The 144,179-nt window shown below is 38.8% G+C and overlaps 2 protein-coding genes and 1 long non-coding RNA gene across 7 annotated transcripts; 1 reads left to right on the plus strand and 2 right to left on the minus strand.

Moving 5' to 3' along the window:
* Positions 1-23,204: 23,204 nt before the first annotated feature.
* LOC128115679 (zinc finger protein 501-like) lies at positions 23,205-41,532 on the minus strand. Its single transcript, XM_052746654.1, has 4 exons — positions 41,405-41,532; positions 34,278-34,398; positions 29,432-29,555; positions 23,205-28,482 (listed from the first exon to the last, which is right to left on the minus strand). The coding sequence occupies exons 2-4, from the start codon at positions 34,305-34,307 to the stop codon at positions 27,311-27,313; spliced, it is 1,326 nt and encodes a 441-aa protein (XP_052602614.1). The 5' UTR covers positions 34,308-34,398; positions 41,405-41,532; the 3' UTR covers positions 23,205-27,310.
* A 113-nt stretch (positions 41,533-41,645) lies between these two features.
* Positions 41,646-60,217, plus strand: LOC128115681 (uncharacterized). The gene is made up of 2 exons (XR_008220271.1): positions 41,646-41,941; positions 56,011-60,217. It is a non-coding gene; the product is annotated as an uncharacterized LOC128115681 (long non-coding RNA).
* A 5,364-nt stretch (positions 60,218-65,581) lies between these two features.
* LOC128115677 (protection of telomeres protein 1-like) lies at positions 65,582-114,008 on the minus strand. Of its 5 annotated transcripts, none has more exons than XM_052746649.1 (17): positions 113,895-113,999; positions 112,903-113,088; positions 103,845-103,892; positions 100,596-100,710; positions 95,070-95,200; positions 91,222-91,512; positions 87,858-88,013; positions 84,524-84,693; positions 79,291-79,379; positions 78,017-78,079; positions 76,978-77,134; positions 74,515-74,720; positions 73,776-73,911; positions 71,453-71,541; positions 69,732-69,823; positions 68,036-68,141; positions 65,582-66,722 (listed from the first exon to the last, which is right to left on the minus strand). In XM_052746649.1, exons 2-17 carry the CDS (start codon positions 112,912-112,914, stop codon positions 66,610-66,612), a joined length of 1,974 nt encoding a protein of 657 aa, XP_052602609.1. In that variant the 5' UTR covers positions 112,915-113,088; positions 113,895-113,999; the 3' UTR covers positions 65,582-66,609. The 5 variants fall into 5 exon arrangements, 4 of the variants coding, with proteins under 4 accessions (XP_052602609.1, XP_052602610.1, XP_052602611.1 ...); XM_052746650.1 differs by having other exon boundaries at positions 112,903-113,085; positions 113,895-113,993; XM_052746651.1 differs by lacking the exons at positions 112,903-113,088; positions 113,895-113,999 and adding an exon at positions 110,190-110,241.
* Positions 114,009-144,179: the final 30,171 nt, after the last annotated feature.

Raw genomic sequence — 144,179 nt, forward strand, 5'->3', positions numbered from 1 at the left:
CAGAAGGGGACTCAGTCATATTGCCTTTCTAGGTAGTGCCTGATCTGGGTATGGCCAAGTCCCAAAGCCTGAAACAAGCTTTCCTTAAAAATCATCCAGTATATCAGAGCTAGGAGTGGCTAGTGATGATCCAATACATTTGCCTACTTTTTGTTACTTCTTTGGGGTTGTAGAAGGTAAGTATGAAATATTTTGAATATTTTTGTTAGATTTTTGATAGAGGTCATCATTATTTAGCTCCAGTTGCCAGGGAATTTACTGAACTGACCTGGCTGACCTCAGACACACATAGTTCTGCTGACATTTGCTTCCTGAGTGCTGGGAGTAATGGCATGTTCCAACTTGCCCAACTGGATATTATTTTATGCATGGAAGTATGAATTTTCTTTTCAAACAAAAATAACAAAAAAAAATAACTCTAAGACCTGGAAATGCCAAGTATTTATTTGTAACTATAGACATTTCCTGAAGTTGATTGTAGATGCTCTTTGATGCACCCATCTTTGGGTTCTCACAGGCCTCAGCATTGCATTGTCTTCCATTTGGTAGCTTAATCATTCACTCTTTTTTGAGAGTCCATGTTAGGGCTCCTTGGGACTGACCTGTTTAGTAAACTGGCTGACTGGGGCAAACACCAGCTCAAGGTGTCTCAGTTGGTAAGAAGCAGATCTGTTCTGTCCCAGCAGTTTTTTTGGGGGTAAAGGGGTTAAAGTAGGATTTCATGTATCTTAGGCTGGCCTGGAATGTTCTATACAGATGAGGAACACATTCACTTGTTTATCCTCCTTCCTCCATTTCCCAAGTGCTTTAATAACAGGTATATGACACTTTATGTGGTACTGGGAATTGAACAGAGCCTCTTACATCCTAGGTGAACACCTTGTCAACTTAGTCACATCTCCAACCTGACCACTGTTAAGTGGTGGGGTTCCTTTCCCTAATGAAAATGCCCCTGTTAATGGGTGGGATGCCTTGCTGGGCAGAGCATGTATTTCTTATATTCTCACCCATGTCATTGCATGCCTCATCTTCCATATTCAGTGCTCAAATTCAGGACGAGCTTCCCAAAGAGTGGATGAGATGCTGTTGAGGCCCCAGCCAGCTGTTAGGTGTACAGGTGTGCATCCATTAAGCATAGGGGCATCTACCTGGGCACCAGCCTGGATCAGGAACTGCACTTTACAGTGCTCCTGGGTTTCCATGGCCAGGTGTGGTGCAGTTTTTCCAGTGGTGGCCCACTGAACAATAATAGGAATGTCAGCTATGAGGTTCAAGAGGCAATATACTGAGCCTGAGCTCTGGAGATATAGCTCCAACACATTTGACACTGTCAGGGGACCTGTGGCTAGACCAGAAGGAGTCAGGTGGTGGACATGGTAGAATCCTGGTTTCATTCTGAAACAGCAATTCTGTGAGTGGTTGGTTCTTATGCAATGACATGACCTGAAGACATTACAGGCCTTGGGATTAGGATAGGAACAGTTTTGTTTTGTCATCTACTGATCTTTTTTTTCAAGGATTACATGACCCTACAGCCTCAAGGGACTTTCTTTGGCCAGCCAGCCCCCTAATAATGAAACATAAACTTATTGTTAATTTTGAAAGCATGGCCTTCTCTTTTCCCACTAGGTCTTATAACTTAAATTAACCAGATTTTCTACTTTTTAATCTACTTTTCCCCACATGGTTCTTGGCTTCTCTTCCATTCTGTATGTCTGGGTCCTTCTTTGTCTAGCTGGCATCTCCTATGTGTCTAGATTTTTAACTCCAAGTTCCTCTCTTGCCCTGGAAGTAATGCCTGTTCTCTCCTGCCTCATATTGGTCCATTCAGCCCTTTACTAAACCCAGCTGAAGGCACCTAAGGCAAATATACATCTTTACAGTGTGCAAAAAAACGTTATCCCAAAACAGCCAACACAATCTTTCTTATCTCAACACTACTAAAAGGAAAGGAACTTAAAGTTTCCACTTTTCCAGTCATGTTATTGAAACTCATGTTTCAGTGCTGAGGCTGTTGAGTGACAGCCAAGAACACACACACTCTTCCAATACACATACTCACTTTTGCCAAACCAAAACTGTACCTGTTTCCAAGCCCAAGCTAGACCTCTAAGATAAGCTGCCTGGGGATCTTCATGGTCCCAGTCTCTACCCAAGGTTACCTGCTTTCTATGTGCCCCATGTCTCTTGTTTTACTTTTGTTATCTCACATTTGGTCTGGAATGCCCTTCTTTTCTCTAATCCTGCTTGTAATAAAGATTTAGGTTCCAACTTCATCCTTTATCTGTTCCTAGTCTGTTAAAAAGTTTATGACTCTGAGGCCTTCTCTGACCACCCTAGGGAAAAATCATCCCCAACCTGCCACATCCCAGTCCCCCTCCCTCTGCTATTCTGTCACAGTAATTACTTCCTTTAAACACACATACAATTCACTTTTTATATTTATTATCTTTCTCACTCTTCCTTGGTTTTCTTCATAATTGTAAACTCCACTCCTAGGATAATGTGTGGCACGTATTCATTTAATTGCTACTGAATATAATATCTTTCGGGCAAGATATATATTTCTGCATATCAGATTTCAGACACTGAGTAAATTCTGAAACTAATCATTTACTCAGTGATTTAATAAGGATGCATTTAGTACTCATGTGTTTAAACTAGAGAAATAACAATGAACAGGATAGGACACTTTCTTCCCTGGGACTTGGGTCCCAGTCTTTGCCCCTCAGACCCTGGAGCTACACATACTTTCCAGTTCTTAACTGGGAGATCTTTTTGGTGAGATGGCTCTATGCATGGCAATGGCTACTCCTCCAGCAGGCAACATGCACAAGGCAGTTTCTGGCAATGGGCTACATGCAAGGCTATGTAACAATGTTGATCTTGTAGTATTCTGCTGGTCCCCTTCAACACCAAGGCACAAACTATATCCAGCTGATCCAGATGAAAGCCAGATGGAGTGCTGTCTGTAGGCACAGTGGATCACAGAGCCACTGCAGCAGGATCCTACCTCTGAGAACATGTTTGCAGTGGCAGATACAATCATAACCATCTTTAATTCTGAGCAGCTTCTCTGAAAGTAGCTTTGAAGGCCATAGCTAGATCTTCTGGGAAATTACTCACAAGTCTCTCCCCATATTCTTAGGTCCCAAATTGTGGAATCAGGGAGAGGGAAATAGAGCTATGCTCTTAGTACTAGTCTGGAGAGATCTGTGTCATCCTCAAGGGTTGATCTGCAGGGGTTGGTTTAGGAGAGTAAAGAGAGAAGACTGGGTAATCCCCCTGATTATTCCCTCTTTTAAGGCTAAAATAACCATGTCATTTCTTGTAGTAAGACTTCTCTGCCTGTTCCACAAAGACATTAAACCCCCTGAAGCTGGTTTGGGTCTTCCATACAATTTTTTTCCTCATACTGTATAAGTACATGCTGGGGATTTCTTGAGCACAATCTGTGGTCACCTAGTGGACAGAGGCAGCATCTTACCCACTAATCTTTGTATCACAGCTGCTGGTTCTCTGGCCAATGCCTTTATATGGACTCTGATTTGGCTATTGTCTATGGCAGTCCAATCACAAACAGGTATCTTGACTTAGCCTTCTCTCTTTACTCACTTGGCAAAGGTAGTTATAAATTTACACTACTTTCCATGGCAAGAAGCAAAGGAAGAGAATAGCACCACTGGTGACTCATGAATTACTGCAAGGTGTACCAGCCTTGAGCAGGAAAAGACTAGCATCAGGGCCCAGGCAAGAGAGGGTATGCTGGAGTCTTGGGTTAGGACGAATGCATCAACCTCTGCATACCTACCCTACAAAAAAGGATACAGCAATATTATTTGATTTGGGGTCATAGCTGCTGCAGTCAAAAGAGAAACCCACCATGATGCTAAACTTTCATTTCCCCAAAGAGCAGCATGCTACAGCTTTTTTGGAAAGATTGACCCCTGGATAGCTCACTCCAGTTTCTTTACTCAAACAATTAAAAGGTTAATTGGGCTTGGCAAAGGTTCCTAATAAAAATCATCTTGCGCTTGCTGTCCATGAGAGGTGACAACCGACACAAATCTCAGTCCTTTTTGAGTATTGTAAGTCATAATCAACACTAAAAACTCCAGGTCTTCCAGGAATGGATCTTCCAGGATCAAGGTAGGTGTAGTTGTAAGCTCTCATATAGCACCAAGTAAAGACTCTCCAGAGAAACAAGGTTTAAGTAGTTTCAAAACCATTTTTCAGCCTCTACTGATTAACCTAAACATAGCAAAGGCTTTGCTGAAATGTGTTGCTTGAGTTTTCCTGCCTGGCCCACAGTCAGGACAAATCTCTCTCACCTGCCAGTCCCACAGCCTCTCAGACCCGACCAAGTAAACACAGAGACTTATATTGGTTACAAACTGTATGGCCGTGTCAGGCTTCTTGCTAACTGTTCTTACAGCTTAAATTAATCCATTTCTATTAATCTATACCTTGCCACATGGCTCGAGGCTTACTGGCATCTTCACATGCTGTTTCTCATCATGGTGGCTGGCAGTGTCTCTCTCACTCAGCCTTCCACTTCCCAGCTTTATTCTCCTCCTTGTCCCGCCTACACTTCCTGCCTAGCCAATGGCCAATCAGTGTTTTATTTATTGACTAATCAGCAACACATTTGCCATACAGAACATCCCACAGCACTTCCCCCATTTTTTTTTCAAAAAGGAAGGTTTTAACCTTAACAAAGTAAAATTACATATAATTTGGGAATTTGGGCGTAGCTTCTCTTACTACTTCCTGCTGGAGGGGGGCGCTGTATCTTATGGGGACACAAAGAAAATTTTAGGATTATGGAATAGTCCATGAGGCTGTATTGTCTGAGCCAGTTGCCTTGAAACCATTCTGGATGTTGGATCATCTGGGCCATGGTGTCATCGGAGACCTATCAGGGGGTCTTGGCTGGTCAAACGTGATGTATCTTAATCTGGAACAAATCCATAGCCTCTGGATTTCTGTGGGAACAAAACAGAGTCTCCTTTCCAAAGCAACATATCCTTAAATCCAAATTCTGAAGTCAAGATATCTTTAAAATATGCATATTGGTTTAACTCAGTTTCCTTTACAATCAAATATCTCTCTGCAATTAAGAATCCCAAAGACAACACAATCCAGATTCTCTGTGTAATATTCATCTTTACATGGCTTATTTTCTATATTAATTTTACTGTCTCTTTAAAGACTTTATTTTTTAAAACTATGTATTTGTTTCTATAACTGTATATATCACTTTTTTTGTCTCTTTCAAGCCTACATATCTTTTACACACATTGTAAACTATTACATCTGAATCTGTCTTATTGTGAATCTATTGCTTTAAACTGCAGCAGCTGTGGCTGCTGGCTCTGCCCACCTCAGCTTCCCAACATGGTGTTTTCCACCAGCTCTGGGAGCTATCGTGGGTCTCTATGCTTTTATCCAAGCAGCGTATAGCCCAGAAACCTCTTTTTTGTTTTGTTCCTGCAAAGGCTAAATCCACCATGCAGCTTAATGTGCCACTTGCAGAGGACTCATTCCCGCCATACTGCAGGTCGAGCGCATGCTAGGAACCCACCAGTAGCTCAAACCGGCAGCTGCCGCTCATTTGAGAGAGACAAATAGGAACTGTTTTTAGCTCCGTTTTAGAAGATTTTTTTCAGGTTTTAGGTGGAAACTCTTGCCACCACGTTGGATGCCATTTGTTGCTTGAGTTTTCCTGCCTGGCCCACAGTCAGGACAAATCTCTCTCACCTGCCAGTCCCACAGCCTCTCAGACCCGACCAAGTAAACACAGAGACTTATATTGGTTACAAACTGTATGGCCGTGTCAGGCTTCTTGTTAACTGTTCTTACAGCTTAAATTAATCCATTTCTATTAATCTATACCTTGCCACATGGCTCGTGGCTTACTGGCATCTTCACATGCTGTTTCTCATCATGGTGGCTGGCAGTGTCTCTCTCACTCAGCCTTCCACTTCCCAGCTTTATTCTCCTCCTTGTCCCGCCTACACTTCCTGCCTAGCCAATGGCCAATCAGTGTTTTATTTATTGACTAATCAGCAACACATTTGCCATACAGAACATCCCACAGCAGAAATGTTGCTCCCAGAGCCAGACACAAAGACTTCACTACACATTTCACTACACAGTAAGAAGGAGTTTGGACCAGAAAATGAGGGGTTGAGACAGGAAGCCAGGATTCTGAATGTGGGAGTTCCAAGTTCCCATTGGTGGCACCGTGAAATGTTTTGGCTTGGTAGTCATTGGATACAGTGCTGACAGGAAAAGGGTCTTCCTGTCTAGCTTGCCCACACTCTGCTTGCTTCTGTCCCTAGGACCTTGCTAGGCAACTGCAGTTCAAATCCAAACTGAAATTTGCTGGAGAAATGCAGAGGTGGTTTCCAGTGCTGAGCTACCTGCTTCTCCACAACACAGAGGACAGGAGGAGTTAGTTTGTGGGATCCTACCGGGAATTGTCACATATTCCAAGGGAGGAGTGGTACTTTGAATGTACTTGGCCCTTATAATCTCAAAGAAGTGTCATTATTAGGAGGTGTGTCTTTGTTCAATAGGTACTGCCTTGTTAGAGGAAGTGTGTCACTGTGGGGACAGGTTTTGAGGTCTCCTATGCTCACGGTACTGCCCACTGTCTCAGTCAACTTCCTGTTGCCTGCAAGATGTAGGAGTCTCAGCTATTACTCCAGCACCAAGTTTTCCTGCATGCCACCAGACTCCCTGTCACAATGGTAATGGACTGAACTTCTGAAACTCTAGCAAGCCAACTCAAATATTTTATAAGAGTTTCCATGGTCATGGTGTCTCTTCACATTAATAAAAATCCCAAGACAAAAGTTTGTACTAAGGACCAGGGTATTGTTGTGATAGGGCTATCCATGTGTTTGTATGGAGGAATTTGGGCCTTGGTACTTTAGGTGCGGAAAGCAGTGGGATGCTTTAAGCACTGTTTAATGGGCCATACAAGTAGGAGCACAGAAGACAGTAGTGCTAAGGGTTATTTGAACTGGGGGCGGGGGGCAGGCTCACCCAACAGGTTTCAGGGGAGAAGAATTTTATTATGAGATTATGAGGACCAATTACATTCAAATTACCACATCCCACTCCCTGGCCCCAATAAGCTTGTGAAAATATAATGCAAACTGTGATCTATCCAATTTTAAAAGTTCCCATAGTCTATTATAGGGGAAGGAAAGAGGAAATGACGAGATAAAATAGGACCATGAGGATTATTTGGGAACTCAGGATGTATAAGGTTTTGGGGAGGGTGACAATAGACATCACTTCACTTTTCTTAGCAGAGGAGAAAGGAAATTGGGGCAGGCAAGTGCTATCCTATTTGCTGGGTCAAGACTGTTCAGTATAGTGACTTTTCTGTTACAACCAATTACAAACAGGCACTCTAAACATACCCTTAACCCAAGTTTCTTGTGCTTAAATGTCAACCTGTAACCTGGAGTTTTCACATTCCTTGAGATAGCATGTTCTGAAGTAAGGCACTGAGATGTCAAATATTGAGCAAACAAGGACACTTCCCTTCCTCAACAGGGAAAAACAAAAATTGAATTGATTGGGAAATTTCTCTTCCCAGGGGTGGATCATTAGTAGATTTTCAATATTCTGGCTGGAGATCAAGGTGCCTGCATAAGGGCCCTGCTAGTTCTGCCCACTCACAAAACAGAAGTGATGCTTGATCTTTTGAATTGAGCCTGTCTACATGTTAAATGTATCCTGTGAGTTATTTGGAATTTGGAGAAGGGCACTGGATCTTCCAGGGCAGGTTCATTGAGGGTCTATCTACTGGTGTGATGGTGGTGATAGTGGGTGCCCAACTGCTTGTAGCTCCTGGGGAGGCTCAAATTGAGGATCCTGTCTCAGCCAAGCCTGCTTATTCATGCATCACCATCCACACAAATATATGAGAGCTTAGAGCTGCTGAGGTCTCAGCACCTTCATTGGGCAATTGATAGTTGGGGACAGGTCATCCACTTAGAGTCACTCCCACTAGGACAAGGACTCAGTGAGAGAGGAGGAGGCATAGGTGGAGCCCGACAGTCCTCCTTCTGCATCTTCCTTATCCTCAGGTGCCTTGAAGGTCCACCAAGGATGGATCCAGGGCTATGGGTGTCACTGTGCAAGGACCCTGAGCCTGTCACCCATGTAAGCAAAGGCAAAGATATCAGTGACCTGTGCTGGAGTCACACTGGCTGTTTTTAGCCTTTGGTCCTTTCCACACCTCTGAAATGCATGTGGCCCAGCCTATGGCATGGTGCAGAGGAGGCACCAACTCTGAGATGTGCTGTACGCCTTTTGGGTTTGTGAATCCACCTAGCAGAACAGGTATTTCACTTTGAGCAGTTTTATTACCTGGCTGTGTAGATGAATAGGCAGACAAGAATTGAGAAAGGTCCACTGCAGCCAGTGCTTTGGGCAGCTAAATTGTCCTTAGTCTAGTCTTCCATCTCCCCTCACCCACAGGCCTGAGAAGTAGCAGCCTGTCATTGGCCCTGCCCACAGACCTTCCCCTCGCTAGCACTTCCACTTCCACTTAGAGGTCCATCCTTTTGGAATCACCCTGACTACTGCTGGAGAAGCTTGGGAGTTTGGATCCCAGTCTTAACTCACAATTGCTTTGATTGTTTCACTCATTCATCCATTCACTCACTCTTCCCCTTTCTTTTTATTTATTAGTTCCATGAATTCCTTCATTTATTGTTCTGTATATTTATTTATATATTCATTCAATTTGTTTAAAAGTTTTCTACACTGCTTGCTTCAATGGAAGATATATTAAAATTGGAATGATACAGAGAAGAGTAATGTGGATCCTCCTCCCCCGCACAGTTTTCTGCACAGCTGCCATAATATTGTAGGCTATTGTGAAAATTTTGTACAGAGTGCTGTCAGGTATCTTCAAAGGAATGCCTTGTTTCTGAGACTTGGCCCTGTCTCTAGAGAAGAGGTGGAGTGCAAATAGGAGGTGGTGACTTGGGGGTCAGGTGCACTATGTGTAGAGGCTGGAGGAGGCTCGATGGCAACAGGCTAGGCCTATTCCTGCCAACCCTGCATCTGAACTCCTTACATATTCCACAGCTCAATGATAGACAGTTGTATGATTTCCTAGGATGCCTGTGGGCCACAACAGGTACGAGAAGCAAGCTGGTTAGTAAATGTTTACTTCAGAACAGGAGTCTTTCTCAGGCATCATTCACATGCCACCTGCCCAACTTGCCTGGGCAAGCCCTCCTCCTTCCTCCTTTGAGTTTTCAACCCAGACCGGGCCAGTTGTAATCCTCTAGATCCTGCCTAATGTCTTAGACTCTTGGTACCAGAATGTTCTCCCAAAGGCCTGGTTCTAATTGCTTCTACTGCTGATTTCTGCCTGTAGTATGCCCATGGCAGAGGTCCTAGAGCCACCCATGGCTCTAACAAATCTTTTAGGGGAAGGGGTCGAACCTCCCCACCTCACCCTATGCCTATGTCAAGTACACTGTAATAACAAGAACCCATGCCAGCCTTTCTTGTCTACAGAAATGCCAATACCCTTGGTCTGACATCTCCTGGTTTGTTTATTTGGCATTTGTCTTTTTCTTTGAGACAAGGCCTCACTTTGTAGCTCTGCTCTACTAAAATTCCCTGAGTAAAGCAGGGTGACTTCAAACTACTAGATAATAGGTTAAGAGAAATATACCATGCCAGTCCTGATGTAACTTTTAAGGGAAATAGTGAAAGCAATTATAACATAAGCATTGACCATTTTCATTTAACCACCATTTGATTGCATAATACATATGTGTGTGTGTGTGTGTGTGTGTGTGTGTGTGTGTATATGTATATGTATATATATATATATATATATATATATATATATATATATATATATATATATATATATATATATATATCTGTGTGTTCTTCCCTAAGGTCTGATAAATGATCAGATTCTGACAAGGGCAGTATTTAAAGAGAGTCTATCCTCTTTAAATGCAATCTTTTTGTAAAGTATAAATTCACTGTTTTACAGATTTCCAAGCTTCTAGTTAGAAATTAATAATTAGTAGACATCAGCTTGACATGTAGAATTATGTCTATCTATGTCTGGGACCTTCTCTCTTCTCAATTATGTGGAGATCTGTGTTGGACTTCAATATAGATATGCATCATGCTAAACCCCTATTATTCATCTGTAGAGGACAGCAGTAGGCAAGGCATGAGGCTCCAGGATCTCCAGAAAATTACCATTATGTCATATCTGGAATGTTAGGTATGTACTCTCTAAGACCCATTATAGCTAAAAGTGATAATGGTCCTATTTATACTAACAATTAATTAAAAAATGTATTAATATTCCTGAAATTCCTTACTATTCATAGGATAGTCATTATGGACCACCATTAAATACTCGATTTGAGATTTTTAATTATAAATATAATTATAAATAAATATAAATATACATACCTAAATTCCCAATTATTATGCTATGTTTAGTTACATTAACTTTAATTTTTCACTATAAAGAATAATGCTTCTTCTGCTCTCAAAAAGCATTTTGACATGAAGGAGACACAGGAACAGTATATGTTAAATTAAAGATCTAGAAACTAATCAGTGGTAAGGGCTTGGTGATCTTTTAACCTCAGGATGATGTTATGCTTGAGTTTTTCCAAATATTGAACCAAGTCTTATGTGGCACCTGCTTAAACACATCTGGTGAAGACAGCATCCTGGAGATCACCAGACAAATTAAGTATCTAAAGATATTTGACAACCCATCAAAACCAGATACCCCAAAAGAAAGAGTAATAAGATGCCTTGGGGAGACTTCAAGATTTTAAATCAAGCTAAGACTTTGGTGAAACAACAAGGATACATTAATGCCTACCCCCAAAATGATGTTGTTATTTTTACTGACTCTATTGCATGATAATTACCAGCCTGCTAGTGCAGAATCCCAATGCCTTTTGTCAGAGGCAATAAGAGACACACTGTAACAGGAGACAGAATGATGTTCTTTGATATGCTAAGGCACCTTTCCCTCTGGTAAACAATTGTCTTTGGGATGGAAGTTTTTTGTTTGTTTGTGTAAATGGTATTATACTTCCATTTCTGTAGGTTATAAAGATTTATGTGGAACAGGCCATATTACACCCATTTTGCAGAGTAAATGTTTGCCACTGAGCATTAGAATTAAGAGAGCTCTCCCTGAGAATTGTGAGATACATACATATATATATATAAAATCTTGTAACAGTTGCAGCCACAATGGCTTTTTTATTTCCTATCTCAGGAATAGTTACTGGAATACAGGGTGTCAAAAATGGCCTGTATGATTAGTACAGTTTCTAATATTACAGACTTATTCTACTTCCTATAATCTTTCTGCCTACACTTATGTGATGTTCCATGAACCACAGATGTAGTAGTAGCTGTGGTGTAGATGGATCCATTGGGGTTAGGCTCTCCTTGATAAGCTGATTTGTGAATGTGTTGAACTGTGGTTTTCAGTGATGGTCTGCATTTTCTGTAGAGAAAATTTTTTCAATGAGTGGTGATAGATACACTTATCTGAGGGTATCATTTTGCAGGTGGAACATTGATGTAAAATTCATGTGTTCAGGGTAATTGTGTGATGGATAATCCTGATGGTATATTTGATGGGACATAGAATTGCTGAGAAGAAACCCCACTCTGTGAGTATTTGAGGGTATTTTCACAGAGATTCAAATAATGTTTGAAGAGCCCTCCTGACAATGCAGATTATCATTCTGTGACTTGAAGTTCCAGAATGAGTGAAAAGAATATCGTCATTCATCTACATTGGTCTCAATTGTGGACAAAATGTGACCTGATGCCTTTCAGTTTTGTTACCTGGCATTCTCATCTATGATGAGATAGCTGCATACTCTCAACACTGAGCCCAAGTGAACACTTCTCTTTTATACTTAAAAATTAAAAAAAAATTTTTTTTAAATTCTCTCATACAGTACAACCTTGCTGGAGCTTCCCCTACCTCTACTCTTTACAGGTACCTAACCACCTCTCTTCTCCCCCAGATCTACTCCCCACCATGTCTCTCCCAGTAAAGAGTAAGCTTCCCTGGGACATCAACCAAATATGGCACAAAGTAAAATAAGGTCAGTCATAAACCCTCACATCAAGGCTGGGTAAGGCAACCCAGTAGGAGGAAAATGGTCCCCAAAGCAGGCAAGAGTTAGAACAAAAAGCTAAGAAACATAACCTATAAGCTGAAGCCCTAATGTAGACTCCTGCTGGCTCCATGATTGAGGATTCAGTCTCTGTGCACTTTTATAAGCCCTGTTTACTTGATTCTAAAGACAGTATTCTTTCAATATCCTTGACCCTTCTTGCTCTCACAATCCCTGCTTTCCCTCTTTCAAAGGGTTCATTGAGCTATATGGGGCAGGACCCAGTGGAGATCTCCAACCTGGGCTCTCACTCTCCCCGCTCTCTTTCTGCATAATGTTTGACTGTGGATCTCTGCTTCCCCTCCCATCAGCTTCGGGAGGCAGCCTCTCTGATGATGAATGGACTAGGCATTAGAAGATTTGGTTTGATGACATCTACTTTTTTAGTTCTTCATTTATTTTAGATATTAGCCCTCTGCCCAATGTGTAACCAGTGAAAATCTTTTCCCATTCTGTAGGCTGCCTCTTTCTCTGAATGACTGTGTCTACTACATTCCAGAAGTTTTTCAGTTTCATCAGGTCCTATTTGTACACTTTTGATTTTTTTGTCTGAACAGTGTTCTGTTCAGTAAGTTGTCTCCTCTGCTAACTCATTCAAACCTATTCCCCACTTGACTCCTGTCGGGTTCAGTGTATCTGGTTTTATGTTGAGGTTTTGATCCACTTGGACTTGAATTTTGTGCAAAATGATACATATGGATCCATTTGTATTCTTCTACATGCTGATACCCAGTTAGACTGGTAACATTTGTTGAAGATGCTTTCTTTTCTCCATTGTATATTTCTGGATCCTTTTTTAAAAATTGGGTGTCCATAGGTGTGTATATTTATGGTTGGGTCATCAATTCAATTCCACTGACCAACTTGTCTGTCTTTCTGCCAATACCATATAATTTTGATGACTATGGTTCTGAAGTACAGCTTGAAATCAGGGATGGTGATACCTCCAGAAGTTCTATTATTGTTCAGGGCTGATATAACTATCCTGGTTTTTTTTCATATTAAGTTGCATATTGTTCTTTCAAGGCCTGTAAAGAATTGTATTGGAATTTTGATGGAGATTGCTTTGAATCTGAGGATTCCTATTGGTAGGATGGCCATTTATAGTGTGTTAATCTTCTTGATCCAGGAGCATGGGAATTGTTTTCTTCTTGTGATATCCTCCTCAATTTTTTTCTTCAAATCTTTGGCAATTTGAAATATAAGTCTTTCAGTTGCTTGGTTAGTTACCCAAAGACATTTTATATCATTTGTCACTTTTGAAAATGGTCTTGTTTCCCTGATTTCTTTCTTCATCCATTTGTGGTTTGTATAAAAGGGGGCTTCTGATTTTTGTGTATGTGTATGTGTTAATCTTGTTTCCAGCCACTTGAAGGCGTATTTCTGCTGTAGGAGTTCTCTGGTAAAATGTTTGTGGTGACTTCTGTAAAATATCATATCATCTGAAAATACCTATACTTCATCTTCTCCTTTACCATTTGCATCCCCTTGATCTCCTGTAGTTCTCTTATTGCTCTAGCTAGAACATAAAGTACTCCATTGAATAGATATGGAGAGAGTGGACAGCCTTGTCTTGTTCCAAACACAACAACCACCCAGTGTTCTGGGGTTTCAATATTAGGTGTATTGTGTCTATACCAGTTGGGAATAAAGGAATTGCTAGAAGCTAACCTGAGGAGTTGGACAACAGAACATCTGAGGCCAGTGCCCTTAAGTAGGCTACATTGCAGATGAATTTCTTAATAGTCTTATTAAATAAGAAACACAGAGCCAAATACAGGGGTGATAACTGAAGAGATCAGAGTGATAGCTACCCACTAACCTTAGCTCACCATGTCGCTGTAGCTTCCCAAGCCAGTAAACCTGCTTCCTGTCTAAACTGTGCCTTTACTGACTTGCTATTCTGACTTCTCATTGGATCTTAACCCAGCCACCTCACTTCCTTGTCACTGCCTGTCTATACAGACCTCCAGGTCTCTATGGTTGGTACTGAGATTAAAGGTGTGTATCACGATGCTTGGCTGTGTCCTTGAACACACAGAGACTCTGCCTTCCATGTGATTGGATTAAGGGCATGTGCTACCACTGCTTGACATCTATTTATGGCTGTCTCTGACCTCTGATCTTCAGGCAAACTTTATTAACATACAAATAAAATATCACATTTCAGCACAAATGAAACATCATTACACTGCATTCCTTCCTCTTCTCAAACACCAGCCACAATCAGGTTTAAGATATATGCTTCTTGGTTCCTATAATCTCTCAATCAGGAGCTCAGAAGCACTAGACCAAGATTTGTCTGCAGGCTCTGAGCTTTTAAAACCATTTGCCACTGTGCCTTCTTTGGTCTTTTTAGTTGAAAGAATGTCACATAATCATACCTACCAGCAAAAGAAGCTAGGTAATTAAATGGTATTTTTTTAAGAAGAAAAAAATATGTGAGAATGGTAATTTGGATGTATCTAGGTATATCTAGACCACTTACTAAGCATGATAACCAGTCAAGAAAAGGCTGTGGGAGATATTTCCTTCTAGTATTTCCCCAAATTGTGAGTAAATATTTGTTTCTAGAGAGGACCTGGAAACTCTTGCTCCTTGTGGCAATAGTCTTCTGGATTATGTAGGTAAGTTTGTGTGTGTGTGTGTGTGTGTGTGTGTGTGTGTGTGTGTGTGTGTGTGTGTGTGTTTATGTATGTGAGACAAAGACAGAGACAAACAAACAGACATGTGGAAATTAACTGTTACCAGGTTATATGAAGATCAATATAAAAACATCACACATTCATATGGCACTTGGATCTGCAGGTGCATGCTTTTGTTCTGTATTTAAGAAGCCTAAACAGTAACAGTTCCCATGAAAATATTTGTTAAAATTGTATTTATCTCCTCCATTCTTCCCACAAATGTGTTAATGCCTAAGACTGCAATTAAGCACTGGTTTTTAACTTCAGTGACTGTAAGTTGGCAGTGAATAGACAACATTTATGCTTGTTTCTAGAATTCTGTCCTTTAAAATATCTCTTCAAAAATTTTTTTACAAAAATTTAAGACAATTCAGAATTTCCATAGCAATAATTATCACTACTTAAAATAGATTGCCAAGAAACATTTAATGTTCAAGTGTTCAATAAATATCTGATTATGCACTGCAGCTCCTGGGATACACCTTATCCTCTGTATAGAAATGAGAAGTAATACATACTGAATTAAGACTGAGTATCTACTGAAGAATGCTCTATAAATATGTACAGTTTATGAAAAGATTTCAGAAATCATATTGACTTTCTTTTCATTGTTGCAAATAAACTATTTATTTGTATCTTTAAAAAAACTATTGAAAGCCAATACTTAATGTACAGAAGATTTTTCAATTACTTACATAAGGAGAAACTAGATTAGAATATTTTTGCCCAAGATGGTAATTCATGTAAAAATGTTACAGATTGTACTGAATTTACCACTAGGTGTACCAGTGTAGACATAAACTATAAATTACTCAGCTGCGGCCGGGCGGTGGTGGCGCACGCCTTTAATCCCAGCACTCGGGAGGCAGAGCCAGGCGGATCTCTGTGAGTTCGAGGCCAGCCTGGGCTACCAAGTGAGTCCCAGGAAAGGTGCAAAGCTACACAGAGAAACCCTGTCTCGAAAAACCAAAAAAAAAAAAAAAAAAAAAAATTACTCAGCTGCAAAATTAGAGTCTTTGAGGTGATTTAATATTAAATAGACAGTGATTGGCCTAAAAAATAAACATCTAGTCCTCCTTGTCCAGTGGCATTTCAGTCTCATTTCAAATATTTGAAGTAATGCCTCAAGTGTATTGAAAGTATTGTTTTTGCTGTTAACTTATCTATTCTTTTTTTTTTTTTTTTTTTTTTTTTGGTTTTTCGAGACAGGGTTTCTCTGTGTAGCTTTGTGCCTTTCCTGGGACTCACTTGGTAGCCCAGGCTGGCCTCGAACTCACAGAGATCCGCCTGGCTCTGCCTCCCGAGTGCTGGGATTAAAGGCGTGCGCCACCACCGCCCGGCTAACTTATCTATTCTTAAAGCACTAGCTAGATACATTTGAATATACATCACATTTAGTAAGTATTATAGGGTATGATGGAAGTGAATCAAAGGAAAGCACATAAATCTATGATCCCGCAGTCTTAGTAGAACTAACCATACGCTCTCAACTGAAGCTGTAATTACTAATAGATTCATTTGGTGCTTAGATGAAAGACAAAACAGGAATATCTCACAATTTCATTAATCTTGTTCACACTAACATTCACAGTTGGTAAGAGAATTAGCAAGGTATCAACTGCACGAATTAGGATGTAAATATCTGATACTCAGGATATCTGATATGTGACTGCTGTGTAAGGTTCATTCCCCCCCAAAGGGGTCATGCCTCATAGTTTGAGAACCACTGAGATAATTCATATTTTCAAGATTTATTTTACTTGTATTTATATGTGTGTGTATATGTGTGTGTGTGTGTGGCTGTGCATGTGTGTGTTTCTCAAGATGTGTGTATATTTGTGCATGTTAAAACCAGTGCAGTCATCTCCACAGGACAGAGGCATTCAATCCTTGGCATTATAATTAGAGGTGGCTCTGTGCTGTCTGGCGTACATGGTGGAAACAATTCAAAAGTTCAGCTCCAAGAGAAGCATGCACACTGAAATGCTGAAATAGCTCTTAAGCTCCATATCTCTTTATTTAAATAAACACTGAAATTTCGACAAAATGGCTGCCTAAAGATGTTCACAGTGATAACACTGGCTGATAGCCCCAAGTGTAAGGGGTAAATCTCACAAGACTGCACCCCTAGGTGAGTAGATAATGAGCAAGTAAGGTCATCTGAAAAAAGGAGACTCAGTGTTCACTGGCGATGAAACCAATATTTATTGTCTAACATCTAGTGATCAGGTCTTAAAATACATATATAATATCAATATCATTAACTGGCACATGAAGTCCATGACATTCATTGAGAAAAATTATACTTTGATTCATGTCTTCTGAATGGCTTATTAAATATATAAGCTCTGATACAGATAATTTCTGTCTGGAAATCTGTTGTTTGCTGATGAAATCAAATTAGCATAAGATCCTTTTGTTGGATCTACATATCTAGAATTCTATAACATACAGAACACCTCAACATAGATGAGACACTGAGTGAAGGGCTGCAACTGAAGTCTGAGGAGGGCTAAGATATCTGTCAGTCACTATTATTTTTTTAACTTAATTTTTTAAAAATTGTTTTTTCATTATTAAATAATTTATGTTTTTGAAGTTTTAAAATTATTGTATAATTATATCATTTACTACTTCCCTTAATTCACTAGTATACACATTTTTGCTCTCTTTAATATTTATAGGCTGCAGACTCAGGAAGACAAACATGGTATGTACTCACTCATAAGTGGATACTAGATGTAAAGCAAAGGATAAACAGACTACAATCCACAGCTCCAGAGAAGTTAGCTAATAAGGAGGACCCTAAGATGGATGCATGGATTCCCCTGAGAAGGGGAAATAGATGAGATCTCCATGAGTAAACTGGGGGTGAAGGGGGGTAATAGGGGGTAGGGGATGGGGGATGAGAGCATGAGGAAATGGGATAGTGGAGCTGGAAAAGGGACAGAGTGGGAGAGCAATGAAAGAGATACCTTGATAGAGGGAGACATCATGGGGATAGGGAGCAATGGTGCTAGGGAAGTTCCCAGTAATCCACAAAGATAACCTCAGCTTATACTATTAACAGTAGTGGAGAGGGTGCCTGAACTGCCTTATGTCAGTAACCAGATTGGTGAATGCCCTGTCATCATAGAGCCTTCATCCAGTAACTGATGGAAGCAGATACAGAGAGCCACAGCCAAGCACCAGGCTGAGCTCTAGGAGTCCAGTTGAAGAGAGAGAAGAGGGATTCTATGACAAAGGGGCATAAAGATGTTGATGGGGAAACCTACAGAGACACCAAACCAAGCTAGTGGGAACTCATGAACTTTAGACCAACAGCTATGGATCCGCCATGGGACTGGACTAGGTAGGCCCTCTGCATAAGCAAGACAGTTGCATAGCTTGATCTGCTTAAGGGACCCCCTGGCAGTAGGATCAGGATCCGTTCCTGGTGCATGAGGTAGCTTTTTGGAGTCTAGAGCCTATGGTGGGACATCTTGCACAGGCTTGATGCAGGGGGAGGGGCTTAGACCTGCCTCAACTGAAAGTACCAGGCTCTACTGACTCCCCATGGGAGGCCTTACCTTCTTGGAAGAGGGAATGGAGGGTGGATTGGGGGAGGAAGGCTGAGAGGGGCGGGAGGAGGGGAGAGAGGAAGATCTGCAGTTGTTATGCAACATGAATAAAAATTTTCTTTAAAAAATGAATTCAGTCATGGGCATAGAATTGAAATGTCACCCAAGGTTCCATAGTGGAAAATACATCTTCATCCAGGCAGGGTTATCCAGTTCTCCAAATTTAACTTTCCAGAGGCAATAATTCTTACCCACTCAGAAATACTCATGCAGAACTCTGCTATGCAAAGACAACCCCCGAGATGTAGGTTGGCAGTCCTCAGTGTATGGACCACAGACTTCTGAGGTAAGGGCTCTTCATGACTCTTTTATGGAATCCACAAGGGTCAAATTTATTTTCATAGTAATACCAACACACCATTCACCTACTTCATATTTATTCTCTCTCAGACACACAGGAGAGTTTTTCAGAAGCCACATGCTATTTGACGGTATTATCAACCTGACAGCTAGTAGAATGCATGTTTGTATATATTTGAATTTTCTAGAACCTTCTAAGATAATCTTTGTGTCTTGGTAACTTTTAAAAGTACAAGAGCTTTTTGGTGGAATAATGTTTGAGATTTGTTGACAGAGACCTTCACACACACATACACATATGCACACACAAATTAGTATGCTATGCGTATATGTCACTTTTCTATATATGACAACATATCTTTGTAACTGCTTAATATCAGCACTCACAACACATTCTGAGTGTTTTTAAGCAACTGCATTTCATCTCTATTTAGAGTTGTTCCATATGTATTCAATCAGTACCTTTTGATAAAAGTAGGCTTTTTTTAAGTCTTTGCTGTCATTATTACTACTATCTGATAATGTATGTAGTTGGGAGAAGTTACTTTCTCTTATCTTTACCATCACAGTGCATGATCATTGAAGTCTGATAGTTCTAACCCCACAGCATTTCAAGTTCTTCTCTTGTTATGGTAAACTGAATGGTTTCCTGCTCTGGAAAAGTCTGCTCTGTCATCTTTTCTGGAAAGTTCCTGTTTGTGTACTTACTGTTTATCGTTGTTTGATTACTAGGTGATCTTTATATATTAATAAAATTGGCACATTTTTCTCTTAAAAATTTATAGGCTGTATTTCATTTTTTTTTAATCACAGGATACATGTATGTTCAAATATATTATGAAATATTGGCAACTATGTATATATAATGTTCCTTGTATGTATACTTTCAGGGCTTAATCCTTGGTATTAGATAACTAATTGGAATGGGAGGTTATTTATTTTTTATTACTAATTTTTATAATTTATTTTACATACCAACCAGTTTCCCCTACTTCCTCTTCTCCCATCCCCTCCCACCACCTCCTTTCTACCTCCCCATCCACTCCTCAGAAAGGGTAAGGCCTCCTATGGAAGTCAACAAAGCATGGCATATCAGGTTGAGGCAGGACCAAGCTCCACCCCCGCATCAAGGCTGAGTGAGGCATCCCACCATAGGGAGAGGCTCCAAAAAGCCAGCTCATGCACCATGGGCAGATCCTGGTCACACTAGGGGCCCTACAAACAGACCAAGTTATACAACATGCAGAGGGCCTAGGTCTGTCCCAAGCAGGATCCTTAGATGTCAGTCTAGTCTATGAGCTTCCACAAGTGCTGTCATGATCTTGAACCCCCTTCCTTATACAATCCTGTCTCCCTCTTTTCAACTGGACTCCAGAGCTCAGTCCAGTGCTTGGCTGAGGATCTCTGCATCTACTTCTGTCAGTTACTGGATGAAGATTCTATGATGACAATTAGGTAGTCACCAATCTGATTACAGGAGAAGGCCAGTTCATGCATCCTCTTCACTAATGCTAGAAGTCACAGGTGGGGTCTTCCTTGTGGATTTCTGGGAGGTTCCCTGGCACCAGGTTTCTCCCTAATCCTATAATGGCCCCCTCTATCAAGATCTCTTTCATTGTTACCCCTCTCCATCCCTCCCCCAATTTGACCATTCTATCTATGTTCTAATTTTGTACAGCCACTTTGGAAGTCAGCATTTCAGTTTCTCAGAAAATTGGGATTCAATCTACCTCAAGACCCAGCAATACCACTCTTGGGCATATACCCAAAGGATGCCCAATCATACCACAAGGACACTTGCTCAACTATATTCATAGCAGCATTATTCATAATAGCCAGAATTGGGAAACAAGCTAGATGCCCCTCAATCAAAGAATGGATACAATTTACCATACAGTGGTACATTTACACAATGGAGTATTATTCAGCTGTAAAAAAAAAAAAATGACATCATCAAATTTGTAGGCAAATGGATGGAACTGGAAAGAAATCATCCTGAGTGAGGTAACTCAGACCCAGAAAGACAAACACAATATGTTTTCATTCATAAGTAGATAGTAGATGTAAAGCAAAGGATAACCAGGCTATAATCCACAGCCCTAGAGAAACTAGATAACAAAGAGGACCCTAAGAGGGACACATAGATCACCCTGGGAAGGGGGAATAGATTACATCAATTGGGTAAACTGGTGGTGGTGGGGGTGAGGTTGTTTCTTAATTGTCTTTTTGGAAATGAAAAGTTTAGAACAAGAAACAGTTGTTTTTAGGGGGTTGAGGACTCCCTGTCTTTCCCAATCCACCTTGCCATGCTTATTGTGGTTTTCCTTGTTCACCCCATGATTAAGCAGCCATTTTAGTTAGACTTCATGGGTGTAGCCTACAAATTACAAAGAGATACACTATTACAGCATACTCCTTGGCTCTCACAATCTTTCTACACAATCTTCTGCAATGTTCCCTGAGCATCAGGTGTGGAAATTGTTTGGTAGATGTATCCATTTGACCTGGATTCCAAAATGCTATACTTTGATTGGTTTGGTATACTGGTCTCCATCTGTTGCAAAGTGAAGTTTCCTTGAGAAGAAGGAATATATTATTCTATGGGAATAGGAAACATTTTAGAGTATAGTTAGGGATTTTGCTACTTTAATAAATTGGAGAGTGTATGTACTTATCCAAGTATAAAGACTTCACAAATCCTGGTAGTTGGCTAGAAATTAATACTAGACATAGTGTTACTCATCTTTAGAGGATCTCAAATGCAATTACAGAGCTGTTAGTTACTGTTGTTAGTCATGCTTGTCACTACTGTACTCTTTGGGTATTGTGATATGCTGGTTGTTTTATGGTTCATAAGAATCATAGCTGGGGGTACTTTTGATTGCTTTCCTCCTTTGAACTTTGTATGTCATATCTGGAATAATGGAATCATATCTTTAGCGAGGAAACATTGAGGTCAGTTCAGGCTCAGAGACCTCAGGTCCCTTCACCTGAACTGCATGGTGTCTTTGGAATTAGGGTTTTGATTTCAACCATTAGAGGGAGGCAAGCATGGCAGTAGCAATAGTTTGTAATGTTTTGGGAGTCTCTTGGAAAGCCATGATCACAAACTCAAGGGCTTCTTATGGCTAATGTTGGGGTTTTTATTAGATGACCCTTAGCTCTTGGATCAAGCAACATCAGCACAGATTAGAATATGTTCTGTAAAGTATATATGTGGATTTATACTCAGAGTTACATATGTTATAATGTTTGGGGGAAGGGAAATATTTAATAGTGTTAATTGTTATGACTTACTTAGATATGATTAATCCTCCCTCCTTTGGTATTTATTTCCAACCCTTCTCTGTACACAGAGTCCCCTTAACACATTTCTCTGATCTTATCACTTATAGGCTGCTATTCCCTTGTCTATTGCTTCCTGACCCCTATACCATAAAACATCTTTTCACTTTTCTGGTTTTTGTAGTTACCCTATGATATGTGCTCATCTCTAAAGATTTAGAACTAGAAAAAGATGCAAGAGAACATTTTATCTCTGCCTTTCTAGGATGGGGTAATTGCATTCAACTACATTTAATACACTTCCATCCATTTACCTATAAAGTTGATTATTTCATTTTACTTACAACTGAAAAAATATTCCACAGTGATTTTTATCACATTTTGATTATCTATTCCTTAGTTAATTAGCATTTAGGGTTTTTCCCATTTCCAAGCTATTGAGAATAGAGCAACATGGCATGGAGAATCTGTGGAGTAGACAAAGGTGGTTCATATGGTACTCATTTTTACCTTTTTGATAGTTCTCTACACAGATTTACATAGTGGCTGCAATTGTCTAATGTAGTTTCACCTTTTACTAAATTGACAATTTACAATTGACAATTGTTGAACTCATTTTCTGGGCAGGTGAAGTTCTGCTCAGAATGTCTATTTTACACCTACATCTTAAAGGGTACTGCCAATGCTATCTTACATAAGTTTTAGTGTTTGCAGTTTCAAATTGAGTTCTTGTGTCCACCTGGATCTAATTTTTGTGATGGTTGATAAACAGAAGATTTCATTCTTCATGCAGATAGTTAGGTGTTCTAGTATCATTTGTAAACAATGTATTCTTTTCTTTAGATTTTTTTTGCCATCTTTGCCCAATATTAAATGGTTAAATTTATATATTCCTATGCTTGGTTCTTTGATTTTGTTCCCTTTTGTTCCTCTTCTGTTCCTAAATATAGTGTTAAATATATGTATATGTAACATCCCAAACTGATTCAAACATAAAGTAAAGTGAAAATGTGTACAAATATTCCCCTGTGTTTCCAATAGAGACACTAAAAATTACAAGTCCAGATGCAGGGCAGCCTGAATGAATTTACAGATACTTTATTCTCAACTTCATATGCAGACATACACATATTGGAAGTTACAAATAAAACAAAATTTAGAAAAGAATAAAAATGTCTTTTGTTTATAGAGTCTACCAAAGTTTACTATCAATAACTAAAGTAAAATTTGAATAAAATGGTTCTAAATAGGTTATATTAGATATCTTCCTAAATATCTCATATTTATTTTGCAAGAGTGTCCTTTAAATACATGAAGACAATATAAAGTTAAGGATTCATTTAGAATGGACAAATTAGTTTATTAGAAATATATTTCCTGAATGTTGGTTTTTAGTAATTAATCCATAGATGTGAGTATGCAACATGGAATAACTACAGAAACCAGTACTGTTAAAGATACCCTAGATGTGTGTTGGGGTGTGAATAATAGAACAAAGTAATATGAAGTGGGAAAAAGAATAACAGTGAGTGTACTCCAAGTAGTAAATAAAGTGATAGTTCAGTCAAGGAGGATGAATGAGGAATAAATTATAGTATCCAAAACTCATATTTTTAGTTACTTTGTTATATAATACTATAAAATTGCATACACACACAATTGATTGTATGTATGCATATAGATATGCATATAACCAAGTTACATCATTTGGACTGGCAATGCTTGTCATAAGAACCATAAACTAACAAATAACCTAATACTGGATATGGGAATACTCCTGTCAAAAGGCCAGTGTAGCCCAAGTGGCTCTGAACTCTGAAAAAAAATAGAATATAGATTTAGCTTAAATTGTCTCTTGTGGTTTGAAAGTGTGACCTTATTGTTGATATTTATGAGCTAGGACTCAGGATTCAGATCCTTTATGCAGGGTCAGATGTGAAAGCCTCTCTCCCTAATTCTTGCTACCATGCTTCCAGAAAATGTTGTGCTGCTGAAGGAAGGATGCTCTAAACAGTCACGCCCAGTTGCAATACCTATAAAAGAGGACAATTACCAGCATTTCAAGATATGTATATAGGACAACTGAGTGGCACTCATATATCAGAGGCAGCAAACAATTGTCCAGTTATACTTATGGTGCACCCAACAAGAAGGAAATCTTGCTTGGTACTGGAAATCTTAGCCAATTTCTCAGGGCTAGTGAAGTCATGGACCTTAAGGTAGAGTCTCCTACATCTACTTGTGTAGACAAGCATAATTCCTAACTGTATTCTATATCTGATTGTGATACACATGTAGAGGTGTAGGTATCATCCCTCAATGAAGAAGCCTCTCTTTACAGAAAAATGAGGCCATTACAGAAATCTTCAACTGACAGTGCAGATTTGAAGAGCATGTGGGAGGCTCAGTCCCCAAATACATAGCTACATCACAGCTCCTGCATGTATAGCTCAAGGAAGCTCACTGAAATGGTGGAGGAAGAGATAATATAACTGCTCAAAAATGAGGAAGTCTTCTGTGAAACAGTATGTTCTAGAAAATGATGCATAAACTAAAACGTTAATGTGAAAGTGGAAAAACTTCATGTGTTCCCATCAGCAAAACAAAGGACTACAGGTATCTACTGATTGCCAGAAGGAAACTAGCTGCTGCTGTAAGGCTAGTGATCAGCAGCTCAGAAACTGAAGAGGAGGCATTGAGTTGCGGACTGAAAAAACACTTGACATTTTATTTAAGGGAGCAAAACTTAATTCTCTGGGGCTGGTGAAGAAAGGAACACACAAACACACACTCACATACACACAGATACACACCTTCAACATGTCAGGGTCTCTCTTTTTTTCCCCCTTACCTCTTATCTGCTGTTTACATTCTATCTCTTTCCTGATGTCTTCCTTGTAAATATTCCCTGATTTCTTTCTTTTAATTATTCCTTGATGTCTTCCTTTTAACTCTTTCCTGATATCTTCCTTCATCCTGTCTTTATTTTTCCATTGCACCTTATTTACCCCAGCAAAAATTTTCAAGCAATATAAAAATTACAACGTGGTGAAATTCCATTTTTCAAGTAAATGATTACAATGAATACTAGTTAAAAACATCATGTTTTTAACAACACTTCCCTGACATGATTAAACATTTTACATATTACAGGTGAAAAACAAATTATTCCAAAGTCCCTAATACATTCATATCTAAGCAACTTGTTATAGATTTAAAAAGTATAAGCAAGCAAAGTACCTTTTTTAGCCAGTTTTTTTACTGACAGGCTGAATTTTGTGGTTACAAAGAAAGGATCAATCATTTTATTATTTATCTCAAAACATGTAGGGTAAAAGGGCCAAAGAAACCCACCCTGACCCTGAAATCTGAGCCAGTGAAAGAAACACTTTAGCCTGAAACCTGAACCAAAGAGGCACTGTTTGGCCCTGGAACCAGAGCCAGTGAGAGAAATATGCCCTGGCCCTGAAACTAGAGCCAAAAGGCTAGAAAGGGCTAGTGAAAGAAACACAGTTTGGCCCTGAAACCAGAGCCAAATCTTCCCCTGACCAACTGAACATGGAACCAACCAATCTCTGAGCAGAACATCTCCCTGGAAAAATCCCACCACTAAGAAGCCCTATATAAGTCCCTCTGCCTGTTCAGTTATCAACTGTCCTTCTCCACCCCAGCAGAAGCAGCCACTATTCCAGATTCCTCCTTCCCAAATAAGTCACTTTCTTGGGTGAACATCTTCTTTCACGGGCCAGGAGTAGAGTCTCTGCTGGAAAGCTCCCTTGGGAGCAGAGCAGAGCATAAGAATAAAGGGGTACCTCTGCTGGGAAGCTCCCTTAAGGGGGAGCAGAGCAGAAGTAACAACTTTTTGCTGGAGCCAGAGCATATTGCTACACTTCTGTAGGGCTTTCCCCTTTAGCAGAGTGAAGCAGAAGTAACATCTTGTGCTGGAGATGAAAAGAAACAGATACTTCTGCTGGGACACTCCCTTAGGGGAGCGGAGAAGAAATGGTTACCTCTGTTGGAAAGCTCCCTTAAGGGGGAGGGGGTGGGTGGGCTCTCAGAGAGGAGGACTGTCACATGCTGTGGTGAGACCATCCCTCACTGCATCCCAGCTTCAGTTATAGCCTGACTTCCTGACAAGTCTGGATACCTTTCTCCTCACAGCTGTAGGTATCCAGGATACCTCGCTTCACAGCTGTAGGTATAGTCTGAACTCTCAACAAGTCAGGATACCTTTCCCTCCAGAGCTGTAGGTATCCAGGATACCTCCATTCACAGCTTCAGGTATAGCCTGACTTCCCAACAAGTCAGGATACCTTTCCCTCACGGTCTGTAACACTTGCAGTGACCTTATAAAAATCTTAAAAGAATCACAAACCTAGACTTTTATATATGAAAAATAACCAGTCATCTCTATTTTTAATGTTCAGAGTGCATACCCACTCATCAGCTGATTATATTAAATCATGTCAAAAAGCTGAGGGCAAATTGGGTACAAAAAAATTAATCATTGCCTTTGATCACCAATCCATCTTTAGCAAGAAAGGCACATCAGCTAGTAAGAACTGTTCTTGTTTCTTGTGACCTTAATGTGTCCCTTGCCATACCACAGCAGTCTACAAGCATCTTGATTTTTCATTCTTATGCTATTTTTGAGGTTGAAAAAGCAAAATGCTTTATTGAAAATTTTCCTACATTGTCACATTTTCAGAATTCTTGCTCAGTATAAACTCTCAATGTTTTGTAAGGTTTGCACATTATTTAAAGGCTTGCACAAATTTCTCATGCTCTTAATGTTGACCATGTATGGTGGTGCAGTGATCCCTAAGGACAGAGCTTTTGATAAAGCATATGTTACATTATTGACTATGGAAACTTTTTTCTCCAGTATGACTTTTCTCAAGTATTCTTAAAAGAGAAAGATCAATACTTTGCCACATTTAGTACATTCAAAATTTTCTATCCTGTATGACTAGTGAAATGTTTTCTACAATTTGAGCTGCATGTAATGGATTTCTCACATTCACTACATTCGTAAGATTTCACTCTGGTGTACTCTGAGGCATGTGTAAAGGATTTATCACAATCATTGCATTTGTAAAGTTTCTCTCCTGAATGAATTCTTTGATGTACTCTAAGATGAGAGGCATGTGTAAAGGATTTCTCTCATTCACTACATTTATAATTTTCCTCATGTATGAATGTTCTGATGTTTCCGAAGACTTGAAACCTGTGTAAAGGATTTCTCACATTCACTACATTTGTAAGGTTTCTGTCCTGTATGAATTCTCTGATGTCGTCTAAGATGTGAATCCTGTGTGAAGGATTTCTCACATTCACTACATCTGAAAGGTTTCTCTCCTGTATGAATTCTTTGATGTTTTCTAAGACTTGAGATATATGCAAAGGATTTCTCACATTCACTACATTTGTAAGGTTTCTGACCTGTATGAATAATCTGATGTCTTCTAAGATGTGAAGCCTGTGTAAATGATTTCTTACATTCATTACATCTGTAAGGTTTCTCTCCTGTATGAATTTTCTGATGTTTTCTAAGACTTGAGATATATGCAAAGGATTTCTCACATTCACTACATTTGTAAGGTTTATCTTCTGTATGAATTCTCTGATGTTGTCTAAGTGTGGAGACATATGTAAAGGATTTCTCACAATCACTAGATTTGAAAGGTTTCTCTTCTGTATGAATTTTAGGATGTGTGCTAAGATGGTCTTTCTGGATGAAACATTTTTCACATTCACTATATTTGTAAGGTCCCTCTCCATTATGGGTTTTATACTGGTTTTTAACCTGATAAAAGAGATAAAAGCACATCCCACATTCTTTACTTTTGTAGGGTTTCTCTCCAGAATGAGTTCGCTGTTGTCTACTGAGACTCAAGTAGGCCGTCAAGCACTTTCCACATTTCCTACATTGGTGTATTTTCTCTACACTAGAGATCTGTTTCAGCATGAGTGTATGTTTGGGGTCAAATGACTTATCATAGTCTATATTTATGTGTAGTTCCTTTCCAGTGTGAATTCTTTGACTAATGATGGAACACAAATGTAACCATTTCCCACAGTCTTTATATTTGCAAGGGTCTTCTCCAGTGTTTCTACTTTTACGATTCTTTAGGTTTGTTGATTCAATAGAGGTATCCCCGTGGTTATCACATCCATACTTTTTGCAGTTCTCTGTAAGATCACTTGTGCTATAAGGTGAACAATGGGTGAATTTGTGGCCCAATATTCCAATATCACTATTTTCATAAGACTTCTCTTGGATATTCACAGGGTGATAGACAATGTGCTTTGATCCTTGATCCAAGACATTCATATATTTCCCACATATACGATATTTCTCTGGAAAATGAACACAAATAGGGCTTAAAGGGATAAATGCATGTTTACAGACTCAATAATTGATGTGTCCTTAAGTTCTGTAACATAAGTTAGGTAGCAATTCTTAGAAACAAAGCTCTCAGGAGAGGCAAGCATTTTGTGTGTCATTATTATGATATGTATACTCAAAAACAATCTAATCTCCATCAAAATCTGAGGACTGATAGTGGCCTTCTTGTTCTTATATAAACTGTAAACCCTTCAGAAACTAATACAAATAGATGATTGAGCAGTAATAAATTTTGAGAAAGGAGTTTTTGGAAGAATCATATGTAGAAGAGTTCTCTATTTTCTTACTGTTTATGTTTTAGAGAGGGTCACACTGTACAGACTGCACCAGCTTGGAACACACTGTATCCCAGGCTGGCAAGGAATACACCACATCCACTTATCTCAGTCTCACTAGTGCTAGAATTAAAATCATGCTGCTTTGTGCTGCCAAAACTAAACATAGAGACAGAAACTCTAAAATAAATAAATGAAATGAAAAAAAACCCAAAAATAACAAAAAAAACCAAAATGCACATTAGAACCATTTTCCCTATTTTAAAACCCTGTATTTTTTAAAATTCAGAAATAAGTGAAGTTTAATCCAATATTAATATCAATTCATTCCAATCACAAAGAATAATGTAATGCATTTCTTTGCTATGAATATTCAACTTTCTTTTAACTTTGAAGTTTTCATTAAATACCAGATAAGAAGGGCTGCATAGGTCACACAGTATATATAGTATTGGTGGCTCTTTCAGAGAACAAAGAATAGTGTAACAAAAAAATGAAAAAGTTATGTTTATTACCAGAAATTTCCCTATTTATGGTAGTCTCTAAATTGTTCAGAGTTTACAAAAATAAAAAGCAAGCAAATACCAAGGATAAGGCAGATATTCCTCATGAAGAGACTTCTTACCAACAAAAACTAGATTGCTGTAATTCTCCAACATCACATCAAAGTACAAGGCCTTTGAAGCAGACTCTAGACATTCCCATTCCTCCTGGGAAAAGTTCACAGCCACATCCCTGAATGTCAGAACCTGTAATGGAAAATTACTCATTTACCATGTGCTGCTGGAGAAAATGCTTTCTTAGGAAAAACAGATCTAAGAAATTAAAAAATGTTTGATGGCATAAATGATCCTTGCCCATCATTCCAAGACAAATGTTTTCTAGAGGTGGTGAAAATAATTGTTCAGCAGGTAAGAGTAATGGTTGCTCTTCTAGAGCACACTGATTCAGTCCCAGCACTAACAGGACATAATGTAACTGATTCTAATTACAGTGCCATGGGACCTGTGATTGTTTAAAACAAAATGGCCACCAAAGGGAATGGCATTATTAGGATGTGTGGCATTGATGAAGTAGGTCTGGCCTTGTAGAAGGAAGTGTGCCACTGTGGGTGTGGAGATTTCTTTTGTTCAAGCTATGCTCAGTATGGTAGACAGTACACTTTCTGTTGCCTGTAGGTCAAAGTATAGAACTATAGCTCCTTCTCTAAGACCATGCCTGCATGTATGCCACCATGTTTCCTGCCATGATGATAATGCACTAAAACACTTAAATTGTAAGGAAGCTTCAATTAAATGTTTTCCTTATAAAAGTTGCTGTGTTCCTGGTGTCTTCACAGCAATTGAACAGTAGCAGTTACCAGGAACTGTAGTCTTACTGTGATAGGCATGACCATGTTTCTGTATGGAGGAATTTGAACCATGCTACTTGGCATTAGGAAAGCAGTGGAATGCTTTAAGTGCTGCTTAATGGCCATACAAGTAGCAGCACGGAATACAGTGGTGCTGAGGGTGATTTGAAATGTGGGAGCCTGACTCAAGAGGATTCAGATGCAAAGAATTTTAGTATGTTGCCTAGCAATCAGTCCTGATATTTTGGTGAAGAATTAGATGCTTTTTGCTCTTATCCAGAAAGCTTGCCTATGGTTTAAGAGTTTTGGATTAATTGCATTGTCTAAGGAAATCGCAAAAAAAGCCTAGTATAGACTCTATTATGTGGTTACTAGTGTTAATCCAAAAGAAGATTTATACTGAAAAGATGCAAGCTGAGCAAGGATAAATCAAAATATATAATTTAAGGAGAAAAGGAGCACTAGGAAGTGGAATGGGGTGAAATCCAGGGTTCAGGGAGACACACAATGTAATGGAATAAAGGGCACGATGCTCTCAGGACAAGATCCCATTAAGCTGTTTCCAACTTGTGAAAAGGAATTAACAGTTTAGAGCCAGGTATGGTGGTGCAACCCATTTCCCAGTACTGTGAAGTCAGATGCAAGGGGATCTCTATGTTTGAGGACATCCTGGTCTATAGAACGAGTAACAGAATAGTCAAGCTTGGGTAGTAAAAGAAACAAAGTAAAACACAGAAAACAGGTGAAGATGTAATTGAACAAGGGCACCATATTCCAGTCCCAGCAAGCAACAGAACTTGGCAGCTTCTGTCACGTGGTTCTGGGTTGAGAGGCAAGAATAGAAGAAAGGGGTTATGAAATCTTCTTCCATGACTAAAGAAAGTGGCTGAGGCAAGGTGTGTAGCAGTGGTGTCCCTACATGGAGACTCAGGGAGGCCATTGTGTGAAGCTATGGAGGTGAAGCCTGAATTGCTTTGAGACCTCAAGAGTTTGGGGATGCCAGAACCATCAGATAGATACCTGTCAAAAAGAGGTGCTAACAGGGAATGGAACCAGCCCAAGAGAAGTAAGTTGCAGTAAACAAAGCTGAAAAGAACTGAGATCTGAAAAGCTTTGACATCAGATATGGGGATGCAGAGTTTGGAGTTTGTTTGGCTATTTTTCAGTTTTTCTTTGGTCCAGTTTTCCTCATTATGTTCTCTTCCCTATGTATTTGGATGTCAACGTATATCCTGCGCCATTATATGTTGGAAATATGTGATTGGCTTTTTGATTTGGAGTTTACAAGGGATTACAGTTAAGAGATTGCATGAATCTCAGAAGAGACTTTGAAATTTAGACTTTTAAATGAATTTGAAGCTGTTATAAACTATGGAAACTTTTGAAATAAGAATGGATGCATTTTGCATTATGGTATGACTACAAGCCCCAAAGTGGGGCCAGGGAGTGTAATATAGCTATTTGAAAGAAAATGGCCACTAAGGGAATGGCACTAATAGGAAGTGTGGCTTTGTTGCAGAATATGTGGCCCTTTAGGGGGAGATGTATAACTGTGGGTGTGGGCTTTGAGGTCTTTTATGCTCAAGCCACTCTCACAGTGACTCAGTTCCCTCTCTGTTTCCTGTGGGGAAAGATGTAGAATTCTCAGGTCCTACTCTAGCACCATGCCTGCCTATATGCTGCCATGTCTCTCACCATGATGATAATGGACTAAGCCTCTGAAACTGTAAGCTATCTTTAATTAAATGTCTTTCTTATTAAACTTCCTGTGGTAATGGTGTCTCTTCACAGCAACTGAATCCCTAAGTAAGATCCCTAATCCAAAGCTCTTCTGAACTCTACAGGCAGGAGGTACAGACAGCATTAATGCATACATTCAGTCAAATAGATAGATACATATGGATAAAACAAAAACGAAAGTTGATTATAAAAAGAAACATTCCAGAATACTCTTTATTGTATTTTCTATATCTATAAAAATGGCAAAATAGTTTTACCAACAATTATCTTTTAGGGAAAATAAGAAATACATTTGAGGACTAGATCCAAGGATTTTCCATTATCAACAGTATGTTGATACACCAAATACAGTGTCTCATCTCAGATGGACAAGTTATAAGGAGCAAACCAGTCTTCCAAATATAACAACTCTCATCCTTGCTCAAATATGGACCATGGATAAATCCTGTCGACAGCTGGGCATCACCTAACTCTATTCTAACATGCTTAGTTGGGATGCTGATGTGCTGGTTCAATGATGTACCCATTGTAAAATAAAGAGGTAGAATGTGGAAGGCACAACTTATTGATGCATTAGAAGTCAGATAGTTTCGGTATTTTAACTATAAGGAGCACAACAACACTTCTTAATCCAAAGTACTAGATAACCAATGCAATCAAATATTCTTTGAGACATTTTGAGAATTATGAGATAAATAGAAAAAAATCAACACTAGATAATGTTAGAATTATCTAAATTTCTCTAAAAATAAACATACTAGTACAGTTAAATAACAATCTCACAAAATTCATATGTGGTTTCATTATACAATATATATAAAAATGTATATAAACAGCCCATGTGACAATACATTGAGATGAAGTAAAAAGATGATCTGTGGTCACAACGAATGTATTAAGGTTTGTGAGAATAATACTCTTTATTGATTTTGAATATATTAATGCTCATGAGTTTTGCTTAATTGAAAATTTTAATCTTGTAATTTTACTCTATTCTTTTCTTCAGTATCTGAGCTCAATCATCTAAGAGAATTTTACCCTGAATAGACAAGTATCATTTATGATTCTTTTATTTTTTGGAAATTAGCAAACACAAGGTTGTCTACCAGTTCCTCCAAAAATCTTCAACATGAATGTAAACTTGGGGGCTGGTGAGATGGCTCTGTGGTAAAAGGCACATGTTTTTCTTGCAGAGAAACCCAGTTTGAGTCTCACTACACACATGCCAGGTGAGTAATGTTCCTGACTCTACTACTAAATGATTGATGACAAACTCAGAGCTTCATGGCTATTGTGCAGGCATATGACATACATATACCATGAAGATAGACATTTGTATATTTAAATAATGTGTATATATACATATATTATATATATATATATATTTAAAGACAGAAATGGAAATCTATCCATATCAACTTCTCTTCAAAATCTCTATCTATGCAATACAGTAGCTTCAGGGAAAGAAAAAACATAAGTTGGACGAACTACTTCAAAAAGTTGAGAAGAGAACAAAGTCATTAAGGAGAGAACTCATTTATACTTGAAAATTGATGGCTTATGCAGAGCAACAAGTAAATACTCTCTAGGGAATTCTTTCTGATATATTCTACATGATATAAGATAGAGGTCGGACAGACAGTGCTTTCACAATGGTATGCTCTTGGAAAAATAAATGAAATACAAAGAGAAAGTACTTTTTTGTCTATTGAGAACTTACCACTAAAAACTGGATTCAAAAGAAAGATATTAGTAGGAACTAAACTGAGACAAATAGATTTCAGGACTCAACACAAACAAAACAAAACAAGAAAAGAACAAAACCAAACAACAAAAAAAAAAACATAGGCACATTATCACTGCCTGATATCAAACACCCAAGAGAGAAACCAGTATACTGCAATCTGCATCTCCTCACAGATACATCAGTTTCATGACAAGAGCAAGGCACACACCCCTTCCATCATTTGAGCTCGCTATGGTGCTGAAAGAGTACTTAGGACTCAAGAGAGCAAGTTTCTTCTAATTCTGATTTTCCATATATGAATTAGTGATACCAGCAAAAAGTGACATGAATTTTCATAGACACTTCCAAAACCCTGATTCTCAAACTTGATCATCCCTGAAATGCAACCTATGTAGGATATGAGATCTTCTTATTTCAGTAAAAAAAAGTCCATCATTATATTTCTTGGATCATCATTCACAATGGAATCCTTTTCACAATTGCAAGTTTTACTACCATGAAAAATACATCTTGTTTATAAGGGAAGTAAAAGAAATAAATACTTTAGATGACATTACCCAAGGCAGAGAATTAAAAGCTCACATGCTTTCAATATAAAAGCAATTTTCAAAGTAATGCAGATAGGACACTGACCTGGGGTACATTCACTGGAGACACAGCCATTCTCTCTGATAATTCTTCTCTAAGTTTTTGTTGCAGGTACAAAGACCAGAATTCTTGTTGACATTTCACATCAAGGTATCAAAACACAAACCTAAAATTAATATGACTCTGTTATGGAAAATGCCAAACCACATAAAAAGTTCCAAACACCATACTGATATCAGAGGTCTTGTCCACGTTTCTCCAGAAAAAAAAATTAGCATGGATCTATTTAGTGTGTTGAGAGAAAATAACAGTCAAACATTTCATTTCACTGACAAACATTGGTCCCTCAAATTCATGGAGAAGGAAGTACATTTGAAGAATATTATGAAATAAAACATGTTATTCACTCAAGCAGTACTGCAGAACATAATTAGTAGCAAAGTATACATAAAAATTTCAGAGATAAATTATCCATAAGAACACAGGAAATAGGATATTTTACATGAAGAATCTAACACATCAAACTAAAAACCCACTATTTCCAACTTGAGGGAAGAAAAATACTGCCAGCAATTTAACAAACCAGAATATATTTAAAAATATATACATAAATCAAAGAAAAAATACACAAAGTAAATAGAGACAAATGAGGATGAAAATCTCAGTAGAAATGAAAATGTCATAACACACAGGTCAGCAAGATTTTGTGATAAACTCCTGAAGGATCTAGAAAGAAATGGCACACAGCTCAACAGAGTAAAGACTCCCATTGTCACACCTAGTTTTTGTCTTAGAGACAAAAAGCATCAGCAGGAACACAGTTAGAAGAGGAAAAGGCAAGTGCTCTCAGGTCTTATTTCATCCAGATCAATAGATGTGACCTAGAGAAATTTGAATAAGAAAAAAGAATATAAGGAGATACTGGTAGTACAGGAAAGCATCAAAGGCCTTTGTAATGATGATGTGATCACACAAATAACTTACAACAGTCATCCTGGGAAGCTCACCGAATTGACAGGTGCTTTAAGTATTATTGAAAACTACAAAACACACAAAATCACTACTTTTCCTATACACCTATAATGAGAATGTCAAAGACGAATTAGTGAAACCACTTTGCTTTAAAAAAAAATCTAGGAATAAGCTTAAATAATGAGGTAAATGACTTTTATGAGGAGTCATCTAAGGCACACAGGAAAATAATAAAATTGATAGTACAAAAGTTCAACACACTCTGACAGAAAATGAATTGGCTCATTTATGTTACTAGCAGCAGCTGACAGATTGATGCAATCCCCATTAGCTGACATTCTTCATAAAAGTAAACATGGAAAGAGAAAAACCATAAAAATCAAAATTAATCCTAAGAATAGGTACTCCTGGAGGTATCACAAGGCCTGACTTCAAATCATCATACAGAGCCCCAGAGATAGAGTATGGTCCTGTGAATGAAGAAAAAAATGTAAAAAGGTGTTGCACGAATCCTAAATGATCTTAATAAAAACCCGGAGTCAGATATCAGGCTGAAAGCTGAAAGATCAGAGAAGCAGAGCAAGCTACAGTCACCACCTCTTACCTCACCAACTCCTCAGCCTGAAAGAACCAAGTTCCTGTCTCCTCCCACCTTATATTCCTTTCTCTGTCCAACCATATCACTTCCTGTCTCAATCTTCCTAGTGCTGAGATTAAAGGTGTGTGATCCCAAGTCCTGGAATTAAAGGTGTGTGCCACCACTGCCTGGCTCTGTTTCTCTTTTGGACTGGATCAATCTAGTGTAGCCCAGTGTGGCCTTGAAATCACAGAAATCCAGATGGATCTCTGCCTCTGCCTCCTGAGTGCTAGGATTAAAGGCGTGTGCCACTACTGCCTGACTTCTATGTTTAATCTAGGGGCTGGCTCTGATCTTAAGGAAAATTTTATTTGAGAGTCCAAACAAAATATTACCACAGAAAAGAGAACAGAACATAGAACCCAGCAATGAAAAACACACTGAGATACCCAATTTAGGAAAATGGGTTAAATATGAACCCAGTAAAAGAGAGAGAGACCTTTGAACATTTTGTGCTAGGAAAAATAGTGGTCTCTATATAGATGAAAAACATGACTAAATGATTACTAGTTCAAACATAAGCAAATACTGTCTGTAAGAGATTCCAGGAGAACAGAAAATAAACAAGGCAGCTGACAAAGGGATTCCATGGTGTAAAAATCTGCAAAGGTCAGAGAAGTATACACAGAAGGTGTGGCAGCTAAAAAGTCAGATAAACATTTAGCAGGTTTTCTTCTCAGAAATCATCAGTATACAGATATAAAATGCTGATATAAACATATCAAAATGCTTAATATGAACATATGAAGTCCAATACATCCAGTATAAAAATGGCATAATCTAAAAATTACAGAGATTTCCTTAAACAAAAGCACAAAAACCAAAAGCATCTATCTATTTACCTACCTACCTATCTACATACACACACACACACACACACACACACACACACACACACATACATACACACATACACACAGCTATCAGATACACACACGTATATAAATATTTTAAGTTTTAAAAGAATCATTTTTATTTTTTGAATATGTATGTTTGGCCTGCATGTATGGATGTGACCACAGAAAACAGCAGGGCGAATCTGATACCCGAGACAGTTACATTTGTGAGCTGTAATGTGGGAGCTGAGAAGCAACTGTCTTCTGGAAGAGCAAGCAATGCTCCTTAAGGTTGGGGCTTTCTTACAACCACCTAAATCATATGTTTTAAAGTACTCATCATCCTTAGTCATGTAATTTGAAAGTTAAAATAAAAGCTTAGTCTTCTCAGTCTGGTCCGAATGGCTAAGATTAGGAAAAGATATGGTGGAGCTAGGCTTGAAGTCATTACCACACCTCCAGAGGCAGAAGGATATGAATATCATTGATTCTTTGCCAGGCTGGTCTATCTAGTCAGTTCCAGGCTGGCTAGAGGCCCTGTCTCAAAAATATGTTGTCCTTCAAATTTCCTGCTTCACTGAAAAGTCTGTCAGATATTCTGGGCCTGTAGGCTGAAGATGGATTCCCCACCATTGTAGAGGAACTTTGGGTGACTGTTCAGGAAGCCAAATGTCTGTTGTTAGATAATATTACATCCTTCTGTGCACACACAGGGTTACTGCTACATACAAGGGTAACAAAGTGACAATCATGAACTTAGTATTTAAATGAAGAGGAGTGAAAAAGACATTGAGTGAATGACTAATGAGAAAGAAAAAAAATTCTCCATGTTTTCTTATTTGGACACTTCCCAGTACCTGGCTGGAGTAAGGCTACCTCAGCCAGATTCTAGAGCAAGAACAAGGGAGGCATGTGGGCAACATGGGGAACCTTCTGCATAGCTGGATCTACATGGGCCTATGCACCCTCCCTGAGGCTGGAAACATCTCTTCTGTTTTATAGTGAAGAGGCCCAGGCCCAGAGAGGGCCAGGTGACAAGTCCAAGTCTCTCTTTTGCAGGAAGCTACTTCATTCCTGTTCTTTGTTCTTGAATTTCAATGTCTTTGGTTAGGATTGAGCCTCACAGTGGTTTTCATGTGGGTAAGTAGAGGATAGGGTGCAGACCTGTGGGATCAACAGGTCTAAGAGGAACACCAAGAAAGTATGATAGTAGGGCTGGGTAGAGGGCTGTGGTAGAGGGCTTCTCTAGCATGTGTGACTCATGGGTTCTATCTGTAGCAGGGCAAGAAGGAAAAAAAAAACCAAAGTACTAAGGAACCACTCTTTTTCAAATGAAGACATAATTTATGCATAACTTGTATGAAATATTTTGCTTTTGGATTTTAAAAGTATTATTTTGTTGCTTTTTCTTTTATTAAGACAGGGTTTCACTATAAAGCTTTAGCTGTCCAAGAACTCACTATATAGAACAGGATGGCTTTGAATTCAGAGATCCACCTGCCTCTGCTCCTCAAGTTCATGTGCCACCATGTCCAGCTAAGATTTCTAAAATTACTCTTAAATTATGTGTAATGTTTGTGGCAGTGTGTGAATATGAGTGCATCACCCTGTGGAGACATACTGTTTGTAATACAAGAAATAAAGCTTGCCTGAAGATCAGAGGAAAGTCAGGCAGTGATAGCACACACCTTAAATCCTAGCACTCAGGAGGCAGAGGCAGAGATCCATCTGGATTTCTGTGATTTCAAGGCCACACTGGGCTACACTAGATTGATCCAGTCCAAAAGAGAAACAGAGCCAGGCAGTGGTGGCACACACCTTTAATTCCAGGACTTGGGATCACACACCTTTAATCTCAGCACTAGGAAGGTTGAGACAGGAAGTGATATGGTTGGACAGAGAAAGGAATATAAGGTGGGAGGAGACAGGAACTTGGTTCTTTCAGGCTGAGGAGTTGGTGAGGTAAGAGGTGGTGACTGTAGCTTGCTCTGCTTCTCTGATCTTTCAGCTTTCAGCCTGATATGTGGCTCTGGGTTTTATTGACTATTTAAGAATCGTGCAACATAACCCAAAATGCCAGATGAGGGCACCAGATCCATGGCAGCTTGAGTTACAGGTAGTTCTGAATTGCTTCATGTAGATGCTGAGAACTGGACCTAGGTGTTCTGCAAGAGCAGTACTCTAGATCACTTAGACATCTCTCCAGGCCATGTATACAATTCTTAGGTGAGTAACCAGACAGATGTGTGAATGTGTGTAAAAACGCACATATATCTTCACAGAAAAAAAGATCTACTCCAATATTTGGGACCTGGGATGTGACTCAGTTGTTAGGGATTGATTGTGTAATTAACATGAAACTATGAGTGTGATTCAGAACATTTCATAGGCCACATATGGTAGTTCAAAACTGTAATCCTATCAATGGTGTATGAAGTGGAAGACCAGAAGTTCAAGGTCATTCTTGGCTACATAGTGAGTTTGAGGCCAGCTAGGATACATGAGAATTTGTCTCAAAGAAAGAAAAAAAATTAAGTGTCTTACAGGCACCATCACGGAACCCCTGGCTATCAACACCCTGAAAGGTAACCAGTACCAAAGGTTTCTGAAGATCAACCTTGGCTGAGGCATTTCCTGTTCCTTACAGCCTGATAAGGATTGCTGCTGGCTGCCTGTTTCACTGGTTGTCAGGCTTGTCTGCTCCCCTGCAATTGTGCAATGCGGGAGAGTACTACTACCTTTCTTTGGTCTTTAAGCATGATACCTGGTTCATCACCATCATGTCCCTCTTTACCTATTCCAAAACCTTGCTAGCCTCTGCATGTGCTTAGGGCTCAAGTGAATAGGGCCATGAGGGACTTTGGTGACATCAGACAGGATTTAATTAAGAGACCCAGAGGTGTCCCTTAGTATAGTGAGGGATAACAATATCAGAGTCTATAGTCTCCAAGTTTCATGCTACTGCTGGTAGGGGCTGAATGCCTAAGATGGGAGGTTGCAGGGGGCAGTGGGAATGGATTGAGGTAGACAGGATGACAGTCTCAAGAAACAATCCCCCAAGAAGTATCCTGGGGTTTGGAAATTATGCTATGTGAAGGCAAGGCTAGCCTTGACTTTCCTTGACCCTGCCTTCCTTCTTCTAGGAAAGCCAAACCTGATGAGGCAGAGACAATGGGAATTATCATGGCCTTCTTTTTTCTTTCTAGGCCTGGCTATGGGAAATGTATGGTTTTGTGACAATATGGGAACAGAAGAAATGCACTGCCTGCCTGCTCCCTGCTCATTTCTTTTTCTGCCCAGAACTAGCAGGGGTTCAGGTTTACTCTTCTAGCTGACTTCTGCATTCTTCTGGGTTTTGCTGTACTCCCACATCCAGGGTCCAGCAAGAAAGCCTCTATAGATGAATATGAGTTTGAGAAATCTGAATGGCAAGGGAGCACAATCTCTTATAGCTCTGACTGATCCCTGCTTAAGCCAAACAAAAGAGGCTCCTAGGCTGTGAGAGAGCTATGTGCCTATTCCAAAGATGGGATGGAGGTTTCAGGCCTGACAGCTGTATCACGTAATCTGATGATTTTCACTCTCCCTCTTTCTTCTACACCTGTTCTCCATGTCTCCATTCCTTGTCATTTACTGGCTTTTTTATACTGGCATATACCAGGTGCCTTCAAAGGCCCTCTGATTGAATAAATACTTTTTCCTCTCCACAGTTCTCTGTGTGTTCCTGTGGCCTAATCCTTTGGACAGGAAGGAAGGCTGGCACCCTAGTGTGGACCTGGGTAACGGGGAGTGAAGGGACACTAGCTCACTTGAGCATGTGGCTCTGGCAGCCTTGCCTAATTAGCACCAATTCCTTCTACCTTGCTTAAACCATTAGATTATATTCCCAAAGCTAGCCACCAAGATCTAATTTGTTATTTGGTCACTTCTTCCTCCTGGAGCTGACTACCAAGGTCCAGTCAAGAGCCCCCTTTGGTTTGTCTAATTAACATGCCTAATTAAAATACACCACCATATCCTAGCCCATTCTAATAAAGACCTCCCATTTTTTAATTCTTAAAACTACACCTGCAAGGATATCTAATTTTGTTTTTCTGCCTGAGTCTTGAAAGCAGCCATTTTAACTTTTCTTCCCTGTTTAATAAAAGATCTCTCTCTGTGAAAACAGGTGTTTGGGTGTGGTTTGTGCCTAATCAAGTGTACAGGAGGAAGCCTCCACTATGTGTAGGGGGGTCTCCTTCAGAAGAATGGAACATTTTGTCTTGAGAGGGGCTGAAGTACACTCTTATAGGGCCACAGAGAAGAGACAGGTTATAGTCAAGACATTTAGACTGTGGCCTAGGTCTAGATTTTTTTTTTTTAAAGACAAGATGTACCTGAAGATGACCTTGAACTGTTCCTCCTGCCTTCACCACTTAAGTGCTGGTACTGGAGGTATGTACCACCATGTCCTAGATACATAGATCGAATCCATGGCTCTGTGAATGCTAAGCAAGCACTCTGCTAACTGAGCTAGATCCCAGCCTGTCTTTCTTATTTCAAAGCACTGGAAAGGAAGGCAGCTTTGGGTCTTTTCTTTGTGTTCACTGTTACATTCCCCTCCCCCACTAACAATGTCCTCAGCCTCTAGAATGAACTCAGTCAAAATGTCCAGCACCAGCACTAGCTCCTGGCTGTACTCCCACATCCTTGGCCAGAAAAGGGCTGAGGCTGAGGTTCTCCCTTACCTTGGCACCAGACCCTGCCACGACAACGTAGGAAGAAATTGCAATAGCCCCATTGAGGCTCCTTCCTTTTCAGGCAGCCGGAGAAAACCTTCCAGCAACGTACAGGTTTCAGCTACTCCCCGCCCCCTCCACAACGTGCAACCCTGACGTTCAGAGGTCAAGGGGGCGGGCATCTGCAGTTGGACCGCTTGATGCCACTCCTTTAAAGCAAAGGAATCAGAGGGAGGGACCAGAGCTGTGACTCCCAGACTTAATGGAGATCCCTGTGCACGTGTTAGCGTCACCCCATTTACAGTCACCCCCCCCCCCCCGCCCCGGGCAGGTCAATGTGTGTGTGGGAGTCTATCCCGGACACCTCACTCTGTCCAGGTAAAGCCTTGTCGGCTTGCCCCTGGCCGCTCCCGGGGACTCCTTCCCAGGAGCCTCCCCATGATCCTCTCTGTTGTCCCAAAGGCTCCTGTCAGCCAGGCGCCCTGTGAGGTGATGTGCCCGGAAAGTCTTCTAGCTGCACCTGACTATGTGCAGCACAAGCACTCGGTAAGTCTCCCCGGGGCGACTAGATTAGCAGCGCCCAAGGCAAGCCTAACTTGCTCTGCCCAGGTGGCCACCGCCATTGGTTGGAGCCGCCTACACCGCACACAGCCTTGTTTGCCTTGCCCTTCTAGACGAAGCTGCTGGGTCTAATGCATCTGCTCACTGGAGGTCTGTTCCATGCATTATTCAGCATGGCTGGACAATGCTGACCGTGCCACCTGTCCTGGACATCTTTTCCCAAAGTTCTTGGTTTGGGGGGAGGGGTCCAATGATTAGCAGGGATGTTTGAACTCACTGAGTTCTCCTTCTGTAGATCATTCCTGTGCTGCTAGTGGAGGAGGAAGTGAAATGGGGAAGGGACAGGAACAGGAAGATTCATAGGTTCCTCCTCTCTCAAGAACTCAGATTGTTATGGAAGTTTCTGGTCCCCACAGCAGTGACTAGATGCTGGGTGGTGGGAAGGTGTATGGTGGCACTTGCTTCCCTTCTGTTTCCCTTCCCACCATGGTCTGCAGTGACTAGGCTGTCTAGACAGATTGAGCAAATTTTTTACTTGTGTTTAGAGCCTATGGGAGCCTTCACAGTTAACAGTCATGGTGGAGCTTTTACCTCTTTGGCTCTTTGTCCTGATTTAATTGCCCCCTGAGCACATCCTCACATGTGTCCTGGGGTTCTCTTGCCCTGCTAGGTGGCACTGCATGTTGTTCGAATCATAATAAAAAACCCTGAGCCAGATATTAGGGTGAAAGCTGAAAGATCAGAGAAGCAGAGCAAGCCACAGCCACCACCTCTTACCTCACCAACTCCTCAGCCTGAAAAGGCTTTCTAGCTGAACCGCCTCTAGCCGAAAGGGGTTCCTTAGCCAAAAAGGCTTTATTTCCTGTCTCCTCATGCCTTCTGTAACTTTCTCTGCTGAGCCATCACTTCCTGGGATTCAAGGCGTGTATGCTTCCCAGTACTGGGATTAAAGGTGTGTGTCACCATTGTCTGGCTCTGTTTTCTGTCCTAGACTGAGTCAATCTCATGTAATCCAGGGTAATTTTGAACTCACAGATCCAGACAGATCTCTACCTCCCAAGTGTCAGGATTAAAGGTGTGTACCACCACTGCCTGGCCTCTATGTTTAATCTAGTGGCTCGTTCTGTCCTCTGATCTTCAGGTCAATTTTGTTAGGATACACAATATATCATACAACTGCACAACTGTTTCATCCACTTATGTCCTTGGGGAGCAGCACAGAGACATGGCTACTATTTCTCTTAAAGTTTGTTCTTTGCCCAAATGATGAAGAAGGTCTAATTAACAAATTACCCATTTATATGTGTACAGTTGTTGTGTGCATTTCTTAATCTAGCTAACTATAATTCTGGATATTACAAGATATATTGGCAGGTGTTGAGGTTCTGAGCCACCTAGCTGAGCTCCAGTATACAGTTCAGAAAGTCCGACTTTCCATTGACTGAAGAACCATCCTTTGAATATTTCCCATTCTTGTTTTGCTTCCTCACTGTAGCTTCAAGATATTTTTTGAAATGGTATTTTTCATCTCTTGGGAGGTGAAAGCAGTTTTACCTGTGCCTGTGAATAAGGACTTAATTGAAACAGGTGATCTCTTGGATTTGAAAAAGGGCAGCCATTGTATGGTCCATGGTAATATGCGATCCTTTCATTCTTAGATGCCAGAGGAAGAGGTAGAGACCTTTTTCTGTAATGCAGAAATGGTTTAGCTTATGTTTCCTATCATCAGTACTTTCTGTTCAAAGAAGGAAATTTTCCATTGGGAGTTGGTCTCTAATACTTGAGATCTGAGTGTCCTGTGATATTTTTAAAGCTTTATAGAAGTGGGAGAATTGAAGTGTTCTGTGACTTTTAGTGAGATTGATTGAGAGGAATAATCCAGGAGTTGATCCCAAAGCTATGCCATAATTTTAAAAGGGACTATTTGGACAAATTGAATAATATGACTCTGTATATGGATTTCCAGGCCTTGGAAAAGATTCTTTATGTGAGCCTGAGAGACTTTCCTAAGTTGGAAGCAGTAAAGAAATGAAAATTGACATCATTCCCAACCCTCAGGATTGCAGACTGGCCCTACTGGACAGACATTGGCACAACCAAGGCTGACCTCATATATAACCATTTCTAATCCTGGCATAAATGTGTTGAGGGAGGATATCCTGGTGTGTGTCTTTTCCTCCATACCATTCTCAATTCATTACTGCTTTCAGCTAGTTAATTTTTCAAAACTGGTGTATATGGTAAGATTTTAGAATGATTACATGTGGAGATCAGAAGAGAATGTTGACAATTAGGTTGCTGAGATTGAAACCTTGATTGTTATACTTACTCAGCAAGAACTTTTACTGCATGATGAAACTAGGCCTGGGTGAGTTAAGAGGTTTTTGAGCTACAGGTGGTAAGTTGTGGAACTGGCTGGGCCCTTGGACAGACTTAGTGACATCTGCCTCAAAACTCATGTCTTTCTTTTTAGACACTGATGAAGATAAAGTGACAGCAGAGGAGCCCACTGTGGCTGCTCCTGATGAAACCCACTACACATTTGAAGGTGCTGAGGGTGCTTCTCACATGGAAAAAGTAGATTAGAGACCTCCATGCGGAGCCCATGCCTTTTGATGAGTTTCCCTGTGACTCCTCCAGCAGCCTTGACTGGCTTTAACTCACCTGTCTCTTTTCTTAAGTTCAGTGCCTTAAGGCGGGAAAATCCCCTCCCACACAATGGCAGAATTGGGTATTGTGTATTGTGGGGTTTTCATGTATTGTGGAATTTTTGTTGTTGTTGTTGTTGTTGTCCATTTTAATTTTATTTTATGTGTATTGGTGTGAGGATGTCGGATCACTGGAGTTATAGACAGTTGTTTTACAGACAGCTGCCATGTGGGTTCGGAGAATTAAACCCGGGTCCTCTGGAAGACCAGCCAGTGCTCTTAACAGTGGAGCCACATTTTCTGCACTTCTTTCTTTGTTTTGTTTTGTTTATTTTGTTCTGACTTTAAGTCTATGCAAAATAGAGAGGTTGCCATTTTGTGCAGTCCTGCTTTCTTTCTAAAGTAACACTCAGGATGCTGTGAACTTTTCCGAGGTTCTATTGGAAGGTGATGGGAAAGGCACTTGTCCACTGTTTTGAACTCAGAATACTGCCTTTTGAGTCCCCTTCAGCCAACCAAAATACTAGGGCCATGTCACAGCTGCAGTTTATTCTAATAAGAACAAATGGTTTCATTTCCATGTACCACAACTTGTAGTATCCTTTGTGGCACAGCACTGTTCACTATCCTTAGAGAAATAACATTAGAATTTGGAACTCTCTTCATGAGGCAAGGTAGTTTCTGGTAGTTTTGAGTAGTGAGTGTTAAAGGTAAAGCAAAGGACTGGTGCAGGCAAGCTAAGTCAAGATGTCAGAAAGGATGGGGGTTGGCTATATATCTAATTACCTCTGCAACCCAAACCAACAATTGTCACTTCCATGCAGTAGCTCAGAAGAACCAACTTTATGGGAACTCTTTTGGCAAACGGTTGCCTCCAGGGCTCCTAGGCTCTACTGTATTCTCTGATACTGGGAAAACACTTTGCTCTTGAGCCAGCATCTCTGAGAAACTACAGGAAACCAGAGTGATGAAAGCAGTGATTAGGGTTGCAGCTCTTCAGCCCCTCTGCCCTCCTGAGCAGACTATACCAGGGAAGTGCCCAGTGCCCTCCTTGTCCCCTCTGCTTCAGCCCATCAGTTTAGACAAAGAGCCACTATCTCCCTCTCTTAGGGGTCTTGAAATGCTGGACAGAACCTCCTGCCTACCCAGGGGCAGCCCTGCCTGTCCAGCCACATAGGTCACCTCTGTTCTCTCCAGTACAAGAGCAGGTTAAGCCACAGACCCAATTCCTTCCTGCTCTGGAAAGCCACAGTCCTGCATACTGACTGGGCAGTGCTCTTGAAGTTTCTCAAAGAGCATAGGCCCAAGGCTGCACCTTCATCCACACTGGATTCTCACATTGCCATGAAGGCAGGCAACTTGGTAGCCCCATCCTGCTTCACAAAACCCCAACTGATATCCATGCCTGAGCATAGATGGGGAGGGGAATGGAAAATGCATGCTCTTACAGCTCTTTCTGTAGCCAAGCTCCAGCAGCCAGGAAGGCCATGGAAGTGCCAAAAACTTCCCGTCTTGTTTCCATGGCCTCCTGACCCCCCACAATGGCTACTTTGCCACAGATCCCCTGTATGGCCTGAGCCTAGAAGCAGAACAGGCACAGTTCTTCTGGGGAACCCCAGAACTGAAGCTTCTCCTATGTTCTACCCTGCTTGGTCAAGCCATCAGCTCTTGGCATCCCAGACAGAGTCATGACCATTGTCACTCAGTGGATCTGAGGCTATGGTGATCTGGATGAGACTGGCTCCCAGACTCATAGATTTGAATGTTTGGCTACCAGGGAATGACACTATTAGGAGATGTGGCCTTGTTGGAATAGGTATGGGTTTGTTGGAAGAAGTGTGTCACTAGGAGTGGGCTTTGAGGTTTCTGGTCCTCAAGCCAGACCCAGTGTTACTCTGTCTTTCTGCTCCCTGCAGATTCAGATGTAGAACTCTTGGCTCCTTCTCCACCACCATGTCTGCATGTGTATCACCTTGCTTCCCACCATGATGATAATGGCCTAAACTTCTGAACCTGTAAGCCAGCCCCAATTCAATGCTTTGCTTTATTAGAGTTGCTGTGGTGATGGTGTCTCTTCAGCAATAGAAACCCTAACTAAGACAGGACAAAGCACTTGCCTATGGTTAGTTTTCCCATTTTCTAACAATGGTGTCTCCTTCCTTTTTTGGTTGGGTCAGTGATCATTCCACTAGTACTTGTGACCTGAACAGAAGGCTCTGTATGACCTGCTCTGTCTTTCCCTCAACCACTCACTTAACCTGCAGAATCCTGCTGCCTTGCTTGCTTTTCCTTCCCTGAATGCTCTGTCCCTTTCTTTGCTCAACCTATATCCTAATTTATATGACAAGCATCTGCAGCTTCTCTGGGCCACCCAAAGAATGATCCTCCTCCCGCTTCATTGTCCTCCCTTCTGCTATTGTTTCCCTTCCCAGCACTCATTGCAACTTACAGCCATGTTTATGATTTTAATAGCTATCTCACTTACAGGAATCACTTTCTTCTAGCTAAAAATTATCAGAAACTATGTTGGTTCATTTCTTCTTGTTTTTCCTCTAATTTTAGGACTATACTAGCCCCAGGCCTGGCCTCAGCAGTTGAGTACATCTTTTGAGGCCCAATTGTATCAGCTGTTACTCTAGTTTGCAGCCAGGAAGAGGTAGGGGCTCTGTCCAGTCTTCAGACAGTACACAGTGGTGGCTTCTTGGAGATTTTCAGGTCAGCAAAGGGCAAATCAGAAAAGGTGCTGAGAAACAGAATGGAGAGAAACTGAGGCAGTGTCATGAGATACTACAGCAGGAACCTAGAAATGCTGCTAGACAGCACTCTTCACACCGGAGCTGAAGACCAGCAAGGGACTCAGTCATATTAGCTTTCCAGGTAGTGCCTGATCTAGGTATAGACCATCCCCAAAGCTTGAGAGTCTCCTAAAAATCTTTCAACATACATGGGCTAGGAGTTTCTTAGAGGTGATCTGACCCACTTGCCTACTTTACTCTTTGTTACATCTTTGAGGGTGTAGAAGCTAAGTATGAGATGTTTTGCATGATTTTGTTTGTTTGGCTTTTGAGACAATGTCTCATTATGTAGCTCTTGTTGTCTGGGAATTCACTGAGTAGATCAGGCTGACCTCAGACTCAACATAGTTAGTTCTTCTGGCATTTGCTTCTTGAGTGCTGGTATTAGAAGCATGCGCCACTTTGCCCAACTAACTGCATTTTTTTTTTTTAATGTATGGAAAATGTGAGTTCGGCCTTTCAACAAAAACAAACAAACCTAATACCTGGAAATACCAGGTGTATATTTGTAGCTGCAGACATTTGGTGAAGTTGAGCGCAGACATGTGCTCAGGTGTGACTCTGGGTTCTCACAGGCCTCACCATTGACAGTCTTCCATCTAGTAGCTTCAGTGACTCAGAGCTGTTAGGAGTCCATGTTAGGGCTCCTTCAATCTGACCTGCTTAGTAAACTGGCTTACTGGGACAAATACCAGCTCAAGTTGTCTCAGTTGGTAAGAAGTAGTTCTGTCTGTTCTGTCCCAGCAGTTTTTTGGCGGAATAGAGAGGTTAAGAAGGATCTCATGTAGCTTAGGCTGGCCTGGAACATTCTGGACAAATGAGGAAGACATGCATATGTTTATCTTCCTGCCTCCATTTCCAAATGCTGGAATAACAGGTATATGCCACTTTAAGTAGTACTGGAAATTGAATTCAGAGCCTCTTACATCCTAGGCCATCACCCAGTCAACTGAGTCACATCTCCAATCTGACAACTGTTAAGTGGTGCGGGTCCTTTCCCCAATGTAAATGACCCTGTTGTGGGTGGGATGCCATGCTAGACAGAACCTATATCTCTAACATTCTTACCCAGGTCATAGGGTGCCTCATCTTCCATATTCAGCTGCAGAGACTCAGGACCAGCCTCCCAAAAAGTGGATGAGATGATGTTGAGGCCCAAGCCAGCTGACAGGTGCACAAGTGTGCTTCCATTCATCATGTGGACATCTACCTGTGCACCAGGCTGGATCAGGAACTGCACTATGCTGTGCTCCTGAGTTTCCACAGCCAAGTGTGGTGCAGTCTTTCCAGTTGTAGCCTACTGGACAGCAACAGAAATGTCAGGTATGAAGATCAAAAGGCAATATACTGAGCCTGTGCTCTGCATAGAAAGCTCCAACACATTTGACACTGTCAGGGGATCTGTGGCTAGACCAGAGGGAGTTAGATGGTGGACCAGTTGGCATCCTAGCTCCATTCTAAAGCAGCAATTCTACAATGTGACGACTTGAAAACAGGGCATGGCTGCATTAGGGTAGGGACTGTTGTTTGCCATCTACTGATCATTTTCTTCAAGGACCACACTACCCGACACCCTCAAGGGACCCCAGCCAACTCTAGTTGGACTTTCTCATTGAACTTTCTTCAGCCCACCAGCCCCCAAATAATGACACATAAACTCATTAATTCTGAAAGCGTGGCCTTGTCTTAGACTTGTCCCACTAGCTCTCATAACTTAAATTAACTAGTTTCTGTTAATCTACATTTTGACATTGTGTTATTTACCACTCCTCCATTCTGTATGTCCAAGTCCCTCTTTGCTAGCTGGTATCTCCTTCAAACCTAGATTCTAACCCTGAGTTCCCCTCTCCCCCGGAAGTCCCACCTATTCTCTCCTGCATAGCTATTGGCTATTCAGGTCTTTACTAAACTAATCAGAAGGAACCTTAGGCACAGACACTTCTTTACAATGTACAAAAATATTATCCCATAACAGCCAACTCAATCTCTCTAATTCCAAGACAACTTTCTAACACTACCCTCAGACCGGAGAGGAAAGGAACTTAAACTTTCCACTTTTCCAGTCATGTTGGAAACTTTCATGTTTCAGGGGTCAGGCTGCTGAATGACAACCAAACACTCACACTCTTCCAATACACATACTCACCCTTGCCAACCCTAAACTGTACCTACCTATAAACCCCAGCTAGGCTTCTTAGATGAGCTGCCTGGGGTTCATCATGGCCCCAGTCTGTACACAAGGGTCACCCCCCTCCTTATGCCCCATGCCTTTAGTTTTATTTTGTTATCTCCTATCTGGTCTGGAATCTCCTTCCTTTCTCTAACCCTGCTTGTAATAGAGATTTACATTCCAACTTCATCCTTTGTCTCTTTCAAGTCTCTGTTCAAAGGTTCCTGACTCTGAGGCCTTCCCTGAACACCCTAGGAAAGAATCATCCCCAACCTGCCACATCCCCATCCCCCTCCCTCAGCTGTTCTATCACAGCACTCTCTTCCTTTAATCACACATATGATTCACTTTGTATATTTATTATCTTTCTCACTCTTCCTTGGTTTTCCTCACAGATGTACACTCCACCATTAGGCTAATGCATGGCACACAGAAGGTGACTTCACAGAATTGTTACTAAATGTGATATCTTTAGGTCAAGATATAGATTTCTACACATCAGACTGAAGACACTGGGTAAATTCTGAAACAATCATTCACTCAGTCATTTAGTAAGGATGTATAGAGTGCTCATGCACTTAGAGTGGAGGAATAGCAATGTACAGGTTAAGACACTTCCTTTTGTGGGACTTGGGCTCTGTCTTTGCCCCTCAGACCCTGGAGCTATTCAAAACTTTCCAGTTTTTTTTTTTTTTTTTTTTTTTTGGTTTTTTGAGACAGGGTTTCTCTGTGTAGCTTTGGAGCCTGTCCTGGAACTCACTCTGTAGAACAGGCTAGCCTCAAATTTACAGCGATCCTCCTGCCTCTGCCTCCTCAGTTCTGTGCCATCACTGCCTGGCTTCTTTCTTTTTCTTTTACTGTATATATATAGTATACAGTGTTCTGTCTGCATGTATGCCTGTGGGCCAGAAGAGGGAGCCAAATCTCATTACAGATGGTTGTGAGCCACCATGTGGTTGCTGAGAATTGAACTCAGGACCTCTGGAAGAACAGTCAGTGCACTTAACCACGGAGCTATCATTCCAGCCCACTTTCCAGTTCTTAAGTGGGAGTTCTAGGTGGGGAGATGGCTCTGTCTGACACTGATACTCTTCCAGCAGGCATCATGCACAAGGTAGTTTCTGGAAATGGGCTGCATGAAAGCCTGTGTCACAATGTTGATCCTGTAGTATTCAGCTGCCCCACTTCAGCACCAAAGCCCAAACTACATCTGGCAGGTCCAGATGAATAGCCAAATGCAGCAATGTCTGTAGGCAAAGAGGGTCACAGAACCACTGCAGCAGGATTCTATGAGAGGTAGGGTGGCAGATACAACCATTGTTCACTCCCAGAAGCCTCTCTGAAAGTAGCTATGAAGGCCATAATTAAATCTTCTGTGAAATTACTCAAAAGCCTCTCCCCATATTCTTAGGTCCCCAATTCAGGAATCAAGGGGAAGGAAAGAGAGCTATGTTCTTAGTCTTTCATCCACTGGAGAGATCTGTGTTATCCTCCAGGGTTGATCTGCAGGGGTTGGGTTGGAGAGGAAAGACAGAGAGGAGACAGGGCAGTCACCCTGAATATGTCCTCCTTTAAGGCTGAATTAAGATGTTATCCCTTGTATTAAGATGTCCTTTCCTGTTCCACAAAGACATTAAATCCCCCTTCCATCCAATTCTTGTCATCAAACTGTATAATTAGGAGATTGTGATTTCTCCCAACACAGTCTGTGGTCATCTCGTGGGCAGAGGCTGCATCTTACTCATTCATCTTTTTATTGCAGCTTCTGGCTCTATGTCTGGCAGATGGCTTCCTATGGCCTCTCATTTGGCTGTTGTGGATGGCAGCCCCATCACAAACAGGTATCTAGATATAGCCTCCTCTTTCTACTTAACTTGGCAAGGGTGTTCTGAATGTAAAGGATTTCTAGGGGAAAAAAAAAAGAGAATAGCACCACTGGTGATTCATGAATTACTGCAAGGTATGGCATCCTTGAGGAGGAGGAGAAGGCTAGTATCAGGGCCAAGGCCAGAGAGGGTATGCTGGGAGTCACGGGGTTAGAATGAATGCATCAACCTGTGACTACCTACCCTACAAAATAGATACAGTAAGAAGGAGCTTGGGCCAAGAAACAAGGCATTGTCACAGGAAGCCAGGATTCTGGATATGGGAGCTCTGTGTACCTATGGCTGGCCCTATGAAAATTCTTGGCTGGGTGGTCACTGGGTACCATGCTGACAAAAAAATAGCCTCCTTATGCAGCTTGGTCCCAACCTACCCCCTTTCCAGGGCTTTACTAGGCAATATGCAGCTCAAATATAAACTGAAAACTGCTGGAGCAATGCAGATGGGTTTTCCAAAGCTCAGCTACCCACCTCCCCACAACAGGGAAGAAAGGAAGAACCAGTTTTGGAGATCCACCCAACAACAATGTATGTCACACATTCCAAGGAAAGGATGAGAGCAAGAAGACAGCATGGCATATTGAACTGCTGTCCTACCCGGGAACCAAGAGGGCTATTCCTCAACCTGCACAAGCCTCATGGGCCCTGGTCAGAAATGATTTGCTAGGTATAGCTCCAAGGGGGAGTTTTGTTCAGTGCAAAAATGTATTTGATGTGGTGGGGGATGACAAGATTTGTAACTTAAGAGCAACCAGGCTATTCTAATGAGAAATTCTAGGCTTGAGGTTTCCTCATATCAGGTGGTGAAAACAAAAGCCAGGGCTAAATGGACTAGACCTAGAGAGCTGCCTTGAACAACAAGGCTAAAAGGCCTGTCTGGGCTAGGGAGGGGCTGCTTAGTCAGGAAGGAGCCAGCATTTGTTGTAGACAGTGAGTTTCTACTGAAGGGAGGAACCACTTAGATATCCCATTGGCCATGGCCTGCTCTCTGGGTCATTGTCCTGCAGTCACCTCCCTCTCCCCCGAAGTCTTCCCATCTCCCACTTTTCCTACTTCTGCACTTCTCACAGTCCACCCAGCTCCAAAGGAGGAAAGAGCTCTTCTGGGCATTCCTGATGCTTCTCCACATAAACACAGCACCTGTCTCTAACCAGACCTGGTCAAGGCTGGAGCTCAGGTTAACAAAGGAGGGCAGTGTGCATGGAGCTACCAAAACTTTGAGATTTTAGGCTAAGGTTTTGTGATCAAGGCACAAAGTACAAAATGCTTGGTTTCTTGTCTCCCACTTATAGGATGGAGTCTCTTTGTCAGTCCCCACCCAAGACCAACTATTTCCAAAAAGCAGATTAAGGCAGTTACCCCCTGCATTCCAGCATCTCTCATCTGGTATTCCAATGCCTCTGTTCTGTCAATCATCTCCAGAGCCCAGTACTAGCCCTCTACTAGCATGTTCTACCTAAGGTCCAGTCTCTACTGGCTACTGAATTGTACACAATCAATTGCCTCTGAGTCTAGCTGCTTCTGACTCCCACTTGGCCTAGTGGAGGAAAGGGAAAATGAAGAGACAAGACAGGACCATGAGGATTATTTTGGGAACTGAGGATGTACAAGGTTTTCGGGAGGATGAAACAGACATCACTTCACTTTTCTTAGCAGAGGAGGAAGAAAACTGGGGCAGGCAAGTGCGTATACTGTTTGCTGGGTCAAGAGTGTTCAGTCTAGCCATCTTTATGTTGGAGCCAATTACAAACAGGCACTCTAGCTAACCCAAGCTTCCTGGGCTCAAATGGCAACCTGTAACCTGGGATTTTTTTTTTCCTTTGGGATAGTGAGTTCTGAAGTCAAGCACTGAGATCTCAAATATTGAGCAATCAGGGACACTCCCTAAGCAGGAAAAACTAAAACTGGATTGTTTGGGGGTATTTCTGTACCCTGGGTTGCTTCATTGGTAGATTTTCAAGATTCTCACTGGGGATCCAGGTGCCTGCATGAGGGCTGTGCTAGCTCTGCCCACTCACTAAAGAGAGGACCAGGATTCAAGTGAGAGAGGAAGAGGCATATGTAAGAGTCCGCCTGCCCCCCTTCTGCATCTTCCTCATCCTCAGGTTCCTTACAGGTCCACAAAGGATGGATCAAGGGCTGTGGTTGGTCATTATATGAGATACCTCAGCTTGGTTGGTGCCCTTGTAAGCACTTGCAAAGAGCTCAGTAATCCTATGCTGAAGTCACATTGGCTGTTGTCATCTTTTCTGGCCTTCCCATGCCTACAAAACGCATGTGGCCCACCCAGGAGCATAGCATAGAGCAGGCACCATCTCCGAGGTGTGTTATATGCCTTCCTGAGTTTCTGAATCCACAAGCAGAAAAGGTATCCCACTCTGAGCAGTTTTCTTACCTGGTTGTATAAATCCGGGGACAGACAAGATGCAAGACATATCCACTGCAGCAGTTGTTTGGATAGCTGAATTATCCTTAGTCCAGTCTTTCATCTCCTCCCACCCACAGGCATGAGAAGTGACAGCGTGCCATTGACCCTGCCCACAGACCTGCCCCCTTCCTGGCACTTTCACTTCCAGATAGAGGCCTGCCCCTTTGTAATCACCCTGACTACTGATGGAGAAACTTGGAAGTCTCTGGGTCCCAGTCTTAATTCATAGTTGCTTTGATTGTTTCACCCATTTACCCATTCATTCACTCTCCCCTTTTCTTTTTATTTTCTCAGTTCCATGCATTCCTTCATTCATTCTCTTCATTCTCTATTTTTTATTCATTTATTCATTCAGTTGTTTAAAAACCTTTTCTGCAGTGCTCACTTCAGCATCATATATATTGGAATGATACAGAGATTAGCATGACCCTGTGCAAGAAATTCACACACACACACACACACACACACACACACACACACACAGAGAGAGAGAGAGAGGGGGGGGGGAGTTTTCTATATAAGTTGCCATAGTAATGTAGGCTGCTGTGGAAATTTTCATCTAGATTGATTTTAGGTGTCTTCAAGTGAATGCCCGGTTTCTGAGACTTGTCCCTGTCTCTAGAAAAGAGGTACAGGGCAAGTGGGCAGTGGTAACAAGGAGTCAGGTGCACCATGGGTAGAGGCTGGAGGAGACTCAGAGGCAACAGGCCAGGCCCATTCCTGCCAGTCCTGCATCTGGACTTCTGACATCTTCCAGGGCTCAAGCCTACACTGTTATATGATTTCCTAGGATGTCTGTTGGCCATAACAGGTACCCTGGAGCACGCTGGATGGTAGATGTTACATCAGAACAGGGGTTTCATCATTCACATGCCTCCTGCCAAACCAGTCTGGGGCAAAGTCCTGCTACTTTATACTTTGTGGCCTCACCCCAGCCATGACCATTTGTAAGCCCCTAGATACTCATCTAGTGTCTTACTCTTTTGGTATTAGAATGTTCTTTGAAAGGTTTAGTTCAAGTTGCTTGTGCTGCTGTTTTGCACCTGTAGTCTGCCTCTGGGAGAGGTCATAGAGCCACCCAAGGCTCTAAAAATTTCAGAAACACAAGGGTCAAAACACCTCCACATCACCTCATGCCTACCAGAGGTACAGATGAAATAACCAGAGCCCATGACAACCTTCCATGTCTACAGAAATGCCTATATCCTTGTTCTGACATCTCTTGCTTTGTATATTTGGTTTTTACCTTTTGTTTTGAGACAAGGTCTCACATTGTAGCTCTGTTGTACCTGAACTCCATGAGCAAACAGGCTGGCCTCAGACTTCCACAGCTCTGCCTGTCTATGACTTCTGGATACTAGGCTTAAAAGAAATCTACCAGACATGGTCTGATGTCACTTTCAAAGGAAATATTGAAAGTAATTTTATCATAAGATCAGAGTTGACCTTTTTCATTTAATCACCTTTGTGTGTGTGATAAATGATCAGACTCTGGAAAGAGAAGTAGTTAAAGAGAGCCTTTCTATTCATGATCTTTTACACAGTATAAACATATCGTTTTATAGATTTCCAAGCCTCTAGTACATAATTAGTAGTGAATGAACATCAGCTTGATGTCTATAACTACATATGTCTATGTCTTGAAACTTCTCTGCTCTCAAATTTGTAGTAATATATGTTGGAATTCACCTCCTACTATTAATCTGTAGTGTACAGCCCAAGGCATGGCATGAGGCTCAAGGATCTCCAGAAAAATACCATTATATCATATCTAGAACTTGATTTTGTTGTACAATTCTTTATGTATGTCCTCTCTAGGACTCATTACAACTGAAAGTGATGATCACCGTACTTATACTAGCAATTGATTTTTAAAATATTAATATTCCTAAAGCCCTTACTATTCATCAAATACTTAATTCCAAAATTTTAATTTTAAAAACAGGTATGTTCACATACCTAAATTTCCAATTACTATGCTATATTTAGTTATGCTAATTTTAAAAGATAATGCTCCTGCTGATGCCAAAATGCATTTTGACCTAAAGGAGACACAGGATAAGTGTATGTTAAACTAAAGATCTAGAAACTAATTAGTGGTAAGGGCTTTATGTCTTTGTGTCTTTCCAGAATTTGTACCAAGTCACAGGTGTCATCCACTTCAATGCATCTGACCAGGACAGCATCCAGGAGACCACCAGACAAATGAAATGTATGAAGGGAGTTTACAAATCCATCAAGACCAGCACCCCATGAGAAAGAGTAAGAAGATGCCTTGGGGAGACCTCAAGATTTTAAATCAAGCCAAGACTTTGGTGAAACAACAAGGATACAATAATGCCTACCCACAAAAATGATGTTGTTATGTTTACTGACTCTATTATATGTTAATTCTCAGCCTGCCAAGGCATAATCCAAATGCCTTTTGTGAAAAGTGATAAAAGACACACCTGTTAACAGGACACAGAATGATGTTGCTTGCATGCTAAGGCAACTTTCCCTCTTGTAAACAACTATCTTTCGGATAGAACATTTTTGTTTGTTTTATTTTGTTTGTGAAAATCCTACTATATTCCCCTTTCTGTGGGTTATAAAGGTTCATGTGGGAGAAGCCATATTATACCCATTTTGCTTAGAAAATGTTAGCAATTGATCATTAGAATTAAGAGAACTTCCCTGAGAATTATGTTGATTTTTTTCAATCTATTGGATCCTGTAAAGGTTACAGCCAAAATGGCCTTTTTATTGCCTATCCCAGTAATAGTTATTGGAATACCATCTTTTTTTTTTTTTTTTTTTTTGAGACAGGGTTTCTCTGTGTAGCTTTGCGCCTTTCCTGGAACTTGCTTTGGACACCAGGCTGGCCTTGAACTCACAGAGATCCACCTGCCTCTACCTCCCGAGTGCTGGGATTAAAGGTGTGCACCACCACCGCCACTGGGCTTTGGAATGCCATCTTAAAGATAGCCTGTATGATAGTAAAACTACCAACACTACAGCCTTTTTCTAGCTCTTACAATTTTTCTGCCTACTCTTCTGAGATGTTCCCTGAGCCACAAATGTAGGAGCTGTGATGTAGATGTATCTATTGGGATGAGGCTCTCCATGATCTGATTTCCACATGTGTCCAGTTGTGGTTTTCAGTGATGGTCTCCTTTTTCTCTAAAGAGAATTTTTTTCAATGAGGGGTGATAGATACACTTATCTGAGGGTATCATTTTGCATTATGAAATTAATATATTTGGGGAAGCAGGTGGAACACTGATGTAAAAGTCCAGTGTTCAGGGTAACTGTGATGGATAATTCTCATGGTATACTTGATGGGACCTAGAATTGCTGAGAAGAAACCCCACTGTGTAGGTCTGTGAGGGTATTTTCACAGAGATTCAAATAATGTTTGAAGAGCCATCCTGATTGTGCAGATTATCATTCTTTGAGTTAGGGTTCCAGACTGAGTAAAAAGGAGGAAGTGAGAAGGACATCATCATTCACCTACTTTGTTACCAATTGCAGATAGAATGTGACCTGATGCCTCTCATTCTTGCTACCTGGCATTCCCAGCAATGCTGAGATAGCCATATACTCTCAATTGGGAGCTTAAATGAACCCTTCTTTTTTATTGAAAAAATTATACAATATATCCTTTTTTTTAAAAAAAAAAAGCAGTATTTATTTTCTCACACAATATGGCCTTATTGCAGCTTCCCCTCCCTCCACTATTTACTACCCACTTCCACTATTCACTCCACTTCCCTACCCACGCCCTCATCCAAATCCACTGTCTGTCATGTCTCCCCCAGAAAAGAGCAGGCATCCCAGGAACATCAACCAAACATGTCACAAGATAAATTCCAATGAGACATAACCCTCACATCAAGACTATAAGGCAACCCACTAGGAGGAAAGTGTTCCAAAAGAGTAGAAACGCCCCACTCCCACTGTCGTGCAGCTTCTACATACCAATAGCCAGTTACATTAGCAACATTTGTTGAAGATGCTTTCTTTTTTCCATTATGTATTTCTGGTTTCTTTATCAAAACACAGGTGTCAATAGGTGTGTGGATTTATGCCTGTGTCATCAATTCAATTCCATTGATCAACATGTCTATTTTTTTTGCCAATACCCTGTTTTGTTTTGTTCTTTACTATGGTTCTGTAGTACAGCTTGAAATCAGGGACAGTAATACCTCCAGAAATTCTTTAATTGTTCAGTATTGTGTTAACTATCATGGGTTTTTTGTTGTTGTTTTTTCCTTATGAAGTTGAATATTGTCCTTTAGGACTGTAAAGAATTATGAAGGAATTTTTATGGGGATTGCATTGAATCTGTGCATTGATTTTGGTATGATGGCCATTTTTACTTTGTTAATCCTACTGATCCATGAGCATTGGAGGTCTTTCCATCTTCTGATATCTTCTTCTTTGATATCTTTGAAGATATGTCATACAAGTCTTTCATTTGCCTGGTGAGAGTTACCCTAAGATATGTTATATAATTCATGGCTTTTGAAAATGGTCTTGTTTCCCTGATCTCTTTCTCAATTCATTTGACATTTGTATATAGGAGGGACACTGAATTTTTTTAAAGTTAATCTTGTATCTAGACACTTGAAGGTGTTTATCAGATGTAGGTGTTCGCAGGTAAAACATTTGTGACCACTTATGTATACGATCATACCATCTGAGATTATAATACTTTGACTTCTTCCTTTCCAATTTGTATCTACTTGATATCCTTCAGTTGTCTAATTGTTCTAGTACTATTGACCTAGTACTATATTGGATAGGTATGGAGAGAGTGGACAGACTTGTCTTGTTCCAAAAACAACAGTCACCCAGTGTTTAGTTCTTTCCCACTAGGGCTATGATGTTAAACTACATGGGAATAGAGGAATTGCTGGAAACTAACCTGAGCATTTGGACCACAGAACATCTAAAGCCAGTCTTCTTAGGTGGGCTTCATACTTCTTCTCCAGCACCAAGTCCAGTCAGGCTTAAGATAGATGCTTCTTGGTTTCTATAAACTCTCAGCAGCTCAGAAGCATTAGAACTTTCACAACAGTTAAGCACTATGGGTTCTTTTGTCTCATTGGTTGCAACAATGTCACATGACCATTCCTACCAGCAAAGGAAACTAGGAAATTGAGTTGTATTTTTTAAGAATGGTAATTGGGTTGTATCTAGGTGTATCAGTACTAAGCATGATAATAAGCCAAGAAAAGGCTGTGGGACACCTTTTCTAATAGTTCCCCAAATTGTGAGTAAATATTTCTTCCACAGAAGACCTGAAAACTGTTGCTCCTTATGGAACTGAAGCCTTCTGGATTATGTAGGGCAATGTGTATTTGTGTGTATATTTGTTGTATTATTTATGTGTGTGCATGTTTATGTATGTGAGACAAAGACAGAGACATGTAAATTAATGTTGCTAGATTATATAAGCATCAATATAAAAATATTACACATTCATACAGCAGTTGGATCTAAAGATATGCATCTTTGCTTTGTATTTAAGAAGGCTACATGGCAACAGTTCCCATTTTTGTGAGAGTATCTAGTACATCTTATTTTCTAAAATACCCAACCTATGTGGTGGTTAATAAACCCATTTGCCACTGTATGAACTAGGTTCTTGGAAAGAAATAATTTTACACTGGAAAATGCTAGCAAGCACTTCATCAGCCATAATGAAACACAGTGGAATTGTGCCTTAGCACCAAGCAAAGTGAGAGGTTAGAAGCATGCTCAACACCATGTCTGCTATCTGTTTCCCATGAACTCTCTTTAAAGTGCTTTCATTTTCTCTCCTCAGCTATTATAGTGCATGTTCATTAACTGCCAATTGTAGCTATCTCCCATTATAGTTTCTTTTACTTGATAATTTTCCTCTGCAAATATTCTTATAGATTAGTCCATATAGATCAAGCATCACCTAGAGAGAATGCTAGACAGCTTTCCTTTTGGAAATAAGCTCAGAAAAGTTATGATCTTAGTGCCTAGAGTATAAAAGTCCTCAACACAAATTACCAAATGGGAGTGTGGGGTATCAATGGGTAATAGTTGCATAAACAAGTAGTCTTGTGTGTCTAATCCCATTGTGCCTACAGGGTGATGGGAGGTAGAGATGGGAATCCCTAAACTCTGGGCCAGCTGGCAGAAGCAGCAAAGGAGACAATCTCAAGATTCATGGAGATGACTGACACATGAGATCATGGACTCCACATGCACACTGGATGATAAAAAGCCTACCATTTCTACAATGTGCAATATTTTGTTATCCTTTTGATTCGTTAAAATTACACTGCAGTTATTTGCAATAAAAAATCATCTCTATGTATGTTATGTGTGAAATTAGATTAATTCTTTGTGAATGGAAAAATGGCAAATTCTTTATGAGAAGTACAGGCAGTATACTAAAGATGTAAGCTATGTTACTGTATAACATGGACTGCATTCAAGACATCTTTGTTTTTTAAAGCTGCTACATCTCAGGACTATCAAAAATGAGCAGACTACATGTAAATGCATATTGAAGCATTATTTTCCTTAAAATCAAGAATGTAAAGGACTCAGAGAATATCAAAGAGCTTATTTCATGAGAAGAATTTGTAATTAAGGATCCAAAGGACTTATACTACTTTAGGAAGTACAGAGGTATGAAGCAATGCTACTCTCAGATACCAACAACTAACTAACCATTGCCACCAACACCTAGCTGACAATTAAGTGTCTTTTGGTATGTACTAACTATAATAATATAATTTAATTTAAAATGGCAAGATACACACTTACAAAATCATGAGTTGCCCTAAAACAGGTTCCTATGGTATGTAGAGCTTTGCCTATAATCTTTTATAGCCACATTTTACTACTGAAACAATAGTTCTATATTAGCACATTGTATGAGAAAACAATTATGAAAGAACTTGTATATATTCTATGTTGAAAACATAAAATGGTGACAAAGGTCTCGATAGCCTATAAAATTAGGATATAAATTTGTATGCTGTATGATTCAGTCAGTACAGCCAGGAATTCCTGATTGAAGATGTTTATTGAAATTGTATTTCCTCTATTTCATTCACAAATAAATGTGTTAATCCCTAAGACTGCAATTTAGCTGTTTTTCAGCTTCAACAAGAACTGTAAGTTGGCTGTAACCAGATAACATTAAGTTTGTTTCTAGAATTCTCCCCTTTGAAAAATCTCTACAAAATTGTTGTTATAATTGTCTAATATAATTCAGAATTCGCTTTACAGTAATTACCACTACTTAAAACACAGTGGCCAGAAATATTAGAAATTCAAGTCTTCAGTAAATATCTGATTATGCACTAGACCACTGTATATACACCCTATTCTCTATATAGAAATGAGAGGTACTACTAACTGTGTTAAGACTTGATATCGGGCTGGAGAGATGGCTCAGCGGTTAAGAGCATTAGCTGCTCTTCCAGAGTTCCTGAGTTCAATTCCCAGCATCCACACGGTGGCTCACAACCATCTGTAATGAGATCTGGCTCCCTCTTCTGGCCTGCAGACATACATGCAGACAGAACACTGTATACATAATAAATAAGTAAATCTTAAAAAAAAAGACTTGATATCTACTGAGGTATGCTCTATTGACACATAGTTTATGAAAGCATTTTAGCAATCATACTGATTTTATTTCAATTCTTGCAAATAAGATGTTTGTTTGTACCCTAACAAAACTATTTAAACCCAATACTTAATGTTCAGAAGTCTTTTTAATTGCATAAGGAGAAAACTAGATGATTTCTATTTCTTCAAGCAAATGAAATAATTAATATAAAGCAGCTTGACTGAACAGTTGCATTGCAGTTACTGCAAGCAATTCTTTATGGACCAAGAGAAAAGATTAGACTCCTCTCTGCAAAACTGAAATTAAAGAACTCACTATTTTTACATCATGTGCCCTATACTTTACTAAGATCTTACAGACCATTCTACTTACCACTCCTTAAGGATTGTGTCCTGACTTTGGGGATACCATGTGCCCTGTGCCTTGTGTAGTGCCCAGCATAAGACAAGCACTGAATAAATGGTGAATAAATTCTGGTTTGTCATCATTAGGCTGTATTTATTAAAACAATGGAATCTATCCCTTATCAGGATGAAACATACAAGAAGATTAGTTTCTCCTTCCAATGGATTTTGTTTTGTCTATTCATCCTAACTTTGCAAATGCCAGCAATGTACATGACAGTAAAGGTGAAGTCCAAATGATGAAGATTAAATTGCTTCAGTGGCCACTTGAAAACATACTATTAGTTCTAATGCTGCTGCCTTATCTGTTGGATTATTTTAAGCTCTGGGGAAGAAAGTCATAGGGCAGTTTTAATGTATCTATCTACATTATTGGGCATCCCTCATGGACTGTGCATAGTGGAAATAAAATTTGAAGTGTGTGTGTGGGAATAAAATATTAAAGGAAAGCTACACTAAGTCAGGGTTATATGGGAGACAGGAAGTCAGTTTAATTTTGGAGTGGAGCTCTGAAATTGGACAATGGATAATGAAAAACTATCTTTACATCTTGCACAATTTTGCCTAAGATTGGCAGTGAAGATGATAATCCATATAAAAATGTTACAGGTTATGCTGAATTGACAAGAGAAGAATATATATTCTTTTGTGTTTGAGTGAAATGTTCAATAGATGTCTGTTAGGTCCATTTGAGTCATAACCTTTGTTAGTTCCCTTGTTTCTATGTTAAGTTTCTATCTGGCAGACCTATCCAATGGTGAGAGGGGGGTGTTAAAAGTCTCCCACTATTAGTGTGTGGGGTTTAATGTGTGATTTAAGCTTTAGTAATGTTTCTTTTACAAATCTAAGTGCCCTTGTATTTGGGGCATAAATGTTCAGAATTGGGACTTCATCTTGATGAATTTTTCCTGTGATGAATATGAAATATCCTTCTCCATCACTTTTTATTAATTTTAGTTTGAAGTCTATTCTCTTAGATATTAGGATAGCTACACCAGCTTGTTTCTTAGGTCCATTTGATTGGAAAATATTTTCCCAACTCTTTAATCTGAGGTAATGTCTGTCTTTGAGGTTGAGTTGTGTTTCTTGTATGCAGCAGATGGATGAATCCTGTTTTCGTATCCACTTTGTTAGCCTGTATCTTTTTATAGGCAAATTGAATCCATTAATATTAAGAGATATTAATGACCTGTGATTGTTAATTCTTGTTATTTTTGATTTTGTTGTTGGTGGTGGTATTGTGTGTATGTTTCTCTTCTTTGTGATTTGCTGGTGTAAGGCTATCTATTGCCTGTGTTTTGGCAGTTGCAGCTAAATTCCTTGGGTTGGAATTTTCCTTCTAGTATTTTCTATAGGGCTGGACTTGTGGTACATGTTTAAATCTGGTTTTGTCATGGAATATCTTGTTTTCTCCATTTATGGTGATTGAAAGTTTTGCTGGGTATAGTAGTCTGGGCAGGCATCCATGGTCTCTTAGTATCTGCAGAATGTCTGTGCAGGACCTCTTGGCTTTCACAGTTTCCATTGAGAAGTCAGGTGTAATTCTGATAGGTCTGCCTTTTTATGTTACTTGACCTTTTTCCTTTGCTGCTCTTAATATTCTTTATCTGTATGTTTATTGTTTTGACTATTATGTGATGAGAGGGCATTTTTGTGGTCCAGTTTATTTGGTGTTCTATAAGCTTCTTGTATCTTCACATGCACGTCTTTCTTTAGGTGGGGAAAATTTTCTTCTACGGTTTTGTTGAATATATATATTCTGTGTCTTTGAGCTGGAATTCTTCTCTTTCTATCCCTATTATTCTTAGGTTTGGTCTTTTCATGGTGTCCCAGATTTCCTTGATGTTTTGTGTTAAAATAAAAAAATTGCTGGATTTAACATTTTCTTTGACCAATGAATCTATTTCCTGTATCGTATCCTCAAAGTCTGAGATTCTCTCTTCCATCTCTTGTACTCTGTTCGTTATGCATGCCTCTGTAGTTCCTGTTCATTCACTCAGATTTTCCTTTTCCTGAATTCTCTTAGTTTGTGTTTTATTGCCTCTGTTTCAATTTTCAAGTCTTAAACTGTTTCCTTCACCTCTTTGTTTTTCCTTGGGTTTCTTGGCTTTAAAGGATTTCTTGATTTCCTACACTTCTTTGTTTGTCTTTTCCTCCATTTCTTTAAGGGAATTTTTCATTTCCTCTTTTAGGGCCTCTATCATCTTCATAAAGTTGTTATTAAGGTCGTTTTCTTCTAGATCATCTGCTTTGGGATGTTCAGGTCTTGTTGTTGTAGCATAACTAGGTTCTGGTGGTATCATATTGTTGTTTATGTTGTTTAATGTGTTCTTACACTGCTGTCTACCCATTTCTTCCATTAGTTTGTACAGGTGGAGCTCTGGGTCACTCTTCTTACAATTGGTGCAGGTGGGGCCTGTGACTCATGTGGTTGCTCTTCTTCCCAGTTGGTGCAGGATCAGGGCCTTACCTCTCCCCAGTCAATCCAGGGGGTGCCTATGGCTTTGGTGGTCACTGGTGCTGCATGAGATAGGGCAGTAGAGGAGGCTGCTGCCTGGTCTCTGGGGCTGCCATGCTCTTTCCAATTGGTGCAGGGGAGGTATAGCTCAGGTGGTCACTGGTGCAGTAGGTGAAGGTTCGACAGGGGGTGGAGAAGGGGGCTGCTGCCTCATCTCTAGAGCTGCAATGGCTGTGGGGCGGGGAGGGGCATGGAATGTGCCTCTGGGGCCTAGGGGCTAGAGAACTGGGCTGTCCAGTCCAGAGATCAGGGCTTACCTACTCCCAATCAGTGCAGTCAGGTAGTCACAGGCGATGATTAGTGTGGCAGCAGGGGAGGATCTCCCTAAAAGTTTTGGATTAAGAGTTCATAGACTGATAGCATCAGTCTCTCACTATCTCAAATATATTGATAAATCAGTGATAGGCGAGAGTGGGAGCTGGGTGTAGAAACATACTAATACACCAAAGAAATGGAAATAAGGGTTAGTGAAAGCAACAGCAATGAGTCATCAGGTGACTTCTGTAATGCAGGAAAACACACTGGTTTCTTTCTCTATTTCTTATAGCTATTTAAAGTAGGGCTCACACCACCCTTATCTTAAGAGTCTTGGCTGGGGTAGCTACTAGTATAGATGGTATGTACTCAACACATGACTCCAGTTATTAAAGTCGGTTTTCCAACAGGATTCAGCTTTCTTACTAGATTATTTGGTTATTCTGAGGTTTAAATATGTGTGAAGATTTGAGCACAGCACCTGGTATGCAGACAGCTCCAAATATCTGGCTTACAAGCATTCTTGCAGAATTAGATTTCTGTTATTGTGATAAAACATTTATAAAAAGGGGCTCATGGTCTCAGAATTTCCAGTCCAGGGTCACTAGGCCTGTGTCTGCACTGAACATTTTGGTAACAAAAAGCAGAAAAGGCCTATTTACCTTATGTCAGGAGAAAAGCAGAGGGAGACAAGAGGCAGTCAGGCCCCCAAAACCCCTTTCCAGGGCATGCATGCCATCCACAAACTAACTTCCTTCCCTAGGTCCCATACTTTAATTTTTTCCACAACCCCATAACGATGCAATGGGCAGGTCACCACGCCTTCAATTCATGAGCACCTGGGGGGCATTCAAGATTCAAATTACAGTACCCACCTCATCATGCTATTTCCAAACATTTAAATTAATGAAACTGTAGTAATGTGTACATTTATTTATTTATTATTTATAAGCTGCACAGATTTGTTACTCCTCAGTCTTTAGCAAAAACACAAATGCATATATACACATACATATATGTTTGTGCAAAAGTGACTGACTACTCATTTTAAATTCAATAAACACCATTGAGTTAAAAAGCATACCATTCTATTGCAATGTAGGAACATTTTTATATAAGGCTATTGAAAGAGATAATACAGCTGAAGCAGAAAAATCTTAAACCTCATCACCTCATTAGCTGGTATGGGATGAAATAACTACTAATATTTACAGAGAGAAGTGGAAATCAAATACACCATCTGGTTCAAAGTGATAGACTCATCCTAAAATGGGCAACATAAGCACCAAATAAAACAATGCTGCCACTCCTACAATACTCTCTTTAGTACACTGTAGCTCACTCTGACAAACCTTTGTTCAAGTCAAACTCAGTTAAGCAGATAACCCATGTGTGAAGGTACAGGAAGACTTCCTTCCCCAGGACTGGCTAAGCAATTCTTCTGTACATAAAGTAAAATGGAACAGGATGAAAGACAAGTAGCCACACTGTTTTATCAACGAAAGCCAAAAGACTCAAGAACAGAATGTGTCCTTATCTACACCCACATTAACATCAACTGCTGCTGGTATAAAACTTAGGACAGGAAAAGAAAACTAGTTGGGGGATGTTGGGTGGAGAGCATAGAATCAAGTGTCTCATGGTGGAAAATGGACCTTCAGTGTCCAGTAACAACACAAGTCCCCTGAAGAACTGAAAGAAGAAATGAAGATTTGGTCCCTCCACACCAAGTGTGGCCTTATTTTGTAACTCTAGTAATCACCCTAGACATGGTAAGCAAAAAGGTATTTTAACATTCACAAGAAATGTCTTTCTGTACAAAAGAACTTAAACTATAGTGAAAATGGTAATTAATTTAACAACAGTAAAGTGAGTTCTGAGAATCACACAGTCATAACCTTTTCAAAGACTGTAAAATCCCCTACACACTGCACTGAACAGCAGCGCTAGATGATGTCTTCTGCAACCATGGTGTCAGATATCTGGTAACATATTTGCTGTTCCGTTCCTCTTGTGACACTGTAGGACTTGATGAGGCACTCCAGCCATGGGTATGCATCTACAGACCAAGAGGGCATCTCATTCAGCCATTAAACGATGTAATGCTGATTAATTAGATTTTTTCCCCAACCTCAGATGAAAGCGATTTAAAAGTTCACAAACACTTGCCAGCAGAGGCAGTCAACTGTCTCACCCCTCTTTTACTCCTCTTCTTGTACTGACTGCTTATGGGCCTCCCTTGACTTTTCCTTGATTGACTAGAAAGAGGTGGAATTTGAACTTAGAGCATTCATGTGACCTGCTAGGTTGGGAGCAGCTTTGGGCCTTGCCACCATGGCAGCAATGACGCCAACTCCAAGTCAGGTGGGGAGCAGGGCAGGCTCATTTCTAACATCAGCAGAAGGCTCTGGTACATCTGCCAGGCATCTGGTAGGGCACTCAAGCTCACCCAGGTAAAGGGAGAAGCTCTTGTGCATGGCTGATATAACTTACATCGTAATATAAATATACATACATACATATATGTATATTTGCCTGTATATGCCAAAAGTTACCACACCCAGAGACTTATTTCTGAAAATCTAAGCATGGTAAGTACAATAGCTAACACATATAAGAACTGAAAACAAATGTATCTGAATTAAACTTTGCTTCAAGTTAGAAAAATTTCCCATCTCTTGGAAACTGAGGTTAGAATGCAGAGACCAACTGTGGAGGAAGAAATTCTGATGAGGAACAACATCTAACAGTCACATCAGCAATGGAGAAGCAGAGGGGAGACTGGTCACTGAGAACAATTACTAGAAAATCAAACATCTTAACATAATTTAGGTCTGCAGGTTCCAATAGAAAAGAATGACTAGCCATAGAAGGACCTGGTGGCAACAGCTACAATGGGCACAGTTTCACCTGTGCATGAGCCAGCAGACAAGCTGGTATCTGTACAGAACCAACTAAAGTTCATAGACTTTGCAAAATAAAAACGAAGCTCATTAATACCACAGAGGAAACTCACTGAGTCAAACAAGAGAAATACAGTTATCTGAGGACAGGTGTGTTGTGAAAACTGCATCCATTTGTTATAACTGCAGCTTCAATGTCTCTATGCTATATGTGCAAACTCATGAGTCAACTATGCTGTGAGCAAAACTGCTATGCTCTAAGTGTATTTCAAAATATTTTAAAACTCCTGTATTTATATTTATTTTACTTCTGCTGCTATCCCATCAAGACATTGATAAAGTTATTGCTCACACTTAGTAATTCCCCTGGACCTACAGTTTGCCTCCTTCTACCCATAGTCTACAGATTAGATACACACTAGGTGCTTTTTCAAGAAAGCGAACAAAGCATCTTTGAAATGCTGCCTACCAATTTTTATTCCTGGAGGACAAATCACATTCATGATCTTTTCCAGATTCCTCTGAAGGTTGTTATCAGTGAGGACTTCTGATGCTGGGATCTGGAAAAATTTCTCCTAAAAATAATCATAAACAAAAGAAATATTCATTATCTGAAACGCTTTAATGCACAGAATTTCAGTAAGTAATTTGCTAAAATGATCTATATATACATCAGTCTATTAAGGTTGTGGAATTCATAAACTAGAATTGTCTAAGCTAAAACCCAATCCTCCACTTTAATTGTAAAACATCTTTGAGATGCACACAGACACACAGTAAGATCATGTAGCAAGGCTGATGACACTTTGTGTACCTAGAAAATTAAACCCAGTGTTGAGTATGAGAGGATGTAACATTAAGAAAAATTTATTTAATTTCTTCCCCTTCTACACTATGTTTTTAGAGAAGAGATTTTTCTTGCCTTGCTAAATGTTCTATTTTGAACACATACATGGCACCCAGCAGTTGCTTAGTAAATATTCATTAAGTAATTGATTGTATAAACTATGCAGCCTGGAGAAAAAAATCACAACCTCAACTTGGACAACTTGGATTGTTTTCAATTTCATGTTAAGTTAAAGAACCAAAGCAAACCAAAATATCAAAAAACAAAACAAAAACCAAACCAAACCAAAACAAAAAAAAAAAAAAAGAAAAACCTGCTTACCCTAACAAAATGTTAGTCGTCCTCTTAGCTTTTAGTATGCCATGCCTTGTAAGAGCCAGAGAACTGACTGTTTACTGGAGCTATGGGTCACTACGGAAAGCCTAACAATGTCATCTGAAGTTGTGGAGTTAGCATTAGCCTGACCTCAGGAGGAGAGCAATCAGCCACATGGGCAGTCAGTTATGACAACATACCTGATGAAGTCACATCAGGTTAGTGGCTCTCAACCTGTGGGTCATGACCCTTGGAGGTGTTGGTGAAATGACCCTTTCACAGGAGTCACATATCAGATATTTACATTACAATTCATAACAGTAGGAAAATTACAGTTATGAAGTAGCAACAAAATACTTTTATGATTGGAATCACCAAAAACCTCAGCATTAGGCAGTTTGAGAACCACTGGCCTAGGTCAAGCTTCCCTTGTTGCCAGAACTCCATGTATACTGTTACACACAGTGCAGGAAAATTAACAGTCTCAGCTTTACAGGGAGAGGGTGAACTTGGGAATATCAAAGCTACATCTACAAGTGTCAGAAATGACAGTGGTCTTTGGGACTCCTGCACATCTTATGCAGTAATACATATCTGTTTATCAAGTAACTTCATTCCCTTCTAGAACTATGGAGGCTTACAAAGCACAGTGAGGTGACACCAGTGTGGCTCTGTATCTGTTCTTCTGCCCAGCAGAGGAACTGCTGAATGAGGAGGAGACTGGCTACTCAGATTTTGATTCCTCAACTTCCTATTTTTAAAAATTTGATTTCTAATGGAAAATCCAAAGCTATAAACCACACAGTTTTAGATTTATGTGGCTGTATTTCTTTTATATATTTTAAGTTATTTTAAATCCTTTTAAAAACAAAATACAGAGAAACTGAGTTTTAGGGTTCAAAAGGTCTCAATTAGCTACACTGAAGTAAAACTAAGTAGCACGAATATTAAAAATTTGAAATATAAATTTTAGTTAAGTATTTTTAGCAGGTCTGTTACTTACAGAATCCTTGAGGTAAGCATCCAATACTCCTGTCCCGTCATCAAAAGTGAAAGTCATAACAAACACATACTGCAGAGGAACAATGCCTAGAACTAGTGAGAGAAAAGAACACATTATTCCACACTGCTAGACTTTCTATAAGGCTAACTCAGAAGTGCCTTATTCTAGTGTGCAGGTGCAGATAATGTTTAATCAGGGTATTGACACCAGAATGTTTTCTTCCTCAGGATTTTGTTAAACCTACGCAACAGAATCCCTTTGGAACATTAGGCAGGGGTAGTTTCATGATATATGGAATTGTATCCTAATACTCGGTAGAACCATAACAAGTGATTAATAAAATGCAACTCATTACATGTTAATTATATAAAAAATGAAATTAAAATCACAGAATGTTCTAGAAAGCAACACACAGTTCAATATTGTTAAAAGTTTATCCCCCTTTGCATTATGAGTAGAATATCCTTTATTATTAATTTTTTTTCATAGATGTCATCTGCTTGAAAGAACAAACATGCCAGTATCTGGGGTTCCATAAATGCTAGGATGAGGAAGCATGAATAAACTAGAGATACTAAACATGAGAATTTACAGTTAAGGCAAACATGCTTCATAGATGTATGGAATGTTCTATTACCTTCCATTCTCACAAACCATATTCTGGGAGCCAAGACAGAAGAAATAATTGGAACACAGACACAATTTTAGTATGTAATAGCAGTAAAACAGGAACCATGTTTCTGGCTTCAGAAGGGCTCAATAGTTACACTGAAGTAACCATAAGAAGGATGAAATTCAAATCATGGAGGTTCTAAAACAGCATTGCCCAGCTTGACAGGAAAAGCTCATGAGAAGTAACATGGGATCTCATTGGTCCAGAGTATGAGACAGTTGTACTACAAAACAAAAAATATCACAAGAAGTACAAATACACATTAAAAAAAGGAAATTGCAGTCTAGGGGAAAGAAGCTGGGTGTACAGTTTCACAAAGTAATTCTTACTATTTTGAGTTGCCCAAACTAAACTGACAGCTAGCTCTCAATGGCTATGAAGAGCAAACTCTGAGAAAATCATTGGCAAAATGGACCTTTATTGAGGAGACAAGGCAGTGAGGAGAACGGAAAAGCAACCAAGGAATGGAGACTGCCAGCTGGAAAATACAGATTCAACAGAGGCACAACAGACATGGTGACACCTACAGAGCATTGTCCTTACAGAAGAGGAAATGGACATACACATGTAATAAACTAGTAGACACAACATGATCCATGTTAGCAGGCAGACCTGACTTCACTATTAAGGACTTTCTAAAAGTTACACCTTACAATGTGCCCTGTTCCTGGAAGCCAAAAACTGGGTGATCAGTCATATGTTCAATAAACAGACTCCTACATGCTGATTAAAGACTCAAAGGAAGGTAACAGCCCTCTCAACACCTTGTCCAACACTAAGTATGAGTCAGAAAGATTTCCTCAGGATCTGTATTTGAGATTAATAATTAAACAAGTGGTCAAATATTCAAATATGGTTATGATTACAATGCTTATAAATGACTGCAAGTATTTTAAATATTTGTCCTTATTTTTTATTATAATTTTTGCAAATAGGTTACAGTAAAGGAAAGTTAAGCTAGTTTTACCATGAGTATTCACAAATATTGAAATATAAGTCAGTGAGATGACAGAATATTAAAATTTTAGGACACAAAAATCCAGCTCACCTTCTGCCACAGATGAAGGAATCCATACTCTTTTATTAGAAATGGTACTTAGGTTTTGTATGGGTTTCAAGTTTGAACACTGTTTACAACTGAAATGAGCAAGAAAAAAATGAGAAGTATTTAAATATTGTATCTTGTTTAAGTATGGACAGTTTTAGAAAGTCAGCTATTAAACAGAAGAGCACTTCACAGTCTATACTGTAATGTGCTTGTTTCAAAAGAGAATTATGATTAATTTACTACACAAAAGTAATAGAAGATACTATGTGTGTGGTGGCTTCAATGAGAATGGCCCTCAGAGGCTCATATATTGGAATGTTTGTTTCCCAGTTGGTGAAACTGTTTGGGAAGGATCATGAGGTGTGTCACTGGGGGTGGGCTCTGAGGTTTCAAAAGGTAACTTTTTCTGCCTCCTACTTGTGGATCAAGAGGTGAGCTCTCAAATACCTCTCCAGCACCATGTCTGGTTGTATTGTGCCATGCTCCCTGCCATGGACTAACACTCTGAAACTGAAAGCAAGCCCTGAATTAAATGCTCGCTTTCATAAGTTGCCTTGGTCACGGTGTCTCCTTTAAGTGACAGAACAGTGACTAAGACAATGGGCTTCAGAATAACTTGAAGCTGAGAACCAGGAACTGGACTTTAATTTGGCTGTTAATTTTCTTATCTGTTAAAACAAAAAGACACACGAGAGAAGTTGCATGAACTCGCTGAATATGGCTCTATGAGCAATACCTAATGGTCACAGTCTTACAAAAATATAGTAAGAAAATTTTTTTCTGAATGAACAGTGAAGACAAGTTAGATTTCAGGTAAATTACTGGTGAGCACATATTCAGGGGCACTGTGTATGATGCCTGCAAGTCAGTTACTGTCTGAAATATAAGAATACATGAAACAAGATAATGATTGAAACTGGATGTCCTTTAGTACAACTCGCCCAGCTATCAGTATATTTAAGTATGAGTAATTTAATTTTATTAGGCATGATGAAATGTGCATGAGATGTAGTAAGAAAATAGGCTTAGAAAATATATTTGAATAAAAATTAGAACTCAAGAGTACCTGTAATTTGTGAATTGGGAAACAGGGGTAACTGCTTTCAAGTTCACCAGTTAATCATCAAATATATAGATATTTCCTCACTAACAGTAATAATGAAAAAATAAAGTATGAAAATTATTTACTAATATTAGACAGTGATAGAGCAAGTTGGCACATAGTTTTTGGTCTCCTGACTTAGACTTAGATACTCTGTACTAGGAAGGTGAGAAGAAACGAAGACAGAAAAGAATGAGGGATGTTCATGTCAGAAGCAAAGCCTAGTCTATGGACTTACTCAAAGGAGAACAATAGAACATGATGGGTTTTATTTCAATTAAGTGGTATATAAAACTTGCAGGACATTTAAAGATATAAAGACACTGAGTACCTCAGAGGAATTAGCTACAAACATTCATTTTTACTTTAAGGCTTAAGTTTTTCACTCACTGTGTATGAAACAAAAACAAAAGCCATAATCATGTAGCTCTGAAAATGGCAGGCAATAATTTTTTAGTGAAAATCAAAATTTAGGTTCATTATAACAACAAAGAAATGCTATACACTTAGAAGGAAAGGGAGAAGGTAGAGAAATGGGGCAACAAGATCTATCTAGGCTGCAGTGCAAAGCTTCTTAAAGCAAAGTGTTTCCAGGGTGACTGTTTCATCAGAACTATAGGATGCTTTATTTTGCTCTCCTTCTAGGCCTGAGCCCGTAGACTGCATACTCTCTGACCATTTTCAGTGGCAGCAACTCTGCCAAATGTTGGATGTAGTTCTGGAACTCACTCAGTTTGCAACTCTGAAATGTCCCTTTAGCTAGCACCTAAATTCTGTGGAAGAAATGTTTAGTTTGTGACTAAGAAACAAAATGTTGTAAGCCTTATATGTCACATAGTGTGCTTAAATCTCTAGAAATGTACAAGAAAAAGTGAGTATGGACACTCTAGAATTTACAACAGGGTTGCATTAATACTTTCTGAATATAGCACTCAGCATACAGTTGCTTGCCCTGACAATCAGTCATCAATGGAGAGCTCTAGTTTGTTACTGTTCCCTCGCATGTTGAGTGTTTCACCACACACCACCAGACTAGAAAAGATAAAAACTCAAAATGCAAAGGACCTGTACCAATCTGTATCACTGTCACACAATCACTATAGCTTGGAGACTGTCTCTAAGTAGGAACTGGCACAATAGTATCAACTGAACATAGAGTAGCTGGAAGAGAAGCAATAGAGACAGAGTTGTAATTCCCAGATGCCTGAGATGAACACACACCCATAGTGACACATCTTTCCTCGTATGAGGAATGGTGCTGCAAGGTCTAGGAGCTCCAGGTCCTCAGGGCCAGACCTCACAGGGATGACACTGTGAAACACGCTTGACAGTTTAGAGATTTCACAGAGCCGACCTCCTGTTAAAACAATAAAGAAACTCTTCAATAGAACACAGAGAATCAGAGCAAGATGCAGGATGTAACATGTGTGACATAGCAAGTGTTACAAAGAAATGTACAGAAAAGAGTTACAAATTTAGAAGAAAATGTAAACTTTGTATGACAAAAAAATATGAACCATTACATAAGAATCAGATGGAAATAATTAGCACAATTGAAATCTCTTAAGAGTTGACAAATTATCAAGGCTTTTCAAGGTTCCTTTCCCTGACTTAGGTATCTATGGTTGAAAGATTTTCATCCCAGTATTATGACCCAACAGTGACACCCAGAGGCCAACACAGCTTCACATAAGCAATTGGCCAATTTATTCGATCTACTCTGAGCTGATGAGATTAGACAGGAATCCAACGTTGTAGGTAAATTCGAGTTTAATGCATAATATGAAAGTGAAATTCAGGTAGATGTGTGTGCTCATGTATATTTGAATCCGATATATTGTTTTGAGAAATTTAAGTTAACAGTACTTTTACTTGATAGGTACTAGGTGCCATAAGATATAGTTGACAGTAATAGGGGGAAAATGTATAAAAGAATAGTTGAAAAACTCAAGTGTCTTACCTTCTATCAAAATTAGACATTCATTTGAGAGAGGGAGAATGCCATCATTTTTCACAAAATGGACAGCGACCTGCCGTCCTCCTTGACCTTCAGTGGTCCAGACTTCTGAGTCATACAACGATGTACCTTGCAGCTTACTCTCCGGGGCTTTAGTTGCAGCATCTTGCAAAATTTTATCCACATTTTCCTCATATGGAACTTCTTGCCTAAATGATTGATGACAAATTATCAGCAAACAATCTAGGTATATTCTTAAAAGTTTCAAAGCTATTTTAGGTGCTGAAGAGATGACTCAGAAGTTAAGAACACTTGCTACTCCTGCAAAGAACCAAAGTTCCTTTCCTAGCACCCACATGGTGCCTTGCAAACATTTGTAACTCCAGTTCTGAACTTTGTGGGCAATAGATAAACATATGGTGCATATGCACGCATGAATGCACCCATATGCGTGCAGGCAAAACACTCACACAAAATAAAATAATCTAAAACAAACTTTAAATACTATTTTATATGGAGATTAAAGCAGCTACACTTGCTTAAATTAAGGATTTAAGATTTAATTAATTTCAGATTTAACAAATTTCTCTCAATAGGTGTTTAATATTATATGAGGTTGACCTCAGTCTGTGGGGAAGGCTTTGCCCTGGAGGAGATGGGAATGGGGGGGGGGGGGGCATTGGGGGGAAGGTGAGGGGGACGGGAGGGGGGAGAACAAGGGAATCCGTGACTGATATGTAGAACTGAATTGTATTGCAAAATAAATTAAAATAAATTTAAAAAAAAAAAAATATTATATGAGTAGGTAAATCCATACCATAATCACAGAGAGATTGTATCTGTGTGGGTACACGCATGCCATGGTACATGTGCAGAGGTCAGAGGATAATCTCCTACCATGTTGGTCACAGGGACTTCCCACAGATTATTATCAGGCTTGGCAGCAGGCATCTTCACCTGCTAACCCATTTCTTTGGTATATACCCAGTGCACAGCACAAGGTGACTTAGTTATTCCCAGTCCCAATCTGTTGTCCTGTACAAGTAGCCATGTCTACACCCAGTTAATGTCATTGTCACAGGGCACCTACTTTAAAACATTACTAGCTTCATTTGTCTTTAATAATTAGTAATTCATACTAGTCTCATAAAGTACCACCTAGTAAAAATGGCATGGATTGGAATTAAAAGGCCGAAGTACTTATCCTGATTCTCTCACCAGTTGGGCATGTATCTTTCTAAGATGCTTTGTCTAGAAGGACATCATAGCATAACTTTATTCTTGAAAAGCTGTATAACATTATGGTGTTAAATGAAATAAAATCTACTAATGTTTCACAAATTCCCTAAAATCTTCATATATAGTTTAATCACAACTGCTAGTTTATGATCACATTGGTAAAAAACAGATTCCTCAATTTTTTGTTAAGTAGATTTAATGATTGACTTTCTTCTCAAATACTATAGTCTCAACTTTTGTAAGACAAAAAAAGTATGTACACTATTCTAGAGAGATATTAACAAATAATATGCAAAAACAAATATGTGTACATCTCCACATACATTTACATATAACATGGCAACAGAGTGAAAGCTTGATGCATAGTGTGGTAGTCTGAAAGAAAATGGCCCCCAAAGGGAATGGCACTACTAGGAGGTGTGGCGTTATTGGAGGAAGTGTCACAGTTCAAAGTGCCGGCTTTGAAGTCTCTTTTGCTCAAGCTTTCTTCAGTGTGACTTTCAGTTGACTTCCTGCTGCCTACAAAATGTAGCACTTTCAGCTCCAGCACTTCTGCCTGCATGTCACCATGCTCCCTGTCATAATGATAATGAACTGAAAATCTGAAATTGTTAAGTGAGCCACCCCAATTCAGTGTTTTCCTTACAAAAGTTGCTCTGTTCATGGTATCTCTTCACAGCAATAAAAACCCTAAGACACACACTATCCTAATGTGCATGTTTGTGCACTACCTGTATTTTCCAAAATGCCACTCTGTATTTTGAGGGACTATGGTTCAGTGCATTGAAAAGATAAACAATATTTAAAACTATCTAAACATGTTTTGAGATGAATATATACTGATAAGAAAAAAAATTCCTATATGCCTATATGTATACATTCACATAAAAACTGGTGTTTGGAATGAAGGTATAGCATTTACTAAATTAGTTATCAAGCATGACAGGAAATTTTGACTTGTATCAAAGCTACCATATACTCGATTTCAAGCCTGAACACATCTATTTTTTCCTTATTACTAAGAATGACTCAAAAGGATTTCCTTTGTAGCAATATAGGACTTTCCCTTTAAATCATTAGCCTTCTTTTAAAATACTACAAATTAAATAATAGTTTACTCATTTCTTAGGACTTAAAACCACACATACACAAGTACACACACACATATGGACATGCATATATACAAAAAATAGGACATGAAAACTTTTTTAGTTGGAAAATACTTACAATGAGTGGCATTTAGGACAAAGAAGTTTAACAGACTGGAGAAGTCTTTTGGGTTCATATGATCTCAGTTTTGCTAGGATTCGATATTGTCGAGGAACTCTTTGCTTCAAAATGGCACACAGTGATGTCTTCTCTAAACCATGGTGATCTGTAAGTGCTGTAAAGAATTTTTACATTAAATCAGAATAAATAAAGTATGGCTGTCTTAGGTATGTTCAGCATGAATTTCCCTGAAGCATAACTATAACATAAAAACAAGTTACCTCAGCTACAGTCACAGTGATTCTAGATGTGCGCTTGGCCCACGGATGCAGAGCCAGGCACACACCAGGTGCTGAGTAACCGGGACAAGGGACCTTTTAATTATATAGTAGCCATGTAAGAATTTCTATATGGGACTAATAGAAATTTCTACAAAATTTCTAATTTATGGAAAAAATAAGGTTTATTTTACCAATAAAATGAATGGCACCTGTGTAACATGTAAAATTGTTCATTTTCAATATCTTAGACAAACCCTTTCAGGCAACAGCTTATGTTCTAACTGGAATTTGATCAAGAGACATTAACGAGCCATATTCACTAAATATTATCTGCCCCCCGAAGAAGTCACATGGCTCCTGGCATCTGATAAATATGTACTATCACTGTTTGGGGGCACAGGGTAAAGAGTTTCTTATATGTACGGTGTTAAACACTATATTATTTTATTAGAATTAATATAATAATTAATAATTATGATAGAATTTATATCATTAAGCTAAGAACATACTGAATGCTTTATTTATAACTTAAAACACATATTCAACATAGAGATATGCACATGTATGGGTTCTATATTTACGCCTGTAGGATGAGGCAGGGGAATAAAAGCTAAATACAAGCACTGAGTGTTCCCATGAGGATCTACTGTCACTGTAGGTATGAAGGGATGGGTTGGGAAATGCAAAGAAGGTATCTATGTGTTGACTACTGTACCAGAAGCAGGTTTACAAAGCAGGCATCTGTGCTTTGGTTACTATACTGGAAGTGGGCTTACCTGTAGCACAGAGTTGCTGACATCTTTCTACCTCGTACAGTGAGACCAAGTCTGATTCGGAGCCTACAGGAAGAGAAAACGAAATCACACAACCTGTAGCTCTTTAAAATGTCTGTTGGAAGCTTCATGCAAGACTGAAACTATATAACACTATCCAGAGAAACTGAAGAAAAATCTAAATAAATGTTGAAATGTCTTTTTCCCCAATTTATTTGCAGAGTCAACATAATTCTAACAAAAATAACAGGGTTAGTCACAAAAATTGATAGGCAATGTCTCTCTTTTAGGGGAATTTAGATAACTGAGTAAGACCGTGAAAGAGAAGAACATTAATGTATTTATACTACATGCCTTCAAGACATAGTAATCAAGAAACTAACAGATCAAAGAGAGCTTAGAAATCAACCCACACTTTGACTGCTGACAAAGAAAGGAAGGCAGTTCATAAAGAAGACAGTATTTTTACAAAAAATGACTTGCAACTACTAAAAATTGATAGTAAGGGAGAGTGCACACTTCACAATACACTAATATGTGGCACATGGAAAGCCCCCAAATAAACTTCTATTTAGACCCTTTTGATGTTTTGGTAGACACTGAAGCCATCTGAACATGAAAAAGAAAAATGGTGCTTTAACCAGAAGTTCTTCCATCACGCCTGATCATTCCACATCAAGTAATGAGCTACTGACACATGTTCCATCACAGATGAATCTCAGAACACAGTACAAAAGCACACGCACACTTCCATTAACCTCTATGGAAAGAATCCCTTTGCGAGATCTGGACGTCAAAAGTCTACACATCAAAAACCAAGATGCCGCCAGGCGGTGGTGGTGCACGCCTTTAATCCCAGCACTCGGAGGCAGAGCCAGGCAGATCTCTGTGAGTTCGAGGCCAGCCTGGTCTCCAAAGTGAGTTCCTGGAAAGGCACAAAGCTACACAGAGAAACCCTGTCTCGAAAAAACCCGAGAAGCCTATGAGCAAAAACTGTATGGGCTGATTAAGATAAAACATTATATACACATCATAAAGTAAGTAATCATTATCACTCTAATTTGCAAATGTAATTACATATTGAAAAGTGAAACCAGCTTATTTTTGGATACAGAAAAAAAAATGTTGAAGGTGTTATTTAAATGTGAATATACATGCACAACCTGTATAGACATATGAATTTTAAAAAGAGACATAGGGAAGAAAATATTCAAAAAGATAATTGTGTTTATGAAATTATGAGAAAGTAAACTGTCAATGTTATAAACTGTCCTTACTTGAAGGTGTTAAACAGTTGTCCTCATTTTCTGATTGACAGGTATCATCTGAGGGCTGAATGGCTGCCAAATCTACAGATTCCAAAGCTCTGAAATGGAAAGATATGATGCCAAATTGCATAAGAAAGTCAATATAACAATTTAGCTCTCTAAATTATTCACTCAATCCAGGAGTCCATGAAATGATAAAATTTGGCAGATTCCAGTCAATGGTTTATATAGCTTTAACCAAATTGTCTGAGAACTCCAATACCCTCAAAATTAAGAGCAGAAGTCAAACACATATTGAGTAGAAGAGTCAGTCATTGGAATACTACAAAAATAATCAAACAAATTGCCTAGGAATATAATGGCTAATATTCAAAATTGAGATAATGTCACTCAAGTTTAGAAAAGTAAGCACCACCAACTAAAGACACTCCCTCTTGATGTGGACAAACCCCTCTTTTCCCCTCATAGTTCTACTTGGCAGCCCCTTTAGCCTCCCCTTCTAGCCCATCCATCTTCATTCCTTTCTGACTCCACTGACCAGCAGAACCCCTCTCTACCAGGGATCCACAGCTATGACACTAGGCTGACACCCAGGGAGTGGACGGACATTCTTCTTCCTGTCTTCCTCATTTTAGTCTCCCCACACTTAACTTTAGTTTCACTGCAGCCTGTCCACCACTGAAACCCCTCATCCTTGTACACACACCCCCTTGGGACTCAGGGTATTGGTGCAGACCCTGGATCCTAGTAATTCTTGAACGTCACCCCTTTTAGCCTTTCCTTCTAGCCCATCTCCATTCCTTTGTGACTCAATGCCAACCAGCAGAACAGATAGATCTCTCTCTACAAGGGATGCCACAACCTTCACATTTCATTGGGACTTAAGGATCCCACACTGCCATACTTGGCTAAGACACAGACTGGGCAAAAGAAAACAAAGAACAGAACATCTACCCAACATAGACAAGATCAGATATCTACACCAAGAAACATCTCAAACATCATAACTCCAGATGCATAGATCACAACCTAGAAACATAAACATGAACACCCAAGACTATATGCCCCCTTCAAAAGGCAGCAACTCTACTGCAATATACCCTGAGAAAAGCAATTCAGCCAAATTATAAAACCAGGACTTTAAAATAGCAATTATGAATGTTTTTAAAGATGTTAAACATGATAGGAATAAATGCCTTTAATGAAGAATTTGAAAAGGTGAACAGTTGAAATAATGAAAATAATTAAAGACGTGAAACTAGAATTTAATAAAGAGAATTACTAAAGAAAAAAAAACAAACTGAAATAAAACTGAAAATGAGAAACTGAGGATGTCAAAAAAAAAGAAAGAAAGAAAAAAAAAAGAAAAGAAAAAAACCCTCTTAGGTAAGTTTTAACAACAGAGTACAAGACACGGAAGAGAGAACTTCAGGTCTTGAAGACAAGGTAGAAGAAATTGACAGATAAATCAAAAAAAAAAAAAAAAGAAAAAAATATCCAGCAAACTAGCACACTATGAAAAGATCTTTTCCATGGATAATAAGAATAAATGAAGAAGAATAAAACTGGGTCAAATGCACAGAAAATATTTTCAACAAAATAATAACAGAGAATTTCCCAAATCTAAAGTGAGACATGTTTACCTAAGTACAAAAAGCATACACAGCACCAAATACAAAGGACCATAAGAAAACCTCGCCATGATACAGAAAATCAAAACAGCAAGCCAACAGAATGAAGAAAGGATATTAAGGGATGGAAGGGAAAATGACCAAGTATCATATAAAGACAGACGTATTAGCATAACAGTTGACTTTTCAGTGGAGACTAAAAGCCAGAAGGGCCTGTACTGAGACAATGGATGCCAGCCCAGACACCTGTACCAGCAAAACTATCAATCACAATATATGGTGAACGAAAAACATTTCAAAATAAAAACACATTTAAGCAATTTCTGTGCACCAATCCAGCTCTATGGAAAGAACTAGAAGGAAAATTTCAGTCCGAAGAGAAGGTTAATTACACCCAAGAGGATAAAAGGAATAAATAACCCCAGAAGTTAGTCTAAATTGGGGAGGGGAAACTCCACACCACAATAATAAAACATCAAGTATTAATAAATACTATTTAATAACTCCCCATATTAGTGGCCTCAATTCCTCAATAAGAAGACATACTAACCGACTGGATTAAAAAACAGGATCCATCTTTTTGATGCATCCAAGAAATATACCTTAACACCAAGGATAGATACCACCTCAGGCAAAAGAATGGAAAAAGGTATTCCAAGCAAATGGAATCAAGAAGTAAGCAACGGTAGCAATTTTAATACCTGACAAAATTGAATTTACACCAAAACTAAGCAGAAAAGATAGGAAGACACTACCATACCCAAAGGAAAACCTCAAGAGGATATTTTAGGCTGGGCAGTGGTGACACACCTTTAATCCCAGCACTCAGGAGGCAGAGGCAGGTGGATCTCTGTGAGTTCGAGGCCAGCTTGGTCTACAGAGTGAGTTCCAAGAAAGGTGCCAAAGCTACACAGAGAAACCCTGTCTCAAAAAACAAAAAAAAACAAACAAACAAAAAAAGATACTGCAATTCTAAATATTTCTGCACCAAACACAAAGGCACCCAAATTCAAAACACTACTACAGCTAAAACAACATACCAACCCTCACACAGTAATAGTGCCTGACCTCAATCCCTCACTCCTGACAATAGACAGGTCATCCAGATAAAAACAGAAATGCTGAAGTTAAATAACATCATAAGCTCAATGGTCCAAACTCAACTGACTGAACAGCATTTACAGAACGTTCCATCTCAATACTAAAGGGCATACTTTATCCTCAGCAGCCCATGGAAATTTCTCAAAAATAGACTACATATTAGGACAAAAAACAAGTCTCAACAGGTACAAGAAAACTGAAATAATACCTTGTATCCCATCTGACCACTATGGATTAAAGCTGAATACAACATCAACAGGAAGTTTATGAATTCATGGAAACTGAACAAACTACTACTGAAAGAAAAGTGGGTCAAGGTAGAAATTAAGGGAATTAAAAACTTTATGGAATTGAATAAAAATGAAAATATAACATACCTAAACTTATGGGACACAATGAAAGTAGTTCTAAGAGGCAAACTAAGAGCCTACATTAAAACACTGGGGAAATTTCATATTAATAATGTTAAGGAAAAGCTCTAGAAAAACAAGAATACCTTTAAAAAAAGAGACAGATCAAGTTCAGAGCTAGCATCAATCTCACCCAGCTACAAACCATGCAAACTGCAGCAGATACCTACCTGCAATATACCAATGAAATATTGGCACAAATGTTATAGAAGTAACTCACCATTTTTAAAAATTGGATTAAGAGCCACTCTATGAGATGGTACCCATACATGACACTGCTAAAGTAGACAAGAACCAAGGACTAAATAGGTCATGGGCCCTATGGGAAAAATATGATTATTCTGCTAAAGGAATGCAGCAATACAATAACTCCTAATGACATATCGGTATACCCATCGAGCAGATCATCACTCAACCTCATCAGGAAAACTTCTTGCAGTAGATAGTACTTAAGAGATAACAACTGGACAATGTGCATAGTTGAGAGGCTTTGAAGCACTGAGGCATAAATCAAAGCCCTTCCCTCAATGCTTAGAAATCTAGGCAGAAGAGGAAGCAGATAACTCTTAAGAGCCAGAGGTGGTAGGTGACTCCAATTGAAATAGCACCTTCCAGGCCGGGCGGTGGTGGTGCTCGCCTTTAATCCCAGCACTTGGGAGGCAGAGCCAGGCGGATCTCTGTGAGTTCGAGGCCAGGCTGGTCTCCAAAGTGAGTTCCAGGAAAGGCACAAAGCTACACAGAGAAACCCTGTCTCAAAAAACCAAAAAAAAAAAAAAAAAGAAATAGCACCTTCCAGAAACAACAGGACTGATGCACACACGACCTCGCAGGGACTATGATAGCATTCATAAGACCCACAGATGTTCAAATTAGACAAAACCCCAGCACTGAGGAGGGAAACTGGACACAAAGACCCACCTCGAACCAAGAAGCTAATTATAAATGATAACTGCTGACAAAGGGAAAATCAGTTTCCTGCAATGGAGTGTCACTGAGTAGGTCAAACACTCTAGGGTAGGACGCATGCTCAGGAGGTATTTGGCCAACACAAAAGGAACTTCATATATTTTTGCTGATTTTGGTGCACTCTTTGCTTTGTTATTTTCTGTGTCTATTAATTTTCTTTTGGCACATGCATATGTGTGTGTGTGTCTTTTGGTTTGTATTCCTGTTTGCTTTGTTGAATTTTTCTTTGAGAGAAAGAATATGAAGTTGGGTGGGTAGGAAGGTGGGAAGGATCTTGGAAGAGATGGGTAAGGAGAAATGGTATAATTAAAATATATTATATGAAAAATATTTTAATTAAGAAAAATATTGGAAAAGTGAAATAATATGCTGATATACTGTGAGTTACAATAATATGGAACCAGCAAAATAGAAACTTAATGTTAAGAGCAATTGAAATAAGTTAAAACTAGTATGACAGTAATTTTACACCAGTTTATGGAATGGTGTACTTTCTCTTTAAAGATGCATGGATTCTCCCTCTAGAATGTGAAAGTGTTTCTCTACATACGGTACCCACTGGAAACACATGGGAAAACTGAACTCAAAACAGTCTTTGCTATATCTCACTACCTGGACGAAGAGTCACTTTTCTTTTTCTTTTTTTACTGGAGCTGAGGACCGAACCCAGGGCCTTGTGCTTGCTAGGCAAGCGCTCTACCGCTGAGCTAAATCCCCAACCCCAAGAGTCACTTTTCATTTTGTATTAAAAAATAAACAGTGCGGAGATGGGTCTAAGGAGGTATATCAGTGGCTCAGTATGCCTAGACTGGTTTAGGGAGAAGGTCAGTGGCCCAGTCTGCCTAGTCAGGACTAGAGTCTGAGTTAATGTTATTATGAAATGTGCCTGATGCTTATTTGCTTAGTCTTTCTCAAAAATAGACTACATATTAGGACAAAAAACAAGTCTCAACAGGTACAAGAAAACTGAAATAATACCTTGTATCCCATCTGACCACTATGGATTAAAGCTGAATATCAAAGAGGAGAAACAGGAAAAAGACAAAGGCCTCACACAGCCCAGGAATTTACCTTGTAAATTAACCTAATGATGATTACATTTATATTTTCCAAACAGGGATATAAAATACTCACCTTTTCAGCTGATCTACATCAGGGTTACTTTCTGGTAAGACCCTGATCCCTCGACCATAGCTAGTCCCTCCATGAAGATGAAACTCCAGCCATATCAGTGAAGTGATGGACTCTGAATTAACTGGTTGAAGTTTGGTATGGAGGCTATAGATTCTAAGGAAGCTTCCAACCTGAAATATTATTTAAGAAGATCATTTCAGAAAAGGGGCCTAATGAAAACAATTTCTGATATTTGAAATTTTCATAACCAACGGGAGGTAGTAACTTCAGCAACCAAGGATACCATCTAACCAGAGGACAGTGGCTGCAGGGCAGCACTGTGCCCTAGCATCAGCTTCATGGATTCCATATCAGATCATGTATGCAGGGGCATGCTTGTGCAGACACCAATGTGCTCATTACACAACACAAGCAGACCCATTCCAGAGGTCCATCAGTAAAATATATTGAAGGAATCCAAGATGTAAATAAAATTTTTTGATAGTTATTTCTGAAAAGAATTTGCTTGAATAAGTTTAAAATGAGATTAAACATGAGGAATAAAATCCTCTCACTATGAGACACTAGAAAACGTTGATCATGTAACTGCATAAAAATCACCTTTATATTTTCACAGGTCAATTTTTTGGACAGTCACAGCAATGCTTGTGCTGTAGCCTTCTGATTGTTGAGTTTACATGTATGTGCCACCATTTGCTTTTCCCCATCCTACAAATTCTATGGAAATCAAAATTTTTAATAAAGCACTTGTACTTTTATCACAATCTTACAAAATATATTCTGTAAATTGAAATACAGGATTAAGCCAGAATTCTGAATTAATGATGCTAGAGTCAGTATCAGCTATGTTGCTAAATTTAGTCTAAAAACAACTTTAACTAGAGAACTTAAGCTTTTTCAATGAAAATTTCAAGTAGAAAATGTAGTAGGCTATTCAAAGCTGATGACATTTAGAGCTAGTGCTGTAGTACAAGCCTCTACTACCACCTATGGGGGAAAACAGTTTATTGTTTATGCCATGGGTTCAAACCCAGGCTGGGTAATCATGTTTTAACAAAAATACTGACATCTACCCAAAGGAACAAGTCACACATGTAAACTGCACTGACTTTTATGTAAACTTATGAACAAAAATGATGCAAACAAGGACACTTCATTCACTTACATAAAAATAGCATTCCTGAATGCAGCAGATGAGTGAGAAGCCACCTTTCTCTTTTTTCCTACAAATCCTGCATCATTGTGGTGACATAATACAGTGGAAAAGAGGCATCAAATGGAAGGAAAGGGGAGAGGGTAGGAGGAAGAGAGACAAACAGCCCAACCCAGCTTTAGCTCTGATGGGGCACAAACAGTGGAGAGTAAGTCAGGGACAAAGATCCATTCTCCCAACACCACTCCTTCACTTCCAAGGGTCTTTCTTGCCAGTCCCTCTGTGTTTTCTGAGGACAGGAAGGCAGGAGGAGGTGTCTAATCTACTCTCCCCCAACTCCCTTTACCTGCTCCTGTATCATCGTTGCAGTGAGGAATATAGAGGTTTGGAAAACAGAAGGGAATATATATTTTCTAAGAGAGATCCAAAGTGAGATACTAGAATAGTAAATAAAGCAATTTCTATTTTGCATAATTTTTGGTTTCTTATTTTTTTTATTAGTAGAGCAGATTTTTTTAAACTTGGAAGGACCAAAAAGAAGGCTGAAATTTGGGGAGGAAAGAATTACATTAATAAACAGAGGCTTAACTACCAAAAACATAATTTCCTTCCTATTAACTTTTAAAGAAAATCATAGCCAGAAACTTCAGTGTTCTTCATGACATATGAAAAATTTCTCTAAAAATGAGTATGAAAGACAAAGGCCAAGATCATTCTGGAGAGCAAAAGGTTGAGACAGCAGGGACACAGAAGGTCCCACATGCAGTTTACTTCAGAGGAATCTGAAATAACTGCGGTAAAATCATCAGGAAGAAGTGTAAATAGTGAATGCACGGGTGTTTATTATCCTTCACCACAATGCATTATTAACAAGATTTATAAGCCAGAGAGAATTTATCTTTCTGAACAGATCACAGAGAAAAGATGACAAGTTGCTATTATCAGAAATGCCTTCTGGAGACAATGTTGTATCTTGCTAAAGTTCGAGTAAATGTTATTATGAAATGTGCCTGATGCTTATTTGCTTAGTCTTGTCAGTAATACAGTAAGATTCTACAAGCAGAGGAATGACAAAAAAACAAAAAAAGTGTAGTTTAATCCCTGAAGACAAGCTTTCATGGTACCAGGTGCCATGCGAGCTTCCAAAGCAACCAACAGTGCTACCCAGCTATGAACTACAGCAATGACCAGCATGACATAATAACCCTGACGGGAAAAGCAGTAGCATGCATAGCTTAGTGGGAACCAACAGCTCTCTAACTGGACTTAATGCCACCTTAACAAGAGGGGAACCATGCCTGGTACTGGACATCTAGCCAACTACCCAGGGCTAGTGAAGTCATGGATCTTGGAGGAGTAGTTATCACCACTCATAAAGGAAATTTCTTTAAAATGGACAAAGATCATTTCAGAAAACAACAATCAAACTGCAGAATTGTAGAGCCTAGTCCCAATAAATACATGTACAGCACAAATCTTGTACCTAAAGTTCAGAAATCATTCAGAAGACAGGGAATAAATATTATAAGAGCCAGAGGAACTGGAAATTTATGGTGACAATGTGTCTCCTAGAAATATAAGAGAAACTAAACCCGTGAAGTCTCATCACCATCACCAAGGCTGCCTAAACAACCTGAACAAAGATAATACCAACAGACATGCTAATGTGGAAGAGAGAAAGCCCATGATGCCTCCTCAACCCTAGACAAAAACCGACAGGCAACGAAGGAGTGCCAAAAATGGGAGAAACAGTCTCCCGAGACTAGCACACTAACTGGTTATCTAATACCAAATGGTCAGCAGTAAAACGTACATGAAAACATGCATACCAATACATTATAAGGATCAAACAAATAGTATTTATATATTTATGAAACACACACAATCACAAACACGTTAACAACAAAGAAAAAGAGGCCAAGAAGTTGAAGCAGGCAAGATATAATTACATTCTCTAATAAAAATTACAATGGAAAAAATTTATGAATGCATAAGATGGGTTCAGAGCTTTCTTTAACTTGGACACATATGTTTTTTAAGCTTAAAAGCAGAAAACAAGCAAATTTGAAATTAATTTCTACACTCTAAATAACAAATCGTCAACCAAAATTATATGAACAAAAATTATAAGTAAAAGGAACACAGAAACAAAATAGCATGCATCTTTCTAGTCAACATCACCTTCAGGGATTTTGCCATTTGGACATGATTATCATAAACTACAATGTCTATCACCAGATTCTGTAGCCGCAGAATGTGACTTAAGTCACCTTCGAAAACAAGGTCTTGCATGCAGACTCTCCAAGAGGGAAACTTCGTCCTGGTGCCATCCCATACCTGCCATAGGGTGGTAAAGCAAAGCTTAAGAATCTTTATGCAAAAAGAGAGTCAAATTTAAAAATGAACAGATGTATGCTGGTATCTTTAATACTTTAAAACGAGATGTCCATCATTCTGTGACTGTGAAATGACTAAATATGAACTGTTGGTCATATAGAAAATGTAGAAAGATATGAAGATGAAAAATCACCCTATGATACCACACAAAACATTAACTTACTGTAGACTGACGTTTTTTCTATTCTGTGCTCAATCACACCCTGCTCTCACCCCCACCCCCAGCTCTAGGTATGTATGACTTCTGCGTTATTACCAAAAACAAAGATATGAGATGAAATAAAACTGTTAAAACCATGAGATTGCACCTGTTTAAAACAGAATATGCTTGGACAAATTATAACTGAAAAGCATTTGTTCAGTAACTACATAGTACAATAACAAAACAGACAAAAAGTGTAATGATTTTTTAAAGATTTTTAAAAATTACTGAGTGCTGGAGAGCTGGCTCAGTAGTTGACAATGCATACTGCTCTTGCAGAAGCCATGAGTTTGGCTTCCACCACCCATGTCAAGCATCTTACAACTGCCTATAACTCCAACCTGAGGGGATCAGACACACTCTTATGGTCTCTTCAGGCACCTGCATAAATGTGCACATTCCCATACATATACATATAATAAAAAAAATACATTCATAAACCTCTGGTAAAACATGGTGTTCTGGTTAACTTTAACTGTCAACTTAACACAGCCCCAAACATTTGAGAAGAGAGCCTCACTTAATGCCAAGGTCAAACTGGCTTGTGTGCAGGGAACTATTTTGATTGTTGATGGATACAGGAGGACCCAGTCCACTGTGGGCAGCATAAGCTTGTCTACAAGTGATAGCATCCTCCATGATTTCTGCCATACTTACTGAATTTTGCATGAATTTAGAGGTAATTTGGTGTGGAATAGAAAGCTTCAAGTTCCTGACTGAGTATCTGCCCTGACTTCCTCTGGACTGTGATCTGGAAGTATAAACCAGACAAATCTTTCCCTTCCCTAGGTTACTTGTGGTCAGTGTCTTACCACAACAATAGAAATGATACTAGAATACACTGCTGCTGAGAAAACCTGAAATGGATACATCATGATTACTAAAAAGGGGGCCACAGTTACTGTGGTATGATTGAAAAGGGAAATAATTATATTACTTTACATACTAACCAAGTTTAATTCAGACAGAATAATGTCTGCTTGCCTCTGTTTTTAATATTCAATTAAAAAATTATATCTGAGGCCAGGAGTAATAGTGCACACCTTTAATCCCAGATATAGGCAGATCTCTGCAAGTTCGAGGCTAGCCTGGTCTATCTACACAGTTCCAGTACAGCCAGGGCTGTGTAGAGAAACCATGTCTCAAAAAACAAAATTATTTCTGATACATGAGAAATTAAACACCAGAAAAAAAATTAAAATTCTATTCTCCAAAAGTAGTTAAGAGAATAATGTTGCCATATATACTTCCAAAATCATTTTTGCTATTGTTCAGACATTTTCAGTATATAAATGAAGGCACATTAATAAACAGACTATTATTAAAGTTTATTTTAACAAGTTCATGTCTGTAATTTTACTATATAGTCAGAGACCATTCTATCACACACAAATAGTTCACACAACAAGTTTTGTTTCAAGAGTACTTTTTCACACATTTAAAATTATTTCTATGAAGCAAATTTAAAAAATTAAAATTATTAGATGATATGCAAAGACTTGAGACATATTTTAAAACTGTCACTAAAAAAGTTAACTTTCTTGCATTCACCTCTCAATGCTGACTTTGAAATAATTCCTTGATCTTGTTCACACCCATCAATTCTGCAGCCTCATGGCAGAGGAGCTGCCCAGGCTTCACCCCTAACTGAGGTGCAACTGGCAGCTGCTGGGAAGGAAGCTCAGCCACTGAGGTGAATGAAGCATGCCCCAGAAAATGGCCCACTCAAGCACATAGGGGCAGTGCTAAATGGACTTAGTGGGCTCTTTAAATTTAAAAAAGTTAAGGACATGAAGTTGGGAGTGGGGTATTTTGTAGAGACAAGGGACAGTTAGAGGGAGATACGGAGATAATAATCACATTTTATTGTATACAAGCATGAAATTCTCAAAGAATAAATTTAAAAAACATAATAAACTCTTTCTCCAAGGTAAAAATTAGTTACTTGAGAGCTGGTTGGCTTATCTGAAAAAAGCTATCTACTTACAGGGGTGCTTTAGAGAGAAAATGCACTTTTGCCTCTATCAGCTACATGGTGTCAGGCTTTAGCTCAAAATTTAAGTGTTTTTCTTAACATAATAGTCAAAAGGTGCTCTTTACACAGAGCCAGCATCTTTGTTCTTGGGCATGTTCAGAAGCTGATAAATGTCATGTGTTAAGAATGTTACATTGGTCAGGGAACATGGGTGACTTATCTAACCATAAATGATCATACGTTGCTTTCAATTCAGTGTAGCCTTCCTTCACTCACTCACCTTAGATTAAATATTTACTTTCTCACAGCACTGTTTACATAAAGCTGCTACTTTCCATTTCAGTGTTCCTTTGAAATGTGCCAGCAGTATCAGTAAGCCCCAAGTATTGTCTAAGCAAAATGACCCTCCATTGCTTGTCTGACTATTACAGGTGACAGAGAATTAAGCACAGGACCTCTGTCAAAGCAGTACTGCTGAAAAAAATCCTCTACAGTATGGCCAAACAAGGAATATGATTAAGTAACTACTTTCTGCGGGTCATTCATGGGCATTTATGTTACTGTATTTTTTTCCTCTGGCTAATTTAAAAACAAGAATGACAAGAAACATTTAATGTTATCTATGCCCTCCCATGGGCCAGGCAGTGATGATAGGGGACAGAACTTAATTAGAATAGACCCTGACAGTAAATAGGTGACAACATAGCTGACTTTCACAAAGCAGCAGAAATACACAGGAGAGTCACTAATGAGAACTCTGTTTTTTATTATTAAAATAAGAAATAAGTGCAGCATGTCACACCATTTGTAAAACAACACTGTTTTCTCTGGAGGGAAGCACAGGGAATGCAGTAGTACAGTATCAAGAATTTTAACTCAGTACAAAATAGTTCGGAAATATTCCATCAGAGTGCTGCAGCTCCTTATTGACAGGTGGCACTAACATACAGCTTCAAGCATTTTAAATGTACCTTTAGAAGAAATGATGCTCCATCCACTTCTGCTTTGCCCAGGAGCTGACAGATCAGGTCACAGTACTGCATGGGTTGGACGTCAGAGAGCTGCAGTAAGGTAGAAGATGCTGAAAGGTTCGTGGATGCCCAAGCCCGCAAGGCTTCTACCATACTGTAGTCCTGAGCAGTGAAGTTAAAGCTTGTGCCTGAAGTGCGCAGTGTGACAGGAGACCCTATGGCTCCCTCAAACGTCAAAGATGCAAAACCATAGGTGCTGATTCCCTGAAGTTTGTTTTTATATACTTGGATCTAAGAACATGGGACAAAGCAGAAAACAAACAAAACAATTGATACAAAACCCAGGAACTAAAGAAACTTGAGACGTTAAGTTTTTCTAGTGGGAGAAGCAGGGTGATTCTTTACTACTTTTTTTTTTTTTTTTTTTTTTTTGGTTTTTCGAGACAGGGTTTCTCTGTAGTTTTGCGCCTTTCCTGGAACTCACTTTGTAGACCAGGCTGGCCTCGAACTCACAGAGATCCGCCTGCCTCTGCCTCCCGAGTGCTGGGATTAAAGGCGTGCGCCACCACCGCCCGGCTCTTTACTACTTTTTACTGAATTAGTTCATGAAACAATACAACCAATGGATACTCTATCAGGGTACATAAGGATGTGAATTTTAACATAGTAAAATTTATACTTTTTAAAACAGTAGCTAATGGTTATCCTGATTCTACCAAACTTGAATTCTTACATTTATGTGTTCAATTTATAAAGTACAATTTTCACTAGAGGAAAGTATAATGTGACAGTTGTTTATGTGGTTTAGTGAAACTCAAAACCCACAAATGTGAAGGCAAGCACATGCAACAGGAGCTAAGTCACCCTTTTCATGAGTGTGCGGGGGCCATGTTGGAAGGACTTTCACTGTGCGCATCTGCAGAATCATTAATGTACAACTATCAAATACGTGGTGTTAGTATTTTCTTCACAAACTGGCTCTTGTTCATATAGAATGCTTCTTTTCTCTTCACAAATCTCTGGTAGTACTTCATGTCTGATAGTAAGATGTAATTATTTCATTTTCTTGTTGCTTATTTTTTTTCCTACAGTTTTAGTTCCAAATTATGTCTCCATATTCAAAAGTGCACTTTGTAGGTAGCACATGATTCTTGATAAAAATTTATTTATATATACTTTCCTAGTAGCCAGGACATATTCACTCTAAAAACATTATAGTTACAGGTCCAGGAGCTCTGTACAGGGCCATTTCCCTTTGGTCCCCCAGTCTGTGCTTTTCAATAACTGCTTCCTACAGTTCCTTTGATATTCTTAAGGTTCCATTTACTTCCCAGGGTATAAATAGCTCCTTGTGTCTCAGTGGGGCTGAATCACTATTTTCTACCACACTCCCTGCTGTCCAACCCCACTGCCCTCTGCACACTCTTACACAACAGCACTTGGTGCCACATGATTGCTCTTGCTTAGTCATTTATCTCAGTGAAATTACTAGGATAGAAATAACCAATAAAGCTTCATATTTTTTCACTCTCAAATAGTTTTGCCACTTCTTAACAAGTTTCTAGTTGGAAAGGCTCCACTTTACTGAAGAATATTTTATTTAGATATAAAATATATGTAAATGAATTTTTATCAAAAATCATTGCTACTGTTCTCCCATATGGAATACGGTTTCTCCATGATTGTGTGTGTGCGTGCGTGCATGCGTGTGCGTGTGCGTATGCGTGTGTGTACATATCTCCCTTCACTTCTTATCTCCTGTACCTTAACTACATGTTAGTTACATTACTGGATATTGTCCCGAAGGCCCATTGTGGTCTATTTATTTTTATCTAGTACTAGTTCTTCATACCTGGTAATGTATTTGGCTCTCTCTTCAAAGTCTAACCCATATTAACCCCTCCAGTAAACTTTTCATTTGTTGTTTGTAGTTAGAGTTTTCCTGCCTGGCCCACAGTCAGGACAAATCTCTATCACCTGCCAGTCCCACAGCCGCTCAGACCCAACCAAGTAAACACAGAGACTTACATTGCTTACAAACTGTATGGCCGTGGCAGGCTTCTTGCTAACTGTTCTTACAGCTTAAATTAATCCATTTCTATAAATCTATACCTTGCCACATGGTTTGTGGCTTACCGGCATCTTCACATGCTGTTTCTCATCATGGCGGCTGGCAGTGTCTCTCTGACTCAGCCTTCCACTTCCCAGCTTTATTCTCCTCCTTGTCCCGCCTATACTTCCTGCCTAGCCAATGACCAATCAGTGTTTTATTTATTGACCAATCAGCAACACATTTGCCATACAGAACATCCCACAGCAGTTGTTCCTATTAGATATTAAATTTCTATTTGTTTCTTTTTCAGATTCTATTTCTCCATTTCTAACTGATTTCATTTTACTTATTTAATTTTTTTTTTATTTGCTGAAAGTACTTTGCTTAATCTTTTGGGAAAAAATTACAATATCTACTGGAAAATTACTGTTTAATAGACTCTTTATGTCTGTGCTCCCATTGAATTCATTTGGGAAGTCCAATTGCTTTTTAAAAACTACTTCTTCTAAGCTCCTCTACTTGTGTTTAGTGTTTTTTTCTTTTTGATTAGACACTACAGTGAAATATTGCAAAGGTTCTAAATTATGTCATCTCCTCTTGAGGGGCAGGTTTGTTCATTTTGGCAAGTTGCTAGCCGAGCTCCTGAAATGGACAAAAGCTTCAGTTTATGCCTTCTTAGGGTAAATTTGTAGGAAGCTCAGGGTTTCCCAAAAGCCCTTCCTCCTTAGTGGGACTCACTCTGCAAACAGTCTTCTTTGTGGAATCGCGTAGGTTTTAACAGATGTGCCCAAGAGGCCTTCCTACAGGATGTCGGCCTTTGTGAGATAAGGCAAGATTTTGTGCTCTCTTAGCCATATTGGACAAGTACTTGTTACTGTTTGTGTGCAAGGCCTGTCACATGCTCCTGTGGTAGTAGCCCTGTCTGTGGCCACTATGGAGCATCCGGCCTAGGTTGTTGGAACAAGGGACGTACCACCCCAATTACTAACTAGTCTTTTGTTTCCTCTGCTTCTTGCTCTGGCAGCCATGTAAGGAACAATGCCAATATCTCTACCATGAAACTGAGCCAAACTGAACTTTTCTTTCCAAATTTGCATCTGATAATATTTTGTCGGAGTAAAAAGGCAAAATAATACAGTGTTAAAGAGGCCTCACTAGGCTGGCCCTGCAGCATCCTGCAGCATCCCTACTGTTGCACCTCTCCTGTTCCCTGTTCTTGCAATCCTCAACTGACCTTGCCCTGTACGTACAGCATAGCTTTCAGTCTGAAGTACTCATGGGCAAAAAGCAGACTCCCAGCACATTCTGTATAGCCTTTTCCCTCCAGTGCTTTGTCTGCAAGAGTCAAGTTCTTCTAGTTGAACTGAATTTTAATCTTCTCTGTCTCAGTTTACCAGGACTACACAGCTCACACTTCAGGAGTCTAAACTCAGACAGGGCAACAGTAAGACCCCAACTTAAATAAAAGTAAATTAATTAAAAAGAAGTTACAAGGCTGTATGCTCCTATCTTTGACAAATTCTATGTGGAAACTTGATAACATCAACTATATTTGGAAGTGAGAGGACAAACTGGAGCGAGTCAGAATCACAGCTTCCGACGCATGCTTCAGGAGAGACAGCAGATGATTCATTTAAATAACTGATAACTGATACCATTTACATTTCTTATCTCTTGAAATGTGCTTACTGTCTCTCTCTAAGAAGGCAACCATACAGTTAGTACTAGATAGTTTTGGAGAACAATGCAGACTTCTTGTCTAGTAAATGTAGACTGTAGAAAGTATGGATTATACCTTCAGCCCACGGAAACAAACGATGTCTCCAACATTATAAATGACTGGAAGGTCTTCATAGTTCCTACTAAAGAGCATGCATGTTAACTTCACATTTGTCTGGTCCACAATTGTTACAATTGAACAATAATCTAAGAAACAAAAAAATTTAACACAAGTTATTTGAAAGCATAAAATAAGAATATGCTTATTTAAGAATGCCAAACAAATATTACTCTTCCCTATTATTGCCTTTTAAGAAAAAAAATGTGATACCACTGTCAAATTAATCCACAAAAATTAATCTTAAGACATGTAATGAAATAAAAATATTCTACACGATTTTTTAGAGAAAAAATAACTTTTTCATCACTTTAAAATGAAGAAGGTAGAAAAGCAAATCATTCCCACTAAATATCCAAAGAAATTAATCATTATAGATATTTTTAAATAAATAAATACGTAAGAGTCAATAAGGAAAAAGGAAGCAATGCCATTCAAAAAGAATAACATATTCCAGAGTAAAAAAATCTGATCTAAAATATTCCTTCTGAAAATACTGACATCTGCAGGCAGTATGCCTACACTTGTTGGCCCTCAAAAAATCGAATACAGAAATAAGTGAGGCAGGAGATGGGCCCAAGCAGGAAGCAAAGGCAGGGTTAAGACACTTCTCAGCACTGTTCTCCAGAAACTTGGCTTCAGAAGTTACAGACCAAGCCTGAGAAAGGAAACTGCACCTAGGATATTTATACAGTGAGGAGCGAAAGTGAGGCTCAGCATAAATCAGTCACCTAAAAAGACGGCCAGGGCAAAAATCCATCTGCTAGAATAGGAAGTCAGGAGACTGTCCACCAGTTTTGTAATTAATGAGAAAAAATAACAAATCTCCTGATTTGTGGAGAATAGTACCAATACAGTCAGTGAAGCTCAGAACCATTTGATTCTCCTTGTTTTTTTTTTTTTTTTGTTTTTTTTGTTTTTTTTTTTTTTTTGTCCAGTGTTTGGTATGCAGACTCTGGAGACTGAGGGAGGACTAAGGGTATGTGAACACTTAAAACATACTTAGCAATGAAAAACTAGATTGGAACATTTGTCCTTCTATGAAGAACAAACAATGAAAAATTAAAGAAATCAGGGCAGGCGAGTTCTTAGTTGGAGCTTCTATCGCTGTGATGAAACACCATGGCCAAAAATAACTTGGAGAGGAAAGAGTTTATTTCAGTTTACGCTTCCAGATCACAGTTCATTACTGAGGGATGTCAGGGCAGGAACTGGAGGCAGGAACATGATAGGCAAAATGGGTGAATGGTGCTTACTGGCTTGTTCTCCATGGCTGTTTCAGCATCCTTTCTTATACAGCCCAGGGCCACCTGCCACCACCCACATTGGGCTGAATTTCTCATACGAATCCTCAATCAAGAAAACACAACCACACACTTGCCAACAGCCAATCTGATGGAGGCATTTTCCCAATTAAGACTGCTCTCTTGGGCTGGAGAGATGGCTCAGTGGTTAAGAGCACTGGCTGCTCTTCCAAAGGTGCTGAGTTCAGTTCCCAGCAACCACATGGGAATGAGATCTAGTGCCCTCTTCCAGCCTTCAGGTACATATGCAGAGTACTTATACAGAAAATATAAATAAATAAAAAAATTTACAAAAGAATAAAAAAAAAGATTGCTCTCTTTCCAGACATCTAGCTTTGTGGCAAGATGACAAAAACCAACCAGCAGAGGGTGGTAATTTCCCAAATAAAAAAATATATGCTTCTTCTTCTTCTTCTTCTTCTTCTCCTCCTCCTCCTCCTCCTCCTCCTCCTCCTCCTCCTCCTCTTCTTCTTCTTCTTCTTCTTCTTCCTTCTTCCTTCTTCCTTCTTCCTTCTTCTCCACACACATGTTTCCCACAGGCCTGTTCACTCTCTGTCCCTTTATCTTTAATAAAACTCTTATTAGCGGAAAAAAAAATATATATATACTTATCCAGCAATGTGAAATTTCAGTGGTAAAGTGAACATAAACATCATTTATCACTTCTCTTTTTGTACTTTACTTTTATGAGTTAATTCTTTAACTAATTCTTAAATTCAAAATATTTTTTGTACAATATATTCTGATCAGTTTTCCCTTCCCCAGCTCCTCTCAGATCCTCTCCACCTAAATCCATATCCTTTCTTTCCCTATCTCATTAGAAAACAAACAGGCAACAAAATCAAAAGCTGAATAGAACAAAACATAAGAAAAAAGAGCCAAAGAAAAAGCACAAGAAACACATACACACAGAGAAACACACATACACAGAAATACCATAAAAAAACAAAATCAGAAAGCATAATATATAAACTGTACAAAAACAAAAAAAAGACAAAAAAAAAAAACTTCCTAAAATACCATTGAGTTCATTTTATATTTGCCATCTATTGCTGGGCATGGAGCCTACCCTTAACTACAGTTTATATACCCAGTGATACTCTACTGGAGAAAACTAAGCTTTCCTTCATGAGCAGTTACCAATTGGATATAGCTTCTCTGTTAGGGATGGGGGCTTGTGTTCATTTCCCCTCTCAGCACTGGGACCCCATCTGGCCTAGACCTGTGCATGCTGCCACAGTCTCTGAATTTATATGTGCATCAGGGCTGTTTTGTCTGGAAGGCTTGGTTCCCTTGCATTCTTTCTGTCTCCTTTTCCACAGGGTTCTCAGAGCCCACAGGGGAAGAATTTGACGGAGACATTCCATTTAGGGCTAAGTGTTCCAAAGTCTCTAACTCTGTATATTGTCTCGCTGTGGATCTCTGTTTTTTGGTTTTTATCTGCTGATGATGGCTGAGCAAGACACTGAACTATAAGTACAGCAGAACGTTATTATGAGTCATGTGATTGCCACATTCTGTTAGCAAAACAGTTTTAGTTTTCTCTTAGGTCATTGCTGTAGGTTTGTTTGCCTTTCTCTTCGTATAGCATGCAAAGTACCTTCCAGCACCATGAACACTAGTGAGTAAGGGTGAAGATTATATATACAGAAACATGTACCTAAAAACATTAAACACATTTGGCCACTGTTCTTCCAATGTAGCATTACCATCTCTGTCTTAGTTAGGTTTTTATTGCTGTGAAGAGACACTATGACCAAAGCAACTCTTAGAAAGAAAACATTTAATTCAGGGGCCCCCTTACAGTTTCAGAGGTTCAGTCAATTATCGTCATGGCAGGGAGCATGGTGGCATGCAGGCAGAGGTGGTACTGGAGCTGAGAGTTCTACATCTTGACTCAGAGGCTACAGGAAGTTAACTGACTCACTGGGCAGTATCCTGAGTATATGAAACCTCAAAGCCTGCCCCCACAGTGACACACTTCCTCCAACAAGGCCATACCCACTCCAACAAAGCCACACTTCACAATAGTGCCACTCCCTGTGAGATTATGGGGGCCAAATACATTCGAACCACCACAATCCCTAAGGTACTTACTGAAGCACTTGCAGTTTCTCAAACCGCACTATGTGCCTAACTCTGCAGCTGGGTTTTCACACACTACAAAAGCTCCTGCTGGAACTGCCCATGCTGTAACTAGAACTGAAGCCACATCTTTTCAGTTTTAGCCCATTTCTTACTAATGGTGAGAACAAGGAATTTTCTAGTCAAACATGTGGCTGCGTTGCCAGAAACAATGGTGTACTTCTTTAACTTGGCACTTTTACAAAGAATCTTCACTGAGGCTGAGAAGAGAAGCCTTGGCTACCCACATGCACACACACGTGCATGGGTACAAAGACTATATAGTGCTGCCTTCCTATCTGGATCATATCACACAACCATAAAGAGTCATGCTGATAACAGAATGACATCTTAAAGAATCCAAAAGGAAAGCAAGGGAGATATCATGGTCAGGGAGGTGCTAGGTAAGTAACCCGGAGGACTCATGTTTGATCCCCAGAACCTAGATACAAAACAAAACAAAAACTCAGGTATGGTGGCATTTGGTAATAGGTGTGTGATTTTCCCTGGGTAAGGCTATTTCTCTGTTCTCAGCTTTCCTCAGTTGCCTATAGTTCTTTATATATGGTTGAAGCTTCCTGGGCTTTCCCTGTCTGCTTTGGTGTGTCTCCAGTTCAGCACACATTTAGGCAGTCATGGTGCTGAGACTTGACAGGTGCAGCCTCTGGTGTGATCTACTTCATAATTATTCCCAGATTCAACAGTCTTCACATTGTCATCCATCCACAAAGAAAATCATTATACTGTACACTGGTAAAATAAGATCCCTCCCTCTTCAGCCCACTCAAGCTCATTCCTATAGATATTTGAGGACTGATTTTTTTTTTTTCTTTTCCTATCTAAAAAGAAAGCCCCTGGGATTTTTAAAGAGTGATTGTGATGTATCATCACATTGCTTTGAAGACTGTAAACTTAAGACTATTGAGCCTTGCTATCTATGTGCATAGGACATTATTTCACTTGTTTGTATCATCTCTAATTGATCCCAGGAATATTCTGTATTGTTTGGAGCACAAGCCTTGATTTCCTTCATTCCTACATGCACTACAGTATTGATGCTACTCTAAATCACACTGCTCTGTTAACCTCTGAAACTGTTCATCACTGGTATGCAGAAATACAATTAATATAATGCTAATTTTGAATCTTGGAACTCTGGTGAACCCATTTATTAGTTCTCAAAGGTACTACCTGGCATAGTATTTAGGGTTTTCTACTTATGAGACTACATTCTTTACAAACACAATTCAATTTCTTCTTTCCCAATTAGCTGCCATTGTTTTATACCCCAACCCTCCCCCAATGGCTTTAGCTAAGACTAACACCATGCGAAATACAGCAGCAAATCACTGGCCACACCTGACAAACTGCCCTTGTTACTGACTGGTATTAATGTTGCTGTAAGAGACTCATATGTCAAGGTAAAGTTGTAATAATTTCTTCTACACTATCGACATTGAGCTTCTGTAATGACAATCTTTGATTTTTTTTTAATATTGTGTGTATATTTCTCACAGGTATTTTCTTTGTGCCTAACATGGGGCTCAAATAATATACTTTATAATAACAGCAATCCATTCTAAGGTTGTAGACATTTAATCTCAATTACATAAAAGGAATCTCTCACTTCCCCTCCCAGCACACCTTATCATCTCAACATAGCCTACAGTTATGCTATAGTTATCTGTTATTTCTGTTTACTTTTCATTTCTATTCCAGACTTGAGAGTGACTGATGTGTGATCATTACAGTACTGGAGTGTTCAGTATTTGGTAACACATTTATCTTCATCAACAGATTTTATACTTCTATATGTTTTCATGTCACTTAGCACCCTTCTGAAAATTACATTTGTATTGTGTTGAAGAAGACTCTGGAATCCAAAGACCACATTCACTTCATAAATTAAAATGGCCAAAGAATACATATCAGTTTCATTAGGCAACTGAAAATCAGGATTGACATTGTTCTGAGACCTAGGTCACTGAAGGAGTTGTGGCCCTGAGACCAACAATGAAGCTCTCGTCCATAAAATACTCCCAACTCTGACACCTACCGGTTCCCTTGCTTAGGTACGGAGGCTTAAAGAACTTCACAACACCACAGACATTGACAACTGTGCCATCCTTAAGTGCATTCAGGGGTGTGTATGTAAAAGGTGTTACTGGGACCTAAAGAAAGAAAAGACAGCAAATTTACCAGCCAGTATTTACATTTAGAGTATTATGATAACACCCATATATTACTAAGCTTGTATCATTTCATTTTAAAAGATTTCTCCTAAAGAAAATGACTTTGGGGTGGGGGGTGATTGGGGTCAATAATGCACAGCTTCAGAAGGGTTACCACAGATACCAATTAGATTTCTTGAAACAATTCTGCTGATAAACAGAAATCAACACACCAGTCTATAAAAGTTTAAACATTAATTGTATTTCTTTAACAAGAAAGAACAAAAGACTCCACTGAAATAAGCTGAAGCAGTAACAGAAAGGAAATACTTTTAACTCAGTGTTACAGCTCTAAGAGAATCTTCCTGATGGAGATAACTAAGTGTGGTGACATTTCTGGATACACAGAGGGGCTACCAGAGCTCTGTGCCATCCAGGACCTGAAGCTCAATTATGATATAGCAATGCTCAGCAAAACAAACAGGAAAGATCTGTGTCTGAGCACTCAAAATAAGGTAGACCTGTATTCTACCTTAACGAGCTTATCCCTGACACTGACATGAATGAGAAAGCCAGCACAGCTTAGAGATATGAACCACTATTACTCAAAAATCCAACCAACCAAATAAACAATAAAACACTCTGAAATTATTAATTTGGCATTCCATTGAAATTAGTCACTACCTATTTATATAGCTAAGTTACTCTTCAGTATAAATTAATAAATGGATTTTTCTGCATAGTCATCCTCTTACAAGTTGGGTTAATGTACTCTTGAATGGAAATTATCAATGAACATTATGTATAAATTTACATAATTACAAATGAGCAAGTAGTTAATTTGTTTCTTTGCTGACAGTAAAGTGTGATTTCCCAAGAGGAGTCTCCAGGGGTTAGGAGGCACAGAAATCCTTCTGACCTTAAGAGACAAACTTTGTTAGGGGAAAGTTAACAGGCTAGGTAAGGGGAGTGATGAGCAAATGTGCATCATCGACAGATGGTAACATGGAAACTAAACAAAACCACAAACTTACAAGCATTGTATATAACCTACATCAGAGATCTGCAAGCAGCCTGACAAGCTGATGGAAAAGCTGTGTCTAATATCTATAACAGGCATATAGTATTTACAGCATCCTACTATGTGTTCGACTGATAACTGATCTCACATTCCCTCTTTCATGACAGTGCTTGCTAAGGTACATTATTGCTCTATGACAAGTCCTAAAAGAACGAGAATGTTCCTGTCTAATAGGGGGTAACAAACAGGATGGCAAATACAGAAATTATGGATGATCAGTGCAGCTATGAAATAAGATTTTATTTTCTGGCTTGAGGTATAGTGTCTTCATGAGACACAGGATATGATCCTCCTGCCTCATTCTCTTGCGTTCTGGCATGCATGTGCCACCACACTTAACCAAGAGCTATTTGTTTATTTATTTATGTTTGTTTATTTTTGGTTTTTTGAGACAGTTTCTCTGTGTAGTCCTGGCTGTCCTGCAGCTCACTGTGTAGACCAAGCTGGCCTCAAACTCAGAGTTCCATCTGTCTCTGCCTCCCAAATGCTGGGATTTAAAAGGTATGCACTACTCCACCCAGCTACTAAGAACTACTTTTATTATTTATTTATTTATTTATTTTTATTTTAATAGTCATACATGACAAGCCTTTATGGCATTAGACTACATAGGTCCCCTTATATATACTAAAACATTCATGAAAAAGCTACAGGCTTTATATTATTATGTATGGTAATAAACTAAAGATAATCTGGTAACATCTTCAAAAACCATTCAGCATATGGGCCATCTATCTATATTTCACAAAGACATGAAAGGCTTCTATTATGTCATAAAGGCTTGAGACAAGCTTGTTATACAATGGGGGCATGAGAATATAAGGGCTGGGGACTGAGGATGTAGTTCAGAGAGTGTTGACTGTCACTCGAAAGAGCCTGGGTTTAATCCCCAGAACTAACTAAACAAGCAAGCAATACAACCACCACCACTGTACCTCACAAACAAAAACAAACTTCATCCCTAAAAACAGTGTTTTTAAATGAAATACAGTTTATAGCAGGGGATACAAATCAAGACAATATATGCCTATAAAGTGAAAATCCACCTATCTGGGCTGGGGAGATGATCAGTAGGTGAAGCACTGGTCATAAATGTATGAGGAATAAAGCACTCAGGTCAATGCTGAGTGTGTTTGCAGCTCACCTGTAATCACAGTGCTCTGGAGGCAGAGACAGAGGACCCTGGCAGCAAGCTGGCTAGCTAGACTAGAATTAGCAAGCTCTGGGTTTGATGAGATACCATGCCTCAGAATATATGGTGGACAGTGAGACAGGAAGACACCTGGCCATCAGTTGTTCGCATTCACATGTACTTCCCATGCACACGCATCGGTTAAAGACCTCTTTTACTTGCAGAGGACTCAGGCCTGGTTTCTAGCACCCATACTGAGTGACTCACAATATACCTTTAACTCCAATTCCAGGAGCTCCAATACTTTCTGGTCTCTGGGGGCACCTGAATGAAAGTGGTGCGCATAAACTCAAGTAGGCACATGCACATACACAGAAATATAAATAAGTAACAAGTGCAGGTATTATTTATATTAACTTTAGCAACACATGGCCTTCTTTCCAGGTTCACTCAGCTGTGCCTATGGGAGTCTTTCCATTGCTGCTTTAGACACCAAACTTGTATAAAACAATAAAAAATTGGTTAAAGAATTTATCACAAGTAACAAAAGTTTTCATTGGTACAATCTGTTAAGTCACAATTCAGCACATAAAAGCCTAATATAATACAAGCTGACAAAAAGCAAAAGAAAAGAATTTGCTTGTGGTTTAAACTAATAAAAACTGCAATGCCTTCATAAAGTATGAGTGTAGACCTTATGCAGATATTTTTAGATAATGCAGGCAACAAAACAATTACTAGGTAAATATAGAACTGTAATACAACATCATCATATAAAAAAAGTGAAGGTATCAGTTTTCCATTGTATTGACAATGTAGTATATTTCAAGTATAAAGTAAGCTAATTTAAAATCAAACTATAAAGTAGATCCAATGTGTGTGTACATTGTGTATCCTAAATGAAATTAAATATCATCTTACCAAAGACATTGTTTCTGTGGAAAATCCCCTTATAGTTTTACCAAAATCCTGAAAACAAAAGAGAAAAGGCTTATTTGTATGCATGCTATCTTCAAGGTGATCACAGGCTTTCAAATAGGGTTAACTATACATTTAACAATACTCAAATACTCTACGATGTTGCTCACAACTGACTATGACTCCAGCTGCAGGGGCTGACTCCCCTACCCCCACTTGGACACATACATATATATAATTTTAAAAGTTATAAGAGGTAGAAAACTGGAGTTGGTATTCAATTTTTCTCCCTGTATAGAACCACACCCAGACTTTTCCCAAGTAATACTCACTGTAAGTACAAATTTGACCATTTTCAAGCTTATTCATTATGTTTTATTATCACAAAAAGAAACCTCAAGCCATATAAGGCTTTTGGGAATACTAAAATCATTAGGTTGACCTGCAGGCTCAACTGTGACTCACTGAAGCTTTTACCACAGAGGCAGTTTACAACTGTGGTAGGGAAGGAAGTGAAAAAGAAGGAAATGATGATGTTCACAAAGAATAAAGTGAGAGAAAAATTCATTTTCCCTAAAAGGGCCAAATGGTTAATTTAAAAGGAACTTAAGTTTCTATCAAAAGTACCTGCAAGTAGAAATCACTGCAAACAGTGACATGAGATCTGGATGTCTATGTTTTTATAAGCCTCGTTATTAAATATGCTGAAAGGACATTTCCGACAACGAGGGACTAAATAGGGGGTGGGGATTTAGCTCAGTGGCAGAGCGCTTGCCTAGCCTGGGTTGGGTCCTCAGCTCCAGAAAAAAAAAAAAAGACAAAATAACAAGGGACTAAATATAGAATGGTGGTCACATGGCTGAACACTCAGAAGCTTAGTTTGTTAAGCACATGCACAGTACTTGAATCACCCACAATTCATTCAGTACTTGAATCACCCACAATGCATTTCTCTGTCACTGAGAGATACATAACTACAAGTTTAAAAGAGCCTCATTTCTACATGGAGTCATTCAAAAGGCAGGAACCCATTTAATTCTTTTTTTTTTTTTTCCAATTTAAAACGTTCAACTGTTGGGGACCCAGAAAATGCTGCTCTCATGTATTCTGCTTTGGACCTCAAACTGAGAGCATTCAGGGAACAGCAGAGGGCTTTGTTGGAGGTTCCCTAACCTAATTAGAGACAAGAAGGACCAAAGACAGAAACCCCCACTTTGCCCGTTTTGGTAATTTCATTAACCAAGCCCAGATAAGGCAGAGAGGAAGAAACTAACAACCCAATGTCACACTCAAGCACAGAGGAACTCTGTGTTATCTACTGCTTAGGTGATTTTTTTTTCTATTTCATTGGGGTAAATAGTAAATAATGCTGAAGGGGAGAAGAGGGCATTCAAGTCTCAACTCTAGTCCTTCTTTCAGTGTGTTGTTTTTTATGGCTCATGTGCACTGTTAACAGTTTTATTTCCCGCTAATCTGTCTATTGTCAGTTTATTTTGGCAAATTCAATTCAATGAGAACATTTCAAATTCCACATGCAACTTAAAAACCCAGTAAGACTAAGCAGTTCACCCAGACTTACAGAAACAGTATTCTAGCCAAAACCTGACAAGAGAGTAAAGGTGTACACTTACATAAACAGTTGGTTTGAAAATCTTTAAATGCCATCAAGACTATGCAGTGCTTATTACCTCTGCTTCCTATTGACAAGACTACAAATGCAGACACTGCAATGGTGTCCAACATGGCAATTATTTTCCATCAATCAGTAAATACGTATAACTCTGAACATCACAAGTGCACATTCATAGACTGTTTTAATAAATGGTAGGCACATCTACATGTACAGCCAGGTTAATCTAAACTTGTTTAATGCTTACTGGAGATATGAATCAGACTACAACCTTCCTTAAGAGCCTCTATCACTTACAGATACAGGATAACCACGGATGGCTGTAATGCTCACTCCATGGATCGAAAGGGCACTAACTAGACAACTGTATTTAGTGAGACTTCTAAAACTACCCCTCTACTTATGTAAATGAGCAGTGTGAGTGAGTGCATATAATGAGGCAGCAGATGCCATAACAGTAGTAAAAACAGAATTTAAATGAAACTAAATCTAGAGACAGCACACTGAGATAGGCTTTATCAGTAATGCAAAATCTCTAACATGTATCAATATCCAGCAGGTCAGACCTAAGAATTGATCCAGGATATTGACATAAGAACTCTGTATTTTAACACCAGTACAAATAGGGACTCCCCTTTCACTTTTGTTTTTAGCTATAATAAGGTCATTCTCCTTAATTTTCTTCCATTCTCTTTTACTTCATGTCTTCCCTAAACAGAAATGGCCAGGCTTTTATCTATTGCATTATATTACTAACTTTATTGATTCAATTTTAGCAACAAATTCTTAAGATATCAATAAAAGCTGGGCGGTGGTGGCTCACACCTTTAATCCCAGCACTCGGGAGGCAGAGCCAGATGGATCTCTGTGAGTTCGAGGCCAGCCTGGGCTACACAGTGAGATCCAGGACAGGCATCAAAACTACACAGAGAAACCCTGTCTCGAAAAAAAAAAAACAAAAAACAAACAAACAAAAGGTATCAATAAAATTCCTGGGCTTTAGTCTCTTTCTACTTTTAATATGTACCATATAAAAGTCTCTTGTGCACTGGGTCTGATGTGTACTTCCAGAACTCTCTATTCACTATGGTCAGCATTTTCTCTGTCCAGGAAGGGATCTATCACCCATCTGTAGCTATGCTATGTCTGTGAGAGATGTGATGATATGAAATGAAAAGGAAAACAAACGAGTCTGTGGACCACAAGGACATTATTATCCTTGGGAGCACAGGACTAGAAGAGTTGTCCTCATGCTATCTCTTTTGGATTAGATACTAATTACAAGTTTGTGTTTCCTTTGTAAAAATTCTGATGATGACTTGTTCATTTTCCCATAGGCATGGTGTGTGTATCTGATAAAACTCAATGGCTTAATGAAATAGACCTGGATGGTCTGAAATTTGTGTTTGTCCTATGTTATACTATACTCATTTCTTGTTTTCTTAATTAATGAATGACTGCTCTGCAATTTCACACATGAAGTTCATAACTGTGCCTTCTATTTATTTGCTCTCTATCCTGCCTGAACTTTACAGTCGACTTAACGGTCATTTACCAAACCTAACTACCAGAAATCCCCAAACAGACAAGTTTCAATTTTCTATCAATCCTTTTTACTTAATGAATAGAGTAGATACATTAGATTGCTTCAGGAAATTTATTTTGAGTATATCTTTATGGGCCATAAACTTGTTTTTTGTCAAGACCATACTCATATCCTGGCATAGCCATATCTGATAGGAATGGCAAAAGTCATAAAGCCAGCACAGCTGCTTGATAAGGATCCAGCAAAGCCATGACACTTTTGGTTTTGATCTTCACAGGTTGCATGCTTGGAGGCTTTTAATATTTATACAATTTGGGGATACTGGATTGATGGAAAACTTCTTATGAATCATTTATGCCTACTCCTAGGAGTACTGCTTCTTAACTTCCCCAGAAAAGTCCTGAGCATACTATCCCTCCCACTTTTAGGGAAGACATCCTTATCTACTTGAAGGTCTTCATTATGCCTTGGCGCTTCTGATATACATAAAGAAGCCAGAGATCTCTTTATTGGGCTCTGAGATATTCTTGAAACATCTGCCCCTGTACTTACTCAGAAACAAGATAATCAGAACAAATTACAAGTTATATACCCAGGAGATTATGTGGCATGCACAGCAACAAAGTTAGATTAGCTGAAGTTACATCTGCCCTACACAGGGGTTTATACTGATGGGCAAAGAATGATGTAGAAAGATGATAAAAGAATGAGGTGTAACGAACTCCCTTTCTTAGAAATATTAGCTCCCACAGAGCCACTATGTCATATGACCAAGAAGCAAAACAATGCCAGGATTAGAGATATAAATAAATTCCCTAAAGATATAAAATGTAAATATTGTATTATGGCAAAAATTGAATAATAACTGCAGCAGCATTGACCTGAGTTTTCTTGGGTCTATTGACAATTGGCATTCTGACCATTAAGAGTTAATAATATAGTGCTTAGGACATGGCAATCTCCCTTGGCTAGCTTGGAGATTTTCTTTCTGTCAAGCAGAAGATGGATTATGGGGTTGATGAGGGAAAATGACTGTAAAAGATAACTGTTCAAAGATAAATATGAGATATATAGATATATGAATATTAGACATGAACTAAATGATAACCATACTATAATCCACTGCACTTGGGCATAGGGGAAGGGACTTGGGGGGACACAAGGATCTCCCTGGGAGATTTTATGGGTGGAGTTGGGGAAGGTGGGAATGGAACAGGAGGATATAGGGAGAGGAGAGAATAAAAAAAAAGATAACTCTGTTCTATCATGGTTTAATGATGATTAAACTTAGATATGTAAGAGGAAGTTAAACATGTATCTGGGGACAGAAATGATCTATGTTTTGGAACAATATGAATCTATCACTGATTACTGAATTCCATATAAGTAAAGAAGTACTCTGACTGCCAATCAGTCAGGCTGCAAGATTTCCACAATATCCACTGCCTGGCTCAATCCTTCCCTCACCTACTCCTTGTATGAAGTGTGATCCTAATTAGTCTTAACAATAAAAACCCAGTCAGATACAGACGGTGAAAGCTGAAAGACCAGAGAAACACAGCAGCCACAGTCATTTCTTACCTCTCTGCATCCTCAGACCAAAAGCAGGGGATCCTGTCTCTATGAACTGAATCCTCAGACTGAATGGGCACATGAGATCCTGTGTCCACCCACCTGATAGTCCTGTCTCCAGCTCCCTAGTGCTGGGATTAAAGGCATGCACCACCACTGCCAAGCTCTGTTTCTCTTTTAGATGGTCCAACCTCATGTAGCCCAGGGTGACCTTGAACTCCTGATCTTCCTGCTTCCTCCTCCCAAGTGCTGGTATTAAAGGTGTGTGCCACTACTGTCTGGCCTCCACGGTTAACTAGTGCTTGCTCCACTCTCTGATCTCCAGACAAGCTTCATTTGTCAGAACACAAACAAAATACCATACAACACTTGTATCCTCTCTGGAACCAGTCAACCACCAGGGCTGGCCCCCAGCAATATCCTACATGATTTTTTATAATTATTGATTTCACATCTTCTCTCCTATGACTCCAGGAAGCAATCATTAAGTCTGATTCACCACTGCATGCCCAGTGCTAATAACTGTGTCAATTCCACTGGTGGTTTTTAATAGTTGTAGTTCATAGTCTGGCTTCCATTCACTGCTCCAGACCATCTAAACCAATTAGAGCCATTAAATGAGATGGACTGGAAGCATCTAAATGCCCAAGGTACTCTTCCTAGCTTGCCAGAAGTACTTGAGCAATAACAAAGAGAGAATTCTCCCTCTATGAAGGCATCTACGTAAAAAGTTATATATTGAAATCAAACTTTTAACAAAGTTACTAAGGGGATTAGGCCATGTTTGTTAAAGTACAAACAGAAAGGAGAGTTAGCTACTGCAACAGCCTGGATGTGAGAGGAAAGGTGAAGAGCCCAAACATGGCAAACATAGGCCCAAGTATGGCAAACATGTCACCAATGGCTTTTACCTTTTACCCTTCTCTCCCATTCCTCTGGCTGGTTAAACCACTAGATTACAACCCTAAAGTTAGCCACCAAGGTCCATTCCCTTATCTGGCTCCTTCCTAAACTGAGGCTGACTACCAAGGTCTAGCTATCAAAGCATGTAAGTCCAGCAATCAAAAGCCCCTCTTTGGCTATCCTAATTAACATGTCCAATCAAAACAAACCAAATCATCCTAATACAGGAGTTCCCCCTTTCCCTTATAAACTGCCATTTGCCTATAGTCTGTCTCTTCTCTATCCAGAGGCAGTCTTTCGTTCCTCAGAACAAATATCCCTTCCCTCTCTCCCTTGCCTTCTACCTCCTATCTTTGTCTCTTATTCCCTGTCCTTTGCCACTCTAGGGCAAATAAATCTCCTTTGTGTTGCAAACTTGGTCTTGGGACGTCTTATGCTTACTTCAAGATTCTTTCATAAGGAATTTCACCTATGAAAGAAATGAGAGGAGGCTTAGAGACACACTACAGCAAAGCTTTAGTAAAGGCAAAAGAAGCTTTACCTTAAATAGACATTGTCTACACTATGATGAATGCATTATCTACTAAAATCACTCATACATGTGTGTGTCCCTGTGAAATACACGTCTAAAAAGTTACGTATTTCTAGCGGACAAGTAAAAAGCTAAGCAGAAATACAGTGTATGTACACCTCATACCTTAAGGTCTAATCTTCAAAACAGCTGCTTTATTTCTATATGTTAAAAAAATAACTGAGAGTTTTCCCTGAAATGGAGAGAAAAAGTTAGTAAAGAAGACTGTTTCTAACAATATATATGCAAAAGTCAGAACAGAACTTAGAGCATTTGAATTTTTTTATCTTCTGAGAAAGCTTTCAGAATACTAACAAAACACATAAAGCCACTTGGAGGTTCTGAAGAAGGGTTCTCACAAACTACTACCAGGTTGTTACTGTTACAAATGTCTCTGCTGCAACCTAAGCCCTGCAGAGACCATTGCAGCACTCAGGCGCGCATGCAGGCACACACACACACACACATATGCCCTTCGTATGTGCAAGTCTGGACTGATGATACCCTTGCTGCTAATAACTATGGTTGAGGATTATGGCCATCTTCAGAAAGCATGCTCTTTTGCCTTTAAAAACTTGCACTGCCCTAGTCCTCCTTGAATATACTCACAGTTTACTACAAGCACGTTCCAGGTTACAATGCTAGTCTATTACCTTCATTCATCTTTAGAGAATCTTTCTCTGAATTTCATTTGGACCATCCTTTCAGGAAGTGAATATACCAAGCTCAAGTAAATATTAAGTCATCTAAGAAAAAATCTGAGGACCTAAAAATATGTATGGTTCATAACTTGATTTTTTTTTTTATCCTTACTTAAGTTACAGAAAAACAGTGACGTTCATCAATCTTTCCAAGCTTTGTTTTATCCCATAATACTATCTCTTAACAAAATAAAATAAAGCTTGATTTTAGAAACCCACGGCAATTTAAGAAAGAAGAAAATTCCAAATGTGAAATGAAAAACTCATAAATCAGGAAAACAAGGCCAGGTCAATACACTAAGAAACAAGTACAATTTAGTCTGTGCTCCAATCTCTCGACTTAAAAAAAAATAATTATCTAGTCAAAAGTACAAACAGAATAAAGTGTTTCCTCACAAAACTTTTCATAATTTCTTTTGGCTTTCATATTTAAATCTCTCTCTCACACACACACACACACACACACCATGGACTCTATGTAAACATCCATAGGGGTATCTGTTTTATTATTGAAAAAAGGTTTAAAAGTTGATGCTACATCAATACTTTTCCACATTACAAAAAAAAAAATTAAAAAAAAAATCATCACAGACTAAGGGTATAGACAATGCAAGACTCAGAAGGAATAATAACAGCAAACAGCTGGACAACTTGCAAAATTTTAAAACTTTCCTTGACCCACTAAAGGAGGTCCAAGGCAATAAACTACTAGAGAACAGAGGAAACAGATTCTTTAGTGAGACATGCTTCACCTAAAGCAAAAGGCAGACACTGCCTAGTACTTGTGAGAAAATTTACAGAATACATTTAACAGATTGTTGGGGCCAAGAACCGTCTTTAGAAAAATACAGGGCACATAGGAGCTGCTAACCACTAACTACCGGATCAGTCATTCAGAACAAAGGCCTCACAATGTGAAGAGTGGAGAAACAGGCCCGTGAATTTTGTGAAAACCCAGTGTGGCTGGAAAAGAGAACAGAAAGAAACAAAACAAAAACTACCTTCTACTCCTATTTGGAAAAGGACAGAGGAGCAAAGCCCAAGACTACAGTTAGGTGCAGGTCAAGATGGTCCCACACAAAGATCTCTCCTACATATCGAGACTTGAACTCAGGGCTTAAATGTGTATCACCACTCATCTTGCAAGGCATGGCTAGGAATTACAGACAGTTAAGCTTCCTGACGTCACTGCCTCTCTAGTCTAACCATTCTCCAAGGCCTTTTAACTCTTGATTTTATCTCAAGTCTGAAACAAACTATCTAGATTTAAATGTCACCTCTACCAATTATTAGCTATCTGACCTCAGGAAAATCACTTAACCCTTCTGAAATGTAGCGACCTCCAAGCATATAGGTAAGGTATAAAGCACCAATGTCATAAAGTTTTGTGATAATTAAATGAGTTAATGTACACAGAAGCCACTAGACGCAGAAAAAACACTCAATAAATGCTGTTTGTTATTATTAGCATTAGATTACTATTTTTTCTACCCACCTACTCCCATTGTCCCCTATACCACTAATGAAAATCAGTTACCATCTCTTATCTGCATTACTGCCACTACCTAATTGGTTTTTTTTCCACTTCATTTGCTATAACTTATCTGTACCATATATTCTTTGTGCAGGAGGCAGAGTGGTTTAAACTCAAAGTGAATCATGTCTTTCTCTTGCTCATATCTGGTGTGAGACTCCCACATCATTACTGTAGCATCCAAATTCCTCAGCACACACAACTATTCTCATCATCCCAAAGAAAGTAAAATATGGTTACACTGAAAGTCTCATTCATCTCCCATAATCTAACACATCAGAAACAAAAATTCTCTTATGTTCACATATCAAAGTGTTATTGCTTCTTATTAATTAAAATTAGAGATCACCTTTAGTATGGTGACTAGATCTATTTATCTTTGTACCTCAGAAACATATTCTAGTGCATCACAAAACAATAAATGTTTGCTAAGTGAAAGCTGGAAAATCATAAATTAGCATAGAAATATTCAGTCTCAACTGTAATGGCAAAAAAAAAACCAAAAAAAAAACACCTATCTTAAGTGCTCTCACAAAGATACTAAATATAAAATATGTGCATAGTTTTTAGAGGAGGAAAGTGCATTCTGAGTTAACAAACTTACCTGGATATACATCTTGCTATAATCACATCCTGGCTGTAGAGATCTAAAACCTAGTTTCTGTAATTTATTCAGTAGCTGAACTTCCAGTAACCCTTTGAATTCCTTTAGTAATTGAAGTGGCAACAATTCTGCTTCATAATGATGTCCAAGAAAATTCAAATAGAACCTTCAAGCTGATACTTGCTGCTGAGAACACAAAGAGCAACATTTTATTCAAAGTATAGCCCATAATTTGCCTTAAATATCTTTGACATAATTTTGGTTTTGCTTTCTTTAATAAGTCAACTTCAGTATTGGGTTGGAAGTATTAGAAGAACATACAACTTCACAGGTTTACTGCAATTATAAACAGCACGCTTCTAAGGGAAGCTTCTAAGGGAACTACTCTTCACTTAGCTTTTGTACTAAAAGTATTCCTAAAAGCTAGTTTTAAGATCTGTAACGCCTTTAATCCTAGCACGAGTCAAAAGCAGGCAGATCTCTGTGAGTTCGAGGACAGCATGGTCTACATACACTATTTCAGGACAGCAAATGCTACATAGACAGTGTCTCAAAACAACAAACATCTGTGAAAGTTTCACTAACTTCGCCACGGTACGGTATTTTAAAATATCCAGGCAATGGGGCGAAACTAATTTGGTTTCTGTTTTGTTATACCCTTGGCAATTTTAAAAGTTTGTGTTTGCGCACTGAACCAAAAGCTTCCTCATTCCAAGAGTATTAGGTGCCTCCTCGAAATCGTAAATAACCGAGAAACGACAACTGATGTTAACTGTGCACCAGGTTCAATCTTTCTTCTGAAACTTCTTGCCAGGGCCACCCACTAACATCACCACTTCAATGCGTGGGAACCCACGTTCCCAAACCATTGATCTGCACCTGGGCTGGTACCTGGAGCCACTCCCCTCGCCTTCCGCCCCCCCCCCCCCCCAGGGGCTGAAGAGAGCGGGTTAACGCCGCCGGCGAAACAGCACGCATTTTCGGCACAGTACCTCAAATCTGGAACTAAACAACCCCCATTATATCATTCAGGGACAAAACAGCCGCGTCTACCCCTGAGTTCTCTCACTCACAAGCCACCCGGAAACCTGGCAACCGTTTCAAACCACGCAGACGTGACTTCCGGAGCGCGCCTGGACACACGCATGCGCATTGCACTAGCACTCTCTCCGCGGGCCCGGCTTCCTGCGCTAACCAGACTAGGAGGCGGGGCCTCGGCCAAGCTCCTCCCAGGTTCTCACAGCAAAGCAGGTTGAATTGTGCTCCTCTTTCCACTGCCCTAGTGGAACTCTTGGGCGCTCAGGTGAAACACCACAAGTGCTAGAAGGGATTGCTTTTAAGAGTTCTAAATTCTAAAGCCAATAGGAAACAGAGTCCAGATTCTTTTTAGTTTACTGAAGTTCTCGGGGCAGCAGCTTTTATTCACCTTCTAAGTTATGTACCCAAATTCATATTTTACAAAAGTGTAAAAAATACACGAAGATAACAATGTTATGTGGTTGTTATTATCGCAGTTTAGGGTTATTTATGCGATTTGGAGGCAAGTTGAACACAACAGAGAGCACTTCCTTAGCCTGAAGATTTTTCTTTCTGGACTGTATTTTTGAGTGATCAAAAATTGTCATAATTTTAGAAACTTTATAATGAATAATTTTGGATTCTAGAAAGCTGAACAAAAGTGTGTATGCTTCACAAGTTTTTATCATGAATATTTGGAGGAATTAGGAACCATTTGTTTCAGGCTCAAATGCATTTTTGGTTTTTGGTTTTTGGGGTTTTTTTTGTTGTTGTTGTTGTTTTTCAAGACAGGGTTTCTCTGTGTAGTTTTGGTGCCTGTTCTGGATCTTACTCTGCAGACGAGACTGGCCCAGAACTCACAGAGATCCACCTGGCTCTGCCTCCCAAGTGCTAGGACTAAAGGGGTGGGCCACCACTGCCCGGCTTCAAATGCATTTTTTAACACAATAACATTTTGTATCTTTGTCAAAACATTCTCCTATTAGTTTAAATCTAATCTCATGTATTCAATATGTTCACTCATTTTTTTTCAGGAAGTGGGAAAAATATTGAAATCATCTTGATGAAAATGAAGGTCCATTATTCTTTTATTGGGGTACACAATATATCGCCACAGTCCTCCTTTTTATAACTCTCAGAACAACTTCCGAAGCAGTCCATTAGCAGTAATGTCATCTCATATCAATCATTGATTAAGAACATTCCATAGACACATGCCTATAGGCCAAGCTGATGGTAGCCATTCTTCAATTGAGATTCCCTGTTCTTAATGTGTCTAGGTTTGTGTATCACCATCCCTGATTTCAAGCTGTAGTACAGAGCTAAAGCAGTAAAAAAAAAAAAAACCTACATGATATTGGCATAAGCACAGACAGGTTGATTAATGGAAAGAAACTGGAAACAACATAGATGTCCCTCACCTGAAGAATGGATAAAAAATGTGGTAGATTTACTCAGCTGTTAAAAAATGCCATCATGAAATTTGCAGGCAAATGGATGGAACTAGAAAATATCATCCTGAGTGAGGTAACCTGGACCTACAAAGACAAACATGATATGTACTCACTTATAAGTGGCCATAACCTGTTAAGTAAAGGATAATCATGCTACAATCCACAGACTCAGAGAGGCTACATAACAAGAAAACTCAAGGGGATGCATGGATCTCCCTGGGAAGGAGGACTAGAATAGATTTTGTGAATGGACTAGGGGCAGGCAGGTAGAGATGGGATCAGATTTCTCTAAGTTGATCATAGCACTTTGTAAATCGGGTGCTGCTTTACTCTGTCAGACTGGATGATATTGGAGTAATTTCTAGATATCACTCAAAGAACATTGATGTTTATAGAAAGCCAAATCTTAAATTTTGGTTTTCAAACTTTAGAACCACAAAATTTCTTATAAGAACTGTCTGAAGTGGTGCAGGTATGGAGAGAATCAAGCATGGAACTAAAAATATCCAGGGAGACATTAGTTACTCTGATGTAAGTATTCACATGCTTATGTAATTTTAGGTTAAAAATATTTACAGCATATAATTTTTACTCTTCAGAATTCTAGGAATATTTTTTATTTTGGGATTTGGTTAACAAAGAAGTCTTAAAAATGGTTGGGACACCTCGCACAGCTTTGAGGCAGGGGGAGGGGCTTGGACCTACCTCTATAGAATGTACCAGGCTCTGTGGACTCCCCATGGGAGGCCTTACCTTCTTGTAGGAGGGAATGGGGGGTGGGTTGTGGGGGGAAGGTTGGAGGGATGAGAGGAGGGAACAGGGGGATCTGTGATTGGTATATAAAATGAATTAAAATTTCTTTTTTAAATTTTTCTTTATTAAGAAATTTTCTACTCACTCTACATACCACCCACAGATTCCATCTCCTCCCTCCTCACACCCCATAGCCTTCCCTCCCAAGCCATCCCACATCCCCCAAATCAAGGTCTCCCATGGGGAGTCAGCAGAGCCCAGCACACTGAGCCTAGGCAGGTCCAAGCCCCCCCTCCACTGCACCAACGCTGCACAAGGTGTCACACCACTGACACTGGTCTCCCAAAAGCCTGCCCATGTACCAGGGATGGATCCCGATCCCACTGTCTGGCTGACCCCCAAACAGTTTGAGCCAAACAACCGTCTTCCATATCCAGAGGGGTTACTCCAGGCCCATGGGGGCTCCACAGCCACCAGTCTACAGTTCATGGGCTTCCACCAGTGCGGCCAGTCATCTAGAGACTTGGTCTGCCCAGCCCGGAGATGGGGCCTTATTTTTTCCCAATCATTGCATGATGGGCTTATGACTCCAGATTTCACTCGTATCACAAGGGGCTGTTCTCTTGGTGAGGGGGTGGGAGAAGAGGCAGTTTCCCAGTCCTTTGGGCTCCAAAGACTGGGGGCTCAAAGTTTTAAGCATGTGGTCATTGCAGTGTGTACCTAAGAGGCCCAACTCGAATCCCAATCTATGTGCAAAAGGAAACCTGAATTGCAGTTGACACTCAACATTCCCACAGTCACCTTGGCCAGAGCATGGAGAGGAGGAGGGCCACATTTCTGCCACATTTCTCTTGTTCAAGGTATGGTACCTATACAGCTAATTTAACAGTGTAATATGAATTTCTAGTCCTTGAAAGTTATTATTACAAACTCTTTAGGATAATAAAGAAAGGCAGGGTAAAAAACAATGACATCATAAAATTTGCAGGCAAACAGATGGAAGTAGATAATATCATCCTGTGTGAGGTAACCCCAACTTTGAAGGACAAACATGGTATGTACTCACTCATAAGTGGATACTAGATGTAAAGCAAAGGATAACCAGACTGTAACCACAGTTCCAGAGAAACTAGCTAGCAAGGAGAACCCTAAGAGGAATGCATGGATTGCTCTGGAAAGGGAAAATAGACGAAATCTCCATGAGTAAACTAGGGTTAGGGGCACAATAAAGGGTTGAGGATGGGGGATGAGAATATAAGGGAATGGGATGGTCAAGCTGTAACAGAGATGGAGTGGGAGAGCAATGAATGAGATCCCATGACAGAGGGAGACATCATGGGGAAAGGGAGAAACCGGGTGCTAGGGAAGTTCCCAGGGATCCACAAGGATGATGAAACCTTAGACTACTAGCAATAGTGAAGAGGATGCCTGAACTGGCTTATCCCAGTAATCAGATTGGTGAATACCCTAACTGTCATGATAGAGTCTTCATCCAGTATCTGATGGAAACTGATGCAGAGATCCACAGCCAAGCACCAGGTCGAGCTCCAGGACTCGAGTAGAAAAGAGAGAAGAGAGATTCTATGAGCATGGGGTATCAAGATTTTTATGGGGAAACCTACAGAGACAACCAAACCAAGCTAGTGGGAACTCTTGAACTTTAGACCAACAGCTGTGGAGCTTCCTTGGAACTAGACTAGGCCCTCTGCATAAGTAGACAGTTGTGTAGCTTGACCTGCTCTAGGAGTCCCCTGGCAGTAGAATCAGGATCCATCCCTGGTGCGTGAACTGTCTTTTTGGAGCCCACTACCTAGGTAGGGACACCTTACACAACCTTGATGCTGGGAGAGGGGCTTGGACCTGCCTCAATTGAATGTACTAGGCTCTGCTGACTCCCCATGGGAGGTCTTACCTTGTTGGAGGAGGGAATAGGGAGTGGGTTGGGGGAGAAAGCTAGAGGGTGGGAGGAGAGAAGAGGCTGATCTGTGGTTGGTATGTAAAGTGAAAAAATGCAACTTAGTATTTAGTCACCTACTACTATCAAACTTGTAGTCATGTCAGATAAGTTTTCAAGGTCAAACAGAGATCTATATTCTAGATAGATCGGTGGTCTTCAAACACTTCAGAGATCTACAGAATATGACATTTAAGATGTTTTAATAACATAACTTTTTAAAATGACAATGAAACATGCTTGCCCCTGGCAGAACCAATCTACTTCAGAAAAGATGATGGGCATTGAAGAAACTGTGTATGGAGTTTGCTTTCTTTGTGGTAAAAGTTATCCATTAGGCAAGAAACTTCCCTTGCCTTAACTGCTGACAGTATGCTGTCCAAATTGGACAAGCAGGACACAAAAGAAAGTGACTGCTGAACCTTGCCAGGACAAGGTGGGACCATCCTTCAAAAATCCTGCTTCACAGAAAAGTCTGTCAGATATTCGAGGCTCACAGGCTAAAGATGGATGCCACTATGTTGCAGAGGAACCTAGGGTAACTGTCTAGGCAGCTAGCTGTTTCTGTCATTTCTTAATTTTGGAAGTTGTTCACTCTGGACTTCCTGCTTACTCAGGTAATATTATATGCTTCTCAGGTGTCTGATGGAGTTGAAGTCTAGATAGTTATTGTTATAGTTTTCATTTTTAACAAATTCAGAAAAGACAGAAAAGAGGTGTAAAGTTTATAAAGTTTAGAGACATAAAAAGATAGTTTTGGATTGGTAATGTAAGTTAGGATAGAAAATGAATTAGGTACAACACTTTGTAAACACCAAGATAGGATAGATAATGGAGTATTTTCTTTGAATTTGTCAAATGCTAGTGAACTAGACATTGTCAATGCAATTATTGCCTTATACACTTGTATATAGTTATTGTACTTATTGTATATAGTTTTTCTGTTAGTTGAAATCTTCACTTTTTATTCAGAAAAAAAGGGGGAAATATTGTATGATACTTTGTTTGTATTCTGACAAATAAAGCTTGCTTGGAGTCAGAGGGCAGAGCTAGTCACTAGTTAACCATAGATATCTGAAGGTTTGTACAGAAAGGAAATAGGAAGTGAAAAGGCAGGGCAAAGACAGAATCTCGACCCTTTTGAACTAGAGGAATAGAAAAGGTAGGAAGTGATTGTGGCTGCTCCCCTTCTTCTCTGATCTTTCAGGTTTTTATCCTGATATCTGATTCCTGATTTTCATTGATAAGAGTAAATAGATTTACACATCACCAGGGTATTCATTTTCTCTCAGATTTGAGAAGAGGTGCAAGGACATGGAGTCTGTTTAGTCTTTGTGAATGTGATCCCAGAAAACATGCAGATATATATAACAGGGGCTAAGATAAGTGATAAACACATCATGACATCATCAACAGAGGTTGTTATCATTTATGGTGAGATGAACTCTACCCTAGAAGTCAGCTTCAGAAGACAGGGATATTTAGGTGCATGGAAAATCTGGGTTATCACCTCACAATGGGGTGTCATCACAAGTTAGAGAGATTTTAGCTATGACCCCTTCCATGGGACTGTCACTTTTGCATACCACCATGGTAAGGTTTATAAATTTAGGAATTTTATGCAGACAATGAATGCTTCAAAATACTAAGTAGATATTTCTCAGAGGAGACTAGAGTTGAATTATTTTAGTTGTTTGGTCTCTAAGACCAGCTATATCACTCGAACCATTGTTCATTCAATTCTTTATTGGAATTGTTGGCACAGCACAAATTTGACATGGTCAAGAGTAAAAGAGTTACAGTTTATACAATGCTGTGCATGCTGTGGCCCATGCCTACCATGAAGTTATTCTTTAACAAGTAGAAAATCAGCAAATGGCAGAACTCAAAGGAATATTATATGATTGTCAGAGGTTAAAGTATCTTACTTTCTATCATGCTTAGGGTAATGACATTTTTAAATGGCACAAAACTTGCTCATATATGTTTGTCTCAGACAGATCTCACAATTCAAAGACTTATGTATTGAAAAGGCACTAATATGAATCTTTTTTGTGAATCAATATAAGCATAAGAATAGCATTCAGTTCATGACATTTTTGTGTGAAGATCAGTTTTTTTGTGTGTGAGAATGTGTCATAACAGTTTATTAAAGGAGTTTAATATTTGAAATGTATCTGAAAATTTTATCATAGAATCCACAAGTGACAAAAGAATTTGTTTCCCATGAAATAAATAAGTGCTAATCAATTTCATGGAAAACTATTTATATGAAGCCTCAATTAATTATGAAAACAAACAATAAGGACATTTTCATTCAATTTATTTTTACTTTATATATATAAACTGTTTTTACACGATTTACCTGCTTGCTCTCTTCTGCTCAACAATTTCTAGGCCTCCAATTTCCTTCCAAATTCATGGCTCCTCTCTTTTTATTATTTTTGGTGCATACAAACATATTCTCAGACACACTTTTATAAAAAGAGCCACACTTACTTATTTGTTGTTTTGATAGCATTCATACAAGTAGTAAGTATTGAGATTGATTTCACTGTTACTCATTATTTGGTAAGCATCTATTGTGGCAATTTCTGCCATGAAACATTGATATGAAATACATTATTTTTTAAATTTATCTCAGCTTTATTTACATTTTAAAGCAGAATGTCATTGTGTTTTCATTCACAAACCTTGCTGAGTTACAAGACCAAGGGAAGCTTAGGGTTTTGTTCTAAGTACCTTAGAAAACAAGTAACATTGGGGATTTCCTCTGTCAAGTTGTTACAGCTTGTGTTCTTAATTCTAAGACTAGTACTTGCATAATTAACTGCAGTGGATGAAAATTTTTAGTATTAAACTTCAGCAATTTTAATTCCTTTCCTTTTAAACATGAAGGTATATTTCAGAATGTTTCAATGACAAATGATTTGGTCTACTAAGGAGTCCAGTTTGACAGCTAAACACTTCAGACCACAAAGTTAACAATAGGCTGCATTGCCTCTTACAACATATGTTCTACCAACCTGTTCAATCAAACCTATAGTATCACAGAATCACTAGTAGAAAGAAATTTATGTTTCCTTAGTTTTAATGCCACATAGATGTTTTATTTTTTTTTTTTTTTTTTTTTTTTTTTTTGGTTTTTCGAGACAGGGTTTCTCTGTGTAGCTTTGCGCCTTTCCTGGAACTCACTTGGTAGCCCAGGCTGGCCTCGAACTCACAGCGATCCGCCTGGCTCTGCCTCCCGAGTGCTGGGATTAAAGGTGTGCGCCACCACCGCCCGGCCCACATAGATGTTTTAAATGTTAAGAAAAATAAACAAAAATTCTGAAAAATATATTATCAGAAGGAATGAAGGTTGCCATTGAAATTCAGTTACTCATGATGTATCTTGTATTTCACTATATATGATACATTCAATAGAGCTGTCTTTTCTGGAAGATGTTAAAAATTAGAGTATATTCACAATTGCATGTTGCTTTAATTGGTGGGCATATGTAATGATGCAATGAGGCATCTCTCTTAGATGGCTTCTTTGCTGAAAAATAGGGTATTTACTAACTATACTGGAGAGCTGGTGAACATGAAACACAGAGGAAGACTGCAGACAGAGTATGATATTTGCAACAGTTTGAATTTCTCACAAAGCTTTGGATTAAAGGTAAAAATAAGAGGTCATTACCCTTGTTTCCTACAGAGCCACAATTACACATATCTGAGGATGTGCAGTCAACCACTGGAGCAACACCATTATTTTCATTTTTTTTAGTACATCTGAAATATAAAATGTTGGAGCATTGGAGTGATAGCTCAGTGGTTAAGAAGAATCACTGCTCTTGGAGAGGACCAAAGCTCAGTTCATAGCACTCCTGCCTGATGGCTCATAACTTTCTGTAAATCTAGGTCATGGGGATCAAATGCCTCTGACTTTCATGGACACTTAAACTCACATGTCAATTCACCCCATACCACAGAAACACCTATACAAAATTACAAGTAAAATAAAAATATTTAACTATTAAAATTTGTAACTAGGTATAATCCGTGGAACTTTGTGATTCTGGTTGAAAATCTTTAGAGTTGAATCAAATATATTATATAAACTTTACCCCATCATAGACTTTCTTTCTAAATTTAAAATTTAATTAATTCTGTGAGAGTTTTATATGACATGTATTCATATTTATCCCTTGGCCACTGTGCTGGCCAAGACAATTACTGTGATCCTGGCCTTTAAGCTTACTACTCTATGAGGAAAGATGAGAAACCTGCTGGGAACCGGGGCATCTAAGTTTGTCATTCCTCTCTGTATCCTAGTCCAACTTGTTCTCTGTGGAATCTGGCTGGTAATGTTTCTTCCCATTATTGATACAGACACACACTCTAAACATGGGCAGATCATCATTGTTTGCTATAAAGACTCTGCCATTGACTTCTACTTTGTCATGGGATACTTGGGCTCCTTGGCTCTGAGAGCTTCATCACAGCTTTCTTGGCCAGGAATATGCCTGACAGATTCAATGAAGCTAAGTTCCTGACACTCAGCATGTTGGTATTCCTCAGTGTCTGGGTCACCTACTCCCTGTCTACCGTCATAATAAGGGGAAGGTCATAGTGACCGTGGAGATCTTATTCATCTTGACATCCAGTGCAGGGCTTCTAGGTTGCATATTTGTCCAGAAATGTTATATTATTTTGATAAGACCAAATTCAAATTTTCTTCAAAAGTTCAGTGAGAAATCACTTTATTAAAACTTCAATGGTTCCCAATTTTTAGATGATACTAAATATAACTCTCTCCTTTTTCTAAAGAAAAATACTTTGTAGACAGACAAAACTTTTAAGTAATATACAGTATTAATACTTACAAAATAGACAATTCTGGCCAAGGTAACACCAATCACTAAGTTATGATATATATTAGTTTCTTTTATGAGTACTTCTTTGTTCTTGTGATGATTGTGTAGTTTGGGAGAAACTATTAGGATTCTATTATAAGCTGTGTTACTTAATTTTTGTCAGTTTTATACAACCTAGACACATGAGAATGGGATATCTCAACTGAGGAATAACCTCCATCACCTTGAACTGCAGGTATTTGTATAGGGTATGTTCTTAATGAATTATTGATGTGAAACTGCACAGCTTCCTGTGGACGGAGCATTCTCCAGGCAGCTGGTTTTGGGTGACACAGTAAAGAGGACTGCAGACACCATAGAGAACAAGGAAGTAAAAGGAATTCTTCCATGGACTCTGAATTAGTTCCTCACCCAGGTTCATGCCTTGGCTTCTCTCAATGAACTGAGACCTGGGGTATGCAAACACATAAACCATTTTCTCTCATATTGCTTTTGGCCATGGTATGTTGTTGCAGCAACATCTACAATATGGTATCTAGCCTCAGCTTGGATTTGGAATATCATATAATACTGATACAATAAGACACTGTTTTTAAAGTAGAAATTGAGTGAATGTAATCAGAGTATAGAGCATAGTGGTAGCAAATTGTTGTTAGATCTCACAAAGGTACTCAATTTTGGCCCAGCCTTGCAAAGTTCTATCTATCTATCTATCTGTCTGTCTGTCTGTCAGTCTGTCTGTCTATCTATCTATCTATATACACATATACATTCCTAAACACAAACTGTAGATTCTGTGTAATGTTAAATTCATGTACGCCTCTAGGACTGATTATTTGACACTGGACAAACAATCTGTGTTCCCTTATCTGGACATGATCATCTCTTCCATTTATAGCTTTAAGAAGTTCCCTATAGTTATTTGTGTAGACTTGAGGCCTTTCCATCTTTTTCCCATCCTGTTTGGCATGTTCATTGATGTCAACCTTGTTTAGCTTGCATTTTGGATGTCATGTTTGTGAGACATTTTTGTATACCATCTAATATCCCTAGAAGATATATTCTCACAGCAAGCTCCTCATCCTCTGGATCTCAAGATCTTTCCCTCCCTTTTCTTTAGTGTTTTCTATGCCTTAGGTGTGGGAAGGTTTTGTAGATGGATCCAGTGCTTGCTTGTAAATGTACATGTTTAACTGGAAGACTCATTAAGAAAGGGGCCTCAGGTGGTATTTATTCCCCCTTGACGTTTTCTTTGGTAGCATGCAGAGTACTTTCTAGCACCTTTCATGCTAGTCAGTAGAGGTAAAACTTTTAGTTGGACACCAGGTTGACTTTTCCATATTTGATGATTTAAATAATTGTTGTCCATAGGAAAAATGTCTTACATCCAGGATGTACAGAGCAACACTGTAACTCAAAACTCAGAGATATGTGTGGAAAAGGTGGTGGAAAGATTGTAAGAGTCAGGTGCTGGGTGACTTCAAGGAAGCAGTGTCAGTGTCATTTAGACACAGAAGGATTGGTGGTTATATGAATTCACAGAGATTTTGGCAGCACACACAAGGCCTGCACAGGTTCAAGTCATACAATGTCCTGTGGTGGTATTGTGTTCCCCAAAATATTGTGCACCCTAATAAACTTATCTGGGGTCAGAGACAGAACAGCCACTAGATACAAAGGCTAGAAAATGGTGGCACTCACACCTTTAATCCTAGCACTCCAGAGGTAGAAATCTCTCTGGATCTCTGTGAGTTCAAGGCCACATTGGAAATGGCCAGGCATGGTGACACACGCCTTTAATCCCAGAAAGTGAGCCTTTAATCCCAGGGAGTGGTGGTAGAAAGCAGAAAGGTATATAAGGCGTGAAGACCAGAAACTAGAAGCATTTGGCTGGTTAAGCTTTTAGGTTTTGAGGAGCACAGTTCAGCTGAGAGCCATTCGGATATGAGGACACAGAGGCTTCCAGTCTGAGGAAACAAGACCAGCTGAGGATCCGGCGAGGTGAGGTAGCTGTGGCTTGTTCTGGTTCTCTGATCTTCCAGTTCACCCCAATACCTGGCTCAGGTTTGATTTTATTAATAAGAACTTTTAAGATTCCTGCTACAATGTCCCAATACCTACAAGGGGACATGGACTCAAAATCCCACCACTACCTAAGATATTATTTGCATTTTATGCCTGTTGCAAAAGATATAATCAGTTTTCTACAATGGAGAGTCACAGGTTGCATAAACCAAACTCCAGGAAAGGGCCATGCCTTGTGATTTAGCTAGCCAATGGAAGAAAAATTTCATGTATTTCCCCCCCCCTCTCTCTCTCTCTGTGTGTGTGTGTGTGTGTGTGTGTGTGTGTGTGTGTGTGTGTGTGTGTATTGTGTGTGGGGTTCTTGTTTAGTTTATTTTCTTAACATTGTAATGGTTTTTTGTTATGATTTTCATTTTATTACTTGTTTTGTTTAACAGAGAGAAAACATGAAATCTGATGTGTAGTTAGAGGGAAGGATTGAGAGGAGTTTGCAGATGGGAAGCATGATTAAAATATATTTAATATATTTTAATATTTAGAAAAACTGTTTAATTAAAGATAAAGTTAGAATTACCTGTAAAATATGTCTAAACGTGTATATATTAACACATTAATACTTAATGAATTTTTGCTACTTGGTTTGATCACCCAGGGTTCACAGGCAATCTAACAAAAACTTCAGTACCAAGTATGAGAATCCATTTTTGAGGTCATTGTTCGTGGAATTCAAAAGACTCTGAAACTAAAATATAAGCTATGGTCATTCACATTGGTTGCTTACCAGAAGTTGAAGCTGTGTCCTATTTCAGAAGATACCACAAATTTCAGATACAAACATGGAAGTACTGAGCTGGAATTGACTGGGTAGGCTCCTCCCCTGAGGACTATCATTCAGAGTAACTGAAGGTGCTATGAAAGTGACAAGAGAGAAAAGCAATTCTGAGTCCTACCCAGGTGTAAAACCTGTGAACCACCACAAAGCCTAGAATGGCAAGATATATTTTAAGTTGGAATTGTGGCAAGTATATCTTTGGTATAACCAATACCTGTGTAATTGTTCTTAAGGCATTCAATAGAAAGGAATTTATGTTTGTAATCCCAGACAAGTACACGTAGCTGGTGAGGTCTTATGGTCTAAGGGAGAACCAACTAATGCTATTTCCCTAAACCAGATTAAATTTGGATACCTATCCTTATATCTAGAAATAAGCATAGTCCTGTTGACTCACAATAAAGATTATTTTAATAGACTTATACTTTTGCAGAAACTGCAACTTACCAATGTGTAAAGACAATTAATGTGAGGTGTCCTACCCCATTTAATAAATATACAATATGATTTCTTCACCCGGGGCTCTGGGAACATCATGGAAAGGTTCCTGAAAGATGGTGAGACCTGAAGGACTAGGGTGCCTGCTGAGAGACAACATCTCCATGGCAGGAGAGCTGGACCAATGATATCTTAACAAGTGGGTCACCTAAATAATGTCTACAAAATGACATCACCAGTTGACATGCCAAAGAATGGGGGAAATCTCACATATTTGCCCAATTAGATGGAAAACTACAGGTTGGGTACTAAGAGATGGAGGTTCAGTCTTCTCTAAGGATGAGCACAAACCAACAGCAGTAGCAGCAGTAAATGTACTCACTAGCTGTGCATCTCTTTGTGTTTTTGTGCATGTCTCTCTGTGTAACAATAAAAATTTTAAAGAGAATTTATGAATTTGAGATGGAGATAGGGGGTCATAAGATGGTTTGGAGGAAGAGTATGTACAAGGAATGATTTAATACAATATACTTCTGAAAGAAACTTTCTTTTATATTTGTTTTTCCCTTTTACTGAAAATAGATTATTTTCTCATTCAATATATTCTGATCACAGTTTCCCTTCTTTCTGATTCTTCCAGTTCTCCAAGCAAAGATAGATACCTGCATGTCCACAAAGGACAGCCTCAACACTGTAGCAGGTATCTAGACAGAAAAATGTGCAGACACCACTACTTCAAAGTGTGCCCAGTGCACATATGGGTAATGACTTCAAGTTATTTTATGAAATTAATAAAATAGGGAAATGGATGTTCATATAATTGGAGTTCAGAAATGATAAATATGTGAATGGAACTGTGCACACAAATACAAGATGAAGTCTCTTCAATAGCTTAAAGATGAGCCACTGTGAAACACTTCATCACTGCTGTCATTACTAACACTGCCACTCTAGGGATTGACAATGGAGAAAAGCAGCCAAGGGTGCAGTGCCATCCCATGTTGTATCAGAGACACATCAGTCTGCTGTAACTTGTTAAATGCCAGTTCTATCGTTTAATACAATTTTGAGAAAATGCTTCAAATTAGTAATAGTCCTTTTGTTCTTGTTGTTCTGAGCATTTGTCATGGTGAGGCCCCATAAATTGGAAAGGGATGGAGAGTACTGATATGATTACGTTATAATCTCAAAAAATAAATTGAGGAAAAAAAAACACATTAAAATCTTAAATATGAAGGGCCCTTGTTTCTGAACCCAACTTGAGCTCCAAAATATCCCAAAGCATGAGTATCATTAAGAGATGCTTTACAGAATATTTGTAAGAGAGACTATTTTCTGACAAGTTTACTCTAGCAAGGGAGTATGATGATTAGTGCGGTGAGGAGCCCTTTCACAGGCTTCAGGAATTGCATGTCAATGGAGGAAACAGTAATAGATTCTACAAGGGAAAATTTGCTGAAGCCTCATGTCACTGAGCTCTACAGTGGTTGGAGGGGAAAATCTGGAGATCTCCCTACATTTCTGCTGTGGGAACTGCCAAGAGCTAGAGATCTAGAGTGAAGCAATCTAGTAAGTACTGTCTTTCTCAATTACAGCTTTATAAGAAAGAGTCTAAAAGGAAGAAATAAAAGTACACTCTGACCCAGTTAAAAGTAGGAAAATAATGTTCAGAAGAAGGCAAAACAAGTTGTGGAAATTTCCTATGGTTGCAGTTTAGAAGAACAGATACTGGTTTGCTATGGTTAGATATTGAGAGATTGGTTTCTGACTCTGCATACTTTTTACACATGCTCATGATGAAACTGCAACAAAAACTCTGAAATGAAAAGGTGACCCACTCTAATGGAATCTGATCAGACCTTCAGGTACAGGAACAAATCACTGAGTACAGGAGCAAATCATTGCCATTCCACAGATCCCCATCATCATCTGCCTGTTTTATTCTTCCACAGCACCTTTCCTCACTCCAATTGCACAATAGGAAAGGGGATTTAGGAACAAGAATACAAAGACCAGCCTGAACCTCATTCCTGTGTCTGCCAAGCTGTAAGCATGAGCTGAGTTTCAGTGTGAGACAGAAGAGCATAGCATGTGGGCAAGTGTGCAGGTATGTCTGGTTCTGTTACTATTGCTGACAAGAGAGGTTCATTACTATTGCTTCCTCTGTATCATTGGAAGCATTTCTTCTAGAAGATGGCCTTCTCATTGGGTAAGGGGTTATTTCAATGTAGTGGGTAGTATTCAGAGTATTCAGTCAGTTATTACAATGTAGTCACTCATCCCCCAACCCCCCACACTTATTCCTTTCTGTCCACCCTGTACTCCCTCTATGGAGTAATTTGAATCACTCTGCCCTGAACTCTGCATCTGGACTCCACACCCAGTGACAAATATATTTTGAAAAACAGGTGAGGTGTATCATCCCCAGTGGCAGGTGCTATGATTTCATTCATGACTATGTCATGAGTTTCTTGGGTTGAGCACCTCTTGAGCATATGGTGTATGAATAACATGTTTGTGTTAACAGGATTAAAATCATATAGGTGGATTTCATCAATGCTTCCACAGAAAGATGTGAGACAAAAGGATCCAAGATGAGTTTTAGGCTTCCTGGAGCTCATAAACATACATGGGGTAATATGTTTGCCTTTTTCCAAGAGAAGAAAAGGAAATGACACATCTCAGTATATAGCCATCTGCAGAGAACCACACTGTAGCATATATACACCATTCCAGTAGTCACATGTGCATATTCTGTAATGATTATATTCATTTCTGTAATGATTGTATTCATTTCTCGAGGTGGTGACTAGAAAATAATGACTGGTGCAAGTTTATGCACTTCTCAATTAACAGCAGCCAAGGAGTCCATCTATGTCAACATACTCTATGGTTCATATTGACATTATAAGGCAGGATTTCCTTCTAATTCTTCAGTTGCATGGATAAATATTTTCTGATGATGTCTTTCTTCTACTGCAACATTTATTTCCTCCATGGTTTATGTTTATAATATGCCAGCATATTACCTATGAATCAGCCCTGCATTTTATTTTATTGAAGAGTATCTGGAAGAATGATAAGAGGCAGATGTAGGCATACCAAATTGGACTCAGGCAGGAAGGAACAAGATAATTTACCATTCAGGCCAGAATGCTTTAGTTCTACTGTGCAGAGTGTGTAGTTCAGTGCCACATTTCTTTAAAGCATTGCTTCTTTTTAGTAGGCATATGATATGGATTTCACTATAACATTATCATAAATATATGCTATTGTATGTACTCAAATTACTCCCCCTTTCCCACATTGTCATTGCTATTTCCATTGATTTACAGCCTTAAAGCAGAGAAAATCCTCATGCCTGTATGTATGCATTCAGTGACACCTGTCATTTCTTCCTAGTATATGTGAGTGTATGTGAAAGAAAATTCATGCCTGTTGCCTTCCCCTCTAATGTTTTCATGTGATACACTTTTCTAACTGTTTAGAATACTTGTTTATGAAATAAATTTTTCTTATTTCACTGACACACAAAATTCACTATGTAAAACATAATATGCATGTGCACAATATAAGATGCTTGATTTTGCATATTAAGGCTATTAAGATAAATGCATTTGTCTTTCTGAATCTTCCTTATTTTGCTTTACATGATATCAGTTTCATCAACCTTCCTAAAATTGAGTTTTTCCTTTTTCTGAAACATATGGTTGAACAAAATGTCCGTGAGTAGATAGGCTACAATTTCCTTATCCACTCATCTGATTATCAGTGCAGAGGTTGATTCTCTGATTAGGATAGCTCTCTGATGCTAAATAATTCTGTCCTCTACATAGATGTTTATGTTGTTAAGTTAAACTTCTCTATATGCTCTGAGGTGTGGAATGAATGGTCCATTTAGTTGCTCTGCATTCTGTTTTTAAATCAGCACTACACAGATTTTCATTTTAACATAGTATTTTATATTATCCCCAGAAAATGCCTAGGTTCTTTCTTTCTCTGTATCATTAAAAGCATTTCTTCTTGAGGATGGCCTTCCCACTCAGTGAGGACTTATTTCAATGTAGTCAGCCTTTCAACATTTCAAATGAATAAGGGCTTTAAATAGGTTATTTTTATTTCATAATATTTGAATCAAGCCATTCAAGTTAATAGGCCTTAAATTAAGGCCTTTCATTTATTTTATATAAACCTTTTCATGGTTTATATAAAAGGTGAGACATAGGTTCCAAGGTCATTTTTTCAACATGTGGATGTCCTGTTTTCCCAACATCATTTGTCGAAGAGGCTGTTTGTGTCCTAGGCAGGTTTCTAAAACTGTTGTAAAAAGTAGGTATTCACAGCAGCCTGTAACTTTTTCTTATTCATGTTTTCTAATCCATTGTTCAATATATCAGCTTTTATTTCAATGTCATGCCATTTTTTTCTATCTGGTGTTGTTTTAAATTTGGTATTAATACATACATTCAGTATTATGTTTTCTGAATAGGATTGCCTTGGCTATATATATATTTAGTGAGGTTTCTTTTTGCCTATTTATATAAACTGAAGAACTGCTTTTACTTTGTTAGTATTTAATAACATTAGAATTTTGATATAAACTGTAATAGTGAGCCTATGTGTTTTTGAGATACAGTCTCTTTTATAATATTAATTATGTTATTTGAATAGTGTAGGGGGTCTTTTTATTCCAGCATTTCCAGGGTCTTTCTGCATTGATTTGATGATTTGGTGATAATGAAATTCAATTTAAATATTGTGTATTATGTGCTGGATAATGTTTTACATGAACATTCCTATATCAAAACCAATGAGGCTGTGAGGACACAGGGTCTTTCAGATATAGTAGAGATTTTAAAAGACCATGGCTAATCTGTCAAGAATGATAGTAATGTCCATTTGCACATTCATTTAAATCATAATTCATGTCTCTTCCTCATGCTAAGATTGTGGGCCATCTAGGGATGATAAAGTAGGGTTTTAACAGAGAATGGATCAGATAGTGACTTTATTTTTGAATTCTTGTATTTCAGAACAGTGAAAAATAAATGAGTCTTTTTTTAACCTAGATTTTATACTTTTCTTATAGAATATCCTCCATAGGTTGGAAACTGACTAAATTAATTGTGATTGGGTTGTCAGGTCTATGATTGATGCAATAACTTAAGTGCAAATTTCTCATACTTTTACATATACATAATGTATCTAGTGTTTTTTCTCTAAACATCTTATCATTTTAGCTTTCCAAATTTGAATGTAGATAATTTTTAAAGACTTGTGACTTTTGTGATGATTATTACTTCTTTGTAACACATTTTATTCTCCAACTAGGCCTTTTTGAGTCAGAATGTTTGGGTGTGATATTTCACAACCATACTCCTTTAATAATTGTTTCAGTGGTGCTGACCCTTTTTTTTAACTTTTGAACTATTTGAGTAGGAAGAAGTAACATCAAGGACATAAGTGAAATAAAGAAAACATGCATATTGACTAGATGATTTAAATCAATGTAGTCTTCAGGAACTCACTATCTAAATTATATTAAATAAATTGATTGATTTGGTATAATTTTGGCTTTAAAATACAAAGTATAACAAGATAAATGGATTTACAGAGGAACAGAAATATTTGTGATTCACTTTTATTCTTTTCCCTTTTATTAAACATAGATTCTTTTCTCATATGATATATTCTGAATAGAGATCTCTTCCATCTAAACCTTCCAATTTCTCACCACCTTCTCTCCTATATGGATCCCCTCCTTTTCTGTCTCTCATTAGAAAAGAACATGGTTCTAAAAGATAGCAAAAAAACTAACAAAATAAAATATAATAAGATATAAAGAAAACATCATATCAGCTGGACAAGACTAGTAAACAGAAAAATCAAAGAATCCCAAGAGTAGACACAAGAATCAGAGAGCCACTCATTCACATACATTCATGAGTACCACAAAAGTAGTAAACTGAAAGCTAGTATATATTTGCAGGGGACCTGGTGCAGACCTCTGTAGGCCTTGTGATTTATACCTCAGTCTCTGTAAGATCATACAAAGTTTGCTCAGTTGTGTCAGAGGATCTTATTCCCTGGTGTTTTCTATCTCTTCTGTCTACACCACTACTTCTGCTTCATTTTAATGAAGTTCTCTCACCTCTGAGGTAGGGAGTTTGATGGAGACAACTCGTTCAGAATTGTGTTTTCCAATGCATAATTTCTGGATGTGTGTCTCTGTATTTTTTTATGATATGCTATAGGAGAAAGACTCTCTGATGATGGTTGAATAAAATACTCATCTATGAGCATAGCAGAATATCATTAGGAGTTCATTTTATTGTTACTTTTTTTTTTTTAGACCAGAAGCATATGGTTCTATTGTAAGTCAGAGGGACATCTTGTCTCTGGTTCTTGGTCACTCAAGCACTGTCAGGAATAGGTTCTGTCACATAGAATAGCATTAAGTCAAGTCAGACAATTGTTGGTTACTCTCAACAAGGTTTAGGCTATCATTATCCTAGTGTATTTTTTAGTCAGGACAGATTGTAGATCAAAGGACTTGTTTCTATGTTGATGTTTACAACTCACTTTTAGTATCCTGCAGAGTTCCTTCTTATGTCAAAGACACTAAAACATGGGGGTTAAGGTTCTATCTCTACTCTACTTGTTTAATTAGTTTTTTTTGGGGTGTTGTCTTTATCAATGGGGCCTTGATGTCATGTTGTTGAGAGCAACCCATTGTCTTGGCAGTACCCTGAGTTGTTTGGAGATTTCTATAAGACTCCTTTGGCCAACAACTCAACTGGATGTAATTCAGTCTCAGTACTGAAAGATTTGTTTGGTTACATAAGATATTAAGTTGATGTGACAGATGGTAAGTCTGTCTCCTTTATTATTTGATGACTTTATTAAGATTGTCTTTGTATATTATAGGAAGTACTAGATTTGTGGAATTTCCATTGGTAGACAGACATTGTTGAACTAGCTGGACCACAGCCTCTAAACCACTCTAATAAATTACACACACACACACACACACACACACACACACACACACACACACACACACAAAAATAGATTTATTGATAGAAGATAAATAGAAATTCATTCTATAAGTTCTGTTTCTATAGAGAACTCTGACTAACACATTAACTAGCCTTCTAAAAGTGTAAGCAAGTCCACAATTAAGTTCTTTCTTTTGTAAGAGTTGCAATTGTCATGGTGTCTCTTTACAGCAATAGAACAGTGATTAAGACAGTTTACTTCCTCATGAAGGGGCTAAGCATTTAAATTAGGTGTCATTCCTATATAATAATATTTTAATTGATATCTCCATCAACAAAAAAGTCCTGTGTTTTGTGAATCATTACAACAGAATTATTCAATGTGTTCTATGAATGACACACACATTAAAGCATTGTTCATGATTCCTTACTTTCTATGTTAGATGTGGTGTAGCTGAAGTATTCCTGGACCCACTTGGCTCCCATGGTCCTGCACAAAGTAAACACACAAAGACTTATATTAGTTAAAACTGTTTGGCCTAATGGCTCAGGCTTCTTACTATCTAGTTCTTATATCTTAAATTAACCCATTTCTATTAATCTATAAGTTGTCACATGGTCTGTGGCTTACTGGTACCTTACATCTTGCTCCTCTTGGCACCAGTGGCTGGCAGTGTCTCCTGACACAGCCTTCCACCTCTCAGAATTCTCTTCTCTCCTTATTCTGCCTACACTATACTTCCTGCCTGGCTACTGACCAATCAGCATTTTATTTATCAATTAATCAGAGCAATACATTCACAGCATCCCCAGCAATGTGGATCATTGCATGAAGTGTCCATCAAATCACAAAACCACTGTCTTGAGAAAGCTGTGACAATTCTGGCTTCTGAGGACCTCCTGGGAATGGATCTGGCCTGTACAGCTATTGGCTCTCTGCTCTCACAGATTTAGCTCTTGCATTTCTTTGGAGCACAGAAATACTCCCATTGTGAAGGCCAATAAGCACACTGTCAGCTACATCTTACTCATTTCATTCACTTTCTGTTTTCTCTACTCTTTACTCTTTATTGAACATCCCAACATGGCCATCTTCATCCTTCTGCAGATCATGTTTGGTATTATTATCACAGTGGATGTTTATACTGCCTTGGATAAAACAATTATCCTGAGTGATTATATCCTAAGTGTAATATTAGCCTTCAAGTTCACTAATTTGGGGAAAAGAATAAGGTAGTTGCAGGTATCAGGGCACCTAAATTATAATTCTCATCTGTACCCTGACCCCATTGATTCTCTGTGTATTATGTCTGGGGTCCTTTTCTTCCTTTGTTGAGACAGATGCTCACTTAGAACCTGGTCACATAAAATTCTATGAAACAAGGGCTCAGTCATTGCATTTGACTGTATTCTGGGCTCCCTGCACTCTCTGGACTTTCTGGCACTTTGGAGCTTCACTGTAGCTTTCTTGGCTAGAAATCTTCCTCGTACCTTCAAGGAAAAAAATTCCTGAATTAAACACACTGGTTTTCTGCCGTGTGGGGGTCACCTTCTTCTCTGTCTACTACAGCACCAACAGGAAGGTCATGGTAGCTTTGGAGGTTTTCTCTATCTTGGCCTCCAGTGGAGGACTACTTAGTTTCATCTTTCCTCCCAAATGTTTCATTATGTTTCTAAATTCACAAAGAAATTCTCTTTATGTCTGAGAGTTAAAGAACACCTGTGAAACAGTAAAATTTATTCAATTTTTGCTGAGTTGCTTAAATTAAATAGATGCCCTAAAGAAAACACTGCAATGATTTAATCACTAAATGTGATGTTATAATATGGTATTATTTCTACAAATAAGAAACTTTTACTTTATTTTTTTCAAAATACATTAAGTTCATTATAATATTCGACAATACTTTTCATAATCTAAAATCATATTTAATTTTGTGCAACCTGACATTAACATAGCATCCACTATAGGAGGTTTTCCTCTGATCATATTTATAGAATGCAAATGTGCTAGATTATTGTGTTTCACAATTTCTTTTATGGTTTACCAATATTTTTTCTAAATTTCCATAAGATTCATTTACTGTATCTACATAGGTTCATTGTAGAGCATTTACTGAATCATGTTTTAGTTTTCCAGTAATTTGACATTTTGCAATTATAGATACTAGTGCTTTCATGCATAGCAATAGGGATCAGGGATCTTAAGCATATGCTATAAATTTAGTTTATATTGTGCTCTTACCGAAAACCATATTTTTGTTTAGTCAAAATAAATGTTTCTAAAATGGCCCCTGTAAGCATAATGAACAACCATTACATGCAATATAAATCATAGCTCACAAGTGTGTTACAACAGCTAGCTGAATCTCAGTAAAGCACAGTAGCCTATGTTGACTGACTCATGGATAACAGGCAGTTTAAACTATGTTGACATAAGATAAATCCCCAGTTACAACCAATACATCTGTCTTAGTAATATTTCTCCAGACACACAAAATCTTTCACTGTTTATTCATTACCTGTGAAGCATAAAACTTTGTTAAAAAGTATGTAAGCTTCAAAGTCTAATCACTTGTTGCTGTCAGACTTTAGATTTTTATCTAGTTCTCCATAATTCTTATCCTTTCTTAAAACTGTATATTGTTATAGTTTATTGTCTATGAAACTCTCACTTGTAGACAAATTAAACTATTGTTATTATTTTTTGTGCGTTTTTAAAGTGTGCAACCTGTACATGTATTTAATAGGTAGTGGTTGATGAACTTCACTGGACAAAGGAAAAATGTTTCCTTCTTGAAATTTATCCTTGAAAACTTGGTTGAAGAGATGAATATGGCTGCTATGTAATTAGAATTTCTCATGGAAACAGTTCTTGAAGTTAATGGTAAACAGAGCCTTCCTGTGATGAGGGAATACCAACAGATTGCTAATGGATTAATAGGAACTGTAGGAGGAGGGGATTAAGGAGCAGTGTAGGAGAGGATTTTGAAAAGGAAGAAAGAAGAATATATGTTAAAGCTGTAACAGCCTAGAAAGACAGCGAGGCAGTGTTCAGCTGGACAATGAGTGGTAAGTAATTCTGAGTCAATGGATATTACTAAGAAAAAATGAAGCAGTGAACAGATAACTCCAGTTTTGTATTATCACTTAAGGGCATTGGATTTTATTAAAAATCAATGCTGTCACTGAAAAATTGACAACAAGGAAAAAGAATTGGTTCTTTTTGTTTTGTTTGTTTGTTTGTTTGTTTGTTTTTTTTTACAGACAGAGTTTATCTGTGTAGTTTTGATGCCTGTCTTGGATCTCACTCTGTAGACCAGACTGGCCTCGAACTCACAGAGATCCACCTGGCTCTGCCTCCCAAGGGCTAGGATTAAAGGCATGTGCCACCACCACTTGGCTAAGAATTGGTTCTTAACATGGTCTCATTTGTCATTGAGAATTTAGTTAAAATTGTTTCCTGAATGAAATTGTTGATATAAATTTTGTCCACAAGGCTTAATGAGAAGTGTGAAAGAGTGGCAGAAACGCTGTAAGAGTCAGAGGTCAGTGAAGACTACTGTAAAATACTGTTTCTTGGAGACATTGGGGTCATTGACCTCATGGATTGACAGAAGTCATGCTCGCCTGCGTAAGATGTGCACAATATAATGCCAATCAGCATTTCAGCATGAATGGAAGAGGGACTCACTCAACCTACAGTTGAATAGCTATTATTCTTTGCTTTCTGCTGGAATATTATTATTATTATTATTATTATTATATAATGTATGTGTATGCATCCTATATATTTCCTCCATATAATATATAACATATTATTGATATGTTGTTAATATTAATATAATATTAGCCTTTGTTGTGCTGGCTCTTTTTCTCTGATTGTAGCCTCTGGAAGTTTGCTTCTTTTCTGCTAGAAGGTTATAAACTTGTGCACACACTGTAGTACCTGGGGACTCATTGGGTGCTAAAGAAAAAAAATATGATGTTGGAAGGGGAACATATGGGGTGGTCTGGAAAAATTTGAGTGTGTGAGTGAGGAGTGGATATGGTAAGCACTCATTGTATACATTCACGGAATTCTCAACAGATAAATAAAAAATAGTAAAAGAATAAAACCAGTGATAAAATAAAAACTACTTTTTAGATCCAAAATCCTTTACACACTAAACTCATGAATCTTAGTTAACATTTACTAAAATAGAACTCCTGAAGATTATGTCTTATGTAGCATCATAAATTTTTTGTTTCTGAGCAACATCTGATGTGTTTGAACAATATTTTTCTGACAAGATACCATCTTCTATAGGCTTGATACTTAACGTGAAATTGATGAATGATGAGACATTAACCAAAATATATAATGGAACACTATTTTGTCCCAACTTTATTTTGACTGCCTAGACACTTCTCTGTCTTCCATCCCCCAACAACCACATCCTCCTAGGCAATGCTTTTGGGACTGTCCACAATTCTGACTATGGTCTAGACACATTAACCAAAATAATTGGTGTCTATGCAAGATTAAACGTAAATCTAAAATAACTAAGAGGAAGTGTAAATAAAAAAAATTGCCATATGGTATCTGGAAAATACGGCTGAGCTTTTTTAGAAAGCAGATTTTATTAGGTCACCCCAAATCCCTCATTGATGTAACCCCACCTCCAGCACTGATGTAATTATGGTATTGTCTTTTGAAAAGATGTACCCCTGAACTTAATAACCAAGAAACTATTCAGAGACATGAGCTTGCTCTTAGTCTGACCATTAATAAAAGGACTCAAAGTTACTAATTGATTTAATCACATGGTTGTCAATACTATCTCATGTGGATCATTTCAGTTAAGACATGTAAATTACTGGGTGGTCATTAGTCGTCCCTCTCTTCTCTCTGTAATGATTTTCTAGCATTTTGTCTCTCCATTTCTCTGTGCTCCATCCACAATGATAACACTAATCAGGACACCTTGACAATGACAAAGAAACACCATTTTGATGCAAACAAATTCCAATATTGTTTGACAAATACAACAACATAATACAAAGTAGAGTCACAATATCCGAGGAGAGCAATGATCATTCAAATGAATTCAGAGACCAGCATATGGATTCTGGCATTAAGATGTGAATAATGTGCATGACCTGCCATATGGGAGTTTAGGACCGATGTGTGTATTTACCAAACAATACCGGTGATGATTAGAGAGTAGCAACGGCAAAAAAGAAAAAAAAAAAAAACACAAGACAATACGAGAACAATATTGGGAGCTGAGATACAAGTAGCCACACTCACCATTCCAACCCTAGCCTGATCACCATAAATAGATGTAAAATAGAAGTTATAAGCATTGATCAATATTTTAAATGAAGTTACATACAAAATTCCTAAGTCCTAAAGAAAGAGATGCCCAGGCAAGGACAAGCAGCACATAGAACACCAAATACAGAGGAACAGAAAAGAAAATCCCCATGATATAATTAAAATAATAAAAAACAGAGTAAAAATGGCATTGAAAGCTGAAAGAGAGAAAGGTAAAGTCATGTATAAAGTCAGAACTATCAAATTTACTACTATATTTTCAACAGAACATTTTTAAGTAAGAAGGATGTGGAGAAATGATCATTTAATTTCAAGAGATGCAGGGACACTTCAACAAATATAAATTAATAAATATAAGCTGTAATACAATAGAACCAAGGACAGAAACCACATACCATGTGATAAGGCCTTTGATGAAATTTTACATTCCTACATAATAAAAATCCTGACAATATGTGGACAAAGGGGCATATGTCAACATAATAAAGACAATATACAAGTCCACAGCTAATATGATGAATGGAGAAAAATGATAAGCATTTCCATTAAAATCAGAAGCAAGACAAATCATTGTCTTGTTCCTGTCAATCATTTAATTATCTTCTCATTCATTCTCCATGCTTCTATGTATCTATCTACATATCTGTGTAAAACTATGTGTATAATTTACATATCATCTCTCATCTATCTATAGATCTATGTGTCTATCATTAATCTGTCATCTCTTTCATTCTCATCTATCAGTTATGTCATCTATCTCTATATCTACTATTTATATGTCTATTCATCTATCCTCTACCTACCTATATCATCTATATACCCATTCATTCATTCATTCATTCATTCATTCATTCATGTAAGCATCTATCTATTATTTGTCCATTACCTACAACCTGTATATCTGTAATCTATCAGCTACCTTCTATCTATATCAATTCAGTCAATGAAAGAAAGCATACATGTTGAACATGGTGTATTCATTTGTAGTTCTAATTTTTCTCTTCCTCTCTGGTAACTCAGACCATGAGAGACCAGATCCCACAATCAGTTCAGGGTAATAAAAGGAATGCCTCAGAGTAGCGAGGGATAGGAAAGATTCTTATTTGAGGGTAATTAGGAATAAGTTTTAAACTATCTATGACTGGTGAAATAAGGAAACACATGCTTTCTGATGTTAACTTTCTCTTTTACTTCATCTTAAAAATGATCTCTAACTCTTTCTGTCTCCACACTACTACATACAGCTAAAGTCTTTACATACATACATTTTTTCATATGACTACACATCTTTCTTTTTATATACATTTCTCTTTTACATCTCTTTTCTGTACAGCTTTATCTTCCTTGCCTCCACACAGTTACAGCTAAACATCTCATTTACATAACTCTCTCACTATACAGCACTTTACACAGTTCCTAGGCATAACTCTTCTAAGTAGCAGCAGCTCTTTCACATAGCTCTCTCTCTCATACTACTCTCAGACACATACTTCTACATTATTTACTCACTCATTCTTTTACTCACTCATTTCCTCACACTTCTCTCATTCTTCTTTTTCATCTCTTACTAAACACACATACACTTCACTCATATTTTGCATAGCTTCCTCCTCTACATTGTCACTGTCCTCATCTCTTACTTTCTCTCTCTCGCACACACACTTCACTCACATTCTGCAGCAGCTCTCACATAACTCTACACAGCTGTCTCTCTCCATACCTCCGCTGCTCTCTTACAGCCAAACTCTGGACAATTACAGTTACAGGGACCTACTCATTCTTTGCACACAAAATAAGTCACGTAGTTTCTCTTAGGCTACTAATGTCACATTGACCTATCATGTAGCTCTAAGTTGGTGAGGGGTCTCAGACTTTAAACAATTGTCTGAACCTTGAGTGGTCAGGGAACATGCAGAAAGATAGCCACTGCAAGGAGCAATACCTCACTGTAAACAGCCTGGCCTTGATTTGGCAGTAAACAACACCTGGGAATTAGTCTTTGTGTGTATTCTGTAGGGGCAGCTTAGTCTGTTTTGGACCAGTTCTAAGGTCTTTGCAAAGTGTATAAAAGGCTGTCTTTGAGACTGAGAATACTGTTACTTTCCTATGTTAGTAAAGGAGAAAATTTTAGTATTATTTCTATAAATCAGAATTATACCGCTTAAACAGAAATCCACAGCTAAATGTGTGCCCAGAGATGTAAAACACACTACCAAAAGGCTGTAGAAAGCAGCCCATAGCTTATTAGGGAGGCATAACAATAGCACCCTAGAAAGTTACAGACCAAAAACAACTGGTTTCCACAGTCAGTGACCCCATAGCTTTGCCAAAACTCCCATCAGAGAGTTATAAATCTGGTGGGTTGACTTGTCAAACACTAGTTGTCACCTGCTGTATACTGCCATGACCATGGACTCTGGAATTCATTATTTCCCGTGGTCTTATGATTGAGTTTCTACTTACTTTTCTTTTATGTTTCCTTTAAGCATCTCAAACAGTGATAAAATTTTGTGTCATAATTTCTTGAATCTGTCCTTGTTATCTGTCCTTTATTCCTCTCTTAATTTTAAAAGGCAGATTTTTGTCCCTCTAGTAATAGTGCTTGACATATAGTAATAAAAATAATATGTTTAGGGGAGAGAAATGTTAACTGTCTCACATATTTTAGGAAATTTCCATATCACCCTTCAAATGGAACTTAGTTTTAGGATTATCTCCCCACATTCCTTCTCTAAACCTCATATCCCCTCCTCGGCCCAACCTGATCCTCCCATTCCAGTCCCCACTGTCCCTAGTCCACATATAAAATATATTTTCCCTCCCAGGGACATACAGGTGTCTCCCTGTCCAGTCCTTCCTTTATACTTAACCTCTCTGAGTCTATAGATTGTAGCTTGGTTATAATTTACTTAACAGTGAATATCTACATATAAGCATTACATAATATATTTATCTCTTTTAGTCTGGGCTATCACATTCGGGATGATTATTTTCTGCTTCCTTCAATTTGCTTACTCTTCGATTGGGGGACATCTAGGTTGTTTCCAACTTCTGGATAATATGAAGAGACCAACAATGAAGATATTTGGGAAAGTGTCTCTAGTAGATGGCAGTGTTCTTTAGGTATATGCCCAAGAGTGGTATATCTATATCTTCAGATAGATCAATTCTTATTTTTCTGAGAGACTGTCACACTGATTTCTGTTTTGACTGCACAAGTTTGTATTCCCCAAATCAATGCATGTGTTCCCCTTATTCCACATCTTTGCTATTATGAACTGTCACTTGTGTTGTTCATAGTAGCCATTCTGACAGTAAGATAAAATCTCAGTCATTTTGTTTTGCATTTCCCCAATGGCAAAGGATATTGAACTTTCTTGAAGTGTTCCTTAGCCTTTTGAGTTTCTGCTATTGAGAATTCTTTGTTTAGATCTGTACTCCATCATAAACCAATAACTTATAGTTTCTAAAAGTCCAAATTATTTTCCCTGAGAAACAAATTTTACTTGTGTATAGTGTTTTCCCTCCTCAGAATGTTAAAGTCATTGGAAAAAATCACATTTACTGAAGTTTTGGAACATAAAGCATAATTTTGTGCAAGGGAAGATGGCAGTAGTAATAGACACTATGGCGCTGCCAACCCATGAATCTGAAAGAAAACACAGCAATTGTGTTTTCTACATGGATGTTAAATGTTAGTCTAAGGAACTTAGTTTCCTAACTAAGTTAGCTAACTCCTTGGTAATTAGTTAAGCTGTGAACTCCACTATCAGAACTCCCATGTTGTAATTAGAAAATAAATTGTAGCTTGTGCTTAAAGGTGCTAGGGGTCAAGTCACACCCAGGGAAGTTTAGTGACAAGCCTATATAACCTAGAGATAAAAAACTAACTAAAGTTATAATACTATTGCCCAGCTCACAAACCAACACTCTGGCCACATGGAAAACAATACAAACATGAACACAGGAAATCAAATATCACAAGTGTTCTAGTATCACCAGAAATGCCAACTCAAATATCCAGAAGAAAAAAAACCCAAGACTTTCTAAAGATAGATTCTAGACCTGTCCTCACTTGAGTGACAGCACAGAATTTGGAGAAAATCAAGCTGAAACTGACTCATAACCATTACCGATAAGGACTGGTTCTCACAGTATCCATGGGTGCACTAGAAGCTGCCAAGAGAAAAGTAATCAATAATCCTTCCCAGTTGTAAAGCCTGTGGATGACAACAATGACCAGCATGACAATATTTCCCAATGATGCAAAAAAGGAAAATATTAAAAGACTTTAAAATTCATATGGAGCAAAATATACCCAAGATAATCTAGAGGAAAAAGAATAATGCTAAATATTTTATAATACATGATTTCATGATATGCATCAAATCCATAGCAAGAAAAATATACTAGACAAAAAGCCACATAGGTAAACCATATAGAATAAGAGACACAGAAATAAACCCCCAGAGCTACAGGCATCTGAATTTTTAAAAACGTGTTAACACTATACCTGTAGCCACCTGAACTATAATAGAAAAGGGTAAAAACCCATAATGTAATACCCAAAACTCTGAAAGTGAGAGAGTAAATCATAGTGAAAGCACAAGACAAAGACATAGGTAAATATTTCCTGAAGATTCCAATAGCAAAAGTAATAAGAGCAATAATTGCAAATGGAATGGCATGAAATTAAAAAGCTTCAATAAAGAAAAGGAAGTAATTGAGTAAAGAATTATATTGAATGGGAGATCCTTGCTTACTGTGTCTAACATAGGATTGGTATATTTCTAAAATATACAAAGAAAAGAAACAGAAAAAAATGGACCCAGAGATGAGGAAATGAACAATTAACAAAAGATGAAGTAAGAGGGCTAGGTAGATGACTTAGAGGTTAAGAGCACTGGCTACTCTTCCAGAGGTCCTGAGTTCAATTCCTAGCTACCACATGGTGACTCACATCCATCTATAATGAGACCTGGTGCCCTCTTCTGGCATAGAGGTAGAACAACACTGTATACATTAAAAAAATAAATCTTTTTTTTTCTATTTTTATTTTATTTGTTGTCAATGTTATTATTCGCTTTTAGGTTTTTCATCTTTTACTGAAAATAGGTTATTTTGTCATGTAATATATCCTGATTGCAGTCTACCTTCCCTCTATTTCTTTTAGTCGCTCCCACCTCCCCTCCAATGCAGGCCCACCTCCATTCTGTCTCTCTTTAGAAAAGACCAGGCTTCTAACAGATAACGACAAAACATAGCAAAATAAAATGTCCTAGGATAAAACAAAAACAACCACATTAAAATTGGACAAGAGAAACCAGAAGAAGGAAGAGTCCCAGAAGAAGGCACAAGAATCAGAGAATGAGTATTCCACACACTGGAATCTATAATGTATATGCAGAGGTATAGATCCATGTAGCCCTGTGCTTGCTGCTTCAGCCTCTGTGAGTTCATAGGAGCTTTTCTCATTTGATTTATAGAGGAAAAGGCAGAAGGAGTGTGGGACCTAGAGGAGCTGGACTGTACCAGGAGAAAAAAACAAATCTTTAAAAATGTAAAAAAAAAAAAAAAAAAAAAGATGAAGTAAGAAATGTTCAGTACCCATAGGAATTGTTATA

This window comes from Peromyscus californicus, unplaced genomic scaffold (assembly GCF_007827085.1).
Source record: "Peromyscus californicus insignis strain IS unplaced genomic scaffold, ASM782708v3 Scaffold_1__1_contigs__length_55948999, whole genome shotgun sequence".
NCBI classification, from domain to species: domain Eukaryota; kingdom Metazoa; phylum Chordata; class Mammalia; order Rodentia; family Cricetidae; genus Peromyscus; species Peromyscus californicus.

Coding starts and splice junctions, on each gene's coding strand:
- LOC128115679 (XM_052746654.1), bottom strand. CDS start 34,307: ATGGCTGTGTCTCCAGTGAATGTACCCCAG. Junction 29,556..34,277: donor CTCCAGTGAATGTACCCCAG/GTCAGTGTCCTA, acceptor TTTCCATTACAG/GTTCTGACATTCAGGGATGT. Junction 28,483..29,431: donor CAGCAATCTAGTTTTTGTTG/GTAAGAAGTCTC, acceptor TTCATTTTCCAG/AGAAATATCGTATATGTGGG.
- LOC128115677 (XM_052746649.1), bottom strand. Junction 79,380..84,523: donor GATGTAGATCAGCTGAAAAG/GTGAGTATTTTA, acceptor TTTCCATTTCAG/AGCTTTGGAATCTGTAGATT. Junction 78,080..79,290: donor CAACTGTTTAACACCTTCAA/GTAAGGACAGTT, acceptor CTCTTCCTGTAG/GCTCCGAATCAGACTTGGTC.